Source organism: Rutilus rutilus (genome assembly GCF_951802725.1).
Source record: "Rutilus rutilus genome assembly, chromosome: 13".
NCBI classification, from domain to species: domain Eukaryota; kingdom Metazoa; phylum Chordata; class Actinopteri; order Cypriniformes; family Leuciscidae; genus Rutilus; species Rutilus rutilus.
This window is the reverse complement of record NC_140218.1, coordinates 23,682,567-23,826,745: the sequence shown is the minus strand read 5'-3', so window position 1 is coordinate 23,826,745 and position 144,179 is coordinate 23,682,567. Positions and strand designations below refer to the sequence as shown.

The following is a 144,179-nucleotide window of genomic DNA, read 5'->3' as shown; positions in this document are numbered from 1 at the left end:
CTCCTCTAAATTTTGTCATCATTCAACAAATGGCAAGCACGTGTAGTTTATCGTCTGTAAAATATAGAAACAGATATTCGCAGGTCGCAGATATAAATCAGGTCGGGGAAAGGTGTATGGTATGTCTTACATTCTCTGACATGTCTGCTTACATGCACCTTACATTCATTGATGTAGGCTATTTATTGAAATATTTAGACGGACCAGCTAAAATTAACAATGTTTTTTTTTTTTGTCTCTGGATGCATTTTTCCTTTTTCTGTTATCAAATAATGTCAGCTGAAAAGCCCTGCAGTGTGCTGCCAGAGAGAGAAGTCCTCATATACTGTAAGTTTTGGACTTAAGTCTTAATTTATGATAATACACATTATATAATTAACGAAAGCTAATTACAGCATGACTAGGCTAATCTTTTCTTGCAACCCTTTACTGTCACCTCACTCCCTCTTCCTCCCTATTCATCTGAAAGTCCTTAATTTAAGGTCTGTAATATACTTTGGGTTCCTTGTAGAGAGGTAATATATTTATTGTAGGTAAAAAAGATTTAATATTAAACCCTTTTCAAGCACTTAAATGCAGCTCCACTGTACCTCCAATGTTCTGCTTCTCTCTTGTGCTTGTAAGCTGATTTGTGTAAGCATAACCAAAGCAGAATGGATTTGACTCTCTCCTCTGACTAACCACTCCTGTTTACTCCCTCTGATTCATCAACTCACCTGTGACCAGACTATTGTGAGTACTGGTTCTGCAAACGATATATGTGCTTACAGGATGTGTGGTAGATTTGTGATGTCTGGGCTTGATATTTAGATCATCAACAGGCACAATAAACATCCAGGTCACTGACAGGTATTTGATTACAGTTTTGCTAGAATATAAAATGCTAGCGTTTTTTTTTTTTTTGTGGATTAATCTCAATATGGCAATTTAATAGCTGTAACAGCTGAATATATAAATTAATTACAATCACATATTGAGTATGTAATGGTAATTTGGCCCTAAACATTAGTTGTAAATTAGCAAAAATATGAAATCATCTTTATAATATGGAAAAACCATATGGTTTATTATTATTTTTTATTTTTACCTAGAACTACCGTTGAAGCTTGGGATTGGTAAAGTTTCTTTTATGTTTTTGAAAAAAGTCTCTTATGCTCAACAAGGCTGCATTTATAAAAAATACAGTAAAAACAATATTGTGAAATATTATTAGTTTAAAATAGCCGTTTTCTATTTTAATATATTTTAAACATGTAATTAATTCCTGTGATGTTAAAGCTGAATTTTCAGCGTCATTACTTTTAGATTTTCAGTGTCACATGAATCTTCAAAAATCCTTCTAAAATGATGATTTGCTGCTCGAGAAACATTTCTTATTATTATCAATGTTGGAAACAGTTGTGCTGCTTAATATTTTTATGGAAACCGTGATAAAAAAAAAAAATCCAGGATCCTTTGATGAATAGAAAGTTCAAAAGAACAGAATTTATTTAAAAATATAAATTGTTTGTAACATTATAAATATCTGTACTGTCGCTTATTATCAATTTAATGCATATTTGCTGAATAAAAGCATTCATTTCTTTCAACAACAACAAAAAAATCTTACTGACCCCAAACCTTTGCATGGCAGTGTTTAGTAGTATTGTGTTGGTAGAATTGAAAGCTGATGAACAAATGACAAGTAGTGGTAATATTTCCTGTAACTGAGGTTTGGCTTCATATTGTAAGCTTGACCTTTACCCTTGCTTCTACCCTTCTTTTGTCAATGGTCTGTTTTGCATCTTTACCCATCAGCCCCCACCTGCTAAATATGGAGGCAGACACACTGTGACCTTGATCCCTGGTGATGGTATTGGACCAGAACTGTTGAACCACGTCAGAGAGCTTTTCAGGTTTGAATATAAAGCTCTCTATAAACAGACTTTACCGGCGAACACTAAAGAAGTCCTCTTATGTATTTAGCATTCAACAATATTCCCAGATTCTGCTGTGTGCCTGTGGACTTTGAGGTTGTCAATGTGAATTCGGCTGCTTCCTCTGAGGATGACATCAATAATGCTGTCACTGCAATCAAACGTAATGGAGTAGCGCTTAAGGGTGAGCATGAGAATATGGTTCATTAACCTCAGAAATGTTTGCTATATATAAAGGATATAAAAATATATCAGTAACACATCAGTTATCAGCCAATTCTTGATGTTTAATTGTTCATGCTAATTTCCTCTATTTTTACATTTTGTCACAAGATTACCTTACACACACTTAAAGTACATGTTTAAAAACACCATTTTAATTACTAACAAAACTGTATTAACACTTTTAAATATTTGGCAAATCTGAAAATCAATATCAATTTTAAATCATGCCAAAATTCACATAGCATTTAAAATAATTGATTATATTTGTAATTTTAGACAAAATGATAAAGAGTTTTAAAATTGGCCACTTAACTGGACTTTATCATCATAATTAAATAGCGGTGCTCGCATTCCTACTGTATTAAAGGTAATACTCTTTTACAGGTAACATAGAGACTAATCACAACCTTCCTCCATCTCATAAATCCAGGAACAATTTGCTTCGGTAAGATGTTTAAATGTATTGTTGTCTTTACTTAAGTCCAGAGGGTGAGTTTATATAAACTGTTTGAACTCTCCCACAGTACATCTTTGGACCTGTACGCTAACGTGATGCACTGTCAGTCTCTTCCTGGAGTCCCGAGCCACCACAAAGACATCGATGTCATCATCATTAGGGAGAATACTGAAGGAGAGTACAGCAGCTTGGAGCATGAGGTCCGTGTGTTTGGGTCTCTTACAGTTTGAGGACACCAGGTACTTGAACACACGTTCCTCAAGTTTAAATCTTCTTTCTTTCAGAATGTTCCCGGGGTGGTGGAGAGTCTAAAGATCATAACACGTGTGAATTCATTGCGGATCGCTGAGTATGCCTTTAACTTGGCCAGGGAGAAAGGTCGCCGCAAGGTCACAGCAGTACACAAAGCTAATATCATGTGAGAGTCTGTCCTTACTTACAAATGACTCACCCTGCTTTATTTTCAGCCAATTCATCAGGCAAAATACTGCTTCAGAACATATCTGCATATACGTTATTGTTCAAAAGTTTGGGGTATATATATATAAATTAAAGAAATTAATACTTTTTCAGCAGGCATTAAACTGATCAAAAGTGACAGGAACATTTTTATAATGTATTTATTTATTAAATACAAAATATTTCTATCTCAAATAAATTCTGTTCTCTTGAACTTTTTATTCATCAAATAATCCTGAAAACACAGATAATAATAAATGTTTCTTGAGCAGCAAATCAGCATATTAGGATGATTTCTGAAGGATCATGTAACATGTTACAACACAGGAATAAATGACATTTTAAAATATATGTTAAATATACATAATATTTATATTTTGCTTTATTTTTGATCAAATAAATTCAGCTTTGGTGAGACTTCTTTCAAAGACATTTTACCAAGCCCAAACTTTTGAATGGTAGAATCTTGTTCAAATATTGGTTTTATATGGTACAAGTTTGAATGAGTTTGGGATTGTTTTTCTTTTGCTTTATAGGAAGCTTGGTGACGGCCTTTTCCTGCAGTGCTGTAAAGAGGTGGCAGCTGGATATCCTGATATCACGTTTGATGACATGATTGTGGATAATACCACCATGCAGGTATTTAAATGGTGAACTACGTAAGTGGATGATATTTTATTGCATTATTATATGTTATAACTATTCTTTGGAGGCTTCCATCATTTTTGACTATATATTTATCTAGTTATTTATTTTGAGTTAATTTGTATAGGGACAGTATATAACAGTTTTAATTGAAAGTCTAAATAAGAGGCATTGCAAATAGAGATTATAGCAAAAGCTAATTTGCTCACACTATGTTCAAAAGTACTAATAATAAAAACATTAAAGGGGTCATATAATGGTACATGCACTTTTACAAGTTGATTGTACTGAAATGTGTGTTGGCAGTGCCTGTACACAACCATCATAAAATGATAAAAATTCATCCAGTGTTTTTTTTTTAAATCTTCTTATATGTTTTTCCCCATCTCAAATCAAGCCGTTCGATTTTGTGACGTCACAAAATCGACGCCCCTCCCACGATTGTTGATTGACAGCAGCGTTTCAACACAGACCCGCCCTCGCTCGTGAGTGAGCTGTCAATCATAGTCTGCGCGGACCAGCGCGGTCATTGTTGATACGCTGGAGCACTGTCTATGCGCAGAATGGCGTCTAAGCGATTGTGGTGTTCTGTTCTTGGGTGTAATAAGGAACACAGCAGTCATTTTGATGTTCCTAAATCCGAACCGCTGAAGATGCAGTGGCTGAGTTTGTTTTCGAAGGGAATATTCCCCACGATCAACGTCAATGCTTTCATGTTTGCGCGAATCATTTCACACACCAGACTGCTTTACAAACGAGGTCAGTATAAAGCTGGTTTTGCTAAGAAGCTGCTCCTGAAAAAAGGATCGGTACCAACTATTCGTGTTCCTGCTGCACCTCCAGAAGAAGAAGTGAGTGTAACGTTTATATTAATCTTTGCAAATCGCTTGCTGCACGCTTCACGATGAATGCGGCTGTTTACACTCAGGGTACATTACGGCATGTTTTCTATGTACGACGTTCTCAATATAATTCATAATCCCACGTTTATAATGAACAACGTGTTATGGTTATTGTGTTACAAACGGTGTACCCACAGATCAGAGGGGCGGGGTAAGCAAAGCTCATTATCATTTAAAGACACATGCACTTAAACGGCGTGCTGAAAACAGCTGTTTTTGACCAGGTAAAATTAGTGTTTTCTTACAATACTAATGAGAATTTTTAATTAAAGTATATTACAAACTTTTAATTTAGACCCTAAATAATCATATTAGCTTGTATAAAAATGGCATTATATGACCCCTTTAAAAATAAGAAATGTTTCTTGAGCATCAAATCAGTATTAGTTATTTCTGGAGGATCATTTGACACTGAAAATTCAAGTTTGCATTACATAAATAAATTACACTTTTATTGTAATATTTCACAGTATCTATGTTTTTACTGTATTTTTGATCAATTAAATGCATTCTTGATGAGCACAAGAAAAAAAACATTAAAAATCTTACTGACCCCAAACCTTTGAACGGTAGAGTATCCATAGAAAGGCTTAAAAAACAGACCCATAAAAAGCTACACATAATTACTCTATAGGACATTATAAGTATATGTTTATATATCTTTTGTTTTTTATTTTTTTGTATAGCTGGTCTCTAAGCCCCAGCAGTTTGATGTGATGGTGATGCCAAATCTCTATGGAAATGTGGTGAGCAATGTGTGTGCTGGACTTGTTGGAGGTCCAGGTCTGGTACCAGGAGTCAACTACGGGAAGGACTATGCTGTTTTTGAGAGCGTAAGAATGAACAGAGCAGGTGCTGGATATGTCAGCTGTCGGAGTGACTAGAGGATATAGGAGTTATTCTTTGTGTTTATACAGGCCACAAGGAACACTGGGAAAAGCATTGCTAACAAGAATATTGCAAACCCCACGGCCACACTGCTGGCCGGCTGCGTGATGCTGGACCACTTAAAGTGCGTGTGTATGAATATTTATTTTATTATTTTCATTGGACGTTTTACCAATATTCCAGTTATTAGATCCTCATTTCCTTCATGCATTATGACATACACCATAATTATACATACAAATCAAGATTGAAAATGTTGCTGCAGGATTGGAACTGTGCATTTTGTTCATGTCTGGGCTGTCTTTTCCCTTTCCTAGGCTTCACGCATATGCCAGGATGATTCGAAAGGCAGTTTTGAAAACTTTGTCTGAAACTCGGGTATGATACATGCTAAATCTCATTATGTCAAACAGCTGTATGAATGCAATGCCATTCAACTTTGCCTATGATAAGCCAAATCAGTTAATGTTACTCTTGTTTACTCAAACACGTCTGCCGTATTACATCTCTATATCTCTTCTGTACTCAAACAGCTTGTATGGTCATTTGTTTCCTTGCAGTTGCAGACTGCTGATTTGGGAGGTCAGTGTACTACATCTGAAGTGGTCCACTCCATTATGCAGGAGATCCAGCGAGGAGGACCACGCACATCAGAACAGATCTGAACTTCATTTCAGCAGGTTCTAGAGACCACACAAACGATCCAAATACATGCCTAATGCTTCTGTGAAACACAGGTGAAATACAGAATCTGTATGTTTAACAGTATAAATATTATTTATCTGTTATGATCAGGTTAAGTTAAAGCCTTTATCTGAACTGGCATGGACAGGTTTTGTATGAATTTTTCAGAATTTATGGATATTTATTGCCTGTTGTTAACTGATGATGCACCAAACACTTTCATTAATACATTTCATACATTGTACATCAAACTAAAAAAAGATAAGATGACTTGGTTTGATGGACACACTTTTTCCAGTAGGTGGCACTGAAACGCTTAACTTCAGCTTCATTAAATTTGGATGCTTTTTGACATTAATTCATGGAAATCCTAAAACGTTTTGACTTTTTATTTTGTTACGTTTTTTGTACAGAAAATGGAAAAATATATTACATGCAATGTTTACTTTCAGTGCAGGTGTGCAGTAATAAGTGACATAAATTAACTGATATATTTGAACATGACATTTAAGTGTTTTCAACTATGATGGGCATTCATTAGATATTTTGCAACATGAATCCTGTAGGAATGTTGAGTGTATTTGGAAACAAAGTAAATCTATCATCAGTAAAATGTGAATTTAAAAGTCAAAAGCTTGAGATACTTGCCCAAAACACATGCCTATGAAATTTCTCTGTACGAGAGTGTTGGCAGTCGTTGCTGTTTGATTATGATTAATAACCATTCTTTTGAGGTTGATTTTTATGTATTTATTTGGAATTTAAATTTTTTTATGAATGATGTAGAGAAAGGGAAATCACTCTGGTTGAATTAGAGAGGTGTGACAAGCGGCAACACTTGTTTTTGACCCGCAGGAGTTCAAATAATTGTACGGAGGAGAAACAAAGAGGTCAGATGAGAAAAAGATCCATCAAAGGGGAGAAAGTCTTCAAAGGAACTAATGTCACCCTGTGGTTATTAAATCAATGCAAGTGCACTCTCTTGATGAGGGAGCAATTGAGTGGAAAAAATACATTTTGCCATTGCCAGTGAGAGGGCGATGAAAAGGAAAGAGATGGAATGTCAAAAAAGGAAAGGAAGAGAAACTGATGTTGAAATGAAGAACAAACCCTTAGCAGGGTTATATTGATCATATTTTTCTGTTGATCACATGTACATTCTCTCACATGATTTGAATTATTGGCAAAAATGTATATATACACACACACACACATTTGGCCATCTTTGCTCACAGCAGAAGGGAGAGGGTCACGGGTGGGCTGTTACAAGCGCTTTGCCAGTAATATACTATGAAGTACTGAAGTGAACTAGAATGAGAAAAACAGCTTCAGCATCTCAGGATCAGCAATGCAGAGAAAAACAGCTCGTGAATCAGACTGAAAAGGGCCAAAAGTAATTTTGCTGCCTATAACTGTGCTTTCAAAAACAAGACACATTCCAACTGAAGAGGACTCTCCAAAACCAAGGGTGTTGTTTTGGTGTGAACAGTTTTAGCGGTTTAGTTAAAAATGGTCTTTTGTGGTATCTATATCATCCGCACGTGCAAAGTTGATTAATAACATAATTGCAATAAAGTAATAGTTAACAATTACTTGTTTAAATAGGATATATGATGTATGTATATTATTTAAGCAACTGGAACTTTATCAGTTTGACAGAATTTCCTATTTGAAAGTGCCATGGGAAGTCAAACTTTATTTAACATTCTTATATTAAAATTGTTTATTTCCCACTCCTTGACAGTTCATGCAGCCTCTTTGATTTTGGCTATGTAATATCTGAAGGCCAATTTTTTCCTAATATCAGTTATCATTAGAACAGAACACATTTCACACATGGAGAAAACTGATTGTTTGGCCAATAATTCAAGAAGCTCTTGATAGCTCTAACTTGTACCATAGTTCTTGTAATTGTTTACCTGTAACGTGTTATAATAAGGCAAGCTGCAATTACAGGTAAGACCATTGATGGCTCCTTATTTGGCCAATGTTGATTTGTTTTATATTATTGATCAATTTGTTATGTAAAATAGCAGCCAGCACATTTAGAAACTAGCTAATGCTTTCCCCTAACATTATCCACTAGCGTTCCCCTAACATTATATTCTAACATTATCCTCTAGCTTTCCTCTAACATTATCCTAGCGTTCCCCTAACATTAAATTCTAACGTTTTCCTCTAGCGTTCTCCTAACGTTATATTCTAACGTTATACTCTAGCGTTCCCCTTACGTTATATTCTAATGTTATTCTCTAGCGTTCCCCTGACGTTATATTCTAACATTATCCTCTAGCTTTCCTCTAACATTATCCTAGCGTTCCCCTAACATTAAATTCTAACGTTTTCCTCTAGCGTTCTCCTAACGTTATATTCTAACGTTATCCTCTAGCGTTCCCCTTACGTTATATTCTAATGTTATCCTCTAGCGTTCCCCTGACGTTATATTCTAACGTTATACTCTAGCGTTTCCCTAACGTTATATTCTAACGTTATCCTCTAGTGTTCCCCTGACGTTATATTCTAACGTTATCCTCTAGCGTTCCCCTAACGTTATATTCTAACGTTATACTCTAGCGTTCCCCTGACGTTATATTCTAACGTTATCCTCTAGCGTTCCCCTTACGTTATATTCTAACGTTATCCTCTAGCGTTCCCCTGACGTTATATTCTAACGTTATACTCTAGCGTTCCCCTGACATTTTATTCTAACGTTCTCCTCTAGCGTTCCCCCTACGTTATATTCTAATGTTATCCTCTAGCGTTCCCCTGACGTTATATTCTAACGTTATACTCTAGCGTTTCCCTGACGTTATATTCTAACGTTATCCTCTAGCGTTCCCCTGACGTTATATTCTAACGTTCTCCTCTAGCGTTCCCCCGACATTATATTCTAACGTTATCCTCTAGCATTCCCCTTACGTTATATTCTAACGTTCTCCTCTAGCGTTCCCCTAACGTTATATTCTAACGTTATCCTCTAGCGTTCCCGTCGTTATATTCTAACATTTTCCTCTAGCATTCCCCTAACGTTATATTCTAACGTTATCCTCTAGCGTTCCCCTGACATTTTATTCTAACGTTCTCCTCTAGCATTCCCCTTACGTTATATTCTAACGTTCTCCTCTAGCATTCCCCTAATGTTATATTCTAACGTTATCCTCTAGCGTTCCCCTAACGTTATTCTCTAGCGTTCCCCTAACGTTATATTCTAACGTAATCCTCTAGCTTTCCACTAACATTATATTCTAACATTCACGTTGTCCTCTCCTCTAGCGTAGCGTTCCCCTAACGTTATTCTCTATAGTTCCCCTAACGTTATATTCTAACGTAATCCTCTAGCTTTCCACTAACATTATATTCTAACATTCACGTTGTCCTCTCCTCTAGCGTAGCGTTCCCCTAACGTTATCCTCTAGTGTTCCCCTGACGTTATATTCTAACGTTATCCTCTAGCGTTCCCCTAACGTTATATTCTAACGTTATACTCTAGCGTTCCCCTTACGTTATATTCTAATGTTATTCTCTAGCGTTCCCCTGACGTTGTATTCTAACGTTATCCTCTAGCGTTCCCCTTACGTTATATTCTAACGTTATCCTCTAGCGTTCCCCTGACGTTATATTCTAACGTTATACTCTAGCGTTTCCCTAACGTTATATTCTAACGTTATCCTCTAGCGTTCCCCTTACGTTATATTCTAATGTTATCCTCTAGCGTTCCCCTAACATTATATTCTAACATTATCCTCTAGCTTTCCTCTAACATTACCCTAGCGTTCCCCTAACATTAAATTCTAACGTTTTCCTCTAGCGTTCTCCTAACGTTATATTCTAACGTTATCCTCTAGCGTTCCCCTTACGTTATATTCTAATGTTATCCTCTAGCGTTCCCCTGACGTTATATTCTAACGTTATACTCTAGCGTTTCCCTAACGTTATATTCTAACGTTATCCTCTAGTGTTCCCCTGACGTTATATTCTAACGTTATCCTCTAGCGTTCCCCTAACGTTATATTCTAACGTTATACTCTAGCGTTCCCTTTACGTTATATTCTAATGTTATTCTCTAGCGTTCCCCTGACGTTATATTCTAACGTTATCCTCTAGCGTTCCCCTTACGTTATATTCTAACGTTATCCTCTAGCGTTCCCCTGACGTTATATTCTAACGTTATACTCTAGCGTTTCCCTAACGTTATATTCTAACGTTATCCTCTAGCGTTCCCCCTACGTTATATTCTAATGTTATCCTCTAGCGTTCCCCTGGCGTTATATTCTAACGTTATACTCTAGCGTTTCCCTGACGTTATATTCTAACGTTATCCTCTAGCGTTCCCCTGACGTTATATTCTAACGTTCTCCTCTAGCGTTCCCCCGACATTATATTCTAACGTTATCCTCTAGCATTCCCTTTACGTTATATTCTAACGTTCTCCTCTAGCGTTCCCCTAACGTTATATTCTAACGTTATCCTCTAGCGTTCCCCTAACGTTATATTCTAACGTTATCCTCTAGCGTTCCCTACGTTATATTCTAACATTTTCCTCTAGCATTCCCCTAACGTTATATTCTAACGTTATCCTCTAGCGTTCCCCTGACATTTTATTCTAACATTCTCCTCTAGCATTCCCCTTACGTTATATTCTAACGTTCTCCTCTAGCCTTCCCCTAATGTTATATTCTAACGTTATCCTCTAGCGTTCCCCTAACGTTATTCTCTAGCGTTCCCCTAACGTTATATTCTAACGTAATCCTCTAGCTTTCCACTAACATTATATTCTAACATTCACGTTGTCCTCTCCTCTAGCGTAGCGTTCCCCTAACGTTATTCTCTATAGTTCCCCTGACGTTATATTCTAACGTTCTCCTCTAGCGTTCCCATAACGTTATATTCTAACGTTATCCTCTAGCGTTCCCCTAACGTTATATTCTAACGTAATCCTCTAGCTTTCCACTAACATTATATTCTAACATTCACGTTGTCCTCTCCTCTAGCGTAGCGTTCCCCTAACGTTATTCTCTATAGTTCCCCTGACGTTATATTCTAACGTTCTCCTCTAGCGTTCCCATAACGTTATTCTCTAGCGTTCCCCTAACGTTATATTCTAACGTTATCCTCTAGCTTTCCACTAACATTATATTCTAACATTCACGTTGTCCTTTCCTCTAGCGTAGCGTTCCCCTAACGTTATTCTCTAGCATAGCGTTCCCCTAACCTCTTTACTCTGATATCAATACTCCACTGTACGTCAGTAAATCACCCAGTATAAGCGGTATGGAAGATGGATGTATGGATGCCTATAATCAGTATTTGTCACAAACAGATGAAGAGAGCAGATTCAAGGATACAGGTTCTTTATTGAAACGTGCATATACAAGGAATGAGTCAGTGTGACTTTCTCTGATACTGTTGGCTTTTCAGAGTCACCACTTAGCTTTGAATTGAAAGTCTCTTTGTCCTTTGCAGGTGTGGATGAATGAAGATTGTCAGTGGGAGGAGGACCTACTACTACTACTACTACTACTACTACTACTACTACTACTACTACTACTACTACTTCACCACAAGGCAGGTAAGCAGTAAGGTAAATCCATACATACAATAGAAAGTGACGAGACCAGACATTGTGAGAGTGTAGATGGCGTGCTTAAATGTGGCGCTGCTGATGAGGTTGATTGATGGCAGGTGTGGGTGGTGATTGAGCGTGTGCAGGTGGGAGCCAGGAGGGATGTTGGGAAATGTAGTGCTGCTGTGTCGGGCTGGTGACTGGAGATCGTGACCGTATTATACAAACCATATTATGTTTTTATTTATTGTTTAATTAATAAAAATAACCTGAGCACATCAACTATGTCACATACTGCTCTGAGACACAAAGGTTGAGGATCCAAATGCAGTATTTATTGAACAGAGGACAATCCAAAGACGTAATCCAAATCCAGGCAAGGATCATACACAAACAAGCAATCCAAACAATAACAGATAAGGGCTGAGGCAAAGAGAGAAATCCGAGGGAACAGGCAGAGAGTCAAGATAACCAGGACACAGGAGATACAGGATACAAACACGCTCAGAATTGCAGTACAAACACTAAACAAGACTTCACAGAGAATGAATGAGAAAACCAGGCTTATGAGGCAGGTGAGCTAAACAAGAGGCTTGTTTGAGATGCGCCTTGCCTCGCCTGAAATGTAGTCGAGAGTAGGCGGCTGCAGTGAGAGGAGGAGTGAAAAAAGCGCAGGCAAGCCGGACAGTTCTCTCTTCTCGCAGTGGATCAGACACCTGTGAGATCAAAGATGTATATCGCGGGATTCACGCTCGTGCACAGTGTTGCTAATAAACTGGATGTAATTCGAGTTCTGTTGCTTTTATATGAAAATAAATTAAATGAACAAGACACCCAAAGTACTTGTTATTTAATTCCATTCCAAACTTTAATACAAATTATATAATAATATAAATTTTTTCTTTAATACAGACATGTGTTTTTTTTTATTTTTTTATTTTTTTATAAAAATTAAATTGCATTACCCAAAGAGATCGCACTGTCAGATAGTTTGAGAATATTCACATATAACATATACACATAAAACATGATATTAGAGTTTTAAAAGCAAACATTTTAAAAGAGAACAATACATCACAGTTGTTTAAACCAATGAGCATTAAGCTGTGTCGTCAGCAAGTCGTTTCCCATCATGCTTTTGATCAGCGCAGTCGGTGGAGAGCAACTGCGCTCGACTGCAGAATCCGACACCTCCGCCTAGCGCTCGCGAGAGATTTTTGACATACGTCAGCATGACATCAGAGCAAGGCGGACCGCACTCGGACACATTTCTAACCGGCATGCATCTCGCGCTGATCACCGGTGATCGGTTCTGCGCAGATTTTACTCATCTCAAACAAGCCTAACGAAATAAGACACAGGTGAATGTGGTAATGGATGATGGTCTGGGCAAAGGATTATGGGGAATGGAGTCTGTGGATGTGTGGTGATTGTCCAGGTTGGAGTGCCCTCTAATGGTAATCCCGGGCACTCTCACTGGTGATCATTACAAACTATCACATGGAAGATTAAATAAGATTAAGTTTGTCCATTAATATGTAAGATTTACTATATTTCATAGTGTACCCAGAGTTTACATTTTTTATTTTCTTCAGCACCAAATAACACAATCTATGATTTTTAAAATATGGAATATATTCACAGACATTAAGAAATGAATAAACAATTATTTGACTTAAAGTAGGATATCAATAGATTTATTTTTTTACCACTGAATTGTACAGTTTAACAGGACATGTTTATTTTGGTCTGTAAACAAAAACTTCTCGATTAGCATCATGTTCTCTTCAATAAGGGTGTCAAATCTATCCGTATCTGTATTAATTATAAGTAATTATACTACGGGGCTGTTGAATGCTTGAATCTGATAGGTTGACGAACGTTCTAAGGTGTGCAGTTATTTTCAGGGAAACCCACAGCTAAAGTAGTTCCAGCAGTTGGAAGACAGTTATTTCAAAGGTCTTTACAGCCGACAACAGCAAAAGAACCAAAACCCACTATGACACTGACCGAGCAAATAAATATAGTAAACAATAGGATAACGACAAATTATTTCCATGTTTTTTTGGCACAAAATTACGTTTTATTATGTACATAGCGCATTATTTTTTCCGCTCTCTCTCCCACTCAAACACACACATACAGTACGAACACACACTTGCACAGAAACGTGTTGTCAGCGCTGCTCTGATGAGTTTATCAGTAAAATAGTTTAAATAACGTAAAGCCTATATGACATTTCTCACTAGCGAAGTAAAAAAGGCGCTGTTCTAGGAAATACTGAAGCCTGATTGCATCGAGCCGGTAAAATTAACTGGCCAATGGCCTACTACGCTATATAGCTTGGCGCTCACCGTCAATCTTTCGAGAGGCATACAAGACTTTGGGAGTTACAACACAGCAGCGTGTGCAATGTCTTGTACGCTCCTCTCAGGGAACAGAGGTAACTTAAGAGTAACCAGAGACATTCCCTTTCGAGTTGGTCTCTCGAATTGCTTAGCTATGCTATGGGGATCGCGTTCAATCCCGCTGTGTTATAACCTAACATAGAGAAGAGTACACGAGCCAAACTCGATAGAGCCAAGCCCATTGACCATTTCACATCCACTAGTGCACCTAAGGGAAAAGAGCTTGGAATTTGGCCCGAACCTAGAGTACTCCCCCCGTATCCCTGGTTAGGAAAGTAATCAGGCGAGATTGAGGAGACGGGGTGGTGGAGGGATGTAGAAAACTGTTGAGGAACATAGGTGAGTCGGCTATGTATATGTAGGCCTCCTCTAATAAATAAGTAATAAGTCAATAAATCATAAATAAGTGCCCTCCAGCTCATAGCAGAGTGGGAATAAGCAACAATACACCCGACCTGGTCGAAATCGTCTTGCTTACGAAGGGGGCCCGGCCAGGTGTGGCCAAAAAAACCAATCCAGAACAGCTGCCATCTCACTGCACAGGCAGAACAAGTGGTGCAAAAGATGGAATCTCAAGGTTGTAAAATCTAGCAAAAGATTTTGCAAAGACAGACCTGGTGCCAGACAAATATCCTGAATCGACATTCCTCTAGCCCAAGCCCATGAAGAAGCCAATGAGCACGAACTCCAAAAGGACAGGTTTCATTCTTAGAAGCATATGAATGAAAGCTCATTCCAGCTCATTCGTTTCCACAATCTTATGGGATAGCCACTGTTTCGAAACCAGCAGGCCTTTAGCGCAGCCTACGAAACAGACGAACAGCTGCTCAGACAGTCTAAAGTGACTGAACCTGGCGTAGAATCCTGAGGAGCAAACACTTGCAGCGTTATAACATGCACTCTAAAGTCGAAAGTCAACAGCGAGAAGTATTCGATGCTTGCTTCGTGAAGCTTTGTGAAGGAGAACGATTTTAATTTAATTTAAGAAAGTTCATTTTACCGGCGCAATGCAATCAGGCCTCAGTATTTGTGGAAGGAGGGGGATAACCCCAATAGTATAGCTATGCAATCTCGAGAGACCGATTTGAAAGGGAACTATATGTTTCCAATAACCATGGTATAAATATGATGGCAGTTTCATCGCTTTTCCCAGAGGAAACACCTTAGATTTCTTCCTTTCCATACCCTGGACATAAAAGCAAACTGTCACAGGGCCGTCATCAGGAATGTTTTGTGACCATATTTAATAATATTTAAAGGAAAACATGTTTTGTGTCAAGGTTTAAGTGAAGCAACACTGAAAATACACTTTAAAAAAATATTTACAGTAGACAAAAATTTGGTTTCTAAAATTTGACATGAAATAAAACCATAAGACTTTATTGTCTTTCACCATTTCAATTTTGAAGAAAAGTTGTTTAAAATCTTTTTCTCTCGCCTTTTTCTTTAAACTAATTTAGTGGTGGACTTGAGGATAGATGATATACTGTAAGGTTAGCCTCGTTAACTATTTTTTTGTTTTCTGCCTTGCCCTTTCCTTTTGCTTGTTTTCTCTTCCTTACCCTTGTATTTACATAGATTTAGCTACTTAATGTCATCAAAAATTTAAGACATTTTGGCCTAAATGCTGCCAAAACGCGGTGCAGTTGAAAGCCCAGTGGAGGCGGTCATCATTGCTCACGTAACTGCTCTGATTTCTGCTTTTACTTTTTACTCTTTCAAATAAGCATTCACTCCATCCGTCCTTCCACCTTCTCTCCCTCCACATCCTCTCGGTCTGTCTATCACGCTGCTCAGAGTGGGTTCTCCTAGGCTGTAGTAATTAGTGTAGACACCCGCTGCCCTCCTCGAGACCTGCAGTCATCCCAGATCAGCTTCAGCGGCAGTGCGCAATAGATCCACCCGTGATGGAAACAACAGCAGGAGGTGCTCAGTTCCTCAGCAGGAACTTACAAGGGCCACTGCTTATTTCCATGGTAACATTAGGGGGTGAGTGCGAGCGTTCCAATCTTACCGCAAGGCCTGTTTCACACTGCGCATAAGCAAGTGTATAAGTGCAGCAGCAGCATGCTTTCTCTAACTGACAGTGTTGCTGCTGCTGCACTTTCTGAGTTATTGCATTGAGTATTTCGGCAACACTTTACAATAAGGTCTCAGTTATTAACATGACTAACAATAAGCAATACATTTGTTACAGTATTTATTCATATTTGTTAACATTAATTAATAAAAATACAGCTGATCATTGTTCATGTGAGTTCACAGTGCATTAACTAATGTTAGCAAATACAATTTTTGTAGACTTATTGTTCATTCTTAGTTCATGTTAACTAATGAAACCTTATTGTAGTGTTTCCAGTTGGCATATTTCTTTTAATAAATTAAATGTTATCAGGAGTGATCCATTGTGAATTATTACAATCTTGAAATCTTATTTACATCACAGGGGTCACATTTTCATCTAAATGTTAATTAATCTACCCTGAATTAAATCCAAACCAAAAACTATAGCTATAAACTGCTTAAACTGTCTAGATCAGTGGTTCTCAACCTGGGCACACTTCCATAAGATGGCTTAAAATGATTTAAAATGAGACAAAAAATAAACTTTAATATAAACCAAACCAGCTCAAATTCAAGATGTAAACATATTTCTTATTTTAACTTTTTCCCTCAACAATTGTCATTGAAGCAGGGACCTGGAAAAAAAAAGTCATAGAAATTAATAAAATATTAAGAAGCCATGGAAATGTCTATAATGAATCAAATGTTTTCTGGATATGTCAAGTTTTAACATATTTTATCAGGTAATTGTGAGTAAAAAATCATTTTTAAAACCCCATTATCACGAATGGTTGGAAAAGTCATGTAAATTCATTGCTCATAAATAGTATAAATGCTTAACAGCACTAAATTCTTGAAACTTCTTTAATATAGATTCTGTGAATAAAAAAAGGGTTGAAGGCACCTTTGACATTACAAGGATATTAAAAATATCTTATCCTTCAAATATTGCCTTGGGAGTCAAAAAGGTTGAGAACCACTGGATTCAGACAGCGTTACTGAATAGAAAACTTCAGTTTGGAACTTGGATCAAGCCCAAACAGAGTTTTTTTTTTTTTTTTTTTAACAATGTATGAGTAGTGCAGTCGTTTATATTACTTCCAATAGACACATTGCAAAACATTGTTTGGACTAATATTGTTTCACCATATTTTCAGCATGCTGTGTGTGGCAAAATAAGCTTGATGCTGAAAATCTATTTGTTACGCATATCAAAAATCATAAAAGTAATAGAATCTTTTAACTTCAGTGTGGGACTAATGTACACTCTTAAAAAATGAAGGTTCCAAAAGGGTTTGTTTGCAGCGATGCCGCAGAATCTTGAGACATTTTGGTCCCCCAAAGAACCTTTAAGTGAACAGTTATTAAAAAGAACCATTTTTTGGGGTCTTGGTGTGAAGAACATTTTAATAATCTTTATTACATGGCTTGGTTACAATTCTAATGTAGAATGCTGCTAAGTATAACACACCATTGCCATGAAAAACAGAGCGTTGCTATGGACGCAGGATTCTAACCGTAGAGACGGAACAGACTATTTTCTTTAGCGGAAGCAATACAATAGTTTTTAAATCAATAAACTCCTTTTTAAATCAATATTTTGTGTCAAATGATTGATTTATTTGGTAGGTAGCCATGTAATAAGCGGGATAATGTAGACCTCCGCTTTGCGTCGGGGTCCTGATCAGCCTGTCGGGGTTGTATTCGCTATAACAACCGCCTCGCTCTACATTATCCCTTACATAGAACCTGTTTCCACTATAAAGAATATTTGGTGGTGGTGGTGGTGTGGCGCAATGGATAAGACACATGCCTTTGGTGTGAGAGACCCGGGTTCGAATCCACTGTGAGACACCAATGTGTCCCTGAGCAAGACACTTAACCCCTAGTTGCTCCAGAGGCGTGCGACCTCTGACATATATAGCAATTGTAAGTCGCTTTGGATAAAAGCGTCAGCTAAATGAATAAATGTAAATGTAAATATTTTGTGCAATGCAAAGATTCTTGGATGTTAAAGGCTCTTCACGGAACCATAAGTAAGGGATACTTAGCCTTGCGTCGGGGTCCTGGTCACCCTGTTGGGGTTTATTCTGAGATATTATCCCTCTTATTACATGGTTACTTGCCACATAAGTAAATAATTAGACACGAAATAATGATCTGAGTCAAAATATTTGATTAGCTCTTTAAGCGCAAAGCTTCCACGGAGAGAGCAGTTGCTAGCGCGGCAAATCAAAACTAGACGGACATTTAAGGGATATGGTACCTTCATACCACTTATTACACAGCAGCATTTCACCCCATAAATAATTATGGGGATAAGAGATATTGATCTGAGATTAAACTGTTTTAAAATCTTACCTGTTTGTAATTTATAATCCAACAGTGTACAAAACAGTCACAAAATGGCAGCAGCTGCGTTTGTATGAAACGAGAGAGTTTTAATATTTTATTAGCTCACCAAATGCAAAACTTCCGTTTCTAGCAAGCGCATAGCGCAGCTGACTTCAGTAACGTTAACCCGGATGTTATCTGTTTTCAGCGGTTGTTATCGGGGAATAACATACCGCTGGATGGTGCGATTGGCCAATCAGAATCAAGTATTCCACAGAGCCGTGTAATAAATGCCAATAAAGAACCTTTATTTTTAAGACCGTAGTGTGGTGCATTAAGTATCTTCCATTCATCAGGATTCCTCTCTTTATAATTCCTCTGTTACGTGGGCAGTGAGGAATCAGTTAATATTAGTATGAGCCTGTCAATTTAGCATGCAGTGAGAAACAGGCCTTACTGCGAGATCTGCTATGTAAGAACATCGCACAGGCCGTGCGCATTCATTTTAGCATCTTGTGTTGTCCGGTTCCTCAGTGCCAAACAGCTGCTGTTTTTCCAATCCCCCTACCCCTCCTTCCACGGCTTCCTGCCTTTCCCACTCTCTCTAAGAATGTCTGCCACCATCTGTCTGTTTTTCCACACCGTTCCTCTGTCCCCTTCATCAGCCTCACCAGGTGCACTGCTCTTATAATCCTACGGCTGGAAACAGATTTGGACCCCGCTGAACCTGCAGAGGTGTGATCTGTGACTCAATCACTCATGCGCTCATTCACAGATGACCGCATCCTCCTGACAGCGCTTCTGTTTAGCATTCTTTTAATTTAACTTCATGTTTTAACGCAGAGTTTAATCGTTCTTTAAGATCCAGCCTATTATTACAAAGGAGGGAACCTCAAAATGTGCGTGTGAGTGTTTAGTGTAATGAAAGATGTTGTGGATCATTAGTTGGGTCAGATATCAGGGGCTGTAGTTTCATACTGGCAGCTGTGTGCTGACACCTGTCGTACCACATCTCTGCAGGGCAGCATAACAGAGAGAGAAACAATGAGAGACAGACAGGATACATCAGAAGTGGCCATTAAATTGGAGAGAGAAATTAGCTTTAGAAGAAAGCCAGCCTTGCATGACGGCCCTGGAATCTGTGTTAATCTCTAAACATGTTTGGCAGACACCTGACTGTTACGTCACTGTGAATGCTGTGCTCACTCGGTGCATGTACTGTATGTGGGCTATGCATGTGTTTAGAGTTACCAGGGTACCTCTTGTACCAGAGTTCCCAACCCCAGCAAGTCAATCTGCCATTATTTTTAATATAATTATTATTGTGCTGCTGATACAACAGTCCAACAACAGCACTGAGACATTTATTATGAGTCATTCGATTCATTCACTCAACGCATTCGTTCAAACGCGTTGATTCATTCGGGAGCTAAACAAGTGAGTTGCTGAGTTCGGAACCACGCGCTAGAATATAACTCTTACTAATTCTGCCATATAACAATACGATAAATTCAGTGGCTGGCTTTCTGAGCTATTTATTTTATTATTTACTCAACTGATTTGTTCAAAAACACTGATTCGTTCAGGAGCGAAACAAGTGTCTTCCTTTATGAGCGATCGTTTAATCCGATTAGTTCAAAATCACTAAATTGCTCAGCAACCCCAACGTTTGATTTGTGATTTTGTTAGGAACTATTTTCCGATGTCTCTAAAATGTAAGTTACACAATATTTACTTCTTTTGTATAAAAGTACACATACAAACCCTTAAAACTTACAGTCTTACTTTATGCTTCCTTAAAGTTCGTTTCCCACTGGTAAACCGGAAATGAATTTACACCCTAGGATTACAATATCTGCTCCCTTCATCTCCCTCCTCACCATATGACATTTCCTCACATTGATTCATCTTCTGTCTCTAATATTCGTCTGTACTCATCTGTTGTCCATTCTCTCTTTCATTCTGCACATTCCCTGAGTGTCACGCACAGGCGTTTTCTCGCTCTCTCAGACCATCTCTTGACCTCAAAGGACCTGCTTTACCCCGCGCAGCCTCTCCATTCATGTGGCCGCAGACAGGATATCGACTGCTCCAGTCGCCTGTCTGAATCTGGATTTGGCACCAAAAGCAGTGAGACACACTGCCTAAACAAAACCAGAGAGAGAGAGTAATAAACCAGGCTTTCATTATTTGCTGAAAACAAATTGCTTATTTGCTGTCTCAATGGTAAAAGAAGAAGCAATGATCAATATATACTGTATGTAGCCTAGCTCACCTGTTTTTTGAAGCTTCAGAGAATAGTTTGGTTCAAAGGAATTAAATGTTATTGAATCACACATGGAACAAACAAATCCATCCATCCACACCTCTCCTCTCGTACTCTTTTTTTCTTTTCTTCTTTTATCCCTTTCTGTTTTACCACAACATGCTATTTTGACTGCCTGGTATAATAATAATAATAAAGTGGTCCTTGCAGAGATTGCACATAATTGGATATGTCTTTCTTGGCTTGTATTGTACTTAAGCATTCTTTGCTGGGAAATATTAAAAAGGACTGTGAGACTTTACATCTATATATCCATTTATCCATCTATCCATCCATCCATCCATCCATCCATCTATGGTTGCCTGTCTTTCCTACTCTTTCTAAGACCATCTGTCCATTTCTTCCTCACTGTCACGTTCAACATCCTCACCAGGTGCACAGCTTTTAAAATCCTACAGCTGGAAACAGATTTGGACCTCATTAAACTTGGCAGACATGATATGTTTAGAAAAATATGTCTCTTCATAAGATTTATTTTTGCATTTCAATTTAGTCTTTTACGCATGGATGCTTCACCCCAGGTGCTCTCAAATGACCTTCCTACCAACAGGCCCATGACATGACCGCTCCACATGTATCCTTTGATGTGCCGCTTCACAATAGCAGTTTCCCTGACAACAAAATTGCAGATTATGAGGATAAATGCAAAGTGGAGTCCTTCATAAAGCTTTTACTATCTGTATCTGCTAGAGAAATACATCATGGTCTTGCTCCCTACTCACACACTGATGTCAACCCTGATAGAGGATGTCGAATGCAAATACAAAAATCTGCAGTTCAGACCGACAGTAAATAGGATGCGACAGACGGAGACAAAGCAAAGGAAATTGGAGACAGAAACACTGAACTGCCTTAATGAGGCACTTTTAATGCTCGTGACGACCCAGTCGCAAATAACTTGATAAAAACAAAACTCTTCATGGAGAGAGTCATTTGGCTAAGTCCACAGAGATATGCAAGGAACTGAATGATTAGCATGGGCCCTCACCCACACGTATGCTAATGATGCTAACAGAATGGCAATTAATTAGTGCTATCAGCTGAAATTAACTCCACACTGCCCATCCAGAAAACGAAAGGGTCTTTATCACACTCTCCAGAAAAAAAAAGTCTTATCTCACGCCTGAAGCTGTGCACTTTGCTTATAAATATTGGTTTCGCTCCATCTCAGTGTTTTTAATTCAGTGGTGTACGTGAGAAAACCAGTGTGGAGACCTGAGATGCATCAGAATAGGTTCAGGTGTGTTCTCCTTTACTGCCTGCTCCATTCATCATGATCACTTCTCTCTCTCTCTTCTCCTTCTCTTTTTGCTAACCTTTATGTTTTCCACGGCTTATGCACCTGCAGTGTGAGCCATCTGCTTCTTTTACCATTCCACTCATTTGCGCTAAATCCTTGTGGACAACTGTATTCCCCACATCATTACTTCTTCACTACATGAGACTGCACCGAACAACTTAAACCAGTTACGCAGTAGGAAGTTTTCTTGGCTTCCCTTCATTAAACTGCACATTTAACAATAGCTATATGTGAATTCTGCTTATGTAACATGACAACATATGCCAGAATCCATACTGTACTTTTCTGCGATAATGAAACACCTGTCATGAACACCCACTGTGATTCACACACTCTTAATTTCCATGTTGGTCCTGACTGGTTTCTGCAGGTTAGTACTGGCAGCTCAGCCTTCCCAAAATTTTGAGGTGGAAAATGGGAGAAGGACGATTTAATGTTAATAAAATGCCCCGTTTTTTCATTTCATGTCTCAGAATCATGTAATTTCGCCATTGTAACACCATCAAATATTAGTGAAGTCGGGACCATCGCTGCTGTTGCCTGAACATGCCGAATCGGCTGTTCGGAAAACGGTGTTAAAGCGAGTCTGAGGGGATAGGGAAGGGGAGGCAAATTCATAGCCAGAGACTTTTGTCTCCGTTGGTAAAAATTTTTTAGTGGTTTGAGTGTTGAGAGAAAATACACTAATAGCAACTACCTTAATTTTGGAGAGTAGAGATATTAAATATTTCATCGCCAACAAATTTACCAAGATACCATCCGAGCAGCAGCTACAAATTAAAAACGAACGAAGACCCCACACCAAAGTTGGGCTTATAGGCTACAGCATTCGGCTTCACCAAACGGCCGAACGCGCTCTTTTAACACGGACATTTAAAAGGACAAGAAGGATAGGTGGGAGTGAACATCTATTTTCGTGCATTTTTATAATTCCGTGCAGTTAATAATACTAATAATAACAATAAATCATTGGGAAAGGATCCCCAGACCACTACAATTAATGTGCCTCCTCTACTTCAAAATACACGAGCCACCACTGATGGGATTCAGTGTTATTTGGAGCCCAATGTTCTCAACTGGGTGGGGCTGTAGTGGTCCTGTCGAAAGATATGTATATCCTAGAGGCGACAAGACAATTGGAAACCAAGCACTATGAAAGATTAGCTAGTAATCCTCTATCTGAACTGACTGTTATTTTTCATAACATCTTAACTCATGCCAAAAATTCAGAATGGATTACTGAAAGCGAAATGAAATATATGATAGTTGAACACCCATCCTTGGCTGCATTTTATTTACTCCCTAAAGTACATAAACCCCCTTTTGACAACCCTCCTGGGCGACCCATTATCTCGGGCAATGGTACACTTACTGAACCTGCGTCCAAGTTTGTTGATTTCTTTATTAAGGCTTTTGTGAGGACTCTTCCGTCTTTCATTGAGGATACTGTGGATGTCTTAAACAGCTTGTCTAATTTAGGCAATGTTGGGTCCCAATACTTAATTAGCATGGATGTAGAGTCTTTATATACCAACATTGACCACGAGGAAGGGTTACATGCCTTGAAACACTTTATTTCTGATAGAGATAACATTAGACCTCCTTCTCATTTCATTGTACAACTCACTGAGTTTATTATTCACAACAATATTTTTGTGTTTATCGACAAACTGTACAAACAGAAGATTGGCATTCCAATGGGCTGTTGTTTTTCACCCAATTATGCCTGCCTATATTTGGGTTTATGGGAGAAGTTACATGTTCTTAACCCGAGTAATCCTTTTCATCATTGTATAACATGGTATGGTCGCTACATAGATGATTTATTATTTATCTTTAAGGGAACTGACACTCAGGTTCTCGAGTTTCACCAATACCTTAATTCTATAAATAGTAATATTAAATTGACTTTAGAATACTCCAAAACCAATATTGATTTTTTAGACCTAACTATCTCTATTGACCCAGAAGGGAAGTTGCATACTACAATTTTTTGAAAAAAGACCTCTAGAAATACCATCCTTAGGGCCGATTCTTTTCATCCTCCTTATCTCATTGATAATGTACCTTTCGGCCAATTTCAGCGGTTACGCCGCATATGTGATGATGATGTGGATTTTGAAAAACAGGCAGATAGTATGTCAGAACGTTTTATTAAAAGAGCGTACAAACCAGATATCATCGTGCATGCACGATCCAGAGCTCAATCCCTGAATCGGTCTGATACCTTGCTTAAGAAGGTTCGTAAGACAGATGCTCAATCTCGCCCGTTTTTTGTCACACAGTATAGTAGGGAGGCTAGACAGATAAAACGGATAATTCAGGATAATTGGGCCATTATGAATTCTGATCCTGTCCTCCAAAAGGTCTTTCCACAACCGCCTATATTTTCTTATAGAAAGGCTCCGACTCTTCGAGATAAGTTGGTGCATAGTTATCTCCCCCCTGAGAAGAATGAAAGTTGGCTTAAGAGACCTATTGGGTTATATCGTTGTATGAACTGTCCTCACTGTAGTAATATCATCCCCTCAAAATCTAAATCTAACAGAACATTCAAAATAAAAGATTTTATAAATTGTAACACTACATTTGTTATTTATCGGTTATCGTGCCCGTGTAAGAATGTGTTTTATGTAGGTCGCACTAAAAGACGTCTAAGTGATCGGTTGGCGGAACATAAATATGCCATTCGTATTAGTAGCCCTGACTATCAGATGGCCCAACACTTCCTACATATGCACAACAAGAATGATTCTTTACTAAAAATAGAGGTCCTGGAACATGTGAGACCTTTTGATAGAGGTGGTGATAGGATTCGTAGACTCAACCAGCGCGAGTCATTTTGGATCCATCAACTGGATGCGCTTCGATATCCAGGTTTGAACGATGACATAGAATTTAAATGTTTTTTGTGACATGTTACTATGTCTGTACATTGGTTTTGTCTCGTATTTTTTACTTATGTTCATACTTGATATTTACTTTTATGTATTTCTTTTTCCTTTTTTTCCTCCAAATAACCTACGTTGAGGGATGTTATTGGGAGATTTTTTTTTTTTTATTTTTTTTTCATTATTTCTTTGTTGGTCACCTGTTGGTTTGCTTTTGTTGATTTTCCCTATCCTGTAGACCTGATTGCTTCATTGGATTAATTGACTAATTTGGACCTTATTAGGTTAATTGATGTTTTGGTTTATGGGTGTGACTTTACTTGCTTATATTTGCTGCCATTCTCTTCTTCTGTGTGACTGCCCTGATGAAGACCATTTTGTTGGTCGAAACATGTTGGTGCATATTTATATTTTTAAAATGACTTTAGCCACATTCATTAAAGGCTTTTTAACCTGATCCTTCTCCTGTTATTTTGACTGAGTGCCTGGGACCTGCTTTTGTTTTCCTTTGGATTTTTTCCCTATCCCAAGAGCACCTATCTTAAACTCCTCTGACTCTACCTGAGCGCCTGGTTGAACCTCTCACAGTTCTTTAAAATATATTTTATGTTCCACAGAAGAAATAAATTGATACAGGTTTGGAACGACTTGATGGTAAATAAATGATGACAGAATTTTTAGGTGAACTAATGTCTAATGACAGCTAAATATGATGCTATTTTTATATATACTCTATAAGTAAGGGGTCAGTGAGATTTTTATATGTTTTTAAAGAAGTCTAACCAATAATTATTATACATATATAAGTACAATTTAATATATTTTAAAATGTAATTTATTCCTGTGATGTCAAAGCTGAATTTTCAGCAGCATTACTCCAGTCTTCAGAGTCACATGATCCTTCAGAAATCAGTCTAATATGCTGATTTGCTGCTCAAGAAGCATTTCTTATTATTACCAATGTTGAAAACAGTTGTTTTGCTTAATATTTTGTGGAAACCATGAAACATTTTTTTCTTCAGGATTCTTTGATGAATATAAAGTTCAAAAGAACAATATTTATTTAAAATTGTATCTACAAAATGTAACTCACTTAAAACCTGTAATTTATGCTTCAAAGCATAGCTTTGAAACGCATTAGCATTTCATTAACTGAATTTCACAAATTGTTCAGAGATTTGAACTTATTTATTTATATATTTATTGATTTAAAATAGTTTAGTTTTTTCTCCACATTATATTTATATTACTTTCTGGTTGCTTATGTGACATGTGAAAACACAAAGCTACAGCAGGCCAGTTGACAGATATTAGGAGCCCTTCTCCCATGCCATGGGGGGCTGGGCAAATGCCCTGGCCCTTCTTCATCTTTGACCCTGAGCACGCTGTCTTATACTCTCAGACTGGCCTGGGTAAAAGCTGCTTCTGCAATTCCCACAGCGCTGACTGAGGAAAACAGAATAAGTTATCAGGGGAAAGAAGAAAAATGGCCAAACATGGAACTATCGTAATGAGGGTATTGTGAGTTGGTGAGAGAATGGTAAAGATGACAGTCTGAGGAGAAGCGGTCTGATGTAATTGCTCACGTACACTCTGCTCCTTTTAATTAAGCTGTATAATAACGATTAATCAAAGCATGACTAATGCACCTCACTGAGAGCTGTTCAGGGATACCTACATCCGTCTTTCATTAAAGAAAAAGGAAAGTGGTGGGTGTGAAATATGTGTGTAGAGTGCGATAGCAGGTTTGAGAGGATCGGAGGGAAGCTAGAGGACATATAGGACATCGGTTCATGTGCTAAAGACGGGTGTTTCCTGTGGATTTTGTCACCATGATTAAGTGAGTTTGCAAAAAATCAATGACCAAAAAGAGAGTTCACAATAAAGGAAAGAAAAATGTTTTGAAAATTCTTTCTTAGTTCTAAGAGTATGTGTAATAGTATGCGTTGTCATATAGGGTACAACAGGGCTAAAGGCTCACCGGGGTAAAAGGCGCCATTGATTTTATTTACCTCTAAACCATTAGATGGCACAAAAACTTGCAGCAGCACTTTCCAAAACATCCGCTTTGGATGAAAAATTTGTCATAGCCGCTCCAAAAAATGTGAAAAATTTTTTCCGTAGCCTGAGCACAAGTCCACTGTCAGTGTTGTGTAAGGTATAGGCACTAGGCAGGTTTTTTGTGTTCATTTCTATTTCCTGTCGCTGTGCAGGCTCTTTTATTGTATATGACAGTGTAAACAGCCCAATAACCCTTTTATTTAAAAGCTTAATTTATGTCCCGTAGACCGGTCCGTTGCATTATGATTGAAAGCAGTATCAATAATGTCAAAAATGTGATGTGCAGTCAAGTTCAGGTGTGTGTATGCTGTTTAAATGAGTGTTCTCACCGATACGCTTGTTGTGATTTGCGGACTTTTGACGAGTTTCATAAACTATTGTTTCTTATTCAAAAGTGGTTATTGTTGTCAACAATATGTTATTTATGTCAACAAAAATGATTCATGTAGTTTTAACACAAATGAGTTAGGTGAACCTCAGTTTTAAATATATTAGGTTGATTGTGACAAAATGTTTAAAAAAAATCATGTTACTTTAACAAGAGGCAAAAAAATAGTTTTTGAATGCATGCTCAGAAGGCTCTCCTCTTTCCTAAATCAAACTAAATTGAGTAAATTAAGTAAATTTCATAGACCCTATTTAAATATTTTATGTAAAACTCATTCAATATAAATGCATAATACTCCTAATTAGATATGTTTTAAGTAAAGTGAATGAATTTAAATGTGTCAAATCTATGAAGGGCCTGAATCATTTTTTTGAGTGTCCAAATGTCTTTACTGTCACTTTTGATCAATTGAATGCTTCCTTGCGGAATAAAGTATTAATTTATTTTAAAACTGACCCCAAACTTTGGAACTGTAGTGAGTGTTTACACTATGTTTATGCTTTTTTTCTATGCAGAACAGAATGAATACAATGCTCTGGCCTTTCTTTACAGATCACTATGTGTCATGAATGTATATTATCATAGAATTTGATGCATCATCTAACCTGAACTTTAAAGTCCGTCTTACAGCAGCAGCATTGACGTGCATTAATGTGTGTAGTATACTACGTTTATTTTAAACGAGATGTCCAGTATAAGGCTGGATAACTGTAGCCTGCAGCTGGATTTGTGATAACTTGGCACCTAACTCCAGTATCCCGTTCCAAGTGTTTTTCTCCCCCTCAAAGGATTCAGAACTTAATCAGATGCACTTGCTGTAATCCAGATCCAGATGCAGTCATCCCTTCTCTCTGTCAGTCAAATCTTCTTGTTTATGTAGTTACATGTGTGACCGCAACTTGACCAATAGCCTTAAAGCCCTGAATTTGCATCTAATAACCTATGCAGCCCCTGAACTGAACCTTTCACCCTAACCTGTACTCTGTATATATTACAGGACCACTGCTCATAACCACCATTGTTCATGAGCTGTTCACGTGTGTTTAAGGGCCCCTCGTGATTAAGATTGCGGTTCATGTCTGTTTGAGGATTCCTGGTCATAAACCATTAGGCATAATGAATGATAGCTTATTGTGGTTGTGGATTCCTGTGGCCAGTTTCAGTAATTGATGATTATGAAAAGGCCCTCTGTCATATGGAGTATTGCATGGTAAAACACACAGACATACACAAACACACACAATCACCACAGCTCAGTAATGGGTTATACGTATAAGTGAGGCTTTGGGATCTGGACTGAACCCAGAGGAATCAGTTAATGCTCAACAGTTTTTTTATTCACAGCTCAGGAGACTCAATGGAGTTCTCAGCTTTCTATGAACGTGGTCAAAGAGAAAAATAAGAGAAAATATATGAATCAATATAGAGTCAGAGCATAGTTATACTTTTAATGTGGATGGTAGAGTCCAGATAAATTAGCATTGAAGCACTAATATTAAAATTATGAATACACTTATTGATAATTATATTCTTGTTATGGCTGATAATTGATAAGTGACTGATGCTACACTAGAAAGGATTTTTAAAAGTTGTAAATAAAACAAAATTTATTGGAGTATGTTTTACAAGAAAATATTATTACTTCTAAATTGCATGTTTAATTCAATGGGCCCTATTTTAACAATCTAAGCATATGGTCTAAAGCGCACGGTGCAAGTGCACTTAGGCTTGTCCGAATCCACTTTAGCTAGTTTAACGGGAAAAATGGTCGGCGTGCCAGGCGCATCATGGTCTATAAGGATTGTCCCTGTGCTCTTTGCTAGTTTAACGGGAAAAATGGTCGGCGTGCCAGGCCCATCATGGTCTATAAGGATTGTCCATGTTCTCTTAATGAGTAGGCTAATGGGTGTGTTTTGGGCGTAACGGGCAATAAACCAATCAGAGTCTCATCTCCCATTCCCTTTAAATGGAAGTTGCGCTTGCGCCATGGCGGATTCACTATTTACATGACAGAATTTGATAGTGGAAAGACTGAATGCTTCTCAAGAGAGCAAACGGACGCGCGAGGTTAAAGGGAAACTCCACTTTTTTTGGAAATAGGCTCATTTTACAACTCCCCCAGAGTTAAACAGTTGAGTTTTACCGTTTTCGAATCCATTCAGCCGATCTCCGGGTCTGGCAGTACCACTTTTAGCATAGCTTAGCATAGATCATTGAATCGGACAAGACCATTAGCATCTCTCTCAAAAAAATTACCAAAGAGTTTAGATATTTTTCCTATTTAAAACTTGACTCTTCTGTAGTTACATTGTGTACTAAGACCGACGGAAAATGAAAAGTTGCGATTTTCTAGGCTGATATGGCTAGGAACTATACTCTCATTCCTGAGGCGTAATGATATGACGCAGCGCCTGAAAATAGTCCCCAGCTTGGTAACTTCCAACGTGACCGGGACTAAGTTTGTCTAGCCTATTAGACCTATTTTCAGGCGCTGCGTCATATCATTACGCCTGCTGCACCCATGGTACGGCAGCAAAGTTTCTTGATTATTACGCAGGAATGAGAGTATAGTTCCTAGCCATATCAGCCAAGAAAATCGCAATTTTACATTTTCCTTCAGTCTTAGTACACGATGTAACTACAGAAGAGTCAAGTTTTAAATAGGAAAAATATCGAAACTCTTTGGTCATTTTTTTGAGAGAGATGCTAATGGTCCTGTCCGATTCAATGATCTATGCTAAGCTATGCTAAAAGTGGTACCACCAGACCCGGAGATCAGCTGAATGGATTCGAAAACGGTAAAACTCAACTGTTTAACTCTGGGGGAGTTGTAAAATGAGCCTATTTCCAAAAAAAGTGGAGTATCCCTTTAACGCAGGTAAAAGCAAGCAGACCATCTACGGGACACTATAATAATCTTTTACTTGGTAATCCTTTTATTTTTAATATTTGGCATGTTTGTGTGCTGCTGCGCGTCCCTGTATGTGTGTAATAAGCAGAGTGTATGCGCGTGTTTCACCCGCCTAATAGGCGCACATTACTAACGCGCTCTTTAAATAAAAAAAAATGCTGTGCCATTGACTTTAGACCAGGTTTCATTTGGTCAATGGCGCAGTCTATTTCAGTTGCCTCAAAATAGCAACGCGCCAACAATGCGCCTGAACACATTCGATTTTAGACCAGCACGTCCAAGGGCGCACAAATGGGGGCAAATGCATTTGCTACTTAAAAAGTAATTATTATTTACAATTAAATATAATGCAAATCTTACATACTGTTAAATGTTTTGTCAGGAGAAAAATCTGAGGAGACTCCATTTGCTTTCCATTTGATCTCATTGCTGTCTCTAAGAAATAAATAAGATATTTCATGTGTTATTTGTCTTTTCATTGAGACATTTTGGAAGTATAAAAGCCTAAATGAACTGTTAATGCTGCTTTCACTGGCAAGCTCAACAGTCCTTATATTTTGTTGTTTCTTTTTTGGTCAGTGGTGAAAAATGTAAGACCGGGGTGATGAAAAATGGATGTCAAAATATAGCCGCTGAAAGGCATTGTTTAATGGAAAATATAAAGGGGCAAGGAGAGAAAAACAGGGAAATGGAAAGCAGAAGTATAAGATAAGAAAAACAACTAGAGATTTTCTGGTTTTCCACATCTTTCTCTCACCTCAGCTCATGTGTGTTTGGCTCGGCGCCTGATGCTTACTTTTGGGTTTCATGAAAACTTGGACTTTAAAACAAGGGACTTTGGGATGAATTCTAGAACGAGAGGAAGTTTTGAGGTTTTGATCTAAATCCACTGTAAAGACAGACAAGCTCTCTTCCTAAAGGATATGTCGCCTTGAGAGAATCAACTCATCCAGTCCATGTGTGTACCAAATGCTCCTTAATAGTGAACACACCACTCAAAGCGCCATAATATGTGCTGTCTTATTCTTTGCAGAGAGCAGCATTTTATGAAGTGGTGAAGTGCTGATATACTTATCACCTCTGACCAAACTCAATTTGAATTCTGATCACATGGTGAGACTGCAGCAAGAAGCTATCGTTCTGCAAGCCAATATGAAACAAAAATGACAAAATAACAGAGAGTGTAAATACTTTCAGACTAGCAAAAATTTGACCACAGGATAAAGGCCTGTTCATACCAAGAATAACTATATTAGCTTCCACACCTACAGATGGTAATGTTCTGTTTCTTATTAGCGTGCTGCAGTTTTGTCGTCTGCCACTTTAAATGCTCTAGCAGATTCTGAACAGCTATCAATTTTTTTTATCGTTCATCAGCTGGAAAAAAAAATCATTCTGAAAGTGATTTTAACGATATACCTCTATGTCATTATCATTATAGATGTGGTGTGGACTTCCCTATTCTCAGAAATAGAATGATTATTAAAACGTTATAGTTACATTTATCATTACAGTTGTGAATGGGCCTTAACACCCATGGTAATTTAAGTTTATGTCCTAAACAGCTGACATGTCACTCATGTAGCCCCGCCCCTAGTAAAATCTCATTTGGTATGTCAAAATAAACTAATTGTCAATCCGAATGAATCCAATCCAATTTCAGATTCTATAAGTTCTGTGTATATTAACCCTAAACTTTGCTATCCGATTCACATAATTGTTTACGTGTATTACATCTATTCTAAACGTAATTACATAATTTCAATTTTCAACACATGTACAGTTCCCATTTGCCGCAGTCAGAAACGGAGAAATTCACTGCGAGATTGTTACTGGAGCTATTTTAAGCATAACTGGCATTTTTTCCTTGATGACTAGAAAATATATATATATATATATATTGTTTTTTTTTGCAAATATTCTGTCTCCACCAGTTTACAAGAGACATAAATACACCTAAGACGTATAAAAACTATGCATCAAGTCACTGTGCATACACACAAGGTTTTACTGAATCTGATTGATGAAGCAGTCGTATCTAAGCATATATGGATACAATTTTCCAGTCAAATACCACCAAAATTCCAGTCAAAATTTATCTATACCACCCCTTTCAGTTGGATGAAACTTTCATTTTTCTTTTCAGTTCAATTTAGCCATCAATCCAATTACAAACTGATTATTAGGTTGAATGTAAACTGCACAATTAATTGTTCAAAGATCAATTAAAAAACCTATACGCAATTATTTTATTTTAAACCTTTGATAAAATCACACCGGAAAAGAGAGAGCAGTTATCATGTATATGAAACAGCTTCACAAACAGTTTTTCAACCACACATATATCTGTGTTACAAATATTCAAATTATCACAGAAGTACTGGGATAAAAGCTTATAGTTTGGATATAAACATAAATGTCTACAGAAAGAAATTTGGCGCTTCAAATAACGATTGTATCAATTACATTGTTACAAGTGACTTACAAGTGAATCATTCGTGTCATTTGAATCATTCATTTAAGAGCATTGTTCAAAAATGCTGATTTGTCCAGTAATGAAACAAATGAAGTATTTATGAGTGAGTCATTGAATCATTACGTGTTATTTTGTTTAGGTGTCTCTTGTCTGTTCAGAATCGTGTAAGAATCGTGATCTCTATTTGAAAAAAAAAAAAATTTGTGATTCTCAATTTATCCAGAATCGTGCAGTTCTAAATGTAAACATAGCTACGGTCTAGTTCTAGTTCTTTCTAGTTATCTTTCTCCATTGATGGTCATTCAAAAAGATTTTCAAATCACAATTGTTCATTACATTAGAGATATTGTTACCTGTGACAGATGGTGGACCTGCACAGACCCCTATGGCCAGCTTCAATTCCCTCCTTATGCCGACGTGATGCATCTCGATTAGGGCTGCAACGATTCATCGAGTTACTCGAATTCCTCGAGGCAAAAACTCTGCCTCGAAGCCTCGTTAAATTCCTATGACGCGCACTATACGCGCAGGGATCTGATTTCACACGGACCGTTGTTCAGTGTTCAGGAAGCACAATAGCGCGTGATACATTTTGAATTTAGTTGGCGCGATGGCGGAGAGTAAAGATGTCCATAAAGTTTGGGATCGCTTCCTTCCAGCGTCGCTGAAACAAGGTAACGCCCGTGCCTAAGCCTATACATTGATGTTCGCTGATTTTAATCCCATACTGTATTTGTAGTGATGTCGTGATGCGGTTTGACTAGATATGATGTTTAGCTTTGATGTTTTAAAGTAGTAAATGTATTCATGTTCAACTGCAAGAGAGTATAGCCTAAAAAATAACCCCTTCACACACACACACACGCGCACCCTCGTCTCTCTCACGCGCCAGTCAGACCAATTGCGGCAATGCATCACATACATATGCTCAAACATTTATGTAGCCACGCAACAATAATTTCAGCATGCATTCACTGTATACACCGGGACGTGATGGAGGAACAAATATTGCATTGCAGTCTTTGCGAGACCTTGTTTGTCACGTCTGCCAAATAGTTACAGACAACAACAAAAAATGAAACTCCCCAGCCTGCTTCTCCAAATCCACTCGTACTTTCGGGGAAGACATAATCGGCTACCAAAGTAATTGAGCATAGAACATTTTCAATTAACAAAAAAATATAATACTACAAAACGTGCTAATATACTTCAACTAGCCTAAGTGAGAAACAAAATGCTGTTCTTTTTAACATATTTGCAATAAAACATTCCCCTTTTTAAAGCTATAAATTGTATACATTGTGTACCTGTTTGGCTTGATATTTTATATTCATTTAATTTATTTTTGTTCTCCGGTGGGTAATTTGCAGAACGTGCTATCCTTTTTTTGTAATGTTGTATTAAGAAGACAAAACTAAGGCCAAATGGCCTTTACTATTTAAGTTTGTATTCATAGTTTTACATGTTTTACAGTATAAAGTTGACTTAACTGTATTGTTATATAATTGTTGGCACTGGCACTTATAAACACTAAATGGGTAAAAAGTACAATAAATAGGCTTAGTTTTGGAGCCAAATGTTGGAGTTGGAATAAATAGCTGGGTTTTTTTTTGTTTGTTTTTTGAGAAATAAAAGCCAAATGCTTGATTATTTTACAGCCACATCATTTTCGTTATGCATTATTTGTTTTGGTTGTTTAAAAACACACTAATTTTTTTTATCCGATTACTCGATTAATCGATCGATAAAGTGCTAGATTAATCGATTACAAAAAGAATCGATAGCTGCAGCCCTAATCTCGATCTTCAAGCAGAAAGAATTGGATGAAATATTCTGAATGATATCAATCCACAATCTGATTTGTGATGCAGCCTGGAATTAAACCAAAACCACACCATGTTCTTTCTTCTGGTCAGAGGAGAATTGGTCCCCTCACTGCGCCTGGTTTCCTCCAAGATTTATTTTTTTCTCCATTTATGTCACTGATGGAGTTTGATTTCCTTGCCACTGTCTCCTTTTGGCTGGCTTAGTTGGGGACACATACAATTCGGCAATATTACTGACTTGACTCGGCAAGATAAGAACTGAGCTGATGATGACAGCACTGTTTTCTACAGAGCTGCTTTATAGATGATTTGAACTCATTCCATAATTGATTAACTTTACACAGTTATTGAACCTATCTGAATCAACACAAATGGAATTATTTCAATTGAATTTAGAGCTGCTTTACATAGCTGAATTCTGTTACGAGAGTTACAAAAGAGTTACAGAAGCGAACATTTGGTCTTTACTTAAAGACTTAAAGGGATACTCCACTTTTTTTGGAAATAGGCTCATTTTACAACTCCCCCAGAGTTAAACAGTTGAGTTTTACCGTTTTCGAATCCATTCAGCCGATCTCCGGGTCTGGCGGTACCACTTTTAGCATAGCTTAGCATAGATCATTGAATCGGACAGGACCATTAGCATCTCTCTCAAAAAAATTACCAAAGAGTTGCGATATTTTTCCTATTTAAAACTTGACTCTTCTGTAGTTACATCGTGTACTAAGACCGACGGAAAATGTAAAGTTGCGATTTTCTAGGCTGATATGGCTAGGAACTATACTCTCATCCCTGCGTAATAATCAAGAAACTTTGCTGCCGTACCATGGGTGCAGCAGGCGTAATGATATGACGCAGGGTGCTCGCTCACTCGTAACATGGTGCATGTACTTTTAAATAATCATAACTTGCTCAATTTTCTACCGATTTTCAAACGGTTTGGTTTGTTATAAACGTCAGAGATGTAGTTATGATACTGCATACATATGAATAATTATAACAATGGACTTCCATCTGAAAGGATTATAGCCACTTTAATAACGTTTGTAAGAAACCAAACCGTTTGTAAATCCGTCAAGATTTCAGCGAGATAAGAGGATTTGTGTGCGTGCTGAGCACTCACCTTAATTCACAGCTTCCCTGTGGTAAGATGGCCGCCGGTGATGCCGGAAGTGACTCCGCCTTAAGACATCTAGCCTTTATATGGATATCTATGGCCAGGATACCCACGCCCGAGACGAGAGCGGTGCAACCTCGCCTAAACAAGCTAGACTGGATTTTTGTTCAGGATCGGGAGGGAAGGTAACTTCTGGACAGGTGAAGAGAGGTGTAGCAGCGTATGTGCTGGCGGAAATCGACTGTGGAATCGCAGTCATTCCCAAACATTAAAGTCATCTCACTCAAGTACAACTGCGTATCTAGCCTATAGCACGAATTTTATTTCTCGTGCCATTTATAAATAAATTAAATTTTATTATAAAGAAATAAAATTTGTGCTTTAGATACGCACTTTCATGAGGCCGTGTTGGCAACACTATCGAGTGCTCCTGTGGAAAGACTTTTCAGTTTAGGTAGTCTTGTGCTGACCCAAAAGAGAAACAGACTTTCCAGCAAGCGATTTTAAGAAACTTCTTTTGATGAGATACAACCGCTATTTTACTGACAAGTAAAATAAATGAAAAGTAAAAATGAATTTGTACCCTGTAGTGTAGAAGAAACGTTCACTTTGCAGTTTCGTGTTTCATGCATACTGAAAAAACAACTTCAAGCATTCAAATATGCAATGTTTTATATATATATATTGTTTTCAAGTGTTATCAGTTTAAAGTATTTTTTTCTGTCTTTAATGCACACAAACACAGTTAAGCTAGCACACGTTACACACAGCAAGGAATGTTGTAGATAAGACATACTGTACAGACACTTATAAAAAGACAAACATTTTCATTGGGTTTATGTTAAGTTTAAGTTCTAGAAATGCATTGGATCTTTAAATCAAGTTGCTGTTTTCATACTTCTGTAATATTTTTCAGTCAATATTAAATTACGTAAAGAACTGAGTTTCACTTTGTTGTATATTCTTGTAGGTTTGATAGGTTTTCAAAGTAACTTGAAAGTAAAGTAATTAGTAATCTGATTACTTTTTACATGCAGTAATTTTAAAGTAGTAGATTACTTTTTTTGAGTAACTTACCCAACACTGGCCGTTGGCCCCGAAAGTGAAAGTGGAAACGCGACTGGCCCTGGTACGCTAGCGCGCTCGCTTTTGGCCCGACAGTGGAAAGCACGGCTTTTGAATCATTATTTTCCTGTTTGTCACTGTAAAGCTGCTTTGAAGGAGTATGTAGTTCTATATAAATAAAGGTGACTTGACATATTTTTGGAGGACTGGAGCATGAAATGGATTTTTTTTTCTACTGCTTTTGACATCACAGCGATAGACGAGTGACAGGCTTTAAATAATAAGTCAATCAGCATTTTTATGATGCCATTTTCCTGCAGCCCAGAATCGCATGGCATTTACGGCTCAAGTGATTGTCCAGAGCCGAATCCACATGAACAAATATGGCAGATTTCAAATCACATACTTTCGGGGGTGTCTGTGCTTGCAGAGCCATTACAATTGCAGCGAATGGGAACACTAACAGAGAGCTTTCTCCAGCTAGACCTGCTTGTTTGGGACAAGTTGTAATAGATTTGAAACTTGATTTGGTCTGTGGAAGGAAAGTTTCACAAAGCTTGAATTCTCTTGCACCGACACACACTTTAAGTAATCGGCATGTAGCGTTCTCCCTCTTTCAGTGCTAGTGTGTATGTGCAGACACTCATGCTGCCTCTGCAGGGAGAATGAACAGACTCGTTCGCACTGACTGCACACCGCCTCGGTTTCTCTGTGAGAGCAAAACAATCGCACAGAGGGTCACTGCTAACCGAACCATGAATCAGCTCTGTATTCCATTTACCCATGCAGTTAATGACTTTTTAAACATTCAAATCAGTCCCACTCTTACTTCTTCTCTATCAATCCTTCCATTTAATCTATCTACCCATTGTTCCGTCATCAGGAAAAATGATTAGGCAGGACTGAGGGAGAGCTTGAAAAGGGGGGAAGGGATTTATGTCACTCTTTATTTTTTGGCTGACTCAAGCACTGAGACTGCTGAGGATGGAGTTCTGAGCTCATTTAACTTGCAGGGAAAAGAGAGACGGTAATTTGCTCAAACTTCCATTTAATCCCTTTCAGAGGAGCAGGTGTTAGAAACGCTCGGAGGCTGAGCACATTCATGTTTATGTATTCAGTGTAAGTGTGTAATCTCTTCCATGTTTTAATCAGTCCTTTAATGTGATTAATTTCATTGTATAATGAGCCTGTCAGGTCTAATTTCGTCCTCCTGGAGGGAAAAGAAAAACATGGGATTTCTTGTTCTGTGCTGTTTGCACACACATAGATTATCAAGATGGATGAAGAGAGTCGAGTTTCAGAGTCATCATTCACTCCTGTGATTTTGCAATAGATTTTACCGTTCCAAGAAACAGGATACACAAAGGACTTGTGATTACAATGAGACCGATGTGCATTAGACAACTTGAGTGTTTCACTTGCGATTACTTCAGTGACATAACTCCATGTCCAAACCAGTTCGAGACAATCAAGCCTCGACTACACAAAAAAAGCCTGTTCTTGAACTTTTTAAGTCAGCTGCAATATTACCAGTTTTGCATTTCACACATATTTTTGAATATACTGTAAAATCACTGATAAGAAACACCTTCTTTAGTTCTTCTTTGATATCAGTGAGTGAACATTTATTTGAGCTAATCCATATAAGAATATCAACGGATTTATTTTTATTTTTATATATATTCTGTGCTTCTGTATACTTCATGAAAGTGAACACTAACAGAATTGTGTTAAAATGAATTTTGACTATTTAAAGCCATTTAAATATGTCTGGAAGAAAAATCTATTCATAAGGCATAATGATCCTTTTTGAACAAAAATGAGGAATTACTGAGTGAATCCAACAAAATGCAAACAAGCCGGTTTAAATGTACAGGCATTACCCATTCAGCCTTATCACTGGGGCATGAATAATTCATATTTGACAGTTTGCAAGTGTATTACACTGTTGTTGTTGATTTTGTCACATTATTGTCTTGATATGTCAGGATGAGTTTGTTCCTCTACTTGAAATGATACGTTTATTACGCACATGAATTAATATTTTATCATTATTATTTTATTTAAGCTACTTAACGTAAATAGGAAAGTGTAACACTTCCATTCAGAAACATAGTGGTTCAGTTATATCAATTATTGTAGGTTTCTTTTTTTTGTAATGATCTATTTACAGTGACTCATTTTGAATTATTCATTTTAAGAAGCTTATATGATTGATACGTAATTCTATACATAGATGTGTTTTTAATTAATAATGTTGCTTGTAATCTGTTGCCATGATTTTATTGAGTGTATATATACTGTATAATTTCCCCATATTCTAGATGACACTGATCTGTATATGATTAAAGCAGCTGGAGTGTGGATGAAGGCTAATGAGGGGAGGAGTTCATGGAGAGAGGGAGACAGTTGGAGGAACACAAGTAGACCAGGCAAAATACGTTTAGTGCGCTCACTAGATCAGAGTATATACTGAGACATACATAACTGAAACTGCCCGAGCATGAGAAAGAAATAGGCTATAGACGCACTTTGCTTTTCTGTCTGACAGCTGGACGGACAGGAGCAAATTTAACTTAAATTATTTTACATAATCCCTAAGCAAAGTCACAATGGTAAACGGTGGATATCTAAAAGAGATTCAGTGTCAAGACAGAAGGCGTGGACGTGGCATGGACAGAACAATATGTGGCTTAGTTCGTGAAGAAAACTGTGGATTATATCGCAAAGTGAAGTACGTACAGTGAAGAAAAGGAGCTGACTGAAGGTAAGTGCTGCTAATCAATCAGCGGTCGCATATAGCGCTTTCTGTTCGCGCGCACCGCTAAACTATGTCACTCACGTGCTCTCTTCAGACACTACAATGTCAAACATGATTTTAGTGTTGAATATATTTGGTTAGGATATTGAGTGTTTGACCATTGGAATAAATAGCGTTCCTGCTGTTCCTAATGGCTAAAAATAATACAAACGAAAATTACAAATGATAGCCTGTATTAAAACTATATTCTGTCTTTTTCAAATTATCTGAAGGTTTTCTGAGGGCCAATAAGGTGCATTTTTATTTTGTTAACCCCAAAAAGTTAACTATTGCCATAGACGTATTTTCTTACTTTATAGGCTTGAGATAAAAAAAAAAAAAGATAAAGGGACATTAAATAATGTGTTAAATAAAATCACGTGGAGTTCGAGTATACTTTTGACTTTATGACTTAAATTTAAAATGTCAGTAAATTTAACAGGAAAAGAATGTAAAATAGAGTAAAAACTGCATTGGATAACTAAGTTACACCTTAAATTACTTTACAAATGTTCTGTTATAAAATATGAGTTACCTTAAAATCTATGATTACAATATATTTTTTGTCAAAGCAATCCCTAAAATATTGATAAAAGCAAGTAAAAAGTGAGTCATATGATAAACAGTAAAAGGATGTTCCCATAATTCTCTGTATGACACGTCACATTTAATCATATTTTACGTATAGGTAGGTAGCCTATATGTAACATTTTATGTTGCTTAGTTAATATTTGATGCATTATTTTAATGTCATGCTTTTTGTGTTTGAGTGGGTAATATTGAGCATTCTCTTCACATATTAAGCTAGTAAATGCTCATAGAGAACTTCAACTTTATGAGCTGATGTTATGTTTCATCATGTAATGTTTAAATAGTTCAAGTGATATATTAAATATATGTTAGTTAATGAAATATATGTTTAAAAAGTAAAATATGCCTGAAAAACTGCCATCATTTTTTATGAATTTCTGGCAAAGACAGAGCTCCCAGTTTTTGACAATACATCTTACGGGATTTTTTTTTTTACTGTGTAGAATATGGGCAGAATAGTTTCTGTTTTGTCACAGGTAAAGTTAAAGCGTATGCATGTGTGCAGCAGCCAACTAGAGTTAGGTTAAATCACAGTTCAGTTGTCAGTTCAGAGTCATCTGCAGTACAATGCTGAAATAATTAACACAATGTGAACAGTACTTTATACAGTTCATACAAAGTATTCATAAAATTATTCGCTTCATCTCATTTTGAGGTAAACACACATTCTGAATGGTGGAATTATATGGCTGAGGTCAGCTGGAAAGGTCGCTATACATCCATCACTCTTATATACACATGGAGGCCCGTGTGTTTCAGAGCGGCACTAATTGCACTTGATGCTTTTCATTTTCCTCTTAATTAGGACTCTAAAATGCTTTACAGTCTTTCATGAAAAGCTTTATCCATGAACGCCTGATGATTTGTCGGACATTTGGTCATAGTGATAATGTAGGGTGATTACATTTGTGATTGATTGCCTTCTAAATTATTTTGTGAAGTGGAACTTTGGTAGCCTGACAAGCCAGACCCACATCAGGATGTTGGGTCTGGGAACACACCATTGGCAGGGCTCAATCCGAGGGGCGGGATAAACGGTTGTCTTTCAAATTCCCTCTGCACGCAATTGGATGGCGCTACAACCAACCAGAGCGTTTTCCCACCAGCGGAGCTATTGATAGATTAAACTTTTGCCGTATCCGGTCGGCAAAACTCCGAACACATCTTCCTTTTTTAAGAATGCCTTCAGTGCCGTTCTTTGTTCTTTTCTCAAAGAAAAGCTTAACTCCAAGTCTTCCAGAGTCGCGGCCAAAGTCGATTCGAAAGACCCATCTTCTCTGTTTTCAAGTAGCAGGGAATTCACACGGAACCGTCGTAACTCTGCCGTCATTATGTTAAGCCCACCCACCGACTCAATACACGATGTGATTGGCCTGACTAGAGTTTGTTTTTTCCAGCTTGCAAGCCAACGGAGAGTTGCTGGACGACCCTGGCTGCAAATAACATTTGCTGCCGCTAGGGTGCGTCTAGATTTCTAGGCTAGAACTTTGGTTTATCGTATGAGAATTTCATGTTAGGCTATAAATTATGTAGGTTTACAAATATTTTCATTTAAAAGGGCTATACACTCACCGGACACTTTAGGTACACCTGTTCAGCTGCTTGTTAATGCAAATATCTAATCAGCCAATCACATGACAGCAAACAGGCATGTACAGTAGACATGGTCAAGACGATCTGCTGAAGTTCAAGAATGAGCATGATGCTGTTGATGCTGAGCATCAGAATGCGGAAGAAAGGAATTTAAGTGACTTTGAACGTGGCCTTAGTACTACCAACTGAGCATCATTTAAACACCACAGCCTACCTGAGTATTGTTGCTGACCATGTTTATCCCTTTATGACCACAGTGTATCATCTTCTGATGGCTACTTCCAGCAAGTCACAAAGCTCAAATCAACTCAAACTGGTTTCTTGAACATGACACTTGAGTTCTCTATACTCAAATGGCCTCCACAGTCACCAGATCTCAATCCAATAAATCACCTTTGGGATGTGGGGGAACGGGAGATTCACATCACGGATGTGCAGAAATTCCATGATGCTATCATGTCAATATTGACCAAAATATCTGAGGAATGTCTCCAGCACCTTGTTGAATCTGTGCCATGAAGAATGAATTTAGTTCTGCTGGTAAGGGGGCCCAACCTGGTACTTGCAAGGTGTACCGAAAGTGTACATAAGTTGAGTGTAGTATACGGAAATGTGAGGTTATTAAACAAAATAGCTCTTTCGGCATTATCCTGAACATTAGCATTCGTTTCATGTGTGATTGAACGGAAGAGAGGCTCTCGGGAGTGAGTGCAAATGTCACATCCTTTTGATTTTCCCGGCAAAATTTCCAGAGTCTTTTACATAAAAATCAGTCTACAGGCTTTCAAAGACAACCTAGAAAGTCGGGAAAGGTCTTTTTTTTTTTTTTTTTTTACAAGCTGTTCACATATTGTCACTAAAAAAGCTATTAATACATCAAATAAAATTCTTACATATAGCTCCTTTAACATTCCATGCATTAATCCATAGAACAAAAACTAAATGCAGTAATTAATTAAAATCTTCAGTGCGTTGCATGCTTAATTGTTCAGGATTTAGAAAACAAAAGTAGCTATGCAATGGAACCTGTTAACTCTGCAAAACTGGAATCTCAGTTGTCTTGAGTCAACATGTGTGACCTGCTTTTGTTGAAACCTTACAAAGCTTTATGGATTTTTGGACTGAGAGAAAACAAATACTAGGTCAAGTTAGGTTGCAAGTGCCCCACAGCTGTTCCAAATTTCAGCGGTGTTTACCAGAGTTGCACTAACATAGGCTGGATTCATGCCTAAATGTTAATGTGCCTTACTAAGAACTTTGAAATCATGGAGAGAATATAGAGTTATAAGTAAACTAACGTAAACACTCTGTGAACCTGAGAGGTTTCAAAGTCCATCGATGTCTGATGATGTTTTCACTTATGGTTCCCTTGTGTGTGGCCCGGACTATGCACAATAAAGAAGGATAAAAAGGTATGGATTGTTTGCTCATATTGTTTTTGTAGTTTCGATTGAGTTATTTTCATTGTTTCCAAGGTTTCGGTGTGTTTGTAAAGACTGCTACACTGTGATCTGTTTAAACAGGGATATATGCAATGAGTTAATGAGTACATGTAGACCAGCTAGTAGAGCATGAACCTGTTTCCAAGATCTCCATGTCCTTGTTCTCTCTCACACACACACACCATTCATACATCACATTTAAATGTTTTAATGTACCTGAAAAACTGTAAAATGAAGAATATTTGCAAAAAATGTTTGCCACAACTATACTATACTCTAGTAAAATGTCTCTCAGTGTTGGAGGAATGCGGGTGTGTTCTTGGGCAGGAGTCTGGGATTCTGACCCGAGCACAGAACATGAAACATGAAAGGACAAACAGACAGCAGAAATGGGTTAGATAAACAAAAGAGCGAGCAGATGAAAATAGGTGGATCACTCAGTCATCCTTCCTGTGGTGTGGCTGTCTTCCTGTGATTGACAAAGACGCAAAATAATAATAAAGAAGGATCGAGATATACTTGCAAGTGTTTTTTCTTGGAAACAGCCAGGAATGTAGAATGACCTTTTTGGGTCAAAGTTAGATGTGTGCAGTTGCATTCAAAAGTTGTATACCTTTTTAAACAGTGAAAATGCATTATTTTCTAATTAAATTAAACTATCAACATTGCAAATTTGAAGGAAAAATGTAATTGATAATTATCATGAGTTTGTGTAAAACCTGATTATCTTGTTTTCAAGCATGATTTGATCCAAAGAACATCTGGAACTTCACTGGAAACAAGAACATCTGACCGTCTGTACAAAAAGTCACATAATTAATGTCACAATAATTTGATTTCTGACCTAAAAAAAAATGGTGTAGAATCTGAAATATTACTTATTATTTGTACATTATAATTTTTTAAAGTTTTAATATGGTCTTTTTGTGACTCAGACAATTACTTATATTGAAAAAACATGCACTGCGGTTAATTGCCACTTTTCCTTCATTCCCTCTATTCTCCTCTGTCTATCCTGCTTTTCCTTTCCAGATAGCGATGCTGCACTATACAGTAGCTTCTCCTGCTGTGAGGCATTCCTGGGGGGTGTTCATAAATTAGGGATTACTTTCCTTACACGTCTTTTTCGTCTAGTCCACCAGATATGCACGCACACAGATTCCAGTGTAGCCACATAACACGGTGATCTGATGTGCTGACGTACATTGATAAATTCCTTATCTGCACTTCATCACTGCTCAGTGTGAGATCGGTCCACACACACTCACTGGCAGAAGGATCATCAAAAGAAGTCATCATGATGGACCTTCTGAGCCTGTTTTCTATTTTCAACATGAATATTCGCATTTATGAGACACTATTTTCTCATTTCACACAAGCTGTACAATAATTATGTCACGTTGGTTGAAGCAGAGGAGGAAGTAGAATCCATGGGCAGCAGTCTTTTATTAAATAAACTCAAAACATCACAAATACAGACTCAGGAACAGCACAACCAACATAGTACAACGTTAAGAACTGACAAAGACTGAAGACACGGGGCTTAAATACACAAACAAACCGGAGAGCTTACAAGATAAGACGAGACACACCTGAACAGATCTAACTAATCAATATGTAACCATAGAAACAAACAAGCAGGGGCAGAGGAAGACTAAACTGAACTAATAAACAAAACAGAGTGCCAATGTTACAAATTAACTCCACAATTAAGATGTAAATTTACCTTATTTGTTTTTGTGAGATGAGTATAGCTCCTTATCATTCCTTAGCTATGTTGTTATTGCTATTTTCTCAGTCAGGATTTGTATTTGACCAGTTTTGACCTGTGACATAAGGTACCTTGAAATAACAGACCATATAAGTTGACACTAGAAAAAGTAGTGCAACCCACTAGATATCGCTGACCACAAAACCTGAGGACATCCATTTTAAAATCATAGTTTTTCCGATTTTGAACTACATTTCTGAAACTGCATATACTACACATATAATGAAGAATGATTATATGCATGTATACCCATATGGCAATAATAATAATAATAATAATAAAATTCTGGGTAAAATGTATTTTAAATACACATCTTAAACAGTGTGGCTTAAGAAAATTTATGTTTCAAAATTAAAATAGATTTTGTGTAGACTTTCAAATGCCAAAATATGTAATAACATGTAGCTACTTCCAAATCTATTATTTTGGGTAATTTTTTTTTGTTGTTCAAATGTATTTTGGACAACATAAATATATTAGATAGTTTTAAAAAATGGATAAAAATCTATGATATATATAATTATACAATTTTCCATATGTGTATATTTATTTTGTGTGCAACAAAATGCAATTTATTTATAGTATACTTGCAGTTTAACCAGTGAATCTGGCCCTGCCCCTGATACAGTAGCATTTATATTAATACTTAATTTAAACTTAAACATTTATTTATATTTGTCACATAAACATCTGGATCATATACGTATGGTTTCTTATCATCTTGCTCCCTAATTTTAAAATTAATTTTTAAAATTTGCAGGACGTATTTTTGTATTCTCTCTCTCTCTTCTATCTCTGTCCGTGTCTTCTAGTATTTTCTCTCTTATTTTTCACCTCTATTTATTTATGTGATGCCAAAAGGCACCTTTAGAAAGTGCTGTTAAAGGGTCATGTGCTCAAGTCCCAGTGCACCCCACTGTTGTGCCATGAACGTCCTTTCCTTCTCTCATATGACCCTGGACTGGCACAGAACACCATCACTTTTAAAATGACTATTTATCCATGAGCATCATTCAGCATCTGAAAGGTATTGCACATCTGAAGCTCAGCTTTCGTTGAAGTGAAGAGCCAGGTTGAGCTTTGCTAAAACTGTTCCTGTGCAGTTGCTTTTGACCTGGAATAGAAGCTATCAAGGACAGCTTCATCTGCTGAAAGGACGATATTTACGTAAAAATCAGATACTGTGAACAGCAGAGGTGACACAGAGATGATACGAACTGAGAGCGGAGCAAAGGAGTGAGAGATGGATGAGTGCACTGCTGCTCTCCACAGTTGGCTTTCACATCCTTCACTCTCATCTCTTCTTTTTCAATCTACCCCCTTGACCTCCAAGCAGAGCACCACGGGAAACTGGAAATATTTTTAGTGTCCGCCTGATAACCAGCAGATGAAGGTTGAAGAGACAGGGGACATGTCTCTGTTTGGTGTGGTTTTGCTCAGATTTGATTGCTCAAAAGTTGCTCTTTCCTAGCTCAGGAGACTTGTGATGTGTCTTCTAAAATCTTTAGGAGAAATAAAAACACATGAGACATTTGTTGACATACAATAAGGCCTTGTCCACACTAATAATTTTCATTTGAAAACGCATATTTTTCTCTCTGTTTTGGCCTTTAAGAGTTTTTATTAATGAAAACAAAGCTTTTTGAAGACGCTCTCCAAAGTGGATAAATTTGAAACCGGCATTTTCCATAGACAGTAAAAGAAATGGACACAGCGACCCCATTGGATTCAACGGAGACAAAGTGAAGCCAATTAGAAAATCTTACTTCCTGGGGGTCCAGCGTACTGCGCAGACTCAAACTGAGCTCGACGACGTAGATGTGACGTGAGCAAACCGTCTGTCTTCTAGTAGCTGTGCCAAGATCAATCTGAATCATTACCTTCCGAAACTCGCAGAGACGGAGAGCGTGAGTAGGAGCTGTCCATGATCTTGGAGCAGGAGAAACTTTTTGTAGGTGTTCTGATTAATTACTTTGTCATTTTGCCTCGACGTCCTCCCGATTGCCCGCGAGCTTCTCCTCCTGTCCATACGGTAATTCTCTACTGTGCGACAGAGAGTCGCGTGGCTGTGACGCAATCGTTAGCCTACTTTTACAAAAACTGCTTCTACAGGGCCATAACGTAAGATACAAGGTAATGGAGCATTTTATACATTGTCGTGTTTCTTTAGAAATAAATAATGGACAAATGGAGTCTTTAAACGCCTCAGATGTGGAGTTATTCGCTGTCAAAGTGACGCCAAAATGAATGGGAGTCAATGGGATGCTAACTGCAGGTGGGGTTCCGTTAGCCAATGGCGGCGTCCGGGGGTACTTCAAAATAATACAAATCCCTGCACCCTTGGCATTTTCACGTTGTACAGTGGACTGTCAAACCGGATGTGAAAACAATGACACACGTTAAAGGAGCCGTATGTAAGATTGTGGCCAAAACTGGTACTGCAATCACTTTCAAATGACTGTAGAGCGGTGTATCCCCTCCCCCTCCCCCCTGACTCGAGGTTGCCAGATGGGCTGCAGGATCCAGCACGAACGTTTGTAGCTGCAGCTGTGGTAACTAGAGCTGAGCTGGCAACCCGGATGCCGAAACACTACTGACTTCGTGATTGGTAGATAGGTGGAGGGTGGCGCTTCAGGCCAAAACACAACATGACAACATCAACATCAGTTGAGGGCTGCAACTTCACTTTTTAAATGACAATATCCTGGCCGGACTACCGTTGTCAGTGATATAAGTATTTGAAATGAACATGATTTCTTAATGTCTAGTGACATATCAGGGCCATTTTATGATTAATTGAAATACATTTCTTACATACAGCTCCTTTAAGTCACAATGACACATGTTAAGTCATGTGAAGCATATTGTACCATTAAATATTCATGTTTATACGGGTATTGTGCCTGTTATGTGTTAGCTATTCACTTTTACACTGTTGCTAAAATATGTTACTTCACTCGCATTTGCTGCCCCGCGGCAAAACATGAGAGCAGTTGCGTTTTAGACCAAACATATAATGGTGAGTGCGAGTGAGTGCGACCTGGAATATTTTGCTAAATAAAATGATCCCGCCAGAAGAATTGCGTGATAACTTGACTAGCCTATGTCTTGTTCTGTCTGTATGATACAGACAGAGAGCTTTTATGAGGGTTTACACATGCGCTGTAAGGCGAATTTAGCGTTTACGTTCCTACGTTTCAGTGTGGATGAGAAACTTTTGGAAAACGCTTGAAAATGCTACCAGAGAATGTCTAATATGGCGAGAAGTTTCACTCTCACTACACTTCCGGCTTCTGAACTGGTTGCAGTTCCACTCTGATTCCATATGAGGGCGCCCACAGGACGAGTGCAGAATGAATGGAGGTCAATGGCGGTATACCCATCAAAATCCATTTTCTCAGGATATAATTTTTTGTCTAGTAATTTGAATGTTGTATTCGAAAGGAGATGCAAAGAAATTACACATTGCTGGGTGTTAGATTTTTTAGAGTCACTTATTTGCTTTAAAAAAGTCTTTCAAAATGTAAATGACGTCAGAATGCTGACGTCATTAGCAGAATGCTAGCGTGTTATGGGCAACAACAACTCAACCTGTAAGAAATCAAAACGACATAAGTACTCGTTCATTCAACTTTCGACCTAAAACCCATGTTGAACTTGCAAAATCTACAATCACATCTGAGATTTCTCAACGGCAATCGGGTGAAAGAGACTAATTTAGCCGTCTAGCCCCATTGACTCCCATTCATTTTGCACTCATGGCGAGCGCCCCCAGTGGAACTCTGGTGGTACTACAACCAAAATTCGGTACAATAGGGCTTAATAGGGAGTGGACAGGCTCTCCGTAGACGGGCTCTGATGCTACTGTGAACGGAGAGCGTTTTGAAACGAAAACTCAGTTTTCAAATCTATCCGGATTAATGGTAGACGTAGCCTGAGAGTTTAGAGCTGTAAAATCCATGTAGATAGCAAAGCTCACATTTAGTCCTCAATCCCAGGATTGGAAATATCACAATGAGTAGGTAGGCTAATGTAAAAAAAAAAAAAGGAGACTGTAGCCTAGTATAAAATACTGTTCACATTTCATAACAATAACATTCCAGAAGGAAAAATTTACAAATATATTTCAGGTAAAAATACGTAAAAATATAAAATAGACATTCACACAATTGTGCAGTCAGTGTTACAAAAAATAAAAACTAGACAAATCTGACAAACACTGTGCGATATTGTTGCGATCTCTTAAAACCCTATGTGATATTTCTGTTGGAACCAAAATGAGATCTCTTTCATATCTCAGTTGTTTCTGCTAAAAATTACAGAGAGCAAATGAGTCTCCTGCAAAATCTGAGATGGAGACTCCATTTGCTCTCCCTGTGATCTCTCTGCTGTACAGGAGAAACAATTGAGATATGAAAGAGATCTCATTTTGGGGATTTATCCAACGGGCAGACTTGACTGAGCGGATCATATACACATGCCCAGCAGGGGCAAATCACAGAGCCGCTTTCAGCCTCCTGATGAATAGCCAGTGCCAGCATCAGAAACATTGAGAGCACACGAGGAGGCTTTCTGTAATTTCCCAGGAGGTATCAGAGTAGATAATGGAAAGTAGTCAGGACATGCAAAGAGTGCGAACAGACGACAAAACTGACACCAAGCAACTGACGGGTTTTCGGCAGGCGACGTCAAAGGAAGACCTACATTAATTTCATTAGGACTCCAGCTCTGAGGAGGCTATTTCTGTTGTGAATTGATTATGTAAACACAAGATGAAAAGCACCACTCCAGATGGAGAGAGTGAGAGCAGGAGGAGTGAGTGAGAATGAATGAATGAAGTGAATGAAATATTGCAGGTCGCAGAGACTTGGGCTTGAATCAAGAGCTAATTTTAAAACAAACTGCATTCGAGAGCTTTCCGGTTCCATTCTCGCTAATCCACACATAAATCAATCAAAGCGACAGGAATACACTTATGGAAGACAAAACAGCACACATGAGCTTACAAACACCAGAAGAATGAAAAAAAAAAAAAATCAGGAACACAAATGCTAAGGACGACCACACAAAATCAATGACTACAGGTTTAAAGTATTCAAATGATTTACACTACCATTCACAAGTTTAAGGTCAGTAAGATGTTTTTACTGTTTTTGAAAGAAGTCTCTTATGCTCACCAAGACTGCTTTTATTTGATAAAAAATACAGTAAAAACAGTCAAATTGCGAATTTACTATATTTAAATTATATTTTAAAATGTACTTTATTCTTGTGATGGCAAAGCTGATTTTTCAGCATTACTCCAGTCTTCAGTGTCACATGATCCTTCAGAAATCATGCTGATTTGCTGCTCAAGACACATTTATTATTATTATCAATGTTTAAAACAGTTCTGCTCAATATTTTTGTGGAAACAGTGATAGGTTTTCAGGATTCTTTGATGAATGAAAAGTTCAAAATAACAGCATTTATTTGAAATAGAGATATTTTGTAGCTGGGTATAGTGTAGGTGCAACTGTGACAGCTCCCGTTGATGAGTGACTGTAACGTTAATGGATTTGTTTGAAAATAATATTAAACTGTCTGAAAACAAAACAGGGTTCACAAACTGTCTAAATATGTTCCATGTCTGTATATAATAAAGAGTACAAACTATATATAATTGCATCTATAGTACAGTAAGATATGTCAACATTTGAACCACTTTGAAGTTTTTTTGTTGTTGTTGTATCATTATATATTTGAGTAAGCTGAAACCCAATTCTTGCATTTCACTGGCGCGCAATGAATTCTGGGGTAGGCAAGGCCGCGAAGGATCCATCTATTGTATCCGTCATTTCACGGGAAAGAAAAGACGCATTTGAAGGAGCCTTCGAATTGGGGCAGCCTTCATCGCGCCTCGGTGACACAATCGGCCTTTGAAGGATGCAGCCTCTTAATTGGGACATTGCTAACAACAGCCACTTGATTTGTATTCCTGAATGAATCAGCGCTTTGAGCGAATCGGTTGAATAAATGCCTCGTTCATTAATACAGTCACTTTCCATATGTCATAATCCAAGTATCGTTTCATTTTGTCATTCGTTTCATATTTTTGTATTCAAAATGTTATGTTTAAGACATTAATCTCATTACATCATGCAGTTGCAATTGCTGTGTAAATGCATTTACTGCCCTCTGAGCAGCATTAAACTGTGTAAATACAGTTTGGCTTCTTTGCAAACTCTGCATTGGAAAGATGGGCTGATACTGATTTAATTGGTATTGTCATATAATTCTAATTGGACTGCATTTAAGAATTTAACATTAAAGATGACATAATGGTTAGAAAAAAATACCCCTGGAAATCCATTTGAGGGCAAATATTTCCCCTTATGGGAAATTAATTTCTGACAGTGATAGATGGCCATGAATATAAAAATACTCTTCATCTCTGGCTTTATTGTTCAGTGTTATTTCAAAGTGTACACTCGAATCGATACTAGTCTGCACTTCACATCAGTGTAGCCTAAATGCATTCGCTATAGTAAGTGTAGTAACCATGTTTTTTTAGCGGATTGATTACCATTTGTATAACCACATACCATTAAACTATGGTTAGTACAGCAAAACCATGGTTCATTTGTGGTTACCATGGTTTAAATACTAACCATGTTTTTGGGGTTTTATTTGTAGTAAAACGGTGGGGGTTTTTTTGTAGTAAAAAATGGTTAATTTTCACGCATCGCGCAGCTTTGCCACACAGATTTTGATAGTTGGTCTGTTAAATAAAACAGGCAGTGTGCCAAATATGTAGGCTAGGGGTAATACATATTTATTACCAACCCAACCCCCCCCCAAGAAAACAAATTATTCGAAGGTACGTGGACCCCGAAGCCAGCACACAGACCAGTGTATCTCCACATATAAATATAAAGATGTTAATAAATCTAGTCTTGCGAATCCACTTTTACAAGACTTACTGATACAGATGCACATTTTCTCCTAATTTATAGTGGCAGCACTCTTCACAATAACCCACACTGTTCTGCCTTTATTATCCGATGTTGTTTTCTTAAAGGCTTTTGCACTTTCACTCTTTTACTCATATTTGATTTACTATATTTCCTTAATACCAGTATGCATGTAAGGTAAATTGCTTTAAAATACTTTAAAAGCATGAAATTTATGAGCGTATTCAGTAAATTAGGCAAAAATGAAGTTTAATGTAAGTAAAAGCAAACTTTCTTTTCATTTCAGTTATACACTGTATGTCAGCACATAATAATTATAAAGTCTGCATTCTTCTCTATTTAGTCCCTGAAAGCCTGTCCTCCTGCCTCCCCTCCCTCCTCCCATCCATGCCTCAAACGCTGTGTATCCAAAAGAGAGATTAAAACCATAATTGTTCCCATATCTCTTTCGTTTTTTTTCTCAGTCTCACTGCAAATATGTTTTCCTGTGTCTGGAGATAAAGGATGAGTAAATACCAAGAGATTCTCAGAGTTGCCTTTCAGATATTTGCTAAATAAATTTGCTTTAATGTGTTTTAGCAGCTGGTCATCATTACCACGCAGCATCTTAATGAGGCGGATACAAAGAGAACAGAGTTTATTTTAATGTTTTATGAAGAGATCGCAGTGTTCGGACAATGATTCAACTCTATATTTAATAAATTCATCTAATTTTATTGCCTCTTTCTCTCAAACAAAACTATATGATATGATATGTATAATGATATGTCGATAATTTATCAAGTTATGTGCGCATCTACGGTGGAAACAAATTTCCACTCGAGGACAAATAAAACGATCTATCTAAACATCAAAACTACCCTCAAAAGTTTGAGTACATGTATCTTAAGTTTCTTTCTGTTTTAGTTAATACACAATGATTTTACGTGTTTTAAGAGCTTTTTCTAAAACCTCCCCAAAAACAGAAGTAGAGATGGAGAATTTAATTTGAGATGATATGGAAGACATCCTCCTAATGTTCTCATTTGATTTAGACGACACCATTCCATTACTCGCGTAGAAGAGCTACAGAAATAGCCAACAAAATTAAATTCATTTGACCTAATTTTATTAAAATGATTTACAATTGTTTGTTTACCAATTTAGGCCAGCGAGGGATCAGTATTAGAATGTTTTAGTTTTGCCTCTCACATCTGTCCTTGTTGTAGGTCATGAAGATGGCCTCTTGGGAAGAGAATTTGGGTCAGCCCAATCGCTCTGTGCTGGAGATGGAGGGGCCACCAGACCTGTCCAGCTCCCTCTTCAATCTCAGCAGCAGTTATGGGGCCACAGGGTCTTTCCTCTGGCTGTTTCCATCAGAGAACGTCACATGGACAACCATGAGGCCCACAATGCAGCCAGTTGTCCCTCCACGGGTACGGGACCAAACCTTGGCCCAGGCGGAGATTGGGGTGCTGGGGCTGGTGCTTGCTCTCACTGCTCTGGGTAACGGATTTGTGCTGTGGGTGCTGCTGCGTAGGAAGAAACATGCTCCCATGCACCTCTTCATGGTCAATCTGTGCGTGGCTGACCTGGTAGTGGCCTTCTTTCAGGTAACCGCCTCTTCAGACTATTAAAATGATGAGTACGGAGAAAAGAGCGGGTAATGAGTAATCATTGACCTCAGTGGAAACATATAGTGAGACTACATTTATTAAAATGCAGTTGACGTATCAGGCGTGGGAGTAATGATGTGTCAGCAGGGAAGTTGTATAAGTTGTAGATTAATATGAATCAAAATAATTGTGATATGGCTTTTGTGCAAAGGCTGAAATTGAATTAAATAAGTGTGCAGCGTGCTTTAGAAATGTTACAACAGTAATATTTCTTATTTTGTTTAACATTTTTATTTAAAAGTAATCGTGATCAAAATAATAATGAGAATTATAATATTTATATAATGACAAACATTTTGGCCAATTTATGCATTCCTAAAAACAAGCACAGCAGACCTGAAACTTTTAAAAAAACACACAAACACACTCAGGGCCCTATTTTAACGATCTGAAACTCAAGTGTCAAAGCGCAAAGCGCAAGTAACTTTGTGGGCGGGTCTTGGCGCTGTTGCTATTTTCCCGGCGGGATAAATGACTCTTGCGCCTGGCGCAAATCTAAAAGGGGTTGGTCTGAAGTAGCTTCATAGGTGTGGTTTGGGCGTAACGTGAAATAAACCAATCAGAGCGACATCTCACATTCCCTTTAAGAGCAGGCGCGCTTGTTCTAAAGCGGATTCCTATTATAACGGCGGATTTGCCAGGCGCACGCGAGGAGCGGTTCACAGCCGAGGAGACCGACGTTCCCGTCAGGGACGTTGGGGATGGAGAAACACACCCAAATTAACTTCGGTTAAACAGGCATATGATAATTTGGGTAAATGTGTAAGCTAGATGTATGCTTTTATAATAAAATGTCTATCTATCTATCTATCTATCGTAATAATGTATGATTTGCAAAAATGATAACTGCTGCGTCTGTGTGTAGATGAGAGAATCAAAGTGTATGCGCGTTGTGCACACGCTACATTGATTAAGGCCAAGCATGCGCCCTTAAAATAGCATATGAATAACATGCGCAACACGCCACTGACTTTAAACTGTTTTTTTTTTCGGTCAGTGGCGCAATTGTTTTCTAAACCTGTAAAATAGCATGAGGGAACGTTTGCGCCGGAACACGCCTCCTCTTTGCGCTGAACCGCCCCGGGGAGCGCAAGTGTATTTCTTAGTTAACCGACGTGTGTCTGTGGAGGGAAAAGTCCGCTTTGCGCGGGTGCAAAATAGGAATGATACATGCGTCGGTGTACAAAGTCAATTGCGCTGGGTGCAAGATAGGGCCCTCAATTTAAATCTCAATCACATTTTTTATCAGAAAAATTGCAATTTATCTTTTTTTCCAAATCGTGCATCCCTAGATGTTAGCTGCTAATGTGGCGAAGAATATGTTTGTCATGATAAAATAATGGCAGTTCAATCATGACAACTCTTGAAATAGTTTTAGCATGTTAATAGATAAGATAATGTTAATGTATTTGGTCATGGTGGACAAGATCTCATACACATGCTGTTTCAGAGCAAGTGAGCATGTAAGATCTGCCGTTGCTGAATAAATAGACATAAATCCCTTAGCAGTTCTAGACAGGTGGAGGTGGAGGGTTCAAAGGAACTCCTGCTTACAGCGAACACTGAACCACACTATGTAAATGTTGTGCAAGCAATCTCACTGGCTGCAGAATCAGCACAGGCCAATCAGCTTGTGCCATGTAGTAAATGATGTGCCATCTAGTGTTTCATGATCATAAATTCTAATTATATGTTTTTATTTTGTCCCCAGGTGCTGCCACAGTTGGTGTGGGACATCACTGAGCACTTCCATGGCCCTGACGCTCTGTGCCGCTCCGTCAAATATTTGCAGATTGTCGGGATGTTCGCATCATCCTATATGATCGTGGCCATGACGGTGGATCGGCACTATGCCATCTGCTGCCCCCTGCAGGCGTATCGCGGGGGCGCGCCCTCTCGCTGGAACACCCCTATCATGGTTGCATGGGGCCTGGCCCTTTTGCTCAGTTTACCACAGGTGAGGAATACATCTCAGATCATTCCTGACTGATTTATTTAATATGTTGTTCAAGCTCATGACTCTCTGCTCACTCATACATAGGTGTTTATCTTCTCACGGTCAGAGGTGTCCTCTGGGGTGTTTGAATGCTGGGGCCACTTTGCTGAGCCATGGGGTCTTAAAGCATACGTCACCTGGATGACTGTGGCTGTGTTCGTATTGCCAGCCTTAATCATCACTGTCTGTCAGGTATCTCCAGCTCATTCTCTTTCCCTCTCAATCTCTCACTCCCTACTCTTTTTTAAATTGTTTTTATTAAAATGGTATGGCTTTGACATCTCTTGTCTAACAATGCTTTATAGAATAAGAAAGACTTAGCATGTTTAATGGAAATTAATAGGTGAGATTCAGAATTCAGCAGTTGGAATTTTGGCTTTCTTTTGACAAATTTTGACGTAGTGTCCCTTTAGTTTAAAACAAAGAGCAAGGCACTAGAAATGCCAAGGTCATGGGTTTGATCCCTAGAATGCATGAATTGATCAAATGTATACATGTAAATGTATGAATGAATGAATGCAATGCAACATATTTTAGATAAATCGCCTGCCAAATGCATAAATGTAAATGACTAAGCCTCACTTAACTCTTCCCCGCCATTGACGGAAATTTATTTGGCATCTTCTGAAAGAGTACTGAATATCCTGATCAAAACACATGGGAAGAAGCAGAAACAAGTGATAACATGTAAGCAGATGCATATGTAAAATAACGCGGTCATCAATATTTAGCAACATCAAAACTGCCTAATGTTACAGAATGAAATGTCGACCCAGGGCGAGCTAAAGGACTGTGCAAGCATTAGGGGTGTTGAGGGACTCGATCTACTTCTGAATCCGATCTGGATGTAGTTTTTTACAAAATTACATTTTTCTCAGCTTTTTGCTCAAAATGTTGCTTTTTTATGAAACTTACCCACATTCAAGTGTCGATAAAAAAAGAATACATTAAGCTAGAATAAAACGGGTTTTTTATTTAAAAACAAAGGCTCCGTTCTTTCTTTCGACATATTGCATGTTCAGATATTCATACAACAAAATATTCTGGGGGCCATGAAATTTTAATGAAAATGATCAAAAACGCTGGCAATGGCTGACAAAGAGTTAACAGCTGTTGCCAAGCATAATTTTCTCAGACAAGCTCTAATGTAAGTCTTTGGAGGAGCTGTGTGTTTGGATAGTTTTATGGAAATATTGTAAACTGCATGACAATGTAAATTTCCAACACATTTTTACCACTTTATGAGCATGGTTTACCACAAAATAACCAAAAGAAATCTCCTATGGGATGTTCTGTAAAGTCTGTGTTGTCTGTGTTATTCCTGTGTAGAACATGATTTCCTCAGATTAGGAATGTTTATTCGAATTAAATTTAATACTTTCAAAACAGCCACCGATTTTTATTTAGCTATATACCACCATCAAATGTTTGCTACAATTTAAATCCAGGAACTTCACTGGAATTTTAAAGTTAAAAGCATTCTTAATGGCACACAGCTCTGTACCATGGTAGGACTGTTTTTACATTGATATATCTCTTTTTCATCTCAGGTTCGCATCTTCAGAGAAATCCATGACAATATTTACCTGAAGTCAGAGCGGGTGGTGACGGCAGAATTCAAGAGGAACTCTGTCTTCTTCCACTTTGCTCAGCGGGAGGGGGGCAGGGGAAGGAGCAGAGAGAGAAACAGACAGAGCAGACACACTCACCACGCTGACAGCAGTTTCAGTCAAGCTCACTGCAGCCCCTCACATCGTGCCAGAGAGGAAGACTACTCTCAGACTTTACCCTGCAGGAGCTCTATCTGTGAGCCCTGCTTTGGGCCCCGCCCCTCTTCAGACAGCTCCTCCCCTTCCATCACAACTCACCAGCAAAACACCCCCAACCATCTCTCAGACCCCTCCCATTCTCAGTCATTATCAGCCAATAGCGTTTGTGCATTGGCTGGACATCCAAACAGCTCTGGAGCTTCTGAACTGTGGCCAGATGTGCTTCCAGATGCTTTTCCCATTCCGACAGAGTATTCGCACCCGCCACCTCTCCCAGGTGTGACCAAGGCCATGTCTAAGACAGTAAGGATGACTCTTGTCATTGTGCTGGTCTACACCATCTGCTGGTCTCCCTTCTTTATTGTTCAGCTATGGGCAGCCTGGGACCCCAACCCACCAAACCAAGGTCAGACTTTAACTACTGTTGAGACATACATGTATGTACATGTCCTGTATAGTCACGCAACATATTGCAACAGTGTCGCCCCATTTTTCATCTGCGCTGGTTCTGGAAAAAAGTTCTTTTTTTTCATTTCTCCCATAGGGATTTTAAATAGTCTTCATTAAAGAGTTATAAGACATGAACCAACCAATCAGCTACGAGGTGAATCACAACACTGAAACTTTGGTTTGCAGAAAAAGGTTTTGAAAATTAGACAAAAACACAAAGGTACAAGACTGTAGTACTTAATGGTTTTATTGAGGGAAAGAACTACAATCCCATGAAGGATTGCGAACAGCATAATCTAATTAAAAACAATGGAGAAATATAAGACTACTCATTTACAAATGTTGATTATATGTATAAAAACAATAAGTCTATTGCAAATATATATATATACAAACATTTCAGTATTTTGAGAGCATAGAGAGATCGCCTCGATTACATAATTTGCAGTGCCTCATGGGAGTGGGCGGAGCTATTTTGGAGCGTGTTGCTTTTTTGACTCTCTGATTGGTGTAATTTTCTGTTCAGAATCATGGGTGATGTAGTTTTTCACCAGGAATTCCACTGTTAAACACGATTATTTAAAAAATAAGATGAAATCATGCGGCCTGACGGCTTCAGCAGAGGCAAATACCATGGATTAACAACCTCGTGGCTCACAGTAGGTCTGTCTTTAAAAGTCTATAAGCTATCGTTAAAAATCTATTTCCTTATGGAGAAAATGAATCGAGTTTTTTCTTCTGGGGCCGGTTGCACCAGTAAGTTAAAACTTAGCCTAGTTTTGACGTAAATGGACCCTAAGTTACGACTTACACACTTCTAAATATTTTTGCGTTGCAACTGTTTTCAACATTGATAATAAGACAATGTTTCTTGAGCAGCAAATCATCATATTCGAATGATTTCTGAAGGATCATGTGACACAAGACTGGAGTAATGATGCTTAAAATTCAGCTTTGCCATCAGCAGGGTGGTGTTAAATAACCAAACAATCAACACATTCTCCAGGAATCTCTCAAAATCAGAGGTGCCTGTTCTTGGAAATCTACCTTCCAGCAGAGTTTCATTCCAAGTACAATCAAAAACACATGAATCAGTTCATCAGGGTCTTCAAGTTTACTGGGAAATTGCAGGCAGGTGTGTTAGAGCTTGGCTGGAACTAAAGTCTGTGGGAGGAGAGATCTCCAGAAGCAGAAATAATCAATCATGGTTTCAATGAGTCCCTTTTTATTTTCCTCTTCTTTTTAAATTGCCCCCTGCTTTCTTTCCCTTTAACACATAAACAGAAAAACACCTGCTCACTCGCCTGAGTGTTGGGTAATCTCATTGGTGTTTACACCTCTGTATTAAACTGGACTTTCTGCACAGTTTGACCAGCCACCTGGTAACAAAATCACTATGAAAAGCAGCACAATTACTGCATTTTAAAGTTCTACATGGCTTATACCCCCCCACCTCACTTGTTTTTTAGTCAGCTTATACAAATGACAGTAAAGACATTAATGTTACAAAATATTTCCATTTCAAATAGAAATTTAGAATTTTCTATTCATCAAAGAATCCTGAAAAAAAGATTGAGCGGCACAACTGTTTTCAACATCGATAATATTAAGAAATGTTTCTTGAGCAGCAAATCGGCATATTACAATGATTTCTGAAGGATCATGTGACACTGAAGACTGGAGTAATGATGCTGAAAATTCTGCTTTGACATCACAAGAATAAATAACACTTTCATTATAATAATATTTCACAATATTAGTGTTTTTACTGTAGTTGTGATCAAATAAATGCAGCCATGGTGAACGTCTTCTTAAAAAACTTACCAACAACTTGTCAATGGTAGTGTATTATATATGTCTTACATGCAAATCTAAGTTTGTAATTCATTTATGGCCTTTTTCCTAACAAAAACTACAGCTTCTGTCCAAATAATTATAGTTAATGTCACTACTGCAAAATCATAATCCCATATATGAATAAAGGATTATTATTTGCATTTGTGTTACAGTCTTTAAAGCTATTATTCTAAGCGATTTTAAGATTTTCACCTGGTAGATGATCTCATGGACTTGCACAGATTATTATCACAACGATATTGCTATATTGTCAATGCAGTAGACTAATACACACAAATGGCTCTGAGTTGACTTTTATCTCTCATACAGGGGCTGCTTTCACTATCCTGATGCTGCTAGCCAGTCTAAACTCCTGTACTAACCCGTGGATCTACACAGCCTTCTCCAGCAGTGTGTCCCGTGAGCTGCTCGCACTGCTGCGCTGCCAAACCGGATCCCCACGTCGAGGTTCCCTGCCGGACGACTCAACCACAACTCACACGTCAACCAACACCAAGGACTCCATATACTGACCTCTGGCCTGACTCTACTACACACACACACACACACCAGCACATGGCAAACACACCACTGATGTGATGGGCTAGACGCTTTCCCAAATGCAACTCTTTGCCCACATAATGGCGGATACATTTGGGCTCATGAACAGCCTTTCATCCTACGATCTTATGAACTTCACAAGGCACGCGCCAACTCCACAATTGTGCATGAAGTGCGCCGTTTGATACAGGACTGGGGTAATGTCCACGCATGTCCTTTAGATCCAGGTACATGGTGGTTACACAATATGAACAGCAGATACTGATCCATTAATAACAACTTGCATCAGTTTGAAAGACAAAACCACATCGCCATGCCTAGTGCATTTTACAGACAGCTGTCCATTCAGTCACACGAAAACAGACTGGAGTGATGAATCAAGAGAGGGGGGGGGGGGGGGGGGGGGGGGGGGGGGGGGTAGGAAGCGAAGGATCGGAGGTCCTTCATTGTTCTCCATCTTTCTTTCATGCCTCAACCGAGTGTTTTCATAGATTAGCATCACAGGATTATATCAGAATTCACAGTACAAAGTAAGTGTGGAAAATGCATGTGAACAACACATACAGAATGGACAAATCGTTATCTGGATATACTCGAGATAGCTGCCAAAGACCAGCGGCAAGATGCTGCGAATTAGATCGTCAGAAGTTTAGGGGAACATATTCACCACCAGCAAGAATGTTACAAAAATATCAGCCTATGACATGGGAATCAAACACAGTGACAGCTTAGTGATTTTCTGAATTATATGTCAAATCTAAAGAAAGACACTGTGAATTGAATTGGTCTACAGTATTTGAGTACTAGCTAAATTATTAGAATTGCTGCAGTGGAAGGGTTTACAGCAGGCAGAAATCTACATTTGACCACCGCTAGACACAGAAGAAACAGGGTAATGGTAAATGAACAGCAATATAGGTATAAGTGTTGTAGGTAGCAACATTTTGAGAGCAACTGCTACAGTTGAAATCTCTACATTATGTACATATGTAAAAACTAATCACACCAATTTCAGTTTCATCCACAAGTTTGTCACTCTTTTAGCTCTCTACCTCTGCTCTTTGTTTGATTTTGTGTTAAAAGTTCTATTTTGTCTCATTTGGAATCGGGACCATTCACATGCTTCAGAGTAACTTATTTGTACAGAAAATATTAACATTATAATAAAGAAGTGTAAAAGGATTAAGAAAAAATGTAATATACTGCAACTTAAGCGCCTTGTTATAAAGTAAAGTATTATATACATATGTACATGTATGTTTGTAATGCACAGATTCTTTGAGGTACTTGGTTAGTGTAATTAGGAATTCAGTAGAATTGTGGTAGTTTTAGGACTAGTTCAATCTCACACTTTTGAGTGCTAATCTCACCCCTGCAAGTATTTATTAGAAACACACTTTTCAAGCATTTTAGAATTGATTTGGAAAGTCTAAAACTCACTCTTTGGGAAAGCCTTACTCTCATAGCTTGAGAAAATAGTTGTTGTTTTTTCCAAATATTTTGGCCTTTCACATTTCATGCTTGATGACAAAAGGATTGAGATTGGAAATGCATTAATATTTCCTCATTTAACAAAGGAATTGGTTACAAATCATAAAATTGAACAATCAATTTTGATTGGCACAAATGTACTGTTCTCTCCATGATATTGTCTAACAGTATATCAATGATGACCTTGATTAACTGTAAACTACTAACCATTAGATATTAGTAGTAATCATATTGAAACAATTCTGAGAAAACTAACAGCTAGTGACCTTTTTAATATCCTCAATGCATAATGATGAATATAAATCACATATTTGATACATAAGATATGCAGTACCTAAATATGATTGACAATGTAATAAATTATTTTTTATATTACTTTACTTTGTTGTTCTATATTTATTTCCTTTTTAATTGCTTCATCTTCATAAGGTAACTTGTATATATATATATAAACTTGTATAACAAAAGTCTCACATTCATAGGCCTCAAAAACACACTTTTGTGAAACATCAGTCTTGATGTACTGTAAGGAAATATATGCATAACTCACTTTAATTGTTTAACACGTCACATATGTTGAGGTTATTTAATTAATCGCACCAAAGCAATGGCAATGTTTTTCTTTATTTTGTTGCACTGGTTGATATACAAATGGAAAATGTTTTCAGTTATATCATAGTAGAAATACTCTATTCGCAGTAAATCGAGAAAAATGTATTTATGCTTATAACTAAAAATACTGAGTGGACTTGCTTTGTGAATTAAACTTGAGATAATGATGCAAATGAGAAGTGCAAATACATTACAAACATTATTTGAGATTAATTGCACAGCTATAATTTTATGAGAATTGACTGTAGACAGTCGAGTCTGGCACTCGTGTCAGCCTCTACTGCTACTTATGCCGGATATGTTTTGGCATGTGAACGACTCTATGTTGTTGGAGGGGCTTATGGAACAATAGAACTAAAAAAAACTAAATGCATTATAATATGGATATCCAGTGCAACCATATGCTTGTGGATTTGCTTTCGGTCTTCCCTGCCTTTGCTGACTGGGAGATGACAGGCAGACGGGTGCCATGCCTGGGGTCAAAAGTGGTGGCTGCATGTACCCGTCTCTTTCCTTTATGCAAAGAAACTTCACAAAAACATGAACATGACAGGCTATTTTTGCCTCTGCATCACAGATGAGAAAATCGTACTATCTCCAGATGACTGTATAAGAAGAGCCACCTGTTTTAAGGGGAATTTCACCAATTGAATTAGAAGATACTACAGCAGACTATCTCTTTTAATCTGAAATCTCAGTTTGAGTGCTACTGCAAGACGCCTGATGTGATCATCACTATCAGATCCCACTTAGAAAGATTAACTGTAATGCACAGCACATTCTTAAATGCACGTTAACCCCTATTAACTGGTTAATAAAGCATGTCTTAAAAGGTCACTTGGGATACTAGGAGAGGACAGAGAGAAATAGAGACTGGATATGTTCAGAATGGAACACTAGCTTACAACTTACTAAATACTGTGCAGCACTGAATGCAGTCTTCTAATATCAGCCTCAGCCCGAAGTGACGTGGGGCCGCCCTCCCATGGGCTCACAAACTGCAGGAGGGACCATAAGGGGCCGGTGCATAGTGGATTTGCCCTTAGCCGAAGGCAGGGGCCCCGACGACCCGATCTCGAGACACGGAAACTGGCTTTGAGGACGTGGCACGTCACCTCACTGGCGGGGAAGAAGTCTGAGATTGTGCGTGAGGTTGAGAGGTACCGACTAGAGATAGTCGGGATCACCTCCACGCACAGCTTGGGCTCTGGAACCACACTCCTTGAGAGAGGCTGGACTCTCTACCAATCTGGAGTTGCCCATGGTGAGAGGCGGCGGGCAGGTGTGGGTTTGCTTATAGCCCCCCAGCTCAGCCGCCATGTGTTGGAGTTCACCCCGGTGAACGAGAGGGTCGCTTCCCTGCACCTTCGGGTTGGGGACAGGTCTCTCACTGTCGTATGTGCCTACGGGCCGAAAGGCAGTGCAGAGTACCCGGCCCTCTTGGAGGGGTGCTGGAAAGTGCTCCGACTGGGGACTCCATCGTTCTACTGGGGGACTTCAACGCCCACGTGGGCAGCGACAGTGACACCTGGAGGGGCGTGATTGGGAGGAACGGCCCCCCTGATCTGAACCCGAGCGGTGTTCTGTTATTGGACTTCTGTGCTAGTTACAGCTTGTCCATAACGAACACCATGTTCAAGCACAAGGGTGTCCATCAGTGCACGTGGCACCAGGAAACCCTAGGCCGGAGGTCGATGATCGACTTTGTGGTCGTTTCATCCAACCTCCAGCCATATGTCTTGGACACTCGGGTGAAGAGAGGGGCGGAGCTGTCAGCGGATCACCACCTGGTGGTGAGTTGGATCCGATGGCGGAGGAGGAAGCTGGACAGAGTCGGCAGACCCAAACGTACTGTGAGGGCCTGTTGGGAACAATTGGCCTAGTCCCCTGTCAGAGAGATCTTCAACTCCCACCTCTGGCAGTGCTTTGACCGGATCCCGAGGGAGTCTGGAGATATTGAGTCCGAGTGGACCATGTTCTCCACCTCCATTGTCGACACGGCCGCTCAGAGCTGTGGCTGAAAGCTCTCTGGTGCCTGACGAGGCGGCAATCCTCGAACCCGGTGGTGGACACCGGAAGTAAGGGATGCCGTCAAACTGAAGAAGGAGTCCTATCAGGCCTGGCTGACTTGTGGGACTCCTGAGGCAGCTGACGGGTACAGGCAGGCCAAGCAGACGGCAGCCCGGGTGGTTGTGGAGGCAAAAAATCGGGCCTGGGAAGAGTTCGGTGAGGCCATGGAGAAGGACTATCGGTTGGCCAGTTAACAGAGACTGTTAACAGTGGAGATGGGCAGCTGTTGACCTCAACTGGGGATATTGTCGGACGGTGGAAAGAATACTTTGAGGATCTCCTCAATCCCACCGACACGTCTTCCATTGAGGAAGCAAAGGCAGAGGGCTCGGAGGTGGACTCGTCCATCACCCAAGCTGAAGTCACAGAGGTAGTCAAGAAGCTCCTCGGTGGCAAGGCACCAGGGGTGGATGAGATCTGCCCTGAGTACCTCAAGTCTCTGGATGTTGTGGGGCTGTCTTGGCTGACACACCTCTGCACCAGCACGTGGTGGTCGGGGACAGTACCTCTGGGCTGGCAGACCTGGGTGATGGTCCCTATTTTTAAGAAGGGGTACCGGAGGGTGTGTTCCGACTACAGGGGGATCACACTTCTCAGCCTCCCCGGGAAAGTCTATGCCAGGGTACTGGAGAGGAGAATACAGCTGATAGTAGAACCTCGGATTCAGGAGGAACAGTGCGGTTTTCGTCCCGGTTGTGGAACACTGGACCAGCTCTACACCCTCTCCAGGGTGCTGGAGGGTGCATGGGAGTTTGCCCAACCAATCCACATGTGCTTTGTGGATTTGGAGAAAGCATTCAACTGTGTCCCTCGCAGCATCCTGTGGAGGGTGCTCTGGGAGTATGGGGTCCGGGGCCCTTTGCTAAGGGCTCTCCGGTCCCTGTAAGACTGGAGCAGGAGCTTGGTTCGCATTGCCGGCAGTAAGTCAGACTTGTTCCAGGTGCATGTTGGACTCCAGCAGGGCTGCCCTTTGTCACCGGTTCTGTTCATAATTTTTATGGACAGAATTTCTAGGCGCAGCCAGGAGGGTGTCCGGTTTGGGGAACACACGATTTCGTCTCTGCTTTTTGCGGATGATGTTGTAATGTTGGCCCTATCAGACCTGGGCTGCGTTCTCCGATAACGTTGTCTCTTAGCGCGCTACGAAGACTCAAAAGGTACACCTTAACTACAGGTATACATTTCCTACGTGTGTTCTCCGAACTATACCTTAGGATGTTGCTTAAGGTAAACCTTCTTAAGTTCGACCTTAGCAGGCGCTGTCCATGGTGGAGGCGCTGAATAGGTTGATATCGATGCCTCGATGATCGATTGTGCGCTCTTTCCTTCACAGCGGTATAGGTAAAGTATTGAGAAAACAATGTTCTTTATAAAGAAGCGTTTTATAAATAGTACAAACTGCATTTATCGGGGCTCATTGAAATATGTACATGCAGAAATAAATATGAGTATGTGTTTATAATTTAGCAAGTGTGCAATCCCAAACCCTCACGGCCATAAGTGTGTTAATGTTCTCCACAACGTATGCTGATTATCCACCAGCCATGTAGTTGACATACACTAACTGGCTCCGCGGACGGCGGCGTCTTTGATTTATAACAAGTACTCGCTGTCTCGCTGCCATAGCTATAAAGTTTGTGTAAACTCATCTTTCTTTATATAGACTCCTAAGCCTTTTCTGTCAAATGGTTCGCCAGCTGATGTGCCTTAGGATAGTAATTAAAAAAGCTAACAACCATTAGTGTATGGAAACTTTATTAATGAAAACACTTCCATACACTGGGTGTAGGCTATAACAACTTAAGTATTTTATGTGTAAAATTTTAAAGTAAAGTAAAAATGTAATTTTAATACTAAATCAGATTTTATATTAAATGTTCATATAAAATTTTCTATGTGTAATTAAACTGCGATGTAAAAAAGCTTTTTGCGTAGTGGTGGCCACTAGCGGTATGAACCGTCAGCAGCGATAAGGTATAGCTAAGAGCGCTCCAGACCAACCTTATGAACGTATGACTTACAGAAGGTATACTTAACTAAGAAGGTTACGGAAAACACATTTTAACGATAAGGTACTTCTTAAGGTACAACTTAAGAACGACGTAGCATTAAGGTAGTTTCGGAGAACGCAGCCCAGGACCTTCAGCATGCACTGGGACGGTTTGCAGCCGAGTGTGGGCTGGGATGAGAGTCAGCACCTCCAAGTAAGAGGCCATGGTTCTCAGTCGGAAAAGAGTGGCTTGCCCACTTCAGGTTGGTGGAGAGTTCCTGCCTCAAGTGGAGGAGTTCAAGTATCATGGGGTCTTGTTCACGAGTGAGGGAAGGATGGAACGGGAGATTGACAGACGGATCGGTGCAGCTTCTGCTGTAATGCGGTTGATGTACCGGTCTGTCGTGGTGAAGGAGCTGAGCTGCAAGGCGAAGCTCTCAATTTACCGGTCAATCTATGTTCCTACTCTCACCTATGGTCATGAGCTGTGGGTCATGACCGAAAAGACAAGATCCCGGATATAGGCGGCCAAAATTAGCTTTCTCCGCAGGGTGGCTGGGCGCTCCCTTAGAGATGATGAGATGAGAAGCTTGGTCACTCGGGAGGAGCACAGAGTAGAGCAGCTGCTCCTCCACATCGAGAGGAGCCAGCTGAGGTGGCTCGGGCATCTGTTCCGGATTCCTCCTGGACACCTTCCCGGGGAGGTGTTCTGGGCGCGTCCCACCAAGAGGAGACCCCGGGGAAGACCTAGGGATTATGTCTCCCGGCTGGCCTGGGAACGCCTCGGTATCTCCCCGGAAGAGCTGGAGGAAGTATCTAGGGAGAGGGAAGTCTGGGCGTCTCTGCTTAGACTGCTGTTCCTTAGCTTGCTTAGCTCCTGCTCCTTAGACTATTTTATATATATATTTATTTATTTTTTCAGGAATTTTTGGAGCAGAAGTCCAAAATAGCTTTTATCTGAAATCTAAAAAATCTTTTGAAACATTGCAAAGGTCTTTACTCTCACTTTTGATTAATTTGCTGCATTCTTACTGAATACAATTAATTTTTGTATTCATATATAGCAGCCTACTATCTCGCTTTCCCTTGTTGACAAAATAAAACCCCCTCTGAAAAAGATTCATCTTTTTGACTGTTACACCACTCAGTGTTCATGTCTAGAAAAGGAGATCTGAGAACAGCTGCAAAGGGTATTTTTGGAGATTGGCTGCAAAAATGCACTTACATCAGAGGCAGTCATTGTGGTTCATCTATGCAGATCCTTAGGGGCTCGTGCTCTCCATATAGAACTCACAAATCAATTGCTCACATACTACAGACACTGTTAATGCTAATCAAACAGGTCATTTTGATTCATTTGCATATCTTTCAGTTATAAAAGTATACTTTGCTGACAAAAAATCTTGCAACTAATTGTTTAAATCATACAGCTCAGCATTTCAGACTGAACTGGTAGCTTAACATTTTGGAACCATTCATAAGAGTCAGAGTAGCTTTATTTTCATTGCAGCGTTCCTCCAGGACCATGGTGCTACATAAGACAAACACTGGACTACATAACTAAACTGTACATAATTATACTAAATAGATTAAAGTTAAAAGAGTTAAAGAGTTAGGAATTTTTACTTTTTTAAAACTCAAAAAGTCACTTGATCAGGAACATTAGATCTCAGTGTGTCGTATGTGCACTTCATTGAGTGTTCTAATAAGAAATTAACATTTATATGCAGACTATAAAGAGCATTTGTGGATAGTGCAAACAGCATGAGACAGTAAAAGTTTTTCTTTGAACAGGGCACAGTAATAAGAGACAAGGAACAATGGGGAGTTTTGAGTGATTAAATGAGCAAAGTTTGGTAGTTTGTGTGTGTGTCAGTCACATGATGTTGAGGAGTCTGATGGCTTGGGGGAAGAAACTGTCACAAAATCTGACCATGTGTGTGTGTCAGTCACATGGTGTTGAGGAGTCTGATGGCTTGGAGGAAGAAACTGTCACAAAATCTGACCCTGTATGCTTCAGTACCTTCTCCCAGATGGTCAGAGCGAGAAGAGTTGGTGTGAGGGGAGAGTGCACTGTAAAATCTAACAGTTGTTCTTACAAAGACTTTTTAGGTAACTTTACTTAATGTCCAATAATTTGTTACTAACTTGCTTAAAACAATTTAGTAAGCTGTACTGTTGGCATGCTATGTCTTCGTTACTCAGAAAACCCAAGTAAACATTACTTGACTGGTTTGAGTACCATTTTGCCAAAGCAAAAAAAAAAAAAAGGCGGGGCAAATTGATTTTGAGGCGGGGCAATTCTTAATAGACTTTTCATTCATTTCTTCCACTTCTGCAGTCATCATTCTTCTTAGTTGCATTCGCTCATTTTCCAGTCAGCATGAATGTTATTGTCAATACAACAAAAACATTTTGAGAGAACACCATCATAAGTTGACTTCATAAATTCATGTTGATTTCCTAAAATTTCTGACCATTGTTGTGATTAGTGCGCCCTTTGGTTGGGCACTTGGAACTTCATTTATGATGTTGTAATTCTCTTCCAATTGATGCAACATGAAATCAGTTATTTGATTTCAAAGGAAGTGAAGTAATAATTATTATATATATATTTATACTTAAAGTATTTCCATGTGTTGAATGAATGTATTAATGATATATAACATAACTATATTTCATGTATAATAATGATCTTTTAACATTTTATTGCTAACACTTATGGCATAAACTTTTAATTGGGTTGATATAATCCCTCTATATTTGTGACAATATCTTGCAATTTTGCTTGAGTCACACACAAACTTCAACATTCAGCATGCAAATAGATATAATTAAGTTGACAAAACTTAAATGGAAGAAGAACTTGACGCAATTAAGTTATGCTTACTTAAATTAAGGCTACGAGTTTGCACAATTGAATTAAGTAAACTGAACAAATTTATTTTTACGGTGTGGGGTCGTTAACAATACAGATAGCTTTGCGGATACAACGTGTGGTGTAAATGTCTGTGATGTAGGAAAGAAAGACCCTGATGATCTTCTCAGCTGAGCACTATCTGCTGCAGGATCTTGCGTTCCTCGATGGTGCAATTCCCGATCCAAACAGCGATGCAGCTGCTCTGAATGCTCTCAACAGTCCCTCTGTAAAAAGTGGTAAGGATGAGGGGGTGGGAGATGGGCTTTCTTTAGCCTTTGTAGAAAGTAGAAACACTGCTGGACTTTCTTCGCTATGGAGCTGGTATTGAGAGACCAGGTGAGGTTCTCCGCCAAGTGGACACCAAGCAGAGAGTGGTTGTTACGTGCTCTCCTAAAGTCAACAACCATCTCTTTTATTTTGTCCACGTTGACTTTGCCCCAGTCCGTTAGCCGATGCACCTTCTCTTTGTATGCCAACTCATCGTCTTTGCTGATGAGACCCGATTGCTGATTGCGAATTTGATGATGTGGTTTGATCTGTGCATTTCTGCACAGTCATGAGTCAGCAGAGTGAACAGCAATGGAGTAAGCACGAAGCCCTGTGGGGCACCTGTGTTCGGTGTGCTGGAGCTGTTCCAGACTGTGAGGTCTCTCAGACAGGAAGTCCAGGATTTAGTTGCAGAGGGACAAGTTCAGGCTCAGCAGGGTTAGATTTCCAATCAGGTGCTGAGGAATAATTATGTTGAATGCTGAACTGAAGTCTTTGAACAGCATACTTACATGTGTGTCCTTTTTGTCCAGGTGAGTGAGAGCTGGTTGGAGGTTGTGGTGTCGTCTGTTGAGCGTTTGGGGCGGTATGCGAACTATAGGGGAGCCAGTGTAGGGGCAGAAGGGTCTTGATGTGCATCATGACAAGCCTCTCAAAGCACTTCATGACGATGGGTGCGAGTGCGACGGGCAGGTAGTCATTGAGGCTGGACACTGTGGACTTCTTCGGCACTGGACGATGGTGGTGGCCTTGAGGCACATTGGGGCGAAACTTTTTATTGCATCATGGTTAATTACAAACTGCCAATTCACATTCACAACAAAATAAGATTTGTTTTGCTGTAGGACTGAAGATTAAGCAACGAAAGCATAAATTCAACAGCAGGGAAGCTTTCAAAATTAATATACAATCCCTAATCACAACAGTGATGATGAGCACAATAATCAGTGATGAGCACAAACACTCAATGCTCCGCTGTACAAAGAGAACCAATGGACAGTGCAACAATTGGTCCACCAAGGTTTCTGCTGAACAGGTTTAGACCGGGCATGGTGACAGAGTCAGTGAACAGACAATGAGTGGAATCAGAAGCTGTTAAACTATTTCCTCACCGTGAAAACACTCTGCACCAAAAAAGGACATTATGTAAGAGAAAAGAGGGGTTGCAGAATGTGAAGAGGGAAAACAAAATATGTCCAGAGTGAGCGATTATGTATCTCTCCCTTTCCTAATAAAATCAAACCGGATGATAGCAGGAGAAGAGCTGGTAAACAAAATGTTTTAGGTCGATAAAAAGATAAATGATTATCTTTAGTGGTCTAATTGCCGATTTAGGCAAGAAGACAACACCTAAAAGTGAAAGGACAGGGTAGAAATGGGAAGAAATCTGCCTTCACAAATTCCTATACGTTTTCATATCGAGCTGATACACATACTGAAGCATTGGAACAGTCTCTAATTATTCTGAGGGATAGATGACAAATGGAAAATTACAAAAAATGTCTCTAAATGGACAGTGTATTCTCCAGCACTCTGCTTTTCTCTGCATGAACTTATAACAGCAAATGCAACTTAAGATAGAAGTCAAGTGATGTTTATTTGCCACTAATGAAATTAGAATGTACTTTCCAGTCAAATGAAAAACTCCTACTTAATATTACCTCAAATTTTATGCAAGTCAAACGTTTCAAACTACATCTGTCTACTGGCAGAAGATGAAAAAATCTGTTTCTGATCATGCACATTTCTGACAACTATGTTCATTCGTTCTTTTTCAGTATCCCCTCGCTCAAAAAACAATTGCCAATTGCCATACGCTTAAAAGTGCTTTGTTTATCAAACACTCAACTGTCAATTACTGCATTTGAGTTTTAAAAGATGTCAACTAAAGCAGAATGACATGATGTTGAGACAAGCCAATACATAAAGAGAACAGAGCCAAGACTCTGTTGGCCGCTTCCATCTTAGTATTGCACACTGCTGACACATTGTGGTGAACTACATACAACACATCTAGACAGTCAACAACAGAGACCATGAAACAAGCTTCAATGAATAAGAGTCAGTTTAGAGAAATTACAAGTTTATTGAGTCACATTGGTTTAATGAATGAAAACTGCGATGACAAAACCAGTGCCAGGAGAATGAACGTGGCAGTTCAGCCTATCCCTTCCTATCTAACATCAACCTCACCTGTCCCATGAGCTGGGGTTAAAGAGAGAGGTGTCATAAAGAGGACTGTGGACACTGCTGTTCTGTCCTAGCCATTCAAACAGCACAACTGGCATTCTGGGCTCACCCGCTGGACCGGAGAAAGCTGCTCAACCCTTTCTCAGATACAAGAGGGAGAACCAGACTACCTTATCTTCTGTTCAAAATCAACAGACTTATTGAGAAAGAAGAAAAAGATCATCCATATGTCTCACCACAATCATTCAAAATTAACTGCTGCTCCTAAAACCATGACACATTGTCCATATTTTTATGAATGAAGAACCAGTCTAACCTACTTTAACTAGTGTAAGGTCACTCTATTGAGGAAAAAGACCCACAAGACAGAACATTATAACCTAATTTTACCAGACATAATTGAATGTAACAATGTCCTATTAAAACAGATGGATGAATCAGACTGATTGGATACAAGATAAACACCACCTAAATACACTTGAAATTTGGATAATTGCATTTCAATTTTTGTCAAAATAAATATTGATTGTTCCACTAAATATCTCAACTAATCCAACGTTTATGATTACTCAGGCCCCAGGATACATTGGTGTGATAGTGTTTCTTTGACACGTGTTTGTCAGATGGCTTGAAAAAAACAAAACACGTCTGATTGTCATTAAGGATATTTGCTATTCAAAGAATCAGGAACTCATTGGGAATGTTTTCTTAGTAAACCCGGCTTCATTTTAGTGTGAGGTCTCAAAGCCTCCACCTCATCAAGTAGAAATAATTAAGCTCTGGATATGGTTTCATTCTCATTTCCGCAACAAAAAAAAAAGTTTTATTTCATTAATTACTAACCCTCATGTTGTTCCAAACCTGTATGATGTTTTCAGAGGAACACAAAAGCAGAATTGAGCCCTTTTTCCATATAACTACAATTACTTGCTTAATCTTGAGTTAACAGGTCACAAATATTAACTAATTTTGTCTGTTCACTTTCTTAGTCAGAAAAAGTTCAAAGCATTCATACACTGACTTGAGAAACACAAATATAAGATTGTGTCTTGTTTTCTGAAAAATGTATCAAAATTAAGTGAGTTTAAACTTAAAACAATAAAAACGAATCAGCCAACGGGATAAGAAAACTAAAACAAGATTCTTTTTCTTTCCCCATTAACATTTTTCTCTTGTTTTAAGTATAAAATCACTTCTTTTTGATACTTTTTCCAGAAACAAGATGTAATTTTGCTTCTCAAGAAAATGTTTCTTAATTTAAGCATGATTAGATATTCGCACTGGAATATCAGACAAAATCACTTTTTGCAGTGGCCTCAAAAGACTTGAAATATAGTGCAGAAGGACCGATTTCACTGTTTTTTTATAGAAAAATGTCTGCCTGAAAATCCTCCTTTTGTGTTCAACAAAAATAAAATAAAAATTAGCATTTAGCAGAATACAGACTTAAAGCAACATAAGGGTTAATAACTTAAGTTAGCTTTTATGGTATGGGTGAACTATTCTTTTAAAGAATAGCTGTTAAACATTGAAAAACAGTCAACCTGGAAGAAAAAAAATGAAGAAAACAGAGTGGAGGTGTGTGTGTGTGTGTTTGAAAGAATGAGTTGGAAAAGAGAATGAGAGATGAAAATACATTAGCTTGTCCATTCCATCTCCCACCAGGTCAGTTAAAATATTTTTGGTCTGTTGCTCTCAACCCTTTGGTTGAACGGGGGGAGGGAATGGACAGCAAGAGTAACCACACATGCTCTGTCCTTCACAAACACCATGTCTGTTATGAGCACACACATTCAAATCGATCATCATAGTGTAAGGGTCAGGGTCAGGGGTAAAGAATAATGATCACTGAGAGACCCCCTGTGGCGTTGTGGAGTTGTTATGTCTGCTGAACCTGAGGAGGACTAGCATTATTGTTGCTCGCCTCCTGCGCGTTGACCACAGAGCCACGGTACGGGACCTCTATGATCCGAGGTTTGTCGATGATGCGGGCGCAGCGACTGCCCTTCTCCACGATGCCAATGATCCAAGCCTGTTGCCCATCGCCCACCCCTCCATCCTGCCCCACTGCTCCCGACAAACCCACACGACTTGATTTCATCTCGGCGCAAAATCGGGCTGCCTGCTCCCGTGGCAAGCAGATCAACAGGCCACCTGAGAGAGGCAGGAAAAGATTTTATCTACCCAAGAGCTTGCAGAAATCTCTACTGACCAGGATTGTTCATTTTCAGGAATAGATAAATGACTCATTTGATTAATCATTAATGTTAATACCGTAAAACACTTGTGGAGGATCTTGAATCCCACGTGCATTTATTTTTATTAAATTTTATTTGAACAAATGTGAATATCAATATTGTTAGTCAATCGATAAGATTAGTAAGATAGTAATTGTTCTTCAATTTGCCATTAATTTATTACTACTGATTACAACACGTATAGAAAATAAAAGATACAAATCTTTGAACATTTTAAATTACTTTTCACTTCACATTTAAGATTGTCAGTTGGGATGATGCAGCGAGAGCGACAGACTAACAGTGCTTTTTGTTACAGTATTTGAAGCAAATACAATCTTTATTTACAAAGAAATTATCCATTGCTGATTATGTTGAGCCCACTTTCAGTGTAATTGCAAAGTTAATTCTTAGTTCACTTTAAAATGATTGTGTTTGTGCACAGAGCTGTGACTCTCACCTGATGTTTCAGAAGAGGTGCCCTGCAAAAGCCCAAATAGGTTGCCACCAGCTTTGCTGATTGCGGCCATTTTGGAGATAATGGGAAGGTTGTGAATGACAAAGGCAACGTCATTTCTCTGCTGCTGGGCGAGATTCCGTGCGTGACCTATGATCCCAAAGCCTGTGATGTCCGTGGCAGCATGTGCATTAAATTTGTGCATTAAGGCTGCAGCTGGAGAGAGAGAGAGAGAGAGAGAGAAAAAGAATTTAAAAACAATGTAAAACCTGTTGTAAAAACCTTATACACTACCGGTCAAAAGTTTAAGGTCAGTCAGTCAGATTTGGTTCATGTTTTTGAAAGTCACTTAAGCTCATTAAGCTATCAAAAAATATAGTAAAAACAGTAGTATTATGAAATATTATAACACTTTAAACTAACTGTTTTCTATTGTAATATATTTTAAAGTCCCCCTGTTGTCAATAATTGTATTCGTTAAAACTCATCTTTGATAACCAAAATGGCATATTTAAAGTTTTTTCCTTTTTTTTACTCATGCCTTAAAATTGCTTGAATGTAACTACACTCTTTCTTCATGTAGTATACGCGGATCCATGAATATGCAAATGAGCCCCGCCTCCACTCACTGATACATGCTCGTCTACAAGTCAATGTTTCAGATTGGTGATGCGTTTTATGTATCACTCTCTACAACGGCAGACACATAACGGTAATTAATATGACTGAAAATCAGTATCCTTAGAAACTCCGAACAACTCAGAACGTCAGGGGAGAAAGGAATATAGTTCATCACAACATCGTAATACATCATATACATGATTCACCTGCTATATTGCTAAATATACTTGATTTTTCATTTCAACAGAAAAATGTACCGGGATAACCTGGCTTCTCTTGAGACTCCACTGCTTAACAGCGGTCATTGTTAATATTATGCTAAAGCCCGCCGGCACGTTGCGCTGCCGCTTACCCGGAGAAAGCAGTTATCATGTATCGGTATGAAACAGCTTCACAAACAGTCTTTTCAACATCACAGTATCGTTATTTCAGTGTTACAAATATTCAAATTATAACAGAAGTACAGCATTCAAAAGATTCATTCATAAACTCCTATTCATCCAGTAATGAAACAAGTGAAGTATTTATGAGTCATTGAATCATTCATTCAAACTAGGGATGTACAATTAATCACAATGAAACCACACGCGATTTGGCAAAGGCTGCGATTATTTGTTTATTTGATTATTATGTTTTTGAAAACTGTGATCTTACTGACCCCAAATTGTTGAACGGTAGTGTATATGCCTAGAGAGGTCTTGTAGTAATTAAATTAAGCAACAAATGAAACATAAATGTATCCTTCTGCAAAAGATAGTTATTTTTTCTTTCTTTTCCTCGTCATTTGAAAGTTCGCATATAGGCCATTTGATCTAGTACAAACAGAGTTGCAAAACTAGGAGGTGTGTGTGTAATGAATATTGGCCCCATTGTTAAAAATAATCCATGCTAATAATGCTTATGCAATAACATACCAGTGCGATTGAGGGTGGCCATGTTGAGCATAGCCTCCTGATAAGCTTGCTCCACCTCCTCCTTGGAAATCACCAACTTTATCTTGTTCCATTTCTCAGGCTGAAGAAATTAAGCATAAAGGTAAAAGAGATCCAGAGAGAAATGAGATGAGGTTGCCATATCTTCATAACTTAAAGGAGAAAGGGAGAAAAGAACCACACAAGCAATCATTCCAAAGATGAAAATGTATACTCACTATATCCAGCCACTGATGGGCATTCACTGCTACTTGAGTTCCCAAAGGTTTAGTGAGAACCAACACATCTCCAGGTACAGCATTTTCAGGCCTGCATATATATATATATATACACACACACACACAGACATTTGTGAGCATTTACAAAACAAAAACAAAATGTAAAGTGTCAGACAATGAATAATTCCTTTTGAAAGTGTGGTAAATGTTTGTTTAGGAAAAACTAGATAATTCAGAACCAAGTGTACAGATATCCAGTCCTTTGATTCATGAGAAACACTCACATGATGAAATCGTTGGGCTGGCACACAACAGAGGCCACGCCCCCTACAATGATCCAGGGATTGATGACTGTTTGTCCCCCGGTTACTGAAGTCCCGCCCTCCTCCGCCGCATCACGGAAGCCCTTCATCATTAAAGGCATCACCTGATCTCTCTCCTGAGAGAACATCGGCACAGAACAAATCAAATTAACCATTTCATAGCTCAGCTTTCTAATTTTGCAAAAACATCATGCAAAAAGTCCATATTTACTGAAAATGAAATTTTTTGCATTAGCTTTAAAAAGTAAAAACCAAAAATGATATGACAGCGAGAATGAAAGCAGAGAGATTCCAGCGCACCTTCTCATTCATCTTCTGACTGACGCTGAGAAGCATGAGCATGTTGTCACACTCTGTGATGCCCATAGCGTACAGATCACTCAGAACATTTGCACAGGCAATTCGTCCCTGTAAAAGAATTGACATGAGTTGGACACTCTTTTGTGAGGTGCATGCTAACTTTTGCGAAACATTAATAAGATTTCACTCACCATCATGTAAGGATCCTCCACTAAAGGATAGAAGAAATCTGTGGTTTGGACCAGGGAGAGACCCCCGTGCCTCAGAGGGATCACACATGAGTCCATTCCAATACCTGCAGTCAAGAACAGTGGAATTATTTTTCACTCACTGTAAAATCATGTGCAAAGTGCATGCAAGTTTATAGAAGCTAATCATATACTATGGGGACTTAAATCTTTATACAAATCATTCAGTTTGCAATGGTAAGAAGCATTTTTGCAGAATTAATTGTGATCTAATTTTCAGTGGTAAGCATTGACTTGAAGCCTGAGTCCATAGTTCACATCTCTTTCACATTAAACCTCCCAGTAGTTTTTAATTAACAGGATACAAGTCAAAGGTTAAACAAAGAGTTTTACTAACACAGACGTTATATGATCTTATATATATATAATACGTCAAAAAACGTCTCAATAAATAAGCATTTCTTTGCTAAACCGGTTGATTAACTATCAAACTGACATTTCAGTTTGAAAGCAATGTTGAGGAAGTCTGACTCATTTCCTTGAATCGGTTCTTTTAAATCATTCGTTTCTAAGACCCAGTTCACAAAACTGATTCAGTGGGGTTTGTTTTACATCCAAATAAAGCCATACGCTGACAACATATGGCAACTTATTAAGGTTTTTCCATTAATAGAAGTGTTTAAGTGTATTTTTTTTATATAAATATATTACACAATCAAGTCAAAAATATATTTCCAGTACGTTTTATTGGTTAAAAATACTATGCTATTTGGCTATTTAAGTTACTTTTCGCCCTAACAGTCAAAACCTCCCTTCACTTCAAATGCTCTTACTATTAGTATCAACAAACTCTGGTTTCTGGGTCCAATTTCTGATTTTGGGAACCGATTCGTTGAAAAGAACCGACTCAAAAGAACGAAAGGTTCACGAATCAGTGCTCGCTTTTTGACAGCGATGGTGTGACAGGTCAGCACGCGGCTCATACTTTACCTAGTCGAGGACCCTGGGGAACTGAAACAAGTTGCCCGAAATCAGCGGTCTCGTCTCCAACACCCGTTCCCGAGCCGCCGTCCTCTCCGGGCGGGCGGTCAGGCTCTAGTCCCTGCAGGAGTTTGAGCAGAGTCTCCTGCGGGACTTTACACCCTCATCCTTTCATATCGGAAAAGGCCGTGAGTCGGAAGCCGCGATCTAGGCCGTGCTCCTCCGGGTGCAGCGCCTGGTATCCCGCCGGGTAAAAGGCTCCATACCCTCCCGCTCCGCCGGAGTCCACTGACTGTGGCTCGGAAACTGACATGGCTATGCTGAATTGTATTTATTACTCATTCAGGTGGTGAAACACGGCGAAGTGAGAGAAAACGTGAGTCGCCTCAGATAAACAGAGAGCGTGTTTTATTCTACACGCTTGGTTATAGAAACGAGTATGGACGCGGCGCGCTTGCGGACTGAACCAACTCATCCTGCAGAGGGGAGCTGGTTATCACTTTATGGCACAAGTAAGATAATTCGTCGCTGACAGACAAATTATTGGTAGAATATACTAAACATGAGTAAGAACGAGTAGGAAAATCAATCTTGCACCAAACTGAACTATCGCTAGCATATTTTCCATTTGACTGGTCACACTTCACCCACCTCAGAAATAAACGTCGCATAGTCTGCTATCTTAAGCTCCGCCTATTCTGGTTCTGCCCATGAAGGTGCATCAGACGTTGGGATTGATGCAAATGTATATGGACAATCCCATATGTACTCGAAGCTAATCATGACCTTGTTTCATTTGCTTCCTCAAAAATATATACAAAATACTGTAAATAGGTATAAATATATGTATGTGAGAACAGTGGTGCTAGCTTAAAGTATTCATACCCCTTCTTTTTTAATTTTGTTGTTGCTGCCTTATTTTACATCAATTTATACTCCATACACCACAATGACAAAGCAACAAAAAAAATAAAAAGATTTGTGACAATGTTTTATTACAAAAGGAAAAACTTAAATAAGTGCATTGCATAAGTATTTGTACCCTTAACTCTGTACTTAGTTGAAGCACCTTTACGGCCTCAAGTCTTTTGGGGTATGAAGCTCTGTCAGGTTGGATGGGGACCGTCGATGGACAGCCATTTTCAGGGCTTCTCCAGAGATGTTTGATTGCATTCAAGCCCAGGCTACTCAAGGACAGTCACAGAGTTGTCCATAAGCCACTCTTGGATTGTCTTAGCTGTGTGCTTAGGGTCATTGTCCTGTTGGAAAGTGAACCTTCTGCCCTGTTTGAGGTTCTGAGTGCTCTGGACTGGTTTTTAAGGCTATCTTTATATTTTGCTGCGTTGAGCTTATCTTCTACCCTGACGAGTTCACCAGCCCCTGCCTCTGAAAAACACCCCCACAGTATGATGCTGCTACCACCACACTTGTTTGGATGGTATTGTGCATGTGATTAACAGTGCCTGGATTCCTCCAGACATGATGCTTGGAACTGAGGTTCATCAGACCAGATAATCCTGTTTCTCACAGTCTGAGAGAGTCCTTTAGATGCTTTTTTGTAAATTCTAAGTGGGTTTTCATGTGTCTTCACTGAGGAGAGGCTTGAGTTGGGCCACTCCTGCCATAAAGCCCAGAAAAGTGGAGTGTCGCAGTGGTATGTGTCCTTCTGTACATTTCTCCCATCTCCATATATGAACATGGAGCTGAACCAGAGAGACCATCAGCTGCTTGGTCACAACTCTAACCTAGGCCCTTCTCCATTGATTGCTCAGTTTGGCAAGGAAGCCAGCTCTAAGAGTCCCAAACTGCATTTCCCAAAAGCATCGTAAGCCTAAGTTGAGCGTAGAGACCATTTGTGGCAATTGTTACTTAGGCTTACAATGCTTTTGGGAAATGCGGCCCTGGTTGTTCCAAAATTCTTCCATTAACCCTTTCACGCATAGTGGTCACTACAGTGGACAGCTATTAAAAAAGCATTTTCTTGAATTTGCACGGGTTTTTATGGCAAAGTTGCACATCAGCCTCTTCATTGGACCCTGGTGCATCATCCTATAAAATGCAACCAAGTGGCAAGCCGTTGTGTTTCGATATTTTCCCCCTCCAAACCAAGATGGCCAAGGGTCAGTCAGACATGCCAAGTTGCTCCGGAATATCCACCCATTCCTTCTATCCTAGGAGACTCTTGTAGGTAAAAAAAAAATTGCAAATCAAGCAATATCTAATGAGTCCTATCACAGTAAAACTTTCCATGTTTTGATTTTAGATTGAGAGAAAACTCTGATTAATCACATGTCCACTGTAGTGGACGTCATGCATGCAATGGCTATATTTCAGCTACAATTCATAATTATAATGTGAATATTGTTTTTGAAACTTAAAACTTAATCTGCAGTGACTTTTTTTACTGTAAATAAATGTATTTGTATTATTAGAATGTAATTTTCATTAACATCGAAAAAAGTCATGTGATTACATAATGTATGACACTTGTAATGCATTACTTTACTTGTTAGATCAAAAAGTAATCTGATTTCGTAATGCATGTTATTGTAATGCATTTTTTTACTCATAACATAAAAAAGTAATCTGATTACGTAATGCATGTTACTTGTAATGCGTTTCTTTACTCATAACATCAAAAAGTAATCTGATTACGTAATGCATGTTACTTGTAATGCGTTTCCTTACTCATAACATCAAAAAGTAATCTGATTATGTAATGTGCGTTATTGTAATGCGTTTCTTTACTCATAACATCAAAAAGTAATCTGATTAGGTAATGCATGTTACTTGTAATGCGTTTCTTTACTCGTTACATCAAAAAGTAATCTGATTAGGTAATGCAGATTACTTATAGTTAATTACCTGTTAGATCAAAAAGTAATCTGATTACGTAATGCATGTTACTTGTAATGCGTTTCCTTACTCATAACATCAAAAAGTAATCTGATTATGTAATGTGCGTTATTGTAATGCGTTTCTTTACTCATAACATCAAAAAGTAATCTGATTACGTAATGCATGTTACTTGTAATGCGTTTCTTTACTCGTTACATCAAAAAGTAATCTGATTAGGTAATGCAGATTACTTATAGTTAATTACCTGTTAGATCAAAAAGTAATCTGATTAGGTAATGCATGTTACTTGTAACACATTACTTTACTTGTAACATCAAAAAAGTAATCTGAATGCGTTATGCATGTTACTTGTAATGCATTACCCCCAACACTGATCATTTCAGATGAGATTGAAAAAACATATCGCTAGGCTTTCTCAGAGGAGGGCTATGATAGAAACGTGCATGTCCATCTTGAACATAATCAGAATGATCAGCTAATAAGGGTAAATCTCCATACTCTGGTGCACTGGAGGGAGCATCTGAGTGGTTTCCACAGTTGTACCTTGACAGACTGTAGAAAATTCTGATGGAATCACGTCCTCATGTTCTGATATCAAAGATACGCGAAGTGCAACTTGTATGAAGTTGTATGAAGCCTTTGCAATATTTTGCATTTATATTTTATAGTTTTCACATGATTTGATATAATAGTATTGATTAGTTTGTTAAATTCACATTCTTTATCTGTTTGATTATTGTCTTATATTTAATATAGTATATCTTAAGTTTAAACCATAACCGCATGCTGTCCACTGAAGTGGACATCTGAAGATCTCTTTGAAAAATTTGTAAAAAATAAAAATAAAAATCAATTCTTGTTTTTCATGCCCTAAGAGCAATAAAAACACAGGAAAAAAATCCTGACTGAGGTTATCATAATTCATGCATGAAAGGGTTAAGGATTATGGAGGCTACATGCTTCTATGAACCGTCGATGCAGCAGAATTTTTTTGTAGTACTCCCCTGATCTGTCTTGACAAAATTCTGTCTCTGAGCTCTACAGGCAGTTCGTTTGACCTCATGGTTTGGTTTTTGCTCTGATATGCATATTCAGCTTGAGAGGTATGGCCTTTCCAAATCATACCCATTCAATTGAATTTGCACAGGTTAACTCTACTCAAAGTGTGGTAAACATCTAGCAAAATTTGACTGCTCCTGAGATAAATTTCAAGTATCCCAGAAAACAAATACTTATGCAATTATTTAATTTTATTAATGAAACATTTGCAAAGTTTTCACAAATCAGTTTTTTGCCATGTCATTATGGTGTATGGAGTGTAGTTTGATATAAAAAAAGTTATTGACGATGTCTCAATATTAATTGGGTAAATGTGGTTAACTAAACAAGCTCTTCATCAAAAATGAAATGACTCAGGAAAACTTACAGAAAAGATGTTTATTCCAATATTCCCATATTCAATGAATTTCATTGATATTTGGGACATTTCAACATACAGAACTGGACTATGATGATGAGTCACAGATAAATCACCTCAGTTTTTGACCTTTTGAGGTTTAATAATGATAGCATAGATGAAAGATTTAAGTCTTAAATTCTTGACAGTGTCTGTTTAAAAAAAGAAAAGAAAAAAAACACCACTTCAAACTGCTGTTCATACCGATACTTTCACTCAAGCTCTACAACAAATCAATCTCGTTTCAGCCAAGGTGCCCATGGCACTAAACTCTGCACATTAAAATGGCACGAGGAGGAATGCCTGAAGACCAGTTTGAACAGTATGGTGGAAAAGTGACTTTTCTTCTCATCTCAAGCTTGGATGGCACTTTTGGTGCTGTAGGCCAGGTAGTAGACCAAAATGCCAATCAGAGCAGCCAAGACCTCTGTGGACACCCAGGGACCACTCCATGCACCCTGCAATTCATATATATAGTGGTAAATAAACATATAGAGAGACAAATCATAGAAAGTAAACTAGTAGCAAAATTAACCTGTGGGGGTATATTTTTGTTAATGCATTACACTGTCCTGCAGAGTTTAGCTCCAACCCCAATTAAACAGACCTGAACCAGCTACTCAAGGTCACATTAGGCATACTAGAAACTTTCAAGCAGGTGTGTTTGAGATGGGTGTAGCTAAACTCTGCAGGACAGTAGCCCTCCAGGACCCCTGCATTACACCTATACGGCAGCTGTTGTCAATGAAGATTAGTATGCATACTCACCCTGTGATCCACATTGACAGAGAACAAAGGCTTGATAGCATCAACATCTTCATTGTTTCTCTGAGCCTGAAAGCATTAAAAAAAAATTCATCAGCGCCATTGAACACACAGTGTCATCAAGTATGTTAAAGGGATAGTTAATTAACATTGTCATTATTTACAATGTAAATGTTGTTATATATTCTTCAAAATATCTTTTAATGTTCCACAGAAGAAAAAGTCATACAGATTTGAAATGACATGAGGGTAATAAATGACAGAATTTTCATTTTTAAGTGATCTATACTTTAAATCAATAATTTCTTGACCAACCTTTCTCAGAGTGCTGTAAGACTCCTCGTCAAAGAATTTGACCTGATATGTGCCAGAGCTGGCCTGCTTATGAGGAACACTCCATGAGACCTGGACAAACATTATTAAACAAAATGGAGCAGTTGGTTACATGTGTAGAGGGATTTTACAAGTTACAGCTTCGTTAACATACCTTCTTTGAAACACAAATGAAGATTTTTTGATTAAGTCTAAGAGATTTCTATCCCTCCACTGAAAGTCTATTTTCCTAAAACTCTGACACTTCAAAAAGTTAAAGAAATCCAAATGAATCAACTGGTTTAATCCAAGTATTCCAAAGATTGCTTTATATGATGAACAGATTTAATTTAGCATTTATTCACATATGATCAGCAAACGTACATTGAGCTTTCAAATATGGGAAACGGAAGCGTGCGAGAACCAACGGGAATTCATTCTCATGTGTTACGCAGCACGTTTGAGCTTCCGCAAAAACCAATGAGGTTTGTTCTCGTGTATCAAGTAGGTACGGTTGTTTACCATATTTGAGTGCTCTATGTATGTTCGCTGATCAACATTTATATAACATGTGAATAAAAGCCTAAATTAAATCTTTTAATCATATACAGCAATCATGCCTTTACAGAAGCCATGGATTGAACATATTGTAAAGATTTTTTCATCTCTCAGAGATCATCAAAAAGATCTTCATTTGTGTTCCAAAGATGAACGGAAGTTTGGAATGACATGAGGGTGAGTAATGATAGAATTTTAGGGTGAACTATCCCTTTAAAACCATGTAACCTTACCTGGTATTTGCCAACATCTTGGCCTCTGGTCACAGGAAACTGTTTGCCATTGACGTCTGCATAGAGAGCAACACTCTGAAAACAAAACACAAGTTGGGTCAGTCCATTTTTCTGTACAAATGAACCGTGCATACATGCGACTGTAAAGCACCGTCAGTGCACTCACCTGAGCTCCGTTTGCACACGCCAGACTCAGTTCAACGATGAACACAGTCTCAGAGGAGATGAGCGCGTCTGTGGTCGTGTATGAAGACGGAGAAATGACTGGGTCTGTGCAAGTCTCAGCTGAGGAGAGAAAACCCCGGTCACACGTACAGTCTTTACGAATAACAAGCTAACGTTAACTTACATGTCAAGTTTAGTCGTTGAATGAATCCAAGTAAACGCTAGTTATAAAGATTTATAGTGGATAAATGTGATAAAAACTGAATCAATTTGATGTAACGTTAGCTCGCAACATCTTCTTGTTAGCCTGTTTGGTTGATAAGCGAATACACGAAAGCTGAGAATGAATGGTGATGTAAATCTAACATTGATTGAAAGAAATGGCAAAGTACCTGCACAAAAGCTCAGACATAAAGCCAAAATAGCTGGTATAACTCGCATCATGTTGATCTCCGGACAGTTGAATCCACCTCTACTCACTCAAACCTGGGAAAGAGAGCAACACTAGCAGCGTCCACCCAATGAAACACAGACAGACACGTCACCTCTACGGAAGAATGACGTGTATGATATCGAGCGCGACCTCTGGTGAAAGCCGCCGGTACTGCAGGTCTTTTGTCTCGAACAGTGGCTCACCACCAGGGGGCCTCAGCAAGCTACTGACATCCACATCCCATCGGTATTTTTATGATAATCTACACCAGTGGTTCTCAACTCCAGTCCTCGTGACCCACTGCTCTGCACATTTTGTATGTCTCTCTTATCTGACACACTCAGTTCAGTTCATGGAGTCTCTCCTAATGAGCTGATGATCTGGTTCAGGTGTGTTAAATAAGGCAGACATACAAAATGTGCAGAGCAGTGGGTCACGAGGACTGGAGTTGAGAACCACTGATCTACACAGTGGGCCAAAAGTATTGGAACACCAATTCAACTTCAACAGGTCAACCAACAGGTCAGTGATTTTTGTATTAAAATTCCCACAGTATTAAAGTTCACACAACCAGAAAGTATTAGTGCTGTCAAATCGATCAATCGCAATATATATATAGCCTATACTGTACATACACACACACATACGTATATATATATATAAATGTGTGTGTGTGTGTGTGTGTGTGTGTGTGTGTGTGTGTGTGTACAGTACGTACAATATATATAATTTAATCATTTTTACACACATACATAAACACAAACCTTTATGTTAGATGCGAATAATCAATTTGACAGCACTTATTCAAATGTATTGTTTATTGTAATCTAATTAATATGCAATATTTACATTAAATAAAACAAAGCTCAAATTTTAGTGAAATGTTTTGGTTGTTAAAATAATTAATAATTAAAATAAAACAAATAAATAAATTTCCCGTTTTGATATTTTAACAGTTGCAGTGGTAGGATTTTATTAGCAAATATTAAAACGTAATTAAATTGGATTAAACTTTTACAATGAATTGGCATCTCATCTAAATCAGTTTTTCATTTTTAATTTAGTGCAAATATTAATATTAAAAATCCATAGTAATATTTGTTTGTACCATAATGGTCCCTCTTGCTCGAGTCTGTCTGAGAATCTAGGCTAGTGCCTTATTCAGCTCCTACTGCAACTCTTCTTTCTTTTGATGGAGTTTCTCATCATACAATTAAGTGAATAACTGAGAGATGGGTGTAGATCCTTCCTCATATTCATACCTTTATTTCAGTAAATCTCTCCATAACAATAGTCTGTACAAAGTTGTTTTTTCCATATTCACTTTGGCTGATAATACACAATATTAACACAGGCGGGCATGAATCCTCAAGAGTGCATACATCAAGAGAAACAAATACCACAGGTATAAAGGAAACATTGTCACTGTCAGATGTGTGCAGACGTAAAGCAGACAAACATTCACACGTGCAGTACATTACACTATGCTGTCACAGAAAGGCAGTACAGATGAACTTTTTTTATTTTTTAAAGAGATACACACACTAAGTGTACAGGAATATGGTGGCAGCTCTACAGCCACATGATAAAAACATCTGCTAAACATCTGTCTACTTCAAGTCAATCTGCAGCAGGATTAAATGTTCAGAGTCCTCAGACAGTTCTCGTCTTGTCTTTAGCAGGTTCTTGATTTTCTCTTCTCATTTTTTGTTGTTGTGGTTAAGAGTTCACTCAGGGGTCATGAAAACACCTGAACATCTCTTCTCACTGGATACAGTCCATGACGTGGATCTGCAGGGTATCCATGTCTGGAGCCTTGTACATACATTTTGGGCAGCGGTAATCAGGCTGCTCGTCCTGCTCATCATCTCTTCTGCGTGCAGATGGAGGCTGGGCTGGGTTGAACATGGCTGCTCCTGGGAAAGGTGCTTCAAAAGCAGACATTTCACGTTGAGACCCCAAACATGTTCAGGTAATACAACAGTATTTAAAGAGATAGTTGTTACATTTACAATGTAGCCAGTACAATGTACATTCAAAATGAAGGAAAGAGAGAGCGCATATGTTTTAGCACATGCAGACTTTGAATAAGGGGTTTTACCAGCTGGAGGTGGCGGGTGAGGTCGAGGCCTGTAATTCTCCAAGTGTCTCTGTTGCATCTCCTCAATGCGAGCTCTGTGAAGAGACAACATCCACATGTAACTCTTGGACATTTTGTCATTGGACATGGCTGGTCCATGCGATAATATGTCGGGCAGAAAATCCAAAATGTAACGTGCGACCTTAAACATGACTTATTCAAAACATGCAAGCAGTAGCCTCACATTAGCCACTTTACATGACCACTTGCTCTATCATTAACGTTAACCTAGATAAATGTACTCTAATATTAGGCGCATTTCCAAGTGTTTGTGCGGTGTGGAAGCTAAATTAGTACTGCACTTGCTTAACTTCCACGTCCATGCCTTCCCTTGTTGTAACATCGTGCAAGGTAAATAAGAAGATATCTAGTGGAGAGGATTTACATTAATCAGATATTATGAGATTACGTGGTGCGTAACGCAAGAATGAACCTCATTGGTTCTTGCAGAAGCTCAAACGTGCTGCGTAACGCAAGAATGAACCTCATTGGTTCTTGCAGAAGCTCAAACATGCTGCGTAACAAGAATGAACCTCATTGGTTCTTGCAGAAGCTCAAACGTGCTGCGTAACATGAGAATGAACCTCATTGGTTCTTGCAGAAGCTCAAACATGCTGCGTGACGCAAGAATGAACCTCATTGGTTCTTGCTGAAGCTCAAACGTGCTGCGTAACAAGAATGAACCTCATTGGTTCTTGCAGAAGCTCAAACGTGCTGCGTAACGCAAGAATGAACCTCATTGGTTCTTGCAGAAGCTCAAACATGCTGCGTGACGCAAGAATGAACCTCATTGGTTCTTGCTGAAGCTCAAACGTGCTGCGTAACAAGAATGAACCTCATTGGTTCTTGCAGAAGCTAAAACATGCTGCGTAACGCAAGAATGAACCTCATTGGTTCTTGCTGAAGCTCAAACGTGCTGCGTAACAAGAATGAACCTCATTGGTTCTTGCAGAAGCTCAAACGTGCTGCGTAACTCAAGAATGAACCTCATTGGTTCTTGCTGAAGCTCAAACATGCTGCATAACGCAAGAATGAACCTCATTGGTTCTTGGTGAAGCTCAAACGTGCTGCGTAACAAGAATGAACCTCATTGGTTCTTGCAGAAGCTCAAACGTGCAGCGTAACGCAAGAATGAACCTCATTGGTTCTTGCAGAAGCTCAAACATGCTGCGTGACGCAAGAATGAACCTCATTGGTTCTTGCTGAAGCTCAAACGTGCTGCGTAACAAGAATGAACCTCATTGGTTCTTGCAGAAGCTAAAACATGCTGCGTAACGCAAGAATGAACCTCATTGGTTCTTGCTGAAGCTCAAACGTGCTGCGTAACAAGAATGAACCTCATTGGTTCTTGCTGAAGCTCAAACGTGCTGCGTAACTCAAGAATGAACCTCATTGGTTCTTGCTGAAGCTCAAACATGCTGCATAACGCAAGAATGAACCTCATTGGTTCTTGCTGAAGCTCAAACGTGCTGCGTAACACGAGAATGAGCCTCATTGGTTCTTGCAGAAGCTCAAACGTGCTGCGTAACGCAAGAATGAACCTCATTGGTTCTTGCAGAAGCTCAAACGTGCTGCGTAACGCAAGAATGAACCTCATTGGTTCTTGCAGAAGCTCAAACGTGCTGCGTAACGCAAGAATGAACCTCATTGGTTCTTGCTGAAGCTCAAACATGCTGCGTAACAAGAATGAACCTCATTGGTTCTTGCTGAAACTCAAACGTGCTGCGTAACACGAGAATGAACCTCATTGGTTCTTGCTGAAGCTCAAACATGCTGCGTAACAAGAATGAACCTCATTGGTTCTTGCAGAAGCTCAAACGTGCTGCGTAACGCAAGAATGAACCTCATTGGTTCTTGCTGAAGCTCAAACATGCTGCGTAACAAGAATGAACCTCATTGGTTCTTGCTGAAACTCAAACGTGCTGCGTAACACGAGAATGAACCTCATTGGTTCTTGCTGAAGCTCAAACATGCTGCGTAACAAGAATGAACCTCATTGGTTCTTGCTGAAGCTCAAACGTGCTGCGTAACACGAGAATGAACCTCATTGGTTCTCGCACGTCAAGCGAACATGCTTGAGCTTCCGTTTACCATAACTGGTGTATGCGCTGATGTTTATATGCTATTATAAAAGCCTAAATTCAACCTGTTAATTCTATAAAGTGATCATGTCTTTTCAGAAAATTTGAACTAAACCGCTGGATTCATATGGATTTCCGATCACTTTATGAGTTTTTTGAAGCGTGAAAGTGGTAGTTGCGTAGCTGTCTATGGAGATACAGAAAGCTTTCAGATTTCTTCAAAACATCTTAATTTGTGTTCCGAAGATGAACGAACGTCTCACAGGTTTGGAAAGACACGAGGCTGAGTAATTAATGACAGGATTTTAATTTTTGGGAGAACTATGCCTTTAAATCAGTCAATAATCATTTTGGTACCCAAATATCAAGAATTGTTCACTGCTTCCATCTCATTTCATACCGTGACGTTCCCTCTTGCTTGAGTCTGTCTATCTCAGCTAGTGCCTTATTTAGGTCCTCCTGTAACTCTTCCTTCTTTTGATTGAGTTTCTCTCTGGCTTCCCTTTCAGCCAGGAAGTCCATCTTAAAGATCTCTGCCTGCAAAAAAGAAAATGAGCGATTGTGTTACTATATGCAGCATGCATGTTGAACGAGTATTTATAACAAAGACAAAGTAAATGATTATTTGAACGAGGTGTTCTTTTCACCTGAGCATTCAGCACTGGTATAGTTTCTAATGTAGCTCTCAGCTGCTCCATTTCCTCCTTGAGTTTATCGATGTGATCCTGTTTCAGGGCCAGAGCTTTCTCAGCCTCTGCTAACCTGTTAGCTAGAGTATCTGCCTCTCCACTCTGAAATGGAAATACCACACATACACTTTCCATTAACCACATATAGTGCAAACCATGCACTGACCCATTTTCAAAAGTGCTTACCATAAACATGAAACTGTAACCGTTTTCTAGTTTTGAAAGCATTTAAGTTTAAGAGATGGGTCCACCATAAAGAAAAGAAAAAATATAACAGTATAAAATATAAACATTTTATTTTTAAATATAACAGCAATATAAATATAATTTGAGGTAAAAAAAAAAAAAAAAAAAGTATTCTACAAATATCATAAATTCTTAATAAATATTTGTTTAGGCTTATTGACTTTTACACACTATGACAAAGGGTTTTGTATTAGGTTTTTTTCTGTATCTTGGTTGCACCAGTGTTATTGTTAACAAAAACTGTTAAAAATCCTTAATTGAAAAAGCTCAAATTAAATCAAATTAAATATTAGATGAAAAAACTACTAAAACCTAAAAAGGTTAGGTTGAAGTACTAAAAATACTAAAACTGAAATAAGAAAAAGCTAAATATAAAATTATTTTAATTAAAAAAAACTAATAAAAGACAAAAGCACATCAAATTACAAAAGTCTAAACTAAAATTTTAATGAAAACCAAAAACATAACAATAAAAACTAATTTAAATTATTAATAAATACTTAATGTAAGTATTTAAAATAATGTAAGTATTTAAAATACTGAACCGTATCAAAGGTTTCTATTCACGTTTTTTGCAGTGTTGAGCATTGTAGCCAATCAGACATATCTGTTGAGCATGTGAACGCAATGGCCAATCAGAGGTGTTTAAGTAAGTCAGAATCCGCACGAATTCTGCACGCTCGCGAATCCACTCATTGTAACCAACAAAGTATAAACACAATGTCAAAAAGATAGACAGCTTCATAACGGGAGTGTCGCAAGAGTGCAGCTTTGTGTATCTCGCGTTGTGATTGACAGCTTTAGTGATTAGAATGGCAGCCACCTTTATTCGCTTTCTGTACATAATATATATTTTTCATGCTGCTAACTAGAGTTTCATAACCAACATAGTAGAGCACAAACAGCAGCTACCTACCCTGTGATTGGCTTGCTTTTCACTTTTAAGTTTGTTGTCGTAATCCTGAAACAGACATGTGTATGCATGCTGGAGCTGGGCCAGCTTCCTCCTAGATGAGGAAGAGCAACAGGAATAGTGGGTTACTGTTACAACTGTAACAATGAAAAAAGGGAAGCTGCTTTTGTTAAGGGGCTCTCCATGCAGCTGAACTCACCTCTCCTCCACTATGACGAGCCTCTCGTTCTTCAGTGCAGTTTCTAGGTTCTGTGTCTGCAATAAAAGATTGTCCACTGTCACACTGTGCTGCTTCTTCTGCTGCTCCATGTCTCTCTCTAAAGTCTGCAGGCGTTCTGTCTTCTTGCCCAATCTGGGAGATCAAACAGGTCTTGTACACAGCTGCCGACTCTCATAATCAAACATGCACAAGGATGAAGAGATTCACTCACTTATCCTCTAATATTTGTCTCTCTGCTTCACTTTTCTCCAGCCAGGTCTGCCGTTCATTCAACTCGCCGAGAAGGGACGTGACTTGAGCTCTCAGAGCTTCGCTATCCTTTGTCAGCTACAAACACAAAGATGATGTTGATCCCTCAACTCAAATTACTGCAAATGTCAAAACAAAAAGAAGTGGCATTTGCCTGAGGAATCAAAGGTTGTATCTTTGCTTATGTACCTGAACAAAGTCCTTCTCTTTCTGTTTGAGAAGAGCCTCAGTTCTGTCTCTCTGAGCAGTATTCTTCTGAAGACAGTCCAGCTTCTCCTGGAGCTCCCTGTACCTACATCCCAGCAAAGACACAGAGACAACCATCCATCTTACTGCAGTTCACCACCGAAAGTACTACCACTTGTATTTGGATACATCAATTCATTCCTTATTATCAGTATTTTCTACATTTTTAAAGTAACAAAGTCATCAAAATGAACCAACCCTGTTGAACAAAACCCACTAAGTGTGGGGGAAATGTAGCGCCCAAATGTTAAACAAATCAAAATCTTATATTTTAGCTTGCTTCCCCTTTGCCTAGATGCAAGGACACTAATGAGCTCTCACGTATGCTGGGCTACATTTAATATGTTCACCATTTGGTCCAACTAAAAATCTATCAATAAATAAATATGTATAATATAACATTATATTGCTATAATTATGAATAAAACAATATATAAACACACTACTATACAGATTAAATGTTTCGGGTTTATGTTTTTGAAAGAAATCTCTTATGTTCATCAAGGCTGCATTTATTTGATCAAATATATGGTAAAAATAGTAATTTGTGAAATATTGTAACAATTTAAAATAATTGTTTTCTGTGTAATTTATCTGCCATTCCTCCAGTCTTCAGTATATCAATATTCTGATTTGTTGCTCAAGAAACATTTCTTATTATCACCAATGTTCAAAACAGTTGTGCTGCTTAATATTTTTGAAGAAAAATATTTTCTTCTAAGGATCATTTATAGGAAGTTCATATAAATCCTTTGTACCATTATCTTTACTGTCACGTTTGATCATTTTTATGCATCCTTGCTGAATAAAAGTATTCATTTTTGTCCTTCATTCTTCCCAACCCCGAATTAATGCTAGTTATGTTAGTCAGTGCATGTCTCATTCCAGTCACAGACAACATGTTCTTGCAACACGAATGAGGGGGGGGGGAAGGACACTCATGCACACATACAGTGAGATACGTTTTCCCCTCACCTGCCTTGTGTAGCCTGAAGCTGTTCAGTTAGTTTAGCCAAGTGAGGGCTAAGCAGACACGTGAATCGAGACAGAAGACAGAGAAGAGAGATTCCAAACCATTCACATTAAAAGAAAGGAAGCAAAGCACCTTGAGATTTATTACAATCCAATCCAAGCATGCAAAAGTTAAGGGAGCATCACTATCACCTGTATGGAGAGAGAGCAGAGTAAACTGAATATCTGAGAGTACCTTTCTGCAGGAACGGTGAGAGCGCATGTCTGCTGGACTGACTCTTCTGTAACATTCTGATAAAGAGAGGATGGATCAATAGGAGTTCATTAGTTCATAAACTAAACCAAAGTGTGCTAAAATCTGAACAAGAGCAGCTATTTAAAGGAGAACTCCGGTCAATTTTAACATTGAGCTAATTTTTTTGTACATTTGGAGTGCTGTCAGTACAGAGAACAACGACAAAAATCGGTGTTGCCTACAACGTGTTATCCTCTTTTTAAAATTTGCACCCTGTTGACTTCAATGGGGCAAGTTTTAAACCTGCTTTTAGCCTCTTAACATCCTTGATGTGTCATTACAAGTGCACAGGTCATGTGAGTGATTCCTTCGGAGTGAACGCGGGTGAATCTGACTGCAGTAGAGCGTGATCATAGGTACTAAACCTATGCGCGTGAACTCGACAATCGATTACTGTGGACTTCGACTGAAAACAGGATGTAAACACAGGTATGTGCGCTGGCTGAATAAACATAATTTTTTATATATTTCTTTCACATCTACTGCAGTCAGATTCACCCGCGTTCACCCCGAAGGAATCACTCACATGACCTGTGCACTTGTAATGACACATCAAGGATGTTAAGAGGCTAAAAGCAGGTTTAAAACTTGCCCCATTGAAGTCAACAGGGTGCAAATTTTAAAAAGAGTATAACACGTTGTAGGCAACACCGATTTTTGTCGTTGTTCTCTGTACTGACAGCACTCCAAATGTACAAAAAAATTAGCTCAATGTTAAAATTGACCGGAGTTCTCCTTTAATGTCCTGTAAGAAACCAGTAACAGTGTCCTGTGGTGTGACAAGCTTTATATTACTATTCAAAAGTTTGGGTCAGTAAGATGTTATTTTTTGTCCAGCAAGGATGCATTCAATTGATCAAAAGTGACAGAGAAGACATTTAAAATGCTACAGTTTAAAAAAGATTTCCATTGCAATATATTAGATACTGGAGTAACGGCTGCTGTAAATTCAGCTTTGCCATCACAGGAATAAATAGCATTTTAAAATATATAATGTAATATTTCACGATATTGTTGTTTTTATTTTGATCAAATAAATGCAGTCTTGGTGAGAATAAGAGAGTTTTTTAAAAATTGACCCAAAACTTAACGGTAGTTTCATCTAGTATTGTTTTAAATAACATTTTTGTATAAATATTATGCATGCAGTTTTTAATAAGACACTGCAGAACTAACTCCAATGAGCAGTTACACAATATAAATGACAGAAAAGTGGTTGGGCCTGTTATTATTCAACTAACCACATGACACATCTAATTGTAGCAATAACCATGTGGAAATGAAATGCTCTACCTGAGTGAGTTTGGAGTTTAACTGCTCCACGGTGGCAAGGAGATTTACTCGCTCTTTCTCACTCTCTGCTTTCTCCTTCTCCAGCTCCTCATTCTTTCTCCTCAGCACCTTCATCCCTTCCTCCAGCTTCTCTTTGTGGCTTTTCAGCAGTTTCAGAAATTCATTAGAGCCCTCAACAGGCTTAAGAGTAAAGAGATTTGTAAAGGTTAAAGCAAAAATAGGCTATATTAAAAAAACGACATTATTTTTTGCCATGTTTGGGAGGACAAACACACCACACCCAAAAGAAGTCAAAGCAGATTGCAGATGTTGCACACACACACACACACACACACACACACACACACACACACACACAAACAAAAACCAATGTTACATTTCACATATTGAGAATAAGATTTAAACTAAATTACCAAACTTTGAGGCATTGTGTGTCTGTCAGTGTCTCCTTCAGCTCGGGCTATGAGTACAGCTTCATTTAATACCTGCGCGACGAAACAAAACGGGATCTTAATTTTAATTCAATGAACAGAACTTTCAGCAAGTTCCTTATGAGTAGAGGATTAACAAAAGAAACCTACTTTTGGTGAGTCCATGAGGGCATTCTTCTCTGCATTGGTGCACTTCAGCTCTTGGTCCTGGCCTTGAGTTCCAGTCTCTTTAGAGATGCCGACACATGGACCGATGCTGTGGTTGAGCTGTCCTAACAGGCTCTGGTTTTCCTGCGCCAGCCGCTGCACTAAAGATCTGGCCTCGCGAAATCTACAGCTCAGGAACTCTCGCTCCTCCCGCGCCCTCCTCTGCCACCCCTCCATCTCTTCACATCTCTCTTTGAGGGCATCATTGCTTCGCTTCAGAGCCTCTGTGGAACGTTTAGAGTTGTTTATGCATTGCATTCAATAGGCAATGAGTCTGTTACAGATCTCATCGTCTCACCTCGTAGCTGATGATTATCTGTTATGAGTCTATGGACCACTTCATTTCCCGCTAATTCAGGAGGGACCCTCAGAGACCCCTGTGAACTGGCCATCAGTGACCCTTGACCTCCGGCACCCACAGTCTCCTCTCCAGTCAGCTCCCACTGCAGAGTGCAACCACCTGACGGCTGCGGCTGGACCATGATCCTGAAAGAGACAGAAGACAAGCCAATAATAAACATCGGCAGCTCTGAATTGTTGTTTATGATTCATTTCTAAGGATATTAAATATCAGTTTATATTTATTTATTTTAAACGATTTTTTAACGCCATGTCAGCAGCAATCAATAAAGGGAATAAAAAAATACAATTAACAAAATAACTAGTTAAGATGATACTTTTTACAGGTGACTTTTTTTTTTAAATACATCAGTTAAACATATCTTTGAGTAAAAATTGTGTCTTTTTGTACACTAAAAAGTGCAGAGTTGCATGATGGTGGTTCTTCGCCCTTTCAAAAAATTACCATGTGTACGTGTTAAATGAACGGAAGAGCACCTAGTAAAAACAACTTTTCAACTTTTGGTCATGCATATTCATTATTATTCATCTTTGTGTCAAAATGATCGTAGATTTATTTTAATCTGTTTTGGGCTATAAAATGTTCCACTGACTGCTCATTTGAGAGTGAATGTCTTTAGTTAATTATTCATATTATTGATGTATGTATTATCAATAAAGTTAATAAAAATACATTTAATACAAATATAACTGTTCATTGTTAGTTCATATTAGAGCAGATCTATTAAATAATATTAACAGATATAACTTTTAATCTTAATAGTAAATCAAATAAATAAATAAATAGCTTCATTAAATATTGTTCATTGTTAGTTCATATTAACTAATGTAACAGTTAGTGAACTAATGTTTTTTTGTTTTTTTTTACAATGTTATTAATTTCTGACTTTTTCAGTGCTGGAAATGACACATTTAACATTCCCTGATATTTTTTTCATGGTTTAGTTACAGCTTATTTACACACAATTAAATAGTAATGGTTTAAACAAACTTAAATGTAAATTATTTAACAATCTCACACTCATTTCACTGTTTCTCATTGCGGTGTTCACGCTAAAGACAAACACATACCTCAAAGACGCTGTTGAGTCTTATATTGACCTCATATTTAGTTATTATCGACAGGTTTACTTTAAACAACTTCTCACGTCTTCTGAAAGGCGAGACTCAATGTTTTGTTTACAGGCTCGTTACAGACGCGTTCAGCTAACGTTAACGAACTAGCATCAGTGCATTTAAACCCTAAAACATGCAAAACCACAAAGTAACACAATTCAGACTCATTATATACACATACATTATCTGATAAATATATCGTAGGGTGTAATAGGGAGGTAATTATTACCTTATTTAAGCCGTTTACAGTATTTAAGTCTACCGCTAACACAGATCCACTGTCTGTCGGTCTTCCGCCAAAGAAACACGGCCCTGTTTATAGTCAACCGCAGACGGTCAGGTCGGCCAACATCTTCAACCTCACCGAGCTGGAAAATCAGAATCGAGGCTGATATAGTAAATCAGATGAAAACATCCAGAAAAGCTCAGACAGGTGCAGACTGTGGAGGAATTCCCCCGCGATACTTCCGCGCTTCATCACACTGTGCACTGCTTCCGGGTAGACGGCAGAGGAATTATGGGAAGACAAATGACAGTAAAAAGTCACATGAGACTTCTTAACCCGAGGCGTTTTTGTTATTAATGAGGTTTTAAACCTTGTCTTCAGGTCATTTTTTGACATGTTTTTGGTAAAGCATACTCCAGAGATCCAATAATATAGTTTTTTTTTTTCACGACCAGAACACATTATTATGTCTTAGCTGTTTCGACACAATAACAAAATAACAACAACAATAATAATTATCATTATTAGGCTATTATTATTATTATTACATTTCTAATAGGCTAATAATAAGGATTTGTATTTGTGCCATTACATTTATGCAAAGTTCTTTTGCACTCAAAATTATCACAAATGTATTATCTCTGCTTTGGGCTATAAAATGCTCCAGTCCTACATAGTAACACAATCCACTTCAGCACTTTCACCTGTAGTACTGAAACAAATTGTAAAAGGATAGATGCGCTGCAATGCATGTGAAAAGTAGGCCAATATTGACTGTTCTTGTCATAATGAAGATTGTTAAATGCAGGTGTTCTCTGTTCTTTCTTTTACGAACACCATTTTACAATCGTTTTTAGTTTGACCTCACAAATACAAGAAAAAAAGAAAAGAAAAAGTATTTAATGCTTTTGAGTGCTTTATCGTCCAGATTGACTTGCATATTCACGTAATAAAAATGTTGTTGACAAAACTTGATAAATAAGAGAACTTGAATGCACAAATGTAAGTAGTTGTTTTATTCAAAAACATGTATGACATGATAACCATCAAAATAGACATCTGGCTTCATAGATAATACATGACAAATACACATTATATCAAACAGAAAAATATAAACAGATTATATGAAAAAAGAGGTTATTGACATTTTGTGTGAGGCTCTTTTTTGTATTATGCTTAGAAAGATACAAAATATCTTCTGACATGCAACATTTTTATTACATTAAGATAATTTAAACCGATTATTATTATATAATTAAAAATCTACAAGCTATAATAGCTTGTAATCCTCTTCTTTAAATGGTTTGAATTATGCTTTATTTTGTAACTTCAAAAAATCCATTCAGGGATTCCAAGGATTCATGTTTTGTCATTTTAATTTAGAGGAAAGCAGTTTAACAAACTTCCTCAAATTCCTCCTTAATTGTGTTTCATCACTCTTTGGAGACCGTCACATATATGCCACTGCAACAGCGAGCCACAGATGTGCAGAATGGAGTGATGAAGATATTAACCACACTCATCCACAGTGACCTCACACAGGGCAGGCAGGTATGACACACCTGAATACAGGGCATCACACACCTATGACAAGAAGAAGGAAATAGAAGCAGTGACAATATTTTTGTTTAAAGGGATAGTTTACCCAAAAATGAAAATTCTGTCATCATTTACTACACCCTCAATATTGTTCCAAACCTGTATGAGTTTCGTTCTTCTGTTGAACACAAAAGAAGATATTTTGAAGAATGTTAGTAACCAAACAGTTTCTGGTCCCCATTGACTTCCATAGTATTTTTCAATACTATGGAAGTCAATGGCTATCGTCAACTGTCTGGTTACAGGCATTCTTCAAACTATCTTCTTTTGTGTTCAACAGAAGAACGAAACTCATACAGGTTTGGAACAGAATTTTCCCTTAAGGAAAAACTTAAGGAACATCTATCATAAATATATATATTTTTTTCTTTAAAAAAGAGCCTACCAGATGTGCATACAGGCCAGCAGGGCAAAGAGGCAGCCGCAGAGGCAGGAGAGGGGAACCGCACACAGCGCCGTCAGGCAGCGGTAACCCCACAGCCGCGTGGACTCGAAGGCGATCCCGCTGTACACCCACACGCGGTCGTAGCTGTGTGTGGATGCGGGCTCTGCCAAAACATCGCTAAACTCTACCTGATGGTGTCACAATGAACAGAAAGTTACGTGAATTTTATTTTTCTTTCATGTAGGCTACTGTAAAACACCCTGAATGTCCATCCGATGAGAAGTTCACCTTCAATTGTTTGTTGACGCCATAGGGATCCCTAATCTCAACATGAGCGAGGGGAGGGGTGGAGGAGAACTGTGGTGGAGGAGGCGGAGACGGCTGGAACTTCTTCACATCATAATCTTCTTCTTCTTCATCATCATCATCATCATCATCATCAATATTACACTCCACCAAATACTCGTCTCGCATCATATTGACTGCAGAGCAGATCATAAGCTTTGTTTGAGTGAAATTTCAACAAACATTTCAGCAAACAGTAGCCTACAGTATACCTAGTAAAAAATATTTTCATGATTTATCACATTGTTTACTTTTGTCAAATCAACTTAGATAATGTGGTTCGGATAACATGATATTTTGAGTTTCTGTCGATTAAACCAATCTCAATTGTGTTAACTGAATTTTTTTAATTTCAATGAACTTACATTTTTAAGTCAAACAGGTTACTTACTTTTTTAAGTTAAACCAACTATATTTTTTTACAGTGTATAGGTTAGGTTTTTAGCATCTGTGGGTTAAACATGTTAAATTTAACATTTTAGTTCATAAACTACACAAACTACAGCAGTGGTTCTCAAAGTTTTTGACTGCAAGGACCCCGTTGTCAAATACATTATTTGAAGACCCCTATAAGATATCTGCTAGGATGACAAAGCTGCTCAAACTTTTTATTCACATAAACTAGGAGTGGCATCATATTAAAATAACTATAAATAATTAAATCTTACAATCCCGATAACTGCTGCTTTTTTATTAACATTGAATTTGCATAACTTTTCTAGTTTGTAGTTTTTTTTTTATAACCTACTTTTTTTTTCTTTTTTTTTTTACAAATAACCATTTATATCCAGTCAAATATGATAGAGCTTATGTATAGACCTACATGCATGTATAAAAAAAAATATTTGATTAATTCCAAGACTTTTCCAGGTCTAGAAATCACACTTTTAAAATTTCCTTATACTGTATATGTCCAGGTTGACCAAAATAATAACCGTATTACCAATTACCATAATTTCGAGATGACAACACGACTCGGAGCTGTTCAGGTCCTCAGAACTAGGAAGTATGCGTTTCTATGGCAACACTATTAAGGCCTAAATTAATCTGCAGGGTTAGGTGGTACAAGTAGGAGCTCTCAGAAAATTCCCAGCTTACAAATACAAGCTCTACGAGGAAGTTGAAGTCTCGTAATTACATGTACATTTTAAATAATTTTGAGCCATCTTGCACTCCCCTTGGAAGTGTGCTGAGGCCCCGTTTGAGAACCATTAAATTACAGGCTACATGTGACAAATACAAACCCAAGTCAGACAAGACACACCCTGACAACTCTTGCTTACATTTACTCATTACGCATCATACTGTCATAGGCCTACTACATGCTTGTCTGACTGAGAAGCGATATGACATGAACCCACCAGTACTGTATGGCATTTAGGCGTAGATGACAAAATCGGACATTTCATAAATCAATTTGAAAAGAATGTGTAGAAAAAAACATTTGACATACATGCATTGCATTTTATGGAATACTCATGATGAATGGGATGCAATTTTGTTTTGAGCAATTTTGAATATTTATCACTTACCCTATTCAATATTCAGCCCTGGTCCAAAAATAAACTCTAGTTGGCAGTAGTTTATGACTATTTTGATCAGTCAGACAGACACTGCAAATCTCCATAAACTTGTCATCCACATCTAACAGATGAATATATGACCTATATCATTCTGTTGGACATCAGAAGGAATGGAGCGGAGCGTTTTACAGTAAGGCAGTGTGACCTCACTCACTCTGTCTTGTGTTCTTTGCCATAGTCTAGTTTGTGGAAGTGTGTGTATCCAATGAAGAATTAGTAGGCTGAGCGTAGAGTTATTTTGGGGAGAGGAATGGAGAGGGCTCCACTAATCAGGTTACCGGACAGGCTAACCCTCTTCGCACACAGCCAGTTTCCTCTCGTACTATCTAATTTTAGGCCTAGATCAATTATTTTTTTCTTTTAGGAAACATACAGTGGCCCTAAAAAAAAAAAAATTTGGACAGTTAAGAGAACCTTAAAAATGTATGTCATTGTATTACAGTGTAAAACTAAAAGCAAAACTGGTAACACTTTACTATTTTTACTAAGTTATTATGTTAACATCAATTAACTTCATTGGTTAAGATAAACAATGAAAAATACTTCTAAAGCATTTATTAATCTTGGTTAATGTTAGTTCCAACATTTACTAATACATTATTAAAATCAAAAGTTGTATCTCTTAATATTATTTAATAAATTTTAGCTAACATTAAATAATTGTTAAATGTAAATGTTAATAAAGATTGAAAAATACTGTAACAAATGTATTTCTCATTGTTAGTTAATGAATTAACTAATAGGACCTTGTTGTAAAATGTAACCCCTAAACTAATAACAATTGTTTTCATTGAAATAAAAGCAAATATGAAAATATAAAAAATAAAAATAAGTTAAAGTACTAAATTATCTAAATATGAAGTAAAAATAGAATAAAGCTAAATCCAACTCAAAACAAACAAAACATACTACATAAACTTAAAATAAAATTAAACCTGAAAATATAAAAAAAAAAATCGAGTTATATATATTTATAAATGATAAAAGAGTATATAGATAAACATAAGAGTAATTATTCTGCATGAAATATTTGGCAAGTCGACAGTATTTTAGAATCTATAATTTATTTTGATAATATTGTAATCCACATATCAATGATGACATCATCTACCAGAGACACACACGGCTAAGGGGAAGGTATGGGTGATGGGGTGGAAGTCGAAGGAGACCAGTAACCAGAGGCATTAATATGTGCAGCGAAAAGGAAGTGCCACTGTACTTCCTGTGACTACATGTGCCTTTTCACAGTTTGTTCTTTTCTCCAGTCACTTCTCTGTTGGACAGTTCCTGAGCTGCTTTGTGGCACTTATCTTCACAGTTGTCTTTTTCACATGGAGCCGGCGGGATAAAAAAAGGCTACAGAGCTGTGCTTATTTTGGCCGTCCCACCTGTTTCCACACGAGACCATCCCAGCACATTGCATGCATATGTGCTGGTTCCTTTACGACTGAATGCTTTTTAAAGAATAATCCATTGTAATGCAAATAATTGTAAAAAATAGTAATGCAATTAAATGTAAAAAACAAAAAACAACATTAAATAGCAAATGATACAAAACCCCCCGAAATGAATCATCTAGAAATAAAACACTGGAGCATTTTAATATTCATCATGTTGTACCTAGAACTACTTGAGCTATGCATAATATCCAAAAGCAACAAAAAAAAAACATTTAAAACTGAATAAGAAAAACTCCAATAATGAAGTAGATCTCTTGGTTCGCAAACATCTGAGTGGCCTTCATAAATCTCCTGCTACATTCAGAGTGACACGTCTATATTTAAAATTACAGTGTGGACTCTGTCTGTCATCGACATCATTCCCACAATTCACTTGCCGATCAGAATCGATGTGCTTTGAGGGACTCCATGAATACATCATCAGCAGATAGTTATGTTTTTCCAAAAGAACACAGCCAACACTACAGTCAAAAACGTCAGACACATTGGACATCACTGCGGTGAATTATTAGAGTAGGAAATTCTTGACCGAGGACCAGATTAACTGTTATCAAAGCTAGTAAAACACAAATACAACCAATAACAGGATCAATGACTTGGTCTCACACGAACAAAACCATAATCAGTTACTGTCAACGGAAATTTAGTTAATAAGGCGTAAAGAGTACCATATATTGTATGTCTGGAAAAATATATTCATATCTGTGATGAGTTTGCCGTTCCCCCAACACTCATACTCAGATTCACTCATAAATCATCCCTTCCTAAACCCTCAGTCCTGTTGGTCTTGGGGTTTGAAGAGACCTCTGCTGCGCAGGCCGAAGCCTCCCTTCTTCGCCGGAGGTCGAGCAGCAGCGGAGGAAACCGACGGGACGGATGCAGGGGGGGGAGAGGAGGGGGAAGCGCTCGAACCCGAGACTTCCAGAGGAGGCTGACGAGACAACAGCTCCCTAAACACAGAGTTCATCTGGCGACTGACCTCCTATGAGAAAGAGAGATTCGGTCATTAAAACATTAGGATTTTTATATCAGTGGTTCTCAGCCTTTCAGATTCTTAGATTCTCCACATTTCAGGTACTTTCTGCTGTAATGACAAAGCTGCTTGTTCTCAAACTATTATTATTATTTACAGATTGGAAATATATAACAATAAGACATTTATAATTAACAATTAAATCCATAATTCTAGTTTCAAAAACCTTTTGTATTACTTCGTGAGGGAGTTTTTCTCAGCAATTTCTACCTGATAAAATATTTTAGCTCATCATAACTACAAAAATGTATAGAAATGTTGGTGAAATGTCAGTCAGTATGAGAATCAGACCTTGTCGATATGCACTGTCTGTCTGTCTGCTGCTCCTCCTACTGGTCTCAGACTGTCCAAAGTGTGTCTGCGCTCTTGATGACTGAAGAGAAAAAAAAAAGGCATATAGAAGGGAAATTCAATTACTTATAACAACATACACTACCATTCAAAAGTTTGGGATCGGTCTCTTATGCTCACCATATTTTGATAAAAAAGTACAGGAAAAACAGTAACATTGTGGAATATTTTTGACATTTAAAGTAACTGTGTTCCATTTTATAATATATTTCTGTGATGCAAAGCTGAATTCACATGATCCTTCAGAAATTATTCTAATTTGCCGATTTGCTGCTGGTACACATTGTACGGTTTTGGGCTGTTCCAGACGAAAGATGACAAATTGTGGCGATGACAAACTGTGGTCTTGGCTCCTAAACGCTGGTCCATGTACATGTACGACTTAGTACAGTGAGAAAGGTTCAAAGACAGCCGCTGTCATGGACTTGAGACCAAAGATAGCTTGCCATCATTTTCTGACAGTGTCAGAAATTTAGTGTGAACATCTCAGTGTTTGCTGACTAGCCAATAAAACTGCAACATGAAATGGCGTATTGATCAACGCGATATTACGCTAAAACCTAAAACTACCCAAAGCTCCATTTGCAAAATTGCCATGCCAAGTTGGCCTCTTTTCCCTAACCATGATCGCATCCATATTCCCCATCATTCAGCGCACATAAAAACCACAATTGCCAAAGTGCGATTCATTCTTCTATACTAACTTGCTACTTGCCTACAATTCAATAGGTGTCATTATCGTACAGTGTTCATACATGTCGTACCCAAGTTTATTAGATCCATGTCGTACAGTGTGATTTGTAATGATCTTATAGGATTGCAGAAATCATCTGTAGCAAGCATAAGAAACATTGATTATTATCATCAAGGTTGAAAAAAGTTGTGCTACTTAATATTTCTATAATTTTTGTTTTGTGGAATCACGATATATTTTTTCAGGATTCTTTGATGATGAAATCTTTTTGTAACATTATAAATGGTTCAACTGTTACTTTTGATCAATTTAATGCATCCTTCCAAAATAAAAGTATAAATATCTTTTTTTAAATTTAAGTTTGAACCTCATTTTTGTTATCTCAAAAAATAATTCTGTAAGCTCACTGGGATTTAATGATGGTCACATAATCAGATCACGCCTCATGCGTGTGCCTTTCAGCAGCTGGTACCATCAAAACAACAGCTTCTGTTCTCCTACCCTGAGAATTGGCGTGCAGGTCCAGTTGACTGAGGAGGAAGGATGAGTCGTCCCTCGGGCACCTGCAGGGTGAGCTTCCGTATGGGGCTCACATTCCCACTGCTGCCTCCTCCACTGCTGGTCCTCTGCCGGCAGGGCAAAGAAGCACTGTCACTGTTCACTCTCATCCTGGGGAACGACAGCAAACACAGTGCAGATACAGTAAGATCTCAGTGGGCCTGTGTAGAGCATCCGTGGTGCATTATTACCAGCGGTCTGAGAGAATGTACCTGGTGCTCTGTTCAGACTGCTGCTGTTCTTCTGAAAGGTTTCCTGTGCTGCCCCCTCTGCTGTCATCCTTCTTCCCTCGTTCCTTACGTTCCGCCCTGAGGATGAGAAGACAACAAGATGAGGTTACCAAAGCTAATGGTAAGGTTATGGCTACCAAGATATTGTATTAGAACAAAAGCAATATGTTTGTTTATTATGTTTTCTCTATGTCTCTGCAATGGTTTCCATAGACTTTAATCAGTTTAGACACCATATTTTATTTAATGCAATATAAAAACAAGGCTGTGAGGGATGGATTTACAGCCCGTTTGAGGAGTCTCATTCATAAAACAATACAAGCGGAACAAATTTGTGTAAATCATTCATAACTCCATTCTTACGTAAATGGCTGCAGTGAATTGAATGCGACAAGAAAGAAAGGTTTGTTCTTCTTGCATTTCATGAATGAGGCCCGTTATGTCTGCGTACCTGGATGTTGATCATTCTGCCAACAAAACATTAGATGTGACCTTGGGCCTTATTTTCAGCATGACATATTGAATGAACTGAACCCTCACAGTCTTGTTTCTGTTAGTGACAAATGAAATATGACATCCACTCTGACTAAAGTCTATTAGTGACATATCTGACTGATTTCCTATGCTTCATATCAGTCATGTTTGAAACATGTAATATAAAAGCAGATTAATTAGTGCTCAGATATTTACTAATTAACTAATTAATCAAATTGGTTAGCAAATCATGCTCATTAGCTGTTTCAAAAGCATTCAACACTAGAAATATTGACAAAAATGGTTTAGTGTAATAGATTATTTTACCCAATGTTTGTGTGTGCTATGTGGTTTTTTCATATTTATGTTTACACTACCATTCAAAAGTTTGGAGTTGGTAAGGTTTTTGAAATAAGTGTTTAATATCACATTTAATCAAAAATACAGTAGAATTGTAAAATATTATTACAATAAATACCTGTTGTCTACATAATATACAAAATGTAATTTATTCCTGTGATGTCGATGCTGAATTTTCAATTGCTGAATTATCATCAGTGTTGAAAACATTTGTGTTGCTTCATATTTTTGTGGAAACCGTGATACATTTTTGCAGGATTTTTTATCTTTAGAAAGTTAAAAATGACAGCATTTATTTGAAATAGAAACATTATAAATGTCTCTGATGCCACTTTTGATCAATTTATTCCAGTCAAGAGACAAGTGTGGAGTACAGAGTTGCTGTCTATATTATGCTATAAATCAATCCCTTACTGGGTCAGGATGCTGTCTTTGTAACTAGTAAGCAACAAGCAACTTTGAAACTTCGACTAAGTTTTGAAACGGAGCTTGTAACAATTAAAACTTTTCTTTCTATAAGTCTTATTGTTCAGAAGTAGCTGTAATAGTAACATCAATGCAATGTTTGAAGGAACCGCATGTAGTTTATGATGAATATGTTCTCACCCCTCTACCATACTGATGTACTTATGGGGGATCAGGCCTCTCACTCCTCCTAGTTCCCCTCTCCACCAATCAGCAGAGACCTTGCTGTGTAGTAGGAGGTGTTCACCCTGCTTGAATGACAGCTCGGCTGCAGAGCGTGCAACATAATCAAACATGGCCACAGCCTCGCACTCTGCTCATACAATGCATACAGACAACACAAAGCATGGCAACAGAAATGCCACATATGCCAAAATCCAACATGGAATGTCCACAATGCACAACAGCACACAAAAACCCAACATAGAACACACATGGACACATTTAGATTAATTAAAACTTCAAAGGTTTAAAAATAAATTGTCATGATGTGTGTTGCGCTTTCTTACCATCTTCACTGGGAGGATGTTCAGCTTCTCCCTCGCCCTCCTCTGTGATGGGTTCACTGGAAAAAGAGGTTGGCGTTACTTAAAAGTAAAAATAATTAAGATTTTTTTTGTGCGACACCCAAAACAACAGCAAAAGGTTTTAAAAGACAATGAGTTTAGGAAATAATGACAGATGTTTTACATTTTTCGATGAACAATCCCTCTAAAGGCGATATACTTCAAGTGAAATTGAAAAAACAAACCGGTGTGTGATGTCATTTAAAACAAAATCAGGCCAAAATGAAATTCGTTTGGAGTTCGAAACTGCTCACCAAAGCAAACTTTCCAGAGAAGTTTGCTCTGTCTGTTAAAGGGACACTCCACCCATTTGCATTAAGCTTTGCATTGTTAGAAACCCAGTCATACTATTGAATGGTCGTGCAACACTCTCTCATTTTCCCCTGAGACGGGAGAAATCCGGGAAAAACTTCCTCCTACAATGACGAAAAAATCGTCATTTTGCGTCATTGTAGGAGGAAGTGTAAGAGGGGGGGATTTCTGTTGAGACTACAAGCACTAGTTCCTCATCTTTCCCAGGGGGCGGGACCCGCTCACGCTACAGACCTATTACAGATCAGTGGGTGGGACTTTACTCTCTGAAACTGATAGCAATATGCTCCATCTTGTTTGAAGCTAAGCTAACAGGCGCTGTGGAGACAGATGTAAAGTTATGACAATAGCGGAGGAGAGTGCTCAATATGATATAGACTAGAGGAAGAGGATTTCGGAAGTCTGATGCTTGAATCAGGTGTTTGTGGCTACCTTTACAAGCCGCATTATAGCGAAGAGCAGCCGAGGCAGAAGACCTGCCTGCCGCGGACGAGGAGCCCGGACTGGCTCGAGTTAGGGCGGACTGGTGGCGCCGGTGATCTCACTATGCAACTCATAGACTGTAAGATGCAACTACGAACACAGAGATAGAGTCCGTCTGCGGCAAAGAATTTCAACGATGCCAATTTCTCCTGGACGAAATCTCTGAATCAGACGAGGACACGAACGTTTGTGTTGAGAACTATCCTAGTTTCGCACCGCATATGTTCTGACTGAACATCCAGGTACCATGCAATAATTCACCTTTTCGAAAGAAATACAAACGAGGAGTAATGCACTAATGAGTTCGCCAACTAACTAGACATTTTGTGTGAATGTGAAATGAATTTCAAGCTCTGGTGGTAGCTAGCCTTGTAGACGGAGGAGTGATTTCTCTTATAGGCAGATATGCGCTTTCTGGATTAGTGGGAGTGGCTTGCGGAGCTGTGCAATGTGGTGCATTGTGGGAGTTGTTGTCTTTCATACAAATGCGTCCTGAAGTTATTTTTTGTCTTTCCTCGGTCACGAAGGCACCAAATTCAAAATTTATTTTACATTTCGACTACATATATGACCCACTTTAAATAAAAAACAATGTTCAAATGGGTGGAATGCCCCTTTAAACACCCTCAAACTACCACTGGTCTGTGGCAATTATGTACTAAGTGACATGGCTCTTTGACGTGGAAATCTGTTCATTTCTTCTGTTCAGTCCGTCAAGGTCAGATGCAAGTAAAAATATGAACACACTGCTTCACAGTAGAAAGTTTTAATTCTAACTGAAAGCAACACTGACACTGTTTTTCCATGTTTGGTCCTGTAAAGCTGCTAGCTTTAAAGTAATTCATTGTCATAAAGTGGTATATAAATAAATTTGACTTGACTGGAGCACTGAATTGCAGAGCTGATGCAAACATATCCATATCGCTCTGATGAGATGCTTTCTTAACTGCTGTTTTTTGGTCATTTTTGTAGTGTTTATTTTGCTACTGAGAGGAAAGCATGCAGCCCATATTTACATATGCATCTAAACACTGCTCTGAGCAGTGTGTTTGCTAACAGTATACCGCAGCTCAGGTGTTTCAAACTTCTTTTTACCCCTTAAAGAAGATCCGTCGTGAGTATATTGGGCCTTAAGACTCACCAGTACTCCTGCTCCAGAGTCATGCATTTCTCATAGACGGGGCCCGGGAGTTCGGATGGCCCTGGGAAAATGTTCTCGTGATGGAGGATCATGGTCTTGACAAGGTCATTGATCTGAGGTGCCAGGGTCACTTCATCACCACCCATCTCCACCCCTCTGAGCAGACTGGGGCCGAAGCACACGGCCAGGTTATACGGCTGCATCATGTTCTCATCACTGTACTGAGAGACACTGAACAGACACAAACAAAACGGGTTACACACTGTATCACTGCACAGCATAATCAGGTTTGGAACGATTGCGTGGGCCTTTAAGAAAAAGAGAGCAGGACTCACTGATGAAGGAAGGCAAAGAGATAGCGCATCACTATGATGACGGGTCTGGGGAAGGTCGAGACTATCGTCTTAATCTGCACTACCTTTTCTGTCATGTTTTCCATCTCTGAAAGAGACACGGAGTTAACAGTCAACTCAATTAAGACTTTCAAAAACAGTAACTTATTACAGTAACTATTTTAAAGCAATAAACACTAGCATTCAAAAGGTTGGGGCCAGTAAGATTTTTTTTAATGATTTTGAAAGAAGTCTCTTCTGCTCAGAAAGGCTGCATTTATTTGATCAAAAATATAGTAAAAAAAGCAATATTGTGGAGCAAAAATGCAGTTTAAAATTACTGTTTTCTATTTTTTAAAATGTAATTTATTCCTGTGATGTCAAAGCTGTATTTTCAGCATCATTACTCCAGTCTTCAGTGTCACATGATCCTTCAGAAATCATTGTAATGTGATCATTTGGTGCTCAAGATACATTTTTAAAGGAGTCATAATGTAGAAATTTAACTTTTCCACGAGAATCAATGTATGTTATGATTGCATAATGATTGTACACTGGCCGGGAAGCCGATATTTAAAAGTGAAGCGTTTGTTTACCTCAGGGTTTGTAAAATAGGCCACGTGCACGCGCACGAAAAAACGAGATTTTGATTTCTTCCCCCTCTTGACGTCAAGACGGGGGAGGATATACCAAATATGGACACCGCAAACCTATGCCGCGGGAAGCCCGCCCCTCTCCCCCTCAGATTCAGTTTAGTCGACTCGAGAAAGATGGAGAAACCGAGTGTAGCCTACACTTGAGATGCTCTGTGGGTGACTGCCACAAACAACATGCAAATGTGTTTTATCTACCAAAAACGGACGAAACTATCAGGGAACAGTGGAGGAAATTCATTTTTAATGACGCTGTCCCAACAACTCTTTCAAGTGGCGTATCGTTAGGTGTGTGTGCTAAACATTTTACACCGGAATCATTTACAAATTTGGGGCAATATCAGGCGAACTTGGCCTCGAAGCTCCGTTTGGGAAAAGGTGCCATCCCAACCATCAGGGACTTGCCAAAAATTGAAAAGGTAAGACTGTGTTTTTATTGCTCTACTGTGGTTAACAAATAGCAGCTAACTGCTAATGCGGCTATTGTATGTAACGTTACCTTCGAGGTAAACACGGGGAATGGACTCTACGAATGCTAGCCACATCTTTCCACTTTGTTTTACACTAGCAGCTACAGTAGTGACGGTACAGGAGTCCATGCTCAGTGGCTAAAACTGTTTAAATGCAAGTATAACATCACGTTGCATGTCTAAAGAAGAAACATATTGAATGTCTAAATAACCACAACGTGAAACAAGGCAAAAACACCACATGATAGTAGAAATCTCAAAACCACTGTAAGCTGATTAAAAAAAAAAAACTACATCTCCGTTAATGTAATCTACATTAAATAAAAGGTAAATTTATGTGGGAGAAAATAGCAACACACGTTTTTGCTCGAACTGATGTTAATGTATGTCGCAGTCAAAATGATTGTCTTTACCATTCAGAGACATCTTGATGTAGACGTGCATCCAACAACTCTACATCTTCCCTTTCCAGCTCTGGTTCAGAGTCCGGCTCAAACATGTACGGTTGAATCCCATATGTCGCGGCCGGGTCGGGTTCTGACAACTTGCGCCATGTCAGTTTGTAATGATGCTGAAGTTACCTGCGGTGTCAACCCCCCTCCTTCCTGCAACCAATCAACGCGCCCCTCATTTGCATTATTATAATGACCGTCCACGACAGCCAAAACATCGCATCAGATCTCGCGAGACAATAATGCCTTTAGAAATAAGGGTCTGAGGGGCTCTGTGTTGATTTTTTTTTCCACTTTTCTTTTTTAGAAGTGCCTGAAAGACTATAATAGAGCATTGGGTACCAAAGTTAAAACAACATTATGACTCCTTTAATTATTATCCATGTTGAAAATAGTTGTGCTGCTTAACATTTTTGAAACATTATAAATGTCTTTACTGTCAATTTTGATAAATTAAATGCATATTAATTTATTTCTTAAAAAAAAAAGCTTACTGACCCGAAATTTTGAATGAATGGTGCTACCTTGTGACCACTTGGTTAAAAGTCATTGAAAAATGGGACAGAAAGGTAAAGTTCTGAGAAATGCTCTAACTTCATTTGCATGCAGATGCCACTAGGTTTGATATGTTGTTATCTGATGCAAATTAATGTGCAGACATGAAAGGCATCTTACGGACACACTCCATGAGACGGCTAAAGCTCTCCTCGGGGAACAGAGGTTTCTCTAGACCTCTGAAATACAGCTTCAGAACCCCTGCCACTGAATCAATGTCACTCTCAGTGTCCGTGAGCGGGTCCTCTCCTGCATCACCAAATAAAAGAAAGAAGAACAGTTAGCGAGAAGAGAAAACAGACAAGAGACTGAACTAAAAGGCATATTTGTATATAAATATAAGATAATATACACTACCAATAGTTCAAAAGTTTGGAAGAAGTCTCATGCTCACCAAAGCTGAATTTGTTTGATCAAAAATACAGTAAAACTTGTAATATTGTGAAATAGTATTACAATTTAAAATCTGTTATTCCTGTGATGTCAAAGCTGAATTTTCAGAATCATTACTTCAGTGTCACATGATCCTTCAGAAATATTTTGGAAACTATGCCAAAAAATTTCAGGATTCTTTGATGAATAAAAATTTCAAAAGAACAGCATTTATTTGAAACAGAAATCTTTTGTAACATTACACATGTTTTAAGGTCACTTTTGATCACTTTAATGTATCCTTACTGAAAAGAAATTCTGACTAACCAACACATTTTTGAACGGCAATGTACATTCAGTAGGTCATTATTGCAATATAAACACTGTCAGAGTGATATATTTTTATTTTGTGATAATTACCAGCCAAAATGTACATTACTTCACGTTACATTCTTATTTTAATACACCTGTATTCATCCATTTAAACATGATCGTACCTCTTTCAAAGGCATCCCTGATATGATTGACTTCAGTCTGTGAACCAGGAACTCTAAAAATGCCTTCATGATGCAGACCTGTTAAAACATCACATTTATAAATACATAAATACTCACTCCTTTACATTAATACTGCCTACAATAAAGGTGCTCACAGTAAACGTACTATTAGCAGTCAACTATGAATAACACTGATATGTGATATATGCCTGTTTTCATCATATGTGATTGTAAATCATTTTGTTTCATTATGTGTAAAATGAGGAAAAATGACAGAGTGTAGCTATAATAAGGGATTGTCTTGCAATTGACAGTTTTACCGTGCAGGTTGATGAAGCGAATGCAGCTCTCCACCACCAGGGGGATCTGTTGCCCAGTGCTCTGTTAGACAGAGAATGGAGGGAAATTGGGAATAATAATTATGCACATCTGGATGGGAAGAGTTGTATAGGAATCAATCATGAAAGAAATAAAACAAATATACATATGAAGTATAGCAAACATAATGTGCCAAGAGAGAGGCAAAGAGTGCAGAGAGCACAGAAATACATTTACCCACACAAACAGATGCATGCAAGACAGGGGAAACAGCTGTACCTGAGTCCTCGACATCCGCCTCCTCCTTCTACAGTCACAGCCAGCCAAGCAAGGAAAGAAAGAGACAGGAGGGACATATAAAGGAGGAGTAGATTGTTTGGCATGACCAGAAGGAGTGTGTAACATGAAAAATGGGGAGAGAATGACATAAAAGCAAATGAAAGCAAAAGCAGTCAGAAAAGGGGGAGAAAAATTGGGGTAAGGGAGAAAGACAAAAAGCAGAGAACAAGGAGTTTAGATGAAAAGCAACATGTCAGGGATGCTCTGTTTTAATGTAGTACTGGCTAGACAATAATATAATGGGCTTAAAGGCAGCATAAAATCAAAATTAGATTTTAGTCCACGTTTTGCTATTTATTTGCTAGTGTACTCCTGGGCATTAACAAAATACACTTTTAGTATATACACTACTGTTCAAAAGTTTGGGGTGTCTTGGGCATGGATGCATTAAACTGATCAAAAGTGGCAGTAAAGACATTTATCATTAGGGAAGAAATGTTTGAGCTAGCTGTTTAGCGAAAAACCATTACTAAGTATTACTATAGCATATTTTGCATTATCATCATTAAAACCGTATATGATTATAATGATTTGAAAAACTCTAATTACAAAACTCTATTAAAAATAATAGGTGCTCTTTAATGAAGAAGTGTTTAAAAGCGCAGAGCTGCTTTGTGTACAGCGGTTACCGGAGAAACGGCTCTAATTCTGCTGTTCCATAAGCGCCACCTACTGTCAGAGAGTGGATTTTCATTCAAGCTGTCTGCCATTTTGTTCAGACCAATGCAAAAATCGGACACAATTTGTATGCACCGTAGTACATTTTAAACGGTTGATGTGGTTAAATAAGCTAATGTGCATTCTAAAAAATCGAACCAATTCAGATATAAAAAGTATCTAGAATTATTCAAGAAGCAGATATAATGCCTATAATCATTAATCATTTTATCCTTTATCATTAAAAAAGAACAATTACTTTGACATATCTCACCCAAACATCTTGTTTCAATGGGAAATTCGTCAAAACTATGCTTGTTAAGGGATTTGTGATCAGAAAGAACATGTTAGCATAGCTCGATGTTAGCAATGTTCCTAAATCTGATTTCAATCCACTTAAAAAAAAAAAAAAAGCCCATTTTACTGGGCTGCACCCATTGATCAACTAATGAAGCAAAAAAAAAAAAAAGTGTTGTTGGCAAAGCAATTCTGTGGCCCTGACTGCATTATCCAATTATTAGCGGTGTAACGAGAGTGCACATCTCATAGATTTACTGTCCACTTAAGATGAAGAGATACACCAGCTACAGCTAATGCAGGATGTAGCAGACACTGTTAGACACTCCACCACAATAGAATAAAAGTGTGAGAGAATGGACGTGGAAGAAGGAAGTAGTTTTTCATGGTGCAGAGAGCCAGATGGCAGAGCAGTGCTCTACAGGCCTGAGCTCCCAGGAATAGAGAGGGACGGAGAGACACACGGTGGGAATCTCAGAGAATAGAGAGCACCCTGCTGAAACTACTAGCATGACTGCTCAACAGGCATATGCTGTCTGGTGGACACAGGCTTCCCCAATATGCTTCTTAAATAGCATAACCATCAAGATTTCCCTCATTGACCAGCTTCACCAGAAAGACCATGCTGGTTGACCAATTTGACCTATGTTCAATGTTTGTGATGCTCAGACCAACAATAATCACCCTTGAATAGCATAGAAAAGGAAGTTCAAGGAGTGACAGCAGACATTCTATGTTCAATTTTTAGATTTTTTGACATAATTATCAAGCAGTAATTATATAATTAGTGAAATAATATTAACTGAGAGACTTGATGGAATTTCTGTATGTTCTTCAAAATATCTTCTTTTGTTAAACAGAAGAAAAGAAACTCGTACAGGTTTGGAACAACATATGGGTAAGTAAATGATGACAGAATTTTCATTTCAGGGTGAACTATCCATTTAAGCAAAAAGGCTAAATGTTGATTAAAAATGGTTACAAGCACCCAAACGCATGCTGGTCTAAGCTAGTCTTTTCAGCAGGGTGGTCTGGTGTTGGTGTCTCCTAAGGACACTGTTAAAGAGCCAAGGACATCAAGTGCAGATAAGGCAGAAAGCAAGAGTGACAGCTCTTAGACGGTGCAGAATTTAGCTGGTATTATACCCTAGCCATTATGAGCTCTATTGTAACAGCTAGGGTATAAGCTCAAAAAACTTGAAAGCGTGAATTCTGGAGTTCCCCAGTGCTATCAGAAGGCTACATCTTGAAACCGCTCTTAATCTAAGTTTGTAAAACACTAAGTCAGCAAAGCAAATGGGAGTTAGCCAAAGCATTAGATAATGCTGATAAAATCCCATTCGTTTTCTCCATATAGATTCTTAGACAAAATAAAAAGCAATCTATACTTCTGTAGAAGCCACAAGAGTAATTTTAACTTCATTCCAATCCCAGTAAAGAACTACAGCACCCAAAAATACAGAAATCTCCACCAATCACAAAGAAAAAGAAATTGCGACAAAAGGGCTCAAGAGAAACAACCCACTCACATGAAACATAAGTAAGATGTAATCAAGACGTAAATCAACAAAGATGCATATCTGAATATTTAATGATGATAATAATAAAAATGTAATATTATTTTGTATTATTTTAATTAACCATAATTATCTAATTATATTTATAAATAATTATAAATAAATAGTATAGATGTATTATATTATTATAATATGTATTATATAATAAATAAATGAGTAAATAAATAAATACAAATGTTTCCTTCATTATTTAAATATACATTTTTTTTATAATTTACACATTTATAAATACATACACATATAAATATGTAAACGTATCAATAGTTTAATATTGCGCCTTTGGATTTTTATTCATTCATAATTCTCTATGGGATTGCAGTTAATTCCTTGAACTGTTCATTCCCTGTTTTTATTTTTTAAATCCCTATGGAGAAAACAAGGAAGAAATTCTAGAACCAAGGCTATTAAAAAAAACACTTATGGCAGCAGTTTCAATGAGAAGCAAGACACATTGTTTTTATAGGCCATAACACGTTAGAGGCAATATATACGAGCACCAAAAAACCGAGCAAGAGGCTTTGATAACGGTTGAAATGATGCAGTATTCAGAGAACAGCACAGTGGATCTTATAAGCACACACATGCAGAAAAATACGCATGACTTCACTCACACAGGTGAACACGCATTTTTGTTGCCTAGCACACGGATTATTAGGCTGCACAGATGCCTGGAGAGAACACTGTGAGCGCGTCTGTCTCACCCGATTTAATAAGCAGCCATGTCACTTTATGGAAATAACGTAGCATGTCATTTCAAATAAGATTCGGTAACACAATCGTGCAAACCGCGCCAATGTCTCTAACCTTACTCGGGGAGCATGAAGTGATCACATTATCTCCATGGATGTTCTCATTATTTAACATTCCCTTGTAGATTTACAAGCCGACTGGTCACACCAAAATTCACAAGTAATCACTGACACGCCAGATGCAACAATCAGACAGAGGGAAGGCCATGCTCAAAGCCATATCAGAACTGCACAAATGCAACAACACATGACCAGAAGCACATGAGAGTGAGGCGCTAGTGTTGAGGAAGCCATGGAGGGAATGGAGTTAGAGGAACACAGCAAGAACATTACAGAAATCTGTCTTTAACAGAGCAGAGGGCTGTCAGCCGCAGGGCTATACCTGAATGAAGGAGAGCATGTCTCCAGAGAAGAGTTTGTGCTTGTACTGGGAGCAGGGCCTGGCTTTCCGCACACGCACTGCCCTACCAGGCTGCATTCTGGGAAATATATACACCGGCACTCCACTGTGACACTATGGCATCAGTGTACTCATGCAAACATGCTAACATAACAGTAATTCACACAGAACAGACAACAACACAACAGAAATGTACTCTAGAGCATGCACACCGTCTGGGGTAAATACGCACTCTATTTATCCCACAATGAGATGTTTGAGCCTCATTATGAATTGACTGCGTTTTGTTCGATCACTCGAGTCATTTAAACTGATTGTTACATTTCTCAATGGAGCCGTCTTAATTTCTGCTGAGCACGCAAAGGCCGTCGGCCAGGAAACAAGAGCAGATGTTTGCTGGATCGCGGCCAATGTTGTCAGCACATGACTGTGTGAAAAGCTCATAGTCACAGAGAAACAGATGGGATGGGAGACGTACCTGGAGGGATCGCTATCAATGGCCTCAGCTGCAAAAGAGAAAGAGAGGGAGAATGAGGATAGAGAGTTGATGGGTTCTCAATCACAGAATACATAGTTACTAAAGTCACTGTTGCCACAATAAAACTGGAAACTTTTATTGTGATAAGGCATCTTACACCATCTTACCCTATAAGACCCTATATATCCTAAAATACCCACTATGAGGGCATAGTGACTTTTCTTAGATTCATTCTTTCTTCTTTTATAGGAGGAAGAACTGATTAGTTGTGGTTAGTTACCTTTCTGTATGGCCTCTTTAAGTAGGTCATGCTTGGCTTCGAGTTTGGAGATCAGAGAGCTGCCGCTTACATTCTCTTTCACTTTCTAAAAAAAAAATTAAATACGTTATTTTTAGTCATCAAGGTATTTACTTTTCTGCTATATGATTTGCATGAACATTATAAAGCTAAAGGTATACAGTACACTACCACTCTTTTTGAAAGAAGTCTCTTATGCTCACCAAGACAGTAATTTACAGTAATATTGCAAAATATTATTACAATTTAAAATACCTGTTTTCTATTGCAATATATTTTAAAATGTAATTTAAAAGCTGAATTTTCAGCATCTCCAGTCTTCAGTGTCACATGATCCTTCAGAAATCATTCTAATATGATGATTTGCTGCTCAAGAATAATTTCTTATTTTTATCAATGTTGAAAATATGAATGTGAATATGAAAAATGAATATTTTTTCAGGATTCTTTGATGACATTGTAACATGCTATCTGTTTCTGATGCAGAAAAGTTAGTTCATGCATTCATGACCTCGAGACTAGATTACTGTAATGCTTTATTAGCTGGTTGTCCTGCATCCTCAATAAACAAGCTACAGTTAGTCCAAAATGCAGCCGCTAGAGTTCTTACTAGGTCAAGAAAATATGCTCATATAACACCAATTCTATCATCTCTAAAATTGGTTACCTATAAAGTTCCGTATCAATTACAAAGTATTACTAATGACCTATAAAGCCCTAAATGGTTTAGCTCCTGGGTATTTAACGGAACTTCTATCGCCCTACAATCCATCGCGCTCTTTAAGATCACTAAATTCGAGGCTCCTAGTCATTCCTAGGATATCTAAGTCCACTAAAGGAGGGAGGGCGTTTTCACATTCAGCTCCTAAACTCTGGAATGGCCTTCCTGATATTGTTCGAGGCTCAGACTCGCTGTCCCAGTTTAAAACTAGATTAAAGACGCATCTCTTTAGCCAAGCATTCACATAATACTTACCTTTTATACTACAGTTGAATCAGATTGAATGCATTAATATTATGAACAGCAGCTACGCTAATTATTTCCCATCTGCTTTTCTGTTGTTATCTCGGGACGCTAGTCCCGAGGTAAATACAGATCGACAGCTCTAGTTTGTATCCAGCCTCCCATGGAAACTACAGATGCCCCAACACCCATGCAGAGACGACTCGACGCCTGTGAAGAGACGACTCGACGCTGGCGATATGTTTATGCCCTAAATTAATACATGATTAACTAACTGTATTTTTCTATGTACATTTCTGAAATGCACTTTCTGTAAAGCTGCTTTGAAACAATATGTATTGTGAAAAGCGCTATACAAATAAATTTGAATTGAATTGAATTGAATTTGATGAATAGAATATTTTCTTTTTTTGAACATGAAAAAAAAAAAACATTAATTTGAACGTTAAAAACATTAATCACGTTTACTGTCACTTTTGATCAATTTAATGAATCCTTGTTGAAGAGAAGGACATTTCCACATATTTTTGGTCATATCAATATCAATCCATGTTGGGAAGAGCTCTTACTGTAAAGTAGAAGGTCTCTGTGTCCTGTTGATTGGCTCTGCGTTTGGCGAGGCTGGGTTTGGCTCCTGTTCCATCACCTGTGCTCTCCACTGATGGGGCGGCTGAGGCGTCCGGGGTGGGGATGCAATCATCATCACAGATGCTCTCCAGAAGATTTGAGTGTGTTGCCTTAAGTGTTTTACTGACCTGAAGTCAGTGAAAAAAATAAAAATAACACTGTGAGCATCTCTGGAGGAGTGCACCAAAATAAAGAGCGTAGCATAGATTTTACCTCGTCAGTTTCCAAGGTAACAGATGCCAGTCTGGACTGAAGCTGCTGGAATCTGGTCTCAAGCTCATACCTCACCTGGCCTTCTGCGCTCACCTCACAGACCTGTCATATACACCAGATGTTTTTATTCTACATCATGATGGCCACATGATCCCTTATTATCAAACCCTTTCAATTGCCCCCCAAAAAAAAAAGAATTATGCCTTTAAAATTATATTAAATCTATTAATATATATATAAAATTTTATATATATATATATATATATATTACACTACCATTCAAAAGCTTGGGGTTGGTAAAGTTTTTTTATGTTTTTGAAAAAAGTCTCTTATGCTCACCAAGGCTACAGTAAAAACAGTAATACTGCGAAATATAAAAATTGAATATATTTAATATACAATCCTTCAGAAATCATTCTAATATGCTGATTTGATGCTCATGAAACATTTCTTATTATTATCAATGTTGAAAACATTTGTGCTACTTGATATTTTTGTGGAAACTGTGATTATTATTGTTTTTTTCAGGATACTCTAACTGATAGAAAGTTCAAAAGAACAGCCTATTTTATTTAAAATAGGATTTTTTTTGGTAACATAAATGTCTTTATGGAGAATTTGATCAATTTAATGCATCCTTGCTGAATAAAACGATTCATTTCTATAAAAAAATCTAGGTTGTGCATATAAAATATATCTTGTATTTGTATTAAAACATTAAATAAGTTTAGATTCTTAATATATCATCATTAGACACATTATAACACCAAAGTATTTCAAGGATTTCATTAATTCAAGAGCTACTGAAAGCTGCACTGAAAGCATTTAGTCTCTCTCAAGCGTTACCTGGTCTCCTTCATGGGGCTGGTACTGAAAGCGGAAAGGCAGACAGAATGCAGTGTTGTGGGCCTGAAGCAGAGCATCTCTATCCTGGCTCTGGTTGAGTCCAGTCACTGCCGTGTCTAGCTGCTGAAAGCCATTTTTCATATTCTGGAGGGTTCGGTTTCTGTTGGAGAGGTATCCTCGTATAACCCGAGACACAGACAGGTGGTACCCCAGATCTGTGCACTGCATTCAACATCAGCCAGATGGCAAGATAAAGACAAAAAGAAGAAAATACAGTCATTTTTTGAGCAAACACGAATGTTCTGATTCACGTCGCTTACTGACTAAACCTGCTGTGATGTTTTTGATGTGACTTGTTCTACTACGTGCCTCAGGCAATGGGAATAACAAACCATCATACACACATTTCAGAGCTCACTTGAGACCTGAAGATTTCAGTGCCACAAAATATGCACAGTGCCTATCAAAGAGTAGAACAATAGTGAAGTCATTGAAACTATGAAATAACACAAATGGAAGTGTGGGAATTATCTAGTGACTCCGTGAGGTGCATCCTGGGATTTTAACAGTACTGTATGCAGGCTGTGGTTAGCTCGTTTCTTTCATCTTTGTGATTCTAATCATTCATTAAAAATGGTTTTGTCAAGAAATTCATACATAGGGCCTATAAATATTTGTCTTATAAAGCTTTTAAAGCATTTAAGCATAAGTCTTCAGATCAAAAGCTGTTTAAGAAGTGTGTACATACTTTTCACTGGTAGTGTAGATGGTTTTCTCTAGTGTTCTCTCAATGGACACATACAGTAAATACATTAGATTGAATGGTCTGTGCTATTTTTGGTCAGAGGTCAATTCAGAATGAAAAGGGAACTAAAACAAATACATCCAAGAGAGTGTCTAGACAGATGGTAATGGGACAGCAGTGTGTTAGACTCACATCAATCAGAGTGCAAATGTCCTCCAGATAGTATTTATTCATGGAGGCATTAGCTGCTGCCAAGTTGAGCAAGTAGTCGTTACGAGCTTTAGTGCACTTCAGCTGAGTTTCCTGTACTTTCCCTTGTCTCTGTAAAGAAAGCACAAGTACGGTGGAAACTGGGGGTTACAGATCAAGTGAGATCTTGCTCTTCCTGTGCCATCTTCACAGAGCAAAGCTCCGGATGTTACCAGCTTTCTTTTTTCACAAACTACAGCTTTTACCTTCTCCATCAGTCTCTCTATTTTTTTCACAGAGCTGCGCCTCTGCCCCCCTGATTGGATGAGCCCGAGATCAGATGACTTGCCCGTCTGTTTCTCCTCCAGTCGTGTGGCTTCTTTGAGCTTTCCTTCAGCAGCCAGACAGTCGATGTGGTACTGATGATAAGTCTTCAAAGCCTGTAAGAGATGCACAGAAAAATCATATTTGTATCTTGTTTATCAGTAATATCTAAACATCTTTAACACAAGGTAAACTTACTTGAGAAAGAAAATTGTGTAAATTAAGATTAAATTAAAGTTTATTTTTACTCCATGTGCAAATAATTGTGTATTGTTTTTAACAGAATAATCCAGATATTTAAAGTTTATTGTTAAATTAATGAAAAAAAAAACAAGATAAAAATATAATAATAATAATAATAACAATTATTATTATACGATTATTATTACAAATGTTTATTTTTACTCCATAGGCACATCATTTTAATTGTTTTTAACATAATAAGCCAGATATTTTAAACTTATGGTTAGATGTATAAATAAAACAAGGTGAAAAAGCTACAGTAACAAAAACAACAATAATAATATTAATAATAATTATTATTATTCTTACTATTAATCTTTATCATTATTTTGAATTTATCTTGTTTTATTCATGGGCAAATAACTGCTGTTATTGTTTTTAACATAAGCCAGACATTTGAAGATTATATAAACTATATTATAAAATTATAATACATTATTATTATTATTAATAATATTAAGTTTATTTTTAATCCATGGGCTAATCTTTTTATTACTACCATAATAAGCCACGGCCCGGTTTCAGACAGGGCTTAGATTAAGCCAGGATTAGGCCTTGATTCAAACTTCAATTAGGACATTTAAGTAGCTTTTATAAAAGTGCCTTAGAAAAAAACATTACTGATGTGTATCTTGAGACAAAACAATGAGACTGACATATTTTAAGATATATCAGTGCAAGTTGCATTCAGTTAAAACAGCTCAAACATGCATTTTAGTCTGGGACTAGGCTTAAGCCTTGTCTGTGAAACTGGGGGTATACATTTTAAGATTACTATTTGATTTATAAATAAAACAAGATTAAAAAAAAACTACTTGCCAAGGTGACATGTTCAATTACGTCCTACTTTACATACTCTTATAAATCCCTATTTTTATTTTTATGATCAAGCTAAGCGTATTTATTTTAAGAGACATTAAATACCTTCTAAGACTGCAAAAAGACATACACGCAAACAAAAAAACCCTGAGCCTTGAGCCAAGACACTTGTGGTAGGCAAGCTGTTTGTCTACTGGAGGGTAGAGAGCACACAGCTGCTGTCAGCCGGGGTCAGTGGGCTTGATCTTGCAGCTCTGACCTGAGCACAGCGAGAAAAATGAGCTCTGGAAAGCAGGGGGGGTGCTACAGGACCAAAACGGTCTACAGAAAGACATGCAGACACATTCAATCGTGAATGCATGAGCAAATATGTGCATCATGTGGTATTTAGTCAAGTTTAATCATGCTGTCTTTGGCCGCAGTGAGATGATGTTATTCAAAGCTGATGCCATTTGGACTCTATTTCAGTTCACTAGAGCGTGTTGCTCAGTGTAAATTTAGCATGTTCACAGCAAAACAGCCCCCGACCTACCGTCTGCATCTCTGTGGTGACTTTCAAGAGCTCATCCTGCATCTGGAGTCCCACCTCCTTGCTCTGAAACAGAAAATAAGAGTCGGTGTGTGAAATAAGGAAGATGCTTTGGTTGTGTTTTGTGTGGGGGAGTGTTTCATATCGGTAAATAAGAGAGGAAGAGAAAGAGAGGGGAATTAGATGTCGGAGCTGGTAATATGGTGGGGATTCTGTACCCGCTTTGCCAGGCGGTGTGTGTCCTCTATGCAGTGTGAGAGCCGCTGCGTGAGTGTGTTGCCGCAGAGCTCACTCAGTGAACTGTGATCTCTACTCTCCTGTCTGGTCTGGGTCAGCAGAACAGACCAGCACTGAGCCACCGACAGGTCCAACTGCTCCTTCCTAAAGAGAGAAAGGAGCAGAGACAATGAAAGAGTTGGTTAAAGTCGCAATCTAATAGAAGCGGCAACAGATCTTTTCATCCTTATTGTGACGTACTTCAGTGTGAAACGGAATCCTGAAAAAGAAAAATGTATGCCGGGAACTTGGTTCTATCAGTCGTTTTAAGGCAGAAGGCAGCTCTGAATGCGAGCTTGCAGTTGATTGTGAGAAATGAGCGGTTTTAAGAAGACTAATGATTGGAGAAGTCTGCAAGTCTGGCATATATCACCAGAGAGAAGTCTTCCGTTTCACCGGATAATCCAGTTTGATTCAAAATTACGAGGTCAAAAAAACAAAAAACACGAAACATGAATAAAAAACAATTAAACAGTTAATATGGAGTGGCTCACATTTTAGACACAATATTGCCAGTTACTTTATGTACTTTTGCTCCGCCAATGAAAATATTTCAGAACGAAGCCACAGCAGTTGCACATCTCAGAGAAATAACACAGTAGTAGTGGTGTTCCTAAATGGATTAGTGTTTTTGAACAAATTGGTTGAGTGAATGATTCAATGACTCACTCACAAATAGAGTTAATTTTGGTTACTGAATAAAATGATTTGTTTGAACAAATCGTTGCGTGAAGCCACTCTATCTGTCTGTCCACCTATCCATCCATTCATCCACCTATTAGGGCTGTCAAATTAAAATTAGAATTTTTAATATTCGTCGAATTTAAAAGAAAAATCCACATTCAAATGCAAAAACGGTGCATTAAAATTATAGGTGTGCTTCAGGCAGCCTTATTTGTGGCACACGAGATGGGATGGTGATGTAAGAGTTGTTGCACTTTGGTGTTTTAATGTTTTTCCAGTTTAACCTACTTAATGCGGCGGTGCTGCATCGTTCATTCAAATCATTGCAGAAATAGAAAAACTCAATGCCGGAGAAGACCTTGTTTACGTCAAAAACATAACCAAGCCATTCATATAGAACGCATTTTCTGTGCTGCTTTTCATTACGTTCTGTAAACATGGGCTAGACGGATATATTTGACTGTTGCACTCGCGTATTGCACAAGAGAGCAATATGTTTAGAAAGCCATGTAAAGTTAAAAGAAGTTCAACTTTTAAAAAACATGTCTCGAGACTTTGTGTGTGTGTGTGTGTGGGGGGGGGGTTCTATTCCACTGCATCATGTAAAAAAATTTACTCTGTGAGAATGGCTCTTCAGCTCTTTGTATTAAACTATGCATAAGTACATGATATTGTTTTGTTCATGATTGTTTATGCAATTTACAAAATTATATTTGATTTATAAACGCAACTATCCATCCATCCATCCACCACCTACCCATCCAGCCATACTGTACTTCCATCCACCCACCCACCTATTCATCCATCCATCGACCACCTATCCATCCATACTTCCATCCACCCACCCACCTATCCAACCATACATCCACCCATCCATCCATCCATCCTTCGACCACCTATCCATCCATACTTCCATCCACCCACCCACCTATCCAACCATACAGCCACCCATCCATCCATCCATCCATCCATCCACCCACCCATCCATACTTCCATCCATCCACCAATCCATCTATCCATATTTCCATCCACCCATCCACCTATCCATCCATCCTTCCATCTTTCCATCCACCCACCCACCTACCCACCTATTATCCATCCTTCCATCCATCCATACTTCCATCCATCCATCCATCCATACTAGTCATACCAATATTTCCATCCACCCATCCATCCATCCATCCATCCATCCACCCATCCATCCTTCCATCCTTCCATCCACCCACCTATCCATCCATCCTTCCATCCACCCACCTATCCATCCATCCTTCCATCCATCCATCCTTCCATACTTCCATCCATCCACCAATCCATCTATCCATATTTCCATCCACCCATCCATCCATCCACCCATCCATCCATCCATCCATCCACCCATCCACCCATCCATCCATCAATGCAAAAAGTAGGGTGGGTACCTCTTAGTCTTCACTGTGAACTTCTCGCTGAGTTTCTCCAGAGAGCGGGCATATTCTGCCTCAATCTCCCCTCGTCTGCGCAGGTACTCGCTTAGATCCTGCAGCTGCTGGGTCTTGACCTCCAGCTGCGCGTCTAGGATTTTGAGCTGCTCTGATAGCTGACCACGCACCTCTGAAAAAAGAGATAGAAGGGAAAGAGATCATGTATGGATGGTTTTCAGCACAAAAAGCACCATGAACTGATGAATTTGCATCTCCTAGCACTAGTGGCTCTGGCCTGGGGCTCAGAGCTGATTGGATGAGGGAAGACAGCATCCCTAATACTGCCTATAAATACATCACAGTGCAGGCCTACATCTCACACATAGAACACACATTACATTTTGAGATGTACATTAGTCTGTACTACCTAGCCAAGTAAAAGAAAGAGAGCATGAGATCAAATTGATTTCTTTTTTATCTCTCTCTTTTTTCCCCATTTTTTATTTGTTTAAACAACAATCAACAACAAACATATTCACGCATCAACACAACCAACAACACAGCATACACACAGACATTGTTATTTTACATTGTATGTGTATATAAAGAAAAAAAGAGAAAGAATAACATCAGTAAATCATAAGCAAAACCTGACACCAGCATCAGTTCATCCACTTACAGTTATAATTGGTTTTGAAGATAATTTATGAAAGGACGCCACATGACAGTGAACTCAGACCCAGAACCCCTTAAATTAAGGAATTGTAAAACATCTCTGGCCCACAGTTTAAAAGAAGGGGGACAGGACTGTTTCCAATTAATTAAAATTAAGCACCTTGCCAACAGAGAAGCAAAGCCTATACAGTCCAATTCACTTGAATTGACAGTGTTTTTTCACACACAATGCCATAGATGGCAGTTAAAGGATTTGCACAAACATCTTTACTAAATATTCTACAATCAAATTGATTCCTTTTACCTTTGATTTGAGTCTCATACTCCGCCAGACTCCCCTTTTCCTTTCTCAGTTTTCCATGTGATGTCATGGTCTCCTTAGCTGGCGTAGCGCTCCTGTTGACTTGTTCACAGTGGCTCACAGTCTGAGATGATCACGCACAGATTTCCTTCCTCTTCACGAAGAAAATACCCTAACTCCGTAATGGTGTTTTTATTTTGCAAAATGATTTAGATTTCCATTATAGAAAAACATGTCAAGTTCGGTCTTGAGTTCATACTGGGCTTCTAAAGAAAAATCTTTTTAGTCTTTCAATCTGTGCCCTCAGCAGAAACGGAACAGGGAAGTCTCTGTGTGCATGTGTATGTTTGTGTGAGAGTGTGTGCGTTTGTGAACACGGAGGGAGTTCCAATCAAAGCAATTCTCTCTCAGCACTGAGCATGTGCATTTAAAGATTAGTTTTCAGAGCAGAGAACGTTGCAGGGGCCTGATAGTTTTCTAGTTCTGTTTCCTGAGACAGTGGTAAAATGCGATTGTCCTTGCCTGGAAGAGACAGTGAGAGAAACACAGAAGTTTGGTAAGAAGGTGTGACAAAGACAAATGTACAAGACAGAAACAAACCATAAATGGAATATGGAAGTAAATACAACATAAGAGAGAGACAGGAGAGGAAGAGAGAGCAAAAAACGTTACTTCAATATGACGTGTCAAGGGCACTTCCAGAAGACGAAAACGGTTAAGCGGATAGAATGCACCTGCCCACATCCTGTTTGTCTTCTATAGTATGTGCGATTCAGAAAGATTCTCATATGAAGACATCCTGTCAATCCTAAGTTAAATATCCACACATTTTACTACATCTAAAAACCAACCTCTTAAGTTCTCAACAGTTTTACAGTACTTCACAATGAATGTCAAGTGGCAACCCAACACAGTACCAAAATCGTACTTATTTTTGTACAATGCAAACTGTCCATGTTGGCACGTGCCTAAATTGGCTGCTTTCACAAAATGACAGATCAGTTTGCAACAAAAATAGAGTCTGGTTGGACACACAGCCTTTGATATCAACAACCAACAATATAGGAACTCTTTACTTCTTTATTTAGGAAGCCTGTTTATTTTGCTTTCGTATCAATGAACAATTATATGGTTAGTTGCATTTTACTCTTTGCATTTAGCATCTTCAATGCTGTCTGCAATCTAATCAGACAAACCTGTGACCCACTTTTGAGCTGAGAACCACTAGTCTAAAGCTTGAGCTAATAACTCAAATTAAAGGCGTTAAACACATCGCAGTTTTTTGAAAGATCTGGCTCTGTCTTAGACAAGCTACGTGACTGATTGTTTGTTGTATGATGGCAGCCTGAACTGCGCAGGAGTTCCTGTGAGTTGCGCCAGTGATGGCCGTTGGTCTTATGAGAGGGTGGAGGGACCTGAGTCATCATGGCTCTTGGCACAAACCCACACAGTCATACTCAGACCAGGGGAGTGCTGCTCCAGCACTGTGCATAAAGAATTTAGAGTAACACACATGCACAGGTGGGTTTCTTCTTTGTATATAACCTGAGAAATGCAAAAAGAAATGTTCGGCACATTGTGAGCTAATGTAATATGGGCTTCTCAAGATAGTAACGCATGTATTTAAATGTGTTGGTGAGCATAGCATACGTGTTTTGGGTCAGGGATTCATAACCTTTTTTGTAAGCCAAATCGCTTTGACGTGAAGTACCCCCTGAGATTTTAAGTTAATATTTCATTTGCATGTTCACAGTTCTCTGATGTCGTTAATGGTCGCATGACATTCAAGTAAACAAATAAAATATTTAATCTTTTATCTTGATCGGTATTATTTTTATTAAAATTATTTATTCATTTTAATTGTAATTAGCTTTTCATTACAAATCCCAGATTTAGGACTTTGGATGGAATATATAATTGATTGATTAGTTAACTAATTAAAAAAGAACATTATAATAATTTAAAAATATCATATGATAATATAATGTAAAACATGTAATAAAGTTGACTAGCAGCCTAGCAGTACAAAATGATGTAAATAAAATAAATAAAAAATTCTACTTCAAAGTTTTAGGTTTAATTAAATTTGTTACTTGCTAGTTCTTCGTAATTATGTGTTAACTTTACTAGCAATTTCTGAGTGGAAATAGTTTCAAACTAAATCCAGCACCAATTTTTTTTAATCCTGTCACATGAGCACAAAGCGTTTCATGCAACAATGGCAATACATAAATAAATAAATAAATGTTGCAATTTACCCATAATTTAAATAGTATAAACATTACTTTTAGGCAACATTTCCTCATCAACTGATTCCATGCAAAAGGCACATCATGCACTCTCAGTCACTGAGCAGTCATGACAGTCTGCTCTTCACTTCCTCCATCTCAGTGTTTAGAGGTCAAAAGCCTAAGCCAGCCAATCATAGCTCAGCAAAGACTTCATTATGTTAATGCTATTATTGATTCACAAGAGTTGAATCGGATTTGTGCACAATGGGGTTGAATTCTATTGAATTAGTGTATGCCAGCACATGCCAGTGCTTTTTTGATATATACTCTTGGCAGTGGTTTCTCTGTTTTGCAGAGAAAGGTTGAAGCATTTTAAATAGTAAACTCTAATCTGATACTTCAGGCAAAAAATAAATGCAAGGCTACATTTCTCTCTCTCTGTTATATATATACAGTGCAATGCATAAGTTAATACACCCATGCTAAAGTTGACTAAAAAGAGGAATAAAAAATCATATTTTGGAAATTGAACTTAATGCCTTAATTAAAAAAATTAGGAAAAATCCAACCTTTAAGGACACCAATTTTCTTTGTGAATGAATAATGTATCGTAAATAAATAAATGTTCTTCCTTAAAATACATGGTGCATAAGTTAGTACACCCCTATGTTAAATTCCCATAGAGGCAGGCAGATTTTTATTTTTAAGTATTTAAAAAAAATTTTTTTTAGGATACTATGCATCCTGATAAAGTTCCCTTGGCCTTTGGAATTAAAATAGCCCCACATCATCACATAGCCTTCACCATACCTAGAGATTGGCATGGTTTTATTTCAGTTAGCCTAAAAGCTAGTTTGATTAGCATTGAGAGCAATATATATAGCTGTGCAATATAGCTAAAAAAATTTATCACGATATAATGTTTCATATCGTTCGGTATCGATAATTATTGGCAATTTTTATAACCTTTTTTTTTTAAAGACATTATTAAGTTATTATTTGGGGGGGGGGGGGGGGGGTCCACATTATTAAGGCAAACAACAAAGTATATTAGTTTTAGCAGTCAAAAACAAAATGTAAACAAAAATATCTTCTTTATGTATTATATTAAGATAAAAAAGTAAGTGTTAAAGAAACTCTCGAACTTAAATAAAATGTTACAAAATGTGTGCAATGTAAAAGTGTAAACGTAGAACAATCAAGGCAAACTTTGAGGTGGATTGACATCTGTAATACAATCCTCTAAAACTGAAAGAGATATTGGATGTCAATGCGGTGACGCAACCGAACATGAGAGCAACGCAACCTGGCTGTTTAGATCTTATTGGTTGTTTGCTTGTCAATGGTAGCACGCTGATTTATCAAAACATCTGATAGGCTGTTTAAGATTTACGGGAGATGCGTGCGCATTTTAATGAAAATATTGAGTGTTATATCGAAAAAAATTTATATCGTTACCGACAATGGTGTACCATCGATAAATACCAATACCGTTTTATCATAAACCGTGTTATATGTATAAATCATAGTGTTCAGTCATCGGATTGCATAACGCATTTAACAATTTACACATTAGCAAATCTATCACATATATAGGCCTATATGCAGGGCAGTAGTTGGGGTATCCAGGGCCCCGCTTCAGGTTGTTGCTGTGGGCCCCCTTAAAATCTGTCAGCTACACATAAGCAGGCATATATATTGATCGAGCAGTGGAACGCCTGTGTGAAACCACTCCGGTGTCCTGACTGAGTGAATGTGCCCGTTTAAACTTGATCTGTCTACTGTATTGACTTGAGTTAAAGAAACTGAGGGGAATTGGAGATCCATGGGATCAATCCTGTTTTACGCTCCCAGTGGAGGCTGGGAAGAAGCTGAGCTCTGGTCTTATCTCTCAGAGCAGAGCACCACAGGGAGCCCGCACACACACACACACACACACACACCGCTGTGTTCTCTCATTGCCATGGAGTGATGCTCCTTCCACACGGACAAAGGCACAAATATTAAAGGCTGAATGTAATGCATCACGAAAAATGTATTTAAAGGGAAAGCTCACCCAAATTATGAAAGATCAGGTACATTTACTTCCACTCATTCTAAACCCTTCAGCGGAACACAAAAGAAGATAATTAGCTGAATGTCTAAGCTGCGCTTTTTTGTAAATGGTAACCATGGCTGTAAAATATGATTTTCAAGTCAACATTTTTGCCTTGACAGATAGACAGCTCACACAAAGCTTTAGTATGGCTTCAAAAGACTTTGCTAATAGAATATGAGTTGCATGGACTAGTTTTATGGTCCTTGTTTGTCTTTTTTTGGAGCCTGAGGACTTCAACTTTGACTACATGGAAAATGGCAGCTTCTACATTCTGCATCTCATTTCGTCTTCCAAGGGGGAAAAAACATGTTGTTGAGAGAGAACTACATGTTTTTGGGTGAACTATCCCTTTAAATAACATTAAGCTCACAAGATGTGGAAGAGCACATATCTTTCAAAAGTTTGGGGTCGGAAAGATTCGTTTATGTTTTTGAAAGAAGTCTCTCATGCTCAGCGAGGCTGCATTTATTTAATCAAAAATACGGTAAAAATGTTATTCAATTTAAAATCGTGATACTATTTTCAGGATTCTTTGATGAATAGAAAGCAGCATTTATTTGAAATAGAAATCATTAGTTCCGACGTAAAACTCTTCACTATCACTTTTTATCAATTGAATGACATACAAAACAGCTAAAACACACAATGTATATTTCCCAGCAGCTCCCACAAACTCTTTCCTGACAATATGCCAACACAACACTCGTCACACTATGAAGTGCAACATACCCATAACATTAAACACCACTCAAAACGGAAACAAACCAACTTGTCTAATCACACAAACCACAACATCATACCTACACAACAGCACAGAAACTCATGTGATGTGACCAGTGATAATACAAACCACATCCGTGACACAGTTAGTCCTGACACTCGTGATCTCTTGAAGCTGCAAATGTGTGTCTGTCCACAGACCTTATGAATGTTCATTATCTACAAGTAAATGACATCACAAATGCACCAAGCACCAATAAAGTAAGCATTATTCTGAACATACATGTTGTGGACTGACTATGATAAAGTGCATTTCTGCAAAGGCAATTAGCAAATATGGCCTGAGACTAAGTTGATTAAGATATGCCTTGCTCTGATTGCTGCCCATAGGAATAAAATATCACAAATGAGATCTTTGTATAATCTCACTGGTTTCTCCTAGTCAGCAACGCGATTAAGTCTCCCATTTTTCTCCTGAGGAAAAGGTCCAGTAATCTCACTCAGAAGAGATCTCAACAATAGCTATGTTTCTATCCACCTATTTTTATGCACATTTTGGGATATCGCATTAAAAAAACCTGGATGGAAACGCATTAAAAACGTATGTGTTCAAATAAGGCGCATATATTTTTTATATAATAAGAAGACATGCACATAAACTACGATGGAAACACTTTACTCAACAGTGGATGTGATTGGATAACAGGACCAATCGCATCGCGCAGCATCTCAAACTTCCATTTTTAATACAGATATTTTACACCAATGTCCCAGAAAGTGACGATTTTGTTCTCTTGAACACGTGGGATGGAAACGCTGCTTTATTCGCAAATGTTTTATGCAATATTCCAATTTTGCGCATAAGTTATCACACTTTGGGTGGAAACATACAGTAGCTAATGTCTCAGCTCATACACTAGATTATTTATTGTTTTTGAAAGAATTATTTCATGCTCACCAAAGCAGGTTTTCTTTGATCAAAAATACAATAAAAACAGCAATACTGTCATATTGTCTCGTTTCCCATAACTCACTTCAGCTATGAAACTGCAACTTCTGAGAAATACAATTTTCTTCTGGACAGGATGGATAGATAGCAGAGCTTTTGAGGGACAGCTCAGAGCAGTAAATGTATAGGAGCTGAGAGGTCATGCTGATATGAGAACGCTTATCTGACAATCACGACTCCTTTTCTGCACTGTCGCTCCTTTTCAGCATGTGTACATGAAAACACACACGGACACGCTCTCTCACACACACACTCTAATCCCATATTAAGAAGCTTGAGTCACTGTATTCTTTCCAGCACTTCCCCTGAAGTCTGACATCGTGACATGCAAGGAACTCATCTCCCTGCGTTTCATCCCTGCTTATCTGGCAAGTTTTGCCTCTGAAGACTCATACATCTATCTTTCAATCCACCTTTCTAGGGAGCATCTATCCCAACTGCTACATATCTGCATTTAAAGGGTTAGTTCACCCCAAAATGAACTCATCCTCTCATTGTTCTGAATCTGTATGATTTTCTTTAATCCATGATACACAAAAGGAGAAGTTTATCAGAATGATGATACTTCTCTTTTAATGAAAAGAAGGTAAATGATAACCAGTCTGGCAAAAAGCACTATAAACATGCTCCATACACTCTGCTATGCTAGGTTGTTTTAACCCAATTTTGGGTCGAATATGGACAAACTCGAACATTGGGTTAAAAATGTAATAAAGAAGTAACCCAAAGGGCTGGGTTTGTCCATATTTGGCCCAAATTTGGGTTAAAACAACCCAGCATTTTTTAGAGTGCATGACTCATGTGTCTTTCAAGTCTTAAAAGCAATACTGTACTGTGAGAAAGAGACAGAAATTTAAGTCATTATTTAGCTCTCACAACACCCGCATGTCTTTCAAACCTGCTTGACTTTCTTCCGTGGAACACAAAAGAAGATAATTTGAAAAATCTCTCAGTGCTTTTTTATGGCCATACAATCCAGAGTTGTTTTCGTCCCTATTAATTTTGATGGCATGGACAAAACATTCAAAATATCTTCTTTTGTGTTCTGCAGAAGAAAGTAAGCCATTCAGATTTGGAATGACATGAGGGTGAACAGATGGTAACAGAAGTTTCATTTTGGGGTGAATTATCCATTTAAATTTCGTTCATGTAGGTTTGACACCAGTGATGCCAAAATGTAACTGGATCTTGTGTGTCTTGTAACCAGCCGTGACATGCCAAATTTGAATATGACTAGGCCTATATGATTTGAATATTTTTACGCATTTAATATTTGAATATTTAAATCCCATAACTGAGATTTGAGAGCGAGGGTGGAGAATATTTTTTCAAAGAGCACAATAAATGTAGGTTTATTCCTCACATAAAGCTACTGTATAGTATGTAGTGCACAAGTCATATGGACAAGCCTACTTTTATAGTGCTTAATGCCTTAAAACCCCTGGTCATTATTTCATTTCATTGTATGAAAAAGGGCAGCATGAACACTCTGCCAAACATCTCTTTGCATGTTTGACAAAAGAAAGACATGCTATACAGGTTTGGAACAACATGAGGGTGACTAAATGACAATTTTTATTTCAAGGTGTACTGTCTCTTTAAGAGTGATTTGAAGTGTGAAAATGAAAGGCAAGAGATTGTGCAAGGGGAAGAGGAAGAGAAAGAGAGACAGGGAAACCCTCAGCCAAATAACAACACCACAGAGGTAGAGTAGGTGAGAGGGGAGGTGGAAGACTGAAGCAAAGAGGTGAAACGGACTGCTTGATAACAATCAATGCTACCGAGACACCCTGAAAGAGGAAGCAGCTCGTGTCACTTAGTGTCTTTCTCTCGATGTGTGGCATTCATGCGCACAGTCAGACATGTATGCAAAAGCACGAATAGCCTATGTGTGGACGCGATCTGCCAAAAACACGCACACACTCTCATCCTATATAGGGGACAATGCATGCAACTAAGAAATGCTCGCTGTCATACACACACAAACATGTCAGTGAGCCTCCACTGTGTGTGTGAGGAGATGGAGGGCGAACACATAAACATACAGCCGGTCATGCTGAGAGGAATAGGCTACACAGTGAATTTACAGTCATAAATAATAAAGAAAGCCCAGTCTTACCTCATTCTCCAAGGGTCTGTCTCTTGCTGAACACTGTGTTTGAGTCACACAGATTTCATGCAGCCAGCTTGATTTCACCCCCTCTGACACATTCTACACACATGACCCTCTCTCTCTCTCAGGAGCGCATTCAAAATAAGGTGGATGCGCGCACACACACACGAGCACGCATGCTAGAAAACAGCTCCCTTCTTTGGTTCACACACATGCATGCGCGCTGAAACAGCCTCTCTCTCTGTCTCCTCCGCTCTCAGGCAATCAGAGAGAATGTCATAACCGAAGCCACGCCCTCTTCGGCCCCCTCCCCGCAGGCTTACTATAAATACAGGGATGGATATGAATATGCTGTCTTGTTCTCTTAGACTTCCCCCCTCCCGTTTTGTTCCATCTCTCATTCCTAATATTCCCCCTCTCTGTGGCCATGAAATGCTTCTCTTATGACCTTGCATTGTGCTCGAGGACTACCAGCCCCCCTTTCTCTGCACACACACACACACACACACGCGCTCAGGATTAATGTACAGTCATGAATCTATTTAATGATCTTGCAGATGAGCTATAAAACTGATGCTAATGCCAATCCAAAAGGGATTGAATGGGTAAGAGCTCTATAGCTGGGTGATAAACAAACAATGGCCGACGCGTGCACAGCACACACACATAGGCTATACACCTGCTGCTGGCACTGTAATGGCCGGTTTGCACAGAATGCGTTTTTTTCCGCTCGACTGCGCTGTTTTATTTTGTAAACATGCACCGTTTACATAGCAGGACCGTTGACCGTTAGCCTACGCCGCGTCTAAGTTAAACTTTTTAAAACGTCATTGGTTTCCATTCAACTGCGCTGCGTCTCGTTTTTAAATGCAACACGTTCCGTGTAAACGTACTGTTGCTACTGACACCACGCGCGCGCTGCCATGTGCTAATGGCTTATCTGTCCCATCTAGTATGCACTGGTCTGGATGTGCACATATTTATGTTGCTCATTAGCTCCATTATTGTTATGCATACAATAAGTGCAGTGAATAATGATTTTTTTTTTTAGATGAGTTCGCACCCAACAGGAAATGGTGCCCTCATAACCGCCAATTTACTCATCACAGCAACCACTAAAGGAGTGTTGAGTGTGGGTCGTCGGTCTTGACTTGTACATGTGCCACAATCATTCAATTTGTTGTTGATTTTTTTTATCTTTCTGTAAAAAAAATACCTACTTAATTTGCATATGCATGAGAACAATTTTAGTTATGCAAATAAGAATACCTTAAAGGGATTTTTTTAAATATCTACTGACAAAGAAAGAAAGAAAAAAAGAAAGAAAGAAAGAAAGAAAGAAAGAAAGAAAGAAAGAAAGAAAGAAAGAAAGAAAAAGTCATACAGGTTTGGAATGACAAGAGTGTGAAAAAATTTCCATTTAACGTCTCAAATGAGAAATCAATGTAAATGTAATCATTTACATTTTGCGTTTTAACATTTAATAAATATTTAATGTAATAAATAATTGAATATTCCTGTTCTGAGTTAGGCACTCTTAGAAGAAAAGGTTAAAGGGTTCTGTCAGGTGACGCATCATATGGATTATTTTAAGGGTTCCCATCATAAGATCATTTTATGGATTTAGTTTTAATGAATTCATTTAGTTTGAACTTATTTTTAATACATTTCATGAACAGCTTGTAAACATACTTTATCACCAGAAGAAAAAAAAACACTGAAATACCTTTTCGCATAAACAGTTCTTTAAAATTGAGTCAAGAACCCTATGGAAACAGATTGAACCTTTTTTTTTTTTTTCAAAGAGTGCGCAAAGAGAAGTTCAACCCCTTCACCTCCCCCATCTTTCCTGTGCTTGTTTCCTTCCTCTCTCTGGTTAAGTCTGTGTTCGCTCTCTTTCACTCACTATAAAATCCTCAGGATGTGACAAATAAAGGGAAATAAAGCCCCCTAAATCCTATAATGTGAAACACACACACAAACATACACAGACAATATTACACATACAGCCAGACAGAAACACACACAGCTGAAAGAAACATCTGCAGCTGCAGTGCGGCCCAATCTCACTAGATATAAAAAGATTGATGATTATTGATCCCTAAAGAGAAATTCAGTGCAGCAGCACCAATATTAAACAGAGCGCACTCACAACACAACTATACATGCGTTCAGTGAGCATAATAAACAATATGAATGTGTGATGCTGTGTGCAGTTGGTCAAGAAGGACTTATAAACTCATGGATATAATACAAGGATTGTTGCACATGCTCCAGCTCTCTTGTGGCAAACGAATGGTCTACGGGAACCATCACCCCACCCATGAGTGCTTGGAAAGGCGACTCCACTGTGAGGGTGGCTGGGGGGAAGCCATGATGTGATGTGAACATTATAACAGGTCGGCGCTGCCTCTGATACGATTGTTTCTACAATTTCCCCTCTTCCCGCATCAACCCGTTCTACCCCGGCCCGTCCTCCCTAGGGACAGTTCAGTTTCCACTTGGTCAGTCAGTCCTCACAGCTTTGACCTACTTCATGTCTCTGGCCTCGCATGCTCAAAACTGCACATGCAGCGATGCAAATGAACGCCGAGCAGTGATAACAAAGATGATTTCACCTGCTGTGGTCTGATGAACACAAGCTCCGGTTCAGAGATGCTGATGGACTGCAGAACGTGGCGATGACACAAACAGACGTGTGCATTGATCATGGGGTTCAAAAGTCTTTGATCACACTGAAAATCTCAGATTCCAAATCATTTTTTAACTTGGAGATAAAAAGGTTGACTTAAATCTCAATGCATAGGAAATATTTAAATTTAAGCAAATTTGCAGCATGTGACTTTATTCAGATGGGTCAGGTGTTCTTGCTGCCATTGAATCTCAAGATAATCTTTGAATCATCTCAAATAACCCTACTGGAGAACATGAACATCAGGTTTCACACAAACTTGTGGACACTAGGACATTTTTCATTTCAACTTTCACTCCAATTCTGATGCTGATAATATAATTTGCAATAAAACTTAAATGGGAAAATTAAATGGGAAAAATGGGAATTAGAAACACTTTTACACTACTTACTTGTATATGAAGACTCTCTTGAAGTTAGATTTATTTTTTCCAGAATATATAGCAAGATATATGTTTAGAATCAAATTTGTAGTTTCATGCTACAAGAAATTGCCACATCTTAATGTAATAATTTAATAGAACAGTGAATGACTGAAAATGCATCCATCACATGAGTCAGTTAACAAAGAACTCTGAATAATGGAGTTTCTGACTATCAGATTATGAAAATTATGAAAGTCATGAATTCAGCAAAACAGTTTCCTACTAAAAAAGGGGAAGCTAAAATGAAAGTTACTGCACTCTCATTTAATTATTGATGCCTGTAGTAAAAAAAAACTGTAAACACTGTACCTCTATTAAAACATTGCTGTCTGTTTGAGTCTGCAGCATTGTGCAAACAATGGTACGAGTTTGGAGCAGGACTGTCTGTTTGCTAACCAATGGCAGATAAGAGAGTGTTACATTTGTTTTTATTGTTTGTACAATTACACACTGCAGCTTTATCCTACAACCAGAGAAAAAGACTTGCTGTCAAATAAGGCAGCCTGCTAGCACAATTCTGTGGCCATTCTAAGTACTGCAAGTCTGATGTGATTAAAACCTCAGCTTTGATACACATTTGGAAAAGACACAAGCCTTACATGTCATGTGCTGTTTATTAGTCTAACTAGCATGCACCATTTCTCTTGCAAATCTATAAATCTCTTAAACCAATCTGATAGGAATTCATCAAACAGTATGGCTTCACTGCCATAAGTGTAGCATTCATCTCTCTTAAGCAACTATGCATAAATAATAAATACATTTACATACAAATTACATTTTTTGAGGTATAATTATTGCAACATCTTAGAGTCATTAATTTATGCTCTAATATTGTAGAACAGGGACTACTGATGTATGCAAAAAGATTATTATCAAACAATAACAATCCTATTAAGTGAACCTGGGGTCATGAATTGTTAGTGAAATTATGATAAACGGTTAGGGTTCTATTGAGCAGGTCTGCATCTTTGCGACACAGGATATCTACGGAGAGTACATGCTGTACAAGGCTGAATCAGGAACTGAAGGTAGGGTGAGGACATGAGGGTGTATCTACCGGCACTTGGGGGGTTGGGCTACTGTGATGTAGCTGTAATGGCCCAGGGGTGAAAAGGCACCGCTGTGTAAACTAATGTCAGCGCGGATCATCGCTGTGTGTGTGTCTCATCTGCTCAGCCTGTCTCACAGCCTTCTCCAGCTCCCCCTGGGACAGCAGCCTACAGTGGTGCAGGGCGGAGAGCAGCTGGGCCCGAGAGTTACAGATGAACGAGTGGGATAGGAAATAGGGGAGACCACCCCCGTTCTTAAGGAAGTAGAGAGGGACTCGGACCATACCCATTACCTGGGGACAGACAAGAAAGTTGCATAATAAGAGTTTGTGAGTACATTTACACACACGAAAAGAATAGACAGAGCTTTTACCTCTAAACCGTGGTCTGTGGCTGTAGTTACAGCTGCTCTCTCGATCTCTTTCAGCTCTGTCTCTGTCATCTTCTTGATGTAGAAGTGTGTGATGAGCCGAGGGGAGGATGGAGATTGAGAAAGGCAGGTGGATATGTGATCGTCCACGCCCACCGACACAGCCACGCCCACCTCCTCGTGAAGCTCTCTGCTAAGCCCCGCCTCCAGCGTCTCCTTAGACGGGTTCACCAATCTACAGATTACAAAACACATGAATAATTCCAGTGCATTTATAAACAACTTAAGACAAATCAATTAAAGTTTTAATTAGTTTTTTTGTTTTGTTTCGTGTAGCAAGATGAACTCACCCCCCAGGGAAACCCAGCAAGCCATCAAAGCGCATCTGCATCTGAATATGAATTCAGGTTCATAAATTCAACGGCGTTCATTTACACATTATTTTTTAAACTTCCTGCTTTGGTAGTGCACCTGTCGTAGTCGCACTCTACACATAAAGGTAAAAAGATGTACAGGTCACAGTAAGCGTACTCTTCCTTACCAGAACTATATGTTTGATTGGGATTTTCCCGAAGAGTTTGGCACTAGAGTCTCCGTAAAGCATAATGTGACACGCATGTTTGAAGCCCTCCCGTGTCAACGCATCTTCTCTCGTGATCCGTTCCGCCATCACGGGACGAGTGATAAACAAACAAATAAATCCGGTAACTGTAGGTTTAATGACGCTAATTGAGAAGTAAGTTCAATAACAATATGTGCGTGTTTGTTACTACTGCGAGCAACAACGTGCCACTATAATCACCTGACGTTGACCATTTCAAAATACTAGTCCACTGAGAACGCAGCTAGTGCAGGACAATAAACCATATAAAAAAGTTAACATAATAAAACTGTGCACATTTTTGTATTTACCACATCTGTCAAAAATAATAATAAATAAATAAAAAGTTTGAAACCTTCTTAAAATGTTCGAAAGAGATCCCAAATTATTTCACAATTATTCTAAAGATGCAATAATAATTGCATTAACCCATTTCGCCTGGCAAACTATTGCTACCATGCATTATTTGTAAGGTTAAGGTTGCTAAATAATTAATTTATATATATATATATATATATATATATATAATATATTAATACTTAGTCTATATAGTTTATTACAGAGTATTGTATAATATATAATAGTTATAAACATTAACAATTCATTGCTTAGCCTTTAAGTAACTTCTTAGACGTAGCCTACGTCTGTTGTCCTATAGATGGCAGTAGCAACTAAATTGTGCTCCTGAAGAAAGAAAAAGAAAGAAAGAAAGAAAGAAAGAAAGAAAGAAAGAAAGAAAGAAAGAAAGATAAAGTTAATATAGATACAGTGGTTTCCCCTTCTCTCTTGTGTCACTCTTAATCTATGCCACCTGTGCATAGCACTATAGAAATAACTTCTTATATCTACAACTACTGTTGCTTTAAAAGCAAAGCTGCCATAACTGTTAATTCCTCACGCATGCACTGACTTTGTCTCATATTGCCCAATTAGTTTGAAAAGAATCAGTGAATTGCTGTGGCCCTCACATAACATTTCCATGTATGAATCAGGAACAAAACAAATGCTTTGTGACAAAAACAAATGTATGACTACACTGTTCATGTCATACAGCACTTGACAGGATTCTTCAGCAGCCTTAAAGGAGCTTATAGTTAAACTATGATGCTACTACCATCTCTCAGACCTGAAATATTTTGTTACACAACCACTCCCATCTTCATTTTCAACAAAAAATGTTGTGCCAGTTGGACATAGCGGAACATGCAAACATGATGTCTTAAATAATATAGAATGATATAATCAAGTTTATACATGGAAACATTTCTAAACAACTAAAAAAAATCAACCTTTAGGCTACTACAATAAACACCGGTAACAGATTCACTAACTGTAAGGGAATTGTGGGTATATATATTCCTGTGTGTACGTTCTCCAGCAGTTGTTGCCGTGTTGGATAAGGCTAATGTGGGTTTTCTGAGTCAGCCATGTGGATTTTACATTGCAATAATACTGTATGGGAGACTGACTGAATTAACCCATATCCACTTCCCATTCCAATCTGTCAAGGTTTCTATTATCCCATGCATGGTAGATGACAGTAAATGAATGTAGAGATGTGCAGGTGTATTTAAGTGGGGCTGGGAATTTTAATTGCCGGTTATATGTACTATTTAAATACTAAATATGATAGCGGAAGCTTATGCAGAGAATGTTAAGAGACAATGAGACAGATGGAGAGATAAAGTGATGTTATGAGAGTTTGCACATGGTCACCATTCATCACGCCACACACACACACTCATTTTATCGCTTCAGTCACTGTAAATTTATAGCAGTTAAACATTCTAAAGTGATAAGCCAGAGAGGCTGAGCATTACCGTGACTTCACTCTGATTGTTTTTTGACCAATATTTAATACTTAAATTAAATTATATTAAAAATACATTCTTCTCATCATTAGTATATTAATAATAATGAGAAGAAGAAAGAATTGTTCCAGCACGTAATATAATTCATTAGCCTAATATTATCAGAGCAACCTGGCGCATTAAGGTGTGTGTGTGTGTGTGTGTAGATACAAATGCATATTTTACAATGGCTTTAAATGCAGTTCATCCTATAAGAATTTAGAGTCGAATCTATTTTATAAAATGTAACTTTGAGCATCTGCGCACATAGACTTGAATCAGCCATGGATTGTTTAAGTCAGTGTTGACTCAAGGCCTTGTTAACTCTGTCCGTCCTCTCTGGGCTTACCGTGTGGCAGGAGATTGCGCCAGAATGGCTGGGCTATTCTTGAGCCTGAGCGCTTTCTAAGTTTAAAAGGTTTATGTGAGCTGCTGCCTATTGTTCTGGTGAAGGCGTCAGGGATTGTTACAGGGGAGGGTAGATATACTGCTGTCAAAATCCAGACTAAAATAGACAGACAGCTGTGGGTGCTCATATCTAGGCTATGCGTTTGAGAGTGTGTGAGAAGGATGGTGGTGCAGTGGAGACCTAACACAATGCAGACGGGCCGAGAGTTGGAGCCGGATGGGGGAGAACGGCACTGGTTGTCTCCATCCACTGAGTCACTTGCTAAAAGACTGATTACCTTATTATACTGCCGATTTGTGGGGATGGGCCGGCTGGTAATCCTGAGATTAGGGCATCTAGGGTTTCCCAAACTCTCCTTCTCTTCGTTCTCAATCACACACACAGGTGCAGGGTGGGTTGCTGTGTGCCAGGGTCTTACGCCACTGTCAGAGGCAGGTCAGCGGGAAAAACTAATGAAGAATCGAGAATTATGGGGGAGCCGAACGCTGCTCATCTGGGATATGGTTCACATGTCTGCGCCTGGTGGATAGATCACACATAGGATTTAAAAGACCAGGAGATACTGTATTTTTTTTATTGGCAAGAGGCAAACATTCAGTTTGTGTATTTTCCTTGCCTCCATTGAGTGTGGGTGTACAGAATGTGACCTCCCCCCTCCACCTCTGACCTTTTTGGCCTCTGTGGTAGAGGCTTGTGCCACTGTATGAGAGCTGATAATCTGTAACAACTGCTCACCATGTGTAGAACTTCAAAACCTGGTTCCTGGAAGCTTTGTTCAGGTGTGCCATTTCGGTTGCTCTTTTATGGCAAGTGACATTGTAATGAATTGTACAATGTTGGATAGTAACTAACTAAAAGATACTTCTAGACAATGCTTCAATCTGCTAAATTAATAAATGTAATAAAACTACTAACTAAAACTACATTTTTAGTAGTGATAGTAGATTATTTTCAATGTAACTTAACTTTTCCAGTAACAAGCTATTTTTTGTACCATGAGTAACGAGACCAAACACTGCATCGCTGAATTTAATTACTGAGTTAAAAACAAATACTACAAAGTGTGTTGAGTAAAGTCTGATTCATTCTAGCGAATCAGTTCATCTTAAACGGTTCTCTCTGTCCTATGTAGCATTGGAAAGTCTGATTCATTATTATCAATTAAACGGTCGCTGTTCTATTTTAACGTTGGAAAGTCTGATTCATTCTATTGAATTGGTTCATCGTAATTCATTCTCTCTTTCCATTGTGTAATTCATAGTAAATAGTGAAAAAAAAAAACTTAATAGAAGTCTTTGCAATGTGTGTACTATTTTCTAATTAGTAAAGTTAGGGTGTTTTTGTAGTATATGTATAAATTTGTCTAAGTTACTCCCACATATTTTTTCATTAATTTAAAAGAACTCATTGTTTTGATAAGAATGATAAATTACGTATATTCGTATTATGTATATTTTTTATTTATAAAAACATATTGCCCCCTTAAGCAACTTCCGTATAGTTAGCTATGTTTCCTCAACAAGGAAATTGCTGTATGAAGTTAATTGCGATATAATTTCTGATGTCACTACAAAAAAATAAAAGTAGGCCTAATTAAAAAGTAAATGAAAAAAATACATGTAAATAATGCTTACTTTTGAACTGTGTTTAACAGCACTTTCAACAATCAAACATAAAAGGTGACATCTGCACCTCTTTCAGTGTTTATAAGGTTGAGAAGATAGTGTGGACGCTCTTTCAGTGTTTAATCACTGGCTGATCACTCTCAGTAATTTCTTAGGGAAACAAAGCAGAGCACCGCCTCTTTAACCACAAACCCATGCCAGACAGCATGGCTATCTCTGCACGGAATGCCGGCTATTGGGAACAGGAGTTGTATTCTCTTCTATTTTCGGACTACATAGTGGGCTCTGGATTCTGCTAGAGGACACTTATCTCAGCTTTACCCCTCAAGGTCGACAGCTTCTGAGGCGCCTATTTGCTAAGGAGGATCTGATTGTATCAGTATGAACGTTATGCAGATCTTGTGTGTTATACTGAACATACCACTATGTCTTTCAACTAGTCTGTCAAATGAGGCAAAGATAGATACCCTTCCACTCACAGAAATGGACTGCACCAAGTTGACACAATTTTTTAAAAATCCTCCTCTTAGAAGTTAGTTAAGTTAGGAAGCCCTAAGTTATAGGCACAGACTGATCCCATTCCTTTCAATACCATATTTCATCCTGTCATAACACAGTTTAAGCCTACTCTCAAAAATCCCCTGATAGTTCTCTGAACTGGCCCATGTTGTATTCAATCTGGTATGCTGTTAATGTGTAAGTAATCATATTATAAATATACATTAAGTAATACAAATATAAATAAACTTAAACTCACCTAGCCTAACACATAAAATTACATTTATATTTTATATTCTAATAAACTAATTGCATAAAGCCTATAGAAAATAGAAATGTAATTTTATGAGTAGGCTAAGGGTTGCCTGTCGTGCAAATTCTGCAAAACCCTTCTTTATAGCCTACATATAAAATTATATTTCTATTTACTAACGTGATATAAAAAAATAAAAATAAAAACTTATATAAAAACAACAAATACATTTGAATTGTTTTGTCAATATACCGTCCGATACAATTCGATACAATGACGGAAGTCTCGAGCACCTTCTGTTGCTATTGTTACCACAGGTAAACTGTTCTC

At 38.3% G+C, this 144,179-nt stretch overlaps 8 protein-coding genes across 10 annotated transcripts in view; 2 read left to right on the top strand and 6 right to left on the bottom strand.

The window, feature by feature from the left end:
* LOC311302701 (isocitrate dehydrogenase [NAD] subunit gamma, mitochondrial-like) overlaps positions 1-11,712 on the top strand; it is an 11,926-nt gene extending 214 nt beyond the window's left edge. The window contains exons 2-13 of the mRNA XM_084428715.1: positions 280-327; positions 1,798-1,895; positions 1,985-2,100; positions 2,526-2,586; positions 2,666-2,798; positions 2,883-3,016; positions 3,594-3,696; positions 5,291-5,437; positions 5,522-5,616; positions 5,810-5,870; positions 6,053-6,172; positions 11,640-11,712. Of these exons, the coding sequence (XP_084284841.1) occupies positions 280-327; positions 1,798-1,895; positions 1,985-2,100; positions 2,526-2,586; positions 2,666-2,798; positions 2,883-3,016; positions 3,594-3,696; positions 5,291-5,437; positions 5,522-5,616; positions 5,810-5,870; positions 6,053-6,157 (1,101 nt within the window). The 3' untranslated portion in view covers positions 6,158-6,172; positions 11,640-11,712. The remainder of the gene's footprint in view (positions 1-279; positions 328-1,797; positions 1,896-1,984; positions 2,101-2,525; positions 2,587-2,665; positions 2,799-2,882; positions 3,017-3,593; positions 3,697-5,290; positions 5,438-5,521; positions 5,617-5,809; positions 5,871-6,052; positions 6,173-11,639) is intronic.
* Positions 11,713-43,270: 31,558 nt separating this feature from the next.
* avpr2ab (arginine vasopressin receptor 2a, duplicate b) lies at positions 43,271-60,686 on the top strand. Its single transcript, XM_084429024.1, has 6 exons — positions 43,271-43,302; positions 53,265-53,648; positions 55,423-55,668; positions 55,753-55,899; positions 57,258-57,882; positions 60,093-60,686. Exons 2-6 carry the CDS (start codon positions 53,268-53,270, stop codon positions 60,293-60,295), a joined length of 1,602 nt encoding a protein of 533 aa, XP_084285150.1. The 5' UTR covers positions 43,271-43,302; positions 53,265-53,267; the 3' UTR covers positions 60,296-60,686.
* Positions 60,687-71,739: 11,053 nt separating this feature from the next.
* sephs3 (selenophosphate synthetase 3) lies at positions 71,740-78,791 on the bottom strand. Its single transcript, XM_084427594.1, has 8 exons — positions 78,130-78,791; positions 77,143-77,246; positions 76,952-77,059; positions 76,613-76,767; positions 76,329-76,419; positions 76,093-76,192; positions 74,561-74,773; positions 71,740-74,017 (listed from the first exon to the last, which is right to left on the bottom strand). Exons 1-8 carry the CDS (start codon positions 78,431-78,433, stop codon positions 73,743-73,745), a joined length of 1,350 nt encoding a protein of 449 aa, XP_084283720.1. The 5' UTR covers positions 78,434-78,791; the 3' UTR covers positions 71,740-73,742.
* Positions 78,792-82,401: 3,610 nt separating this feature from the next.
* Positions 82,402-85,191, bottom strand: ssr4 (signal sequence receptor, delta). The gene is made up of 6 exons (XM_084427383.1): positions 84,861-85,191; positions 84,470-84,588; positions 84,304-84,378; positions 83,516-83,605; positions 83,204-83,269; positions 82,402-82,893 (listed from the first exon to the last, which is right to left on the bottom strand). Exons 1-6 carry the CDS (start codon positions 84,910-84,912, stop codon positions 82,789-82,791), a joined length of 507 nt encoding a protein of 168 aa, XP_084283509.1. The 5' UTR covers positions 84,913-85,191; the 3' UTR covers positions 82,402-82,788.
* Positions 85,192-86,138: 947 nt separating this feature from the next.
* ikbkg (inhibitor of nuclear factor kappa B kinase regulatory subunit gamma) lies at positions 86,139-96,863 on the bottom strand. 2 transcript variants are annotated; one of them, XM_084427320.1, is made up of 15 exons: positions 96,589-96,863; positions 95,182-95,369; positions 94,827-95,107; positions 94,659-94,730; positions 94,246-94,425; positions 92,893-92,948; positions 92,661-92,708; positions 91,629-91,731; positions 91,402-91,517; positions 91,170-91,322; positions 90,974-91,064; positions 89,770-89,913; positions 89,523-89,659; positions 87,003-87,076; positions 86,139-86,829 (listed from the first exon to the last, which is right to left on the bottom strand). In XM_084427320.1, exons 2-15 carry the CDS (start codon positions 95,363-95,365, stop codon positions 86,666-86,668), a joined length of 1,803 nt encoding a protein of 600 aa, XP_084283446.1. In that variant the 5' UTR covers positions 95,366-95,369; positions 96,589-96,863; the 3' UTR covers positions 86,139-86,665. The 2 variants fall into 2 exon arrangements, with proteins under 2 accessions (XP_084283446.1, XP_084283447.1); XM_084427321.1 differs by lacking the exon at positions 92,661-92,708.
* A 723-nt stretch (positions 96,864-97,586) lies between these two features.
* Positions 97,587-100,810, bottom strand: cav4b (caveolin 4b). Its single transcript, XM_084428705.1, has 4 exons — positions 100,447-100,810; positions 98,858-99,051; positions 98,570-98,757; positions 97,587-98,169 (listed from the first exon to the last, which is right to left on the bottom strand). The coding sequence occupies exons 2-4, from the start codon at positions 99,044-99,046 to the stop codon at positions 98,019-98,021; spliced, it is 528 nt and encodes a 175-aa protein (XP_084284831.1). The 5' UTR covers positions 99,047-99,051; positions 100,447-100,810; the 3' UTR covers positions 97,587-98,018.
* A 1,269-nt stretch (positions 100,811-102,079) lies between these two features.
* arhgap4b (Rho GTPase activating protein 4b) lies at positions 102,080-134,326 on the bottom strand. Of its 2 annotated transcripts, none has more exons than XM_084428776.1 (24): positions 134,081-134,326; positions 125,907-126,425; positions 124,946-125,117; positions 122,786-122,948; positions 122,571-122,633; positions 120,919-121,092; positions 120,656-120,784; positions 119,719-119,940; positions 118,873-118,974; positions 118,602-118,787; positions 117,051-117,135; positions 116,771-116,798; positions 112,553-112,580; positions 112,276-112,336; positions 111,956-112,033; positions 111,207-111,335; positions 108,960-109,065; positions 108,625-108,855; positions 106,632-106,687; positions 106,264-106,435; positions 104,806-104,901; positions 104,537-104,704; positions 103,282-103,363; positions 102,080-102,939 (listed from the first exon to the last, which is right to left on the bottom strand). In XM_084428776.1, the coding sequence occupies exons 2-24, from the start codon at positions 125,971-125,973 to the stop codon at positions 102,730-102,732; spliced, it is 2,808 nt and encodes a 935-aa protein (XP_084284902.1). In that variant the 5' UTR covers positions 125,974-126,425; positions 134,081-134,326; the 3' UTR covers positions 102,080-102,729. The 2 variants fall into 2 exon arrangements, with proteins under 2 accessions (XP_084284902.1, XP_084284901.1); XM_084428775.1 differs by lacking the exon at positions 112,553-112,580 and adding an exon at positions 116,275-116,371 and having other exon boundaries at positions 134,081-134,323.
* Positions 134,327-137,786: 3,460 nt separating this feature from the next.
* LOC311302735 (U8 snoRNA-decapping enzyme) lies at positions 137,787-139,456 on the bottom strand. The gene is made up of 4 exons (XM_084428774.1): positions 139,155-139,456; positions 138,964-139,004; positions 138,617-138,848; positions 137,787-138,536 (listed from the first exon to the last, which is right to left on the bottom strand). Exons 1-4 carry the CDS (start codon positions 139,281-139,283, stop codon positions 138,330-138,332), a joined length of 609 nt encoding a protein of 202 aa, XP_084284900.1. The 5' UTR covers positions 139,284-139,456; the 3' UTR covers positions 137,787-138,329.
* Between the last annotated feature and the right edge of the window lie 4,723 nt (positions 139,457-144,179).

Excerpts from the sequence above, each read along its gene's own strand:
- cav4b (XM_084428705.1), bottom strand. The coding sequence starts at position 99,046 with ATGATGCGAGACGAGTATTTGGTGGAGTGTAATATTGATGATGATGAT. Across the intron at positions 98,758-98,857 it reads GCGTCAACAAACAATTGAAG|GTAGAGTTTAGCGATGTTTT; the intron begins GTGAACTTCTCA and ends TGACACCATCAG. Across the intron at positions 98,170-98,569 it reads CTGGCCTGTATGCACATCTG|GTGTGTGATGCCCTGTATTC; the intron begins GTAGGCTCTTTT and ends TTCTTGTCATAG.
- LOC311302735 (XM_084428774.1), bottom strand. The coding sequence starts at position 139,283 with ATGGCGGAACGGATCACGAGAGAAGATGCGTTGACACGGGAGGGCTTC. Across the intron at positions 138,849-138,963 it reads TTGCTGGGTTTCCCTGGGGG|ATTGGTGAACCCGTCTAAGG; the intron begins GTGAGTTCATCT and ends TGTAATCTGTAG. Across the intron at positions 138,537-138,616 it reads CCACAGACCACGGTTTAGAG|GTAATGGGTATGGTCCGAGT; the intron begins GTAAAAGCTCTG and ends GTCTGTCCCCAG.
- arhgap4b (XM_084428775.1), bottom strand. The coding sequence starts at position 125,973 with ATGACATCACATGGAAAACTGAGAAAGGAAAAGGGGAGTCTGGCGGAG. Across the intron at positions 125,118-125,906 it reads GTATGAGACTCAAATCAAAG|AGGTGCGTGGTCAGCTATCA; the intron begins GTAAAAGGAATC and ends CTCTTTTTTCAG. Across the intron at positions 102,940-103,281 it reads AGACAGTGCATATCGACAAG|GAGGTCAGTCGCCAGATGAA; the intron begins GTCTGATTCTCA and ends TCTTTCTCATAG.
- ssr4 (XM_084427383.1), bottom strand. The coding sequence starts at position 84,912 with ATGATGCGAGTTATACCAGCTATTTTGGCTTTATGTCTGAGCTTTTGT. Across the intron at positions 83,606-84,303 it reads AAGATGTTGGCAAATACCAG|GTCTCATGGAGTGTTCCTCA; the intron begins GTAAGGTTACAT and ends ATGTTTGTCCAG. Across the intron at positions 83,270-83,515 it reads CTTACAGCACTCTGAGAAAG|GCTCAGAGAAACAATGAAGA; the intron begins GTTGGTCAAGAA and ends TAATGCTTTCAG.
- avpr2ab (XM_084429024.1), top strand. The coding sequence starts at position 53,268 with ATGAAGATGGCCTCTTGGGAAGAGAATTTGGGTCAGCCCAATCGCTCT. Across the intron at positions 53,649-55,422 it reads TGGTAGTGGCCTTCTTTCAG|GTGCTGCCACAGTTGGTGTG; the intron begins GTAACCGCCTCT and ends TTTTGTCCCCAG. Across the intron at positions 57,883-60,092 it reads CCCCAACCCACCAAACCAAG|GGGCTGCTTTCACTATCCTG; the intron begins GTCAGACTTTAA and ends TCTCTCATACAG.
- ikbkg (XM_084427320.1), bottom strand. The coding sequence starts at position 95,365 with ATGGTCCAGCCGCAGCCGTCAGGTGGTTGCACTCTGCAGTGGGAGCTG. Across the intron at positions 91,065-91,169 it reads CTCGTCATAGTGGAGGAGAG|GAGGAAGCTGGCCCAGCTCC; the intron begins GTGAGTTCAGCT and ends TTCCTCATCTAG. Across the intron at positions 89,914-90,973 it reads AAAAGCAAGCCAATCACAGG|AGTGGAGAGGCAGATACTCT; the intron begins GTAGGTAGCTGC and ends TTTCCATTTCAG.